Here is a 144179-nt window from a genome sequence, read left to right as displayed (position 1 = left end):
CCACCGCTACTATTACATATAGCAATCAATCTGGTGTCATAATAGATGTCTCCTATTATTATCTCGAGACATAAGTTGAACGGTTGAATGAGCAATATATCGGTGTCAATTTAATGGGTTGCGAGTTCAATTATCGCCTTACGCAAGGATCAAAGACCCAACCTGTGATTTATCTCCCCTGACATAATTTGAGCATGAGCATCGAAGGTCGCCAAATGGCGATCATCTCAAAATATCTCCTATTATTATCGTTAATCATGCATCATCTTGACATATTTTTGATGGACATATGGCGTGTGGTCATAGTAAGGTTGACTCTTCTTGTCACACTTGGATTTTATAGTAGTAAGGCTGGCTCTTCTTTATTTATTTTTAAAACCTCTACAATTCTTATACTAATTTCGATTTATGTTGATGATGTGATCATAACAAGTTTCAGCATTTATGTTATTAATAATATCATCAACACTCTCAGCTCTCAATTTGCTCTCAAAGATCTTGGTAGACTTCATTGTTTTCTTAGCATTGGAGTTAAATATTTTAACAATGAACTTTTCTTATCTCAAGTGAAATACATCAATAATCTATTAGCTAAAACTCATATGTTGGATTACTTATCTATGTCCATTCCTATGGAAATTAAAGCTCCTCCAAAATCCAATGATCACCAACTTGTTGATGCTACTCATTTTTGTGCCATTGTTGGGAGTTTACAATACCTTACTTTCACTCAACCAGATATCTAACATGTTGTCAATCGTGTATGTCAACCAGATTTCTATTTTATTTGAGAAAAGATACATGAAGGGATTATCAAAATTCGTTATGTTCCTACTGCCCTCCAAATTGCTGATGTTCTCAAAAAAACCTTTGGCTCAAGCCTTATTTTCAGCTCTTTGCACCAAGCTGGGAGTTCACTCCATGACATTCTCTGGCTTGAGGGGGGCTGATAAGATATTAATGAAATCATATTCTACAACAGAGAAGTTTTACCCAAAAATGCCAAAGACTTGGGAGAAACAACTTGTGCATTTTATTGCAATTAATATTCTTCAATACTTTACCTACCGTTGAATATATGATTAATGATTTTGCACACCCGTTTCAATCCTCTAGGAGACTAACGTTCAAGACAATTAATTCATTTTTGACTATTAGGGATATTTTCCAGAAAGGTTTAATTAGTATTCCTTAATTGCTCTTGTATAAATGCTTATTTTTCTTTTTTGTATGGTGAGCTGAGAAGATCAAATAAAAATGATTGTACAATCTCTTTATCTTTAGATAGTACTCACTACTCATGTTAACTGTTGCCTTTTGTTTCTGATCTTGCACTTGGGATTGATTTTTCTTTTGCATTGAAATTAATGCCATGGAGAGGATACCCAACTAACTAAAAATAATTCTCCTTGATGTTTCCTGAGACTACAATTATCACATTTGAGATCAGAGTTATTTTTGGTTGGTTTCTCATCATTTTTTCTATTATGGTAGCTAAATTGTATGGTAGCTAAACTGAAATGCTATAGTTCTTGTATTGTGGAACTTCTGAGATCCAATCACCCTTTGTCTCTCTTCTTGTATTGTGGAACTTCTAAGAAGAATTTGACCTCTAATGGTTTTGTATGACTCATTAAGCCCCATTAGAAATTGAATCAACTTAAGTTGTTGGTCATAATCCTACAATGCTTTAGCAAACCCTCAAGTACACAAAAATCCAGCACCCCACTATATCATTGCATCTTTCCCAAAGAGAGGAAGCATTTGTGAGTTAGCAGCTAGAGCTTTGTACGTATTTGCCATTTACAAAACCCATTTTGTTTGTGACTGAAATATTGAAAAGTCAAAGCCAAAACCTTGCAATTGGAAGAAGTGGAAGATGGCCAAACCATTGTTAAATATTAAAAAAATAGGCAGTCAGCTTTGTTAGGCAATAGCCAAAATTGATTGTTGCTCATGTTTTCTGTCAAACACATTCTTTACGGGTGAGGGAGGCCTATAAATTGGCATTCCCAGCTCATTTGTTGAACATCCCATTTCATCCAAGTTTCTCAATTGTAGAGAGAAAGAAAAATAGAGAGTTAGAGAAAAATAATGTTTTCTCCTATTTTCAAGAGAGATTATTTTGTTGTTATCTCCTTGTGATCTAAAGAGATAGTTGTAATTCCTATTATTTCTCATAGTGAATTCTTTTATCCTTGCCCGTGGTTTTTACCTTAATTTGTTTGGGGGTTTTCCATATAAAATCTGTGTCTAATTATTTTTCTCAAATTGTTAGTTGCGACCTTGCTTTAATCCGATGTTATTTTCTCGACAAGTGGTATCAGAGCCTACATTTGGGTGTTGATATTTACTTATCGTATGCTTTATGGTTGCCATTATAAAAGTGGATCCTCCATATCAGAAAATAAGTTAGATTATTAATCACTATTTTGGAAAGGTATTGGGTACTATTCACGTATATGGGGGTACTATTCATACGTACTGTTATTGTTCACGTGAAATAGTGGGAGCTAATTTTGTGCTCAAAGTAGTTCGTGATAGAAGTAATGGAGGCAAAATTTGAGATTAAAAAATTCAATGGGAGAAATTTCTTACTGTGGAAATTGAAGATGAAGGCTATCTTGAGAAAAGATAATTGCCTGGCAACCATCAGTGACAGGTCAAGGGACTTCACAGATAACGACAAGTGGAATAAGATAGACGGGAATGTTGTTGCAAATCTTCATCTGGCATTAGCAAATGAAATATTGTCTAGCATCGAAGAGAAGAAAACAAGTGATATTTGGGATCATCTTACAAAATTGTACTAGACCAAAACACTTCACAACAAAATTTTCCTTAAGAGGAAATTATATACTCTACAGATGTCAGAATCTACTTTGGTGACAGAGCACATCAACACTTTGAATACTCTATTTTCTCAACTCACATCTCTGGGTTATAAAATAGAGATAAATGAACGTGCTAAACTTTTACTTCAAAGTCTACCAGATTCGTATGATCAACTCATCATCAATCTGATGAATACTTCCATGATAAGAATCCTAGTCTTCGATGATGTTGTAGTTGTTGTTCTAGAAGAAGAAAATCGGCGCAAAAACAAAGAAGATAGGTTGGCCAATTCATAGCAAGTGGAGGCACTAACGGTGGTGAGAGGGAGATCAACGAAACGTGAGTCAAGTGGGAGTCAAAATCATGGTAGGTTAAAGTCAAGAAGTAAGAAGAACCTGAAATGCTACCACTGTGGCAAAAAGGGTAAAATTCCAGTCCTTAAGGAAATGTAGCAAGTACCTCAGGTGAAGGTGATGCACTGTGTTATGAAGCAGTGACGACTTATGAAGGCAGAAAAAGATTTGTTGATGTATGGCTCATTGACTCGGGAGCCTCATTTCACATGACCTCTCGAAAAGAATGGTTCCATCATTATGAATCGATCTCTGAAGGATCTGTATATAGTTGTGATGATCATGCCTTAAAGATTGTCAGTATTGGAACCATCAAGTTGAAGTCGCATGATGGTACAATTCGCACCATTCGAGAAGTGCGGCATGTGGAAGGCCTGGGGAAGAATTTGTTGTCTTTAGGATAACTGGATAGACTTGACTGCAAAATTGTGGTTGAGAAAGGGATCATGAAAGTGATTCGAGGAGCGCTTGTACTAATGAAGGGAGAAAATGTGACTGTAAGATTATACAAGTTGAAGGAAGAGACTCTATTGGAAGGAGAAACATCGATTGCTTCAAGTAATCCAAGTGAAAGATTTACAACAATGTGGCATCAGAAACTTGGACAAATGTCTGAACAAGGAATGAAAATTCTTTTGGAGTAGAATCTATTTTTGGGTCTCACAAAGGTATCCTTACCCTTTTGTGAGTATTGTGTTACAAGTAAGCAACACAGGTTGAAGTTCAACACATCAAATTCTAGAGGCAAAGAAATTCTAGAATTGCTTCACTCTAATGTATGGCAAGCACTAGTTTCATCCCTGGGAGGAGCAAAGTATTTCCAGTCTTCAAAGTATACAAGGCATGGGTGGAACTTGAATCTGGAAAAAAGATCAAGTGTCTAAGAACAAATAATGGAGGAGAATATATCAGCAATGAATTTGTTGAATTCTGTAACCATGAAGGCATTTTACTACAACATACACTCCTCAACAAAATGGAGTGGCAGAGCGAATGAACAGAACCTTATTAGAAAGAACAAGAGCAATGTGGGAGCTGCAGGTTTAGAAATTTTTTTTGGACAGAAGCAGTCAATACTGCCTGTTATGTGATAAATCGTGTCCCGTCAATTGCAATTGAGTTGAAGACATCGATAGAGATGTGAACTAGGAAGAAAGCTGATTATTCAAATCTCCATATATTTGGAAGTCCAATGTACGTAATGTACAATGCCCAAGAAAGTTGGATCCAAAATCCAGGAAATGCTTATTCTTGGGGTATGCTGACGGAATGAAGGGGTATCGCCTGTGGGATCCCACTACCCGCAAGGTTATAGTCAGCATGGATGTTATCTTTGTAGAAGTTAAACTATAGAGGAAAGAAGGTGATGATAGCATGGTGAAAGAAAATCCAAAGACTATAGTGGTATAGGTAGAAAAGGAATTTGAACAAAATCATTCTTCTGAAGCAGCACCAGAGCATGAGGAACAAGAACCAGCTGTGTCTGAGGCACTAGAAATTCGTCAATCAAGTCGCTTGACAAGACAACCAAGTTGGCACTCGGATTATGCTATGGAAAGTAATGTTGCATACTGTCTTCTAATAGAGGATAGAGAGCAATCAACTCTTCAAGAAGCAATGAATAGTTCAGATACATCTTAGTGGATGGCAGCAATGCAAGAAGAAATTAAAGCTCTTCATAAGAACAAGACTTGGGAACTTGTGTCGTTACCACAAGTAAGAAAACCTATTGGTAACAAATGGGTGTATAAGATCAAGCGTAATAGCGATGATCAAGTGGAGCAGTATCGTGCAAGACTAGTGGTAAAGGGATATGCTCAGGAAGAAAAGTTTGATTTCAATGAGATATTTTCTCCTATTATTCGAATTACTAAAATTCAAGTAGTCCTGGCAATGTGTGCTACATTTAACCTACATCTAGAGCAGATAGATGTGAAGACGATTTTTCTTCATAGAGATCTTGAAGAAGAAATATATATGCTCCAACTAGAAGGTTTTGAAGAAAAAGAGAGAGAATTTGATTTGCAGGTTGAACAAATCTCTATACAATCTCAAACAGGCGCCGAGATGTTGGTATAAGAGATTTGATTCCTTCATCATGAGCCTTGGATACAAAAGACTTAATGCAGACCTTTGTGCATATTTCAAGAGATTTGATGAAAGTGATTACACTACTTTGCTGTTGTATGTAGAAGACATGTTGGTGGCAGATCCCAACAAAGATCGTATTAAAGAATTGAAGGCACAATTGGCTAGGAAATTTGAAATGAAGGACTTGGGACCAGCAAACAAGATTCTAGGGATGCAAATTCACCGAGATAGAAATAATAGGAAGACTTGGCTTTCTCAGAAAAATCATTTGAAGAAGATCTTGCAACGCTTCAACATGAAAGATTGTAAGTCAATTTCTACCCACTTCCTGTTAATATCAAGTTATCCTCCCGTATGAGTCCTAGCAGTAAAGAAGAGAGGATGGAGATATCTCGAGTATCGTATGCATCAACAGTGGGAAGTTTAATGTTCACTATGATTTGTACAAGACCAAACATTGCACATGCAGTGGGAATAGTTAGTCGATATATGGCGAATCCTGGTAGAGAGCATTGGAATGTTGTGAAAAGGGTCTTAAGATACATTAAGGGGACTGCAGATGTTGCATTATGTTATGGGGGATCAGAATTTTTTCTCAAATGATATGTTGACTCGGATTATGCAGGTGATCTAGACAAAAGCAAATCCACCATAGGATATGTGTTTGCACTTACTGACGGAGCTGTAAGCTAGGTTTCAAAACTGCAGTCAGTTGTGGCCATGTCCACAACAGAAGCAGAATATGTAGCAGGTACACAATCTAGTAAAGAAGCAGTATGGTTGAAGATGGTATTGGAGGAACTCGGGCACAAATAAGAGAAGATTTCTCTGTTTTGTGACAGTCAGAGTGCCTTGCATCTTGCAAGGAATCCAGCTTTTTATTCAAAGACAAAGCACATTCGAGTTCAGTTTCACTTTGTTCGTGAGAAAGTGGAAGAAGGAACAATGGATATACAAAAAATTCATACAAAAGACAATCTAGTAGATTTTTTGACAAAGATAGTTAATATTGACAAGTTTGTTTGGTGTCGATCATCTAGTGGCCTAGCAGAGACGTAAGCAACAGGGAATGGCAAGGAAGAAATAATGGTGTGAAGATTGATTCAACCTTAATCAAATCTTCAAGTGGGAGATTGTTGAAAAGTCAAAGCCAAAACCTTGTAATTGGAACAATTGGTTGTTGCTCATGCTTTCTGCCAAACACATTCTTTATGCATGAAGAAGGCCTATAAATTGGCCTCCCCAGCTAATTTGTTGAGCATCCCATTTCATCCAAACTTCTCAATTGTAGAGACAGAAAAAAATAGAGTTAGAGAAAAATAGTGTTTTCTCTTATTTTCAAAAGAAATTATTTTGTTATTATCTCCTTGTGATCTAGAGAGGAAATTATCATTCCTATTATTTCTTATAATGAATTTTTCTATCCTTACCCGTGGTTTTTACCTTAATTTGTTTGAGGGTTTTTTACGTAAAATCTGTGTCCAATTATTTTTCTCAAATTGTCAGCTGTGATCCTACTCTAATCCGGTGTTATTTTCTCAACATGAAAAAGCCACCTCCTTGGATCTCCTCTAATTACCATAGTTATCTCTACTAAGCTTCTTAGATAAAAGTTGTAAACTTGGACTATCTGAATGATGGATGTGTAAAGGGGTAGATGGGCTCACCTTTACAATCTACCCCTTTACACATCCATCATCAAGCATTGTGAAAGAATTGGCCCCTAAGTAACCTGATCTACCACTTGATCTTTGGAAATACCACTATCTGTAGTTGACATAGTTAACAAAAAGAAAAAAGAGCTAATCAAGCCCCTAGGACATAGGTCGCGAGGTCGAGCAAGCGATATGTCAGGTTTGCACTGGTGGGTTGTGAATTCGATTCTCGCCTTGCGCAATGAAGCAAAACTTCATGCCTGTGATTTATCTTCTCTATCAAATTCGAGGGCACGAGCGGCAAGGATCGCGCAAGAATGATCATCCCAGAAAAAGCTAATCGATATAGATTTTGCCCCGATGCCATCTCAATGATGGTTCAATTAGATAAAAAGAAGAGAACATTCAAAACTAAAGGCATCTCCAACCTGTTACACCAAATTTGAGGTAAGACACAATTCCTCTCCAACCCTTGACCCCAAATTTGGGATAAAGGGATAGTTTATTCTTTTTTTTTTTCTTTGATTCTAAACATTTTTTTATAATGTAAATTATTTACTTATTTATTATATATTAATTTAAATTATTACCTAAAAATTACATAGTTAACTAAAAAAATTTAATTATCAATAATATTAAAAAGTAAAAATATTACATTTACTATCTCAATTAACAAAACATTATATTGAACACGATAAAATTAAAAAAATATTATTACATATAAAATAAAAATATTATTAATCAATTATTATTTAGTAATTTCTAATTTAGTGCATTTATTAATTATTATTCATTAATTGATTATAATTTATTAATATTATTTAAATATTATTAATACAAATAATAAATAAATAAAAATATATAAATATGGGATACAAAAAGAATTAAATTTTGTTATAGTTAAAATGAGAGAGACAAAATGGGAATAAACATATTACCCCAAATTTGGGGTCAAGAAATAGTGCAACCCCAAATTTGGGGTAGGTTTTACTCCAAATTTGGGATTTTACCCTAAATTTGGGGTTGGGTTGGAGATGGTTTAAGGAATATGTAGAGGAATAGTAGAATGTTATGTATATATTGTTCTCATTGATTGTATATCGATTTACAATAAGGGTGTTTACCCTATTTATATAACAAAGTAGTTATATATTCTGAATTTACGAATCACATAATAAAAAAGAAATAAAAGAACCATTCTAGAAGTACAAAAAAAAAATCTTTTTATTCTGACTAGGCATAATATTTTAGCTATAGGACATTCTCATCAATACAATTGAAGTAATCCAAAATTGTATTTAATTCGCTAAAATACAATTGCACAGGTTAATTTAGTTATTTTACTCTTAACAAAGAGATTCATACAAAATAGATATATCTAATTGGCTGCAGCTAATTAAATTAAAATTCAGCATTATGATAAAATTTAGGGTAAATAACTAGGTAGCCCCTTACTTTATGTTTTGTAATAAAATAGTTATTGTATTTTAATTTTTCTTATAACAATCATTACAATTTTATAATTTAGCCTCTCTTAAAAATTATTTTAATTCTGTAAAAAAAAGTACCACTTTGCAGATGTATAAAAAAATAAAAATAAATAAGAAAGCAGCGATTGTGAGTCTTAACATTTTATAGGTTTTGTATGAATATATACACAATTTCCAATAAAATTTTGATAGCAAAGAGAAGAATCTCTTCAATTTTGGCAAAATGTTTTTAAGAAATTAAAAAGAAAAGAAACTTGGAAAAAAAATAGCAATTTTTGAAGAAGGAGAAATATTAACCTAGCGATAGATTCTTATATGACTAAGTTTGAACGATTGCCAGCGATGGGTAATCACAATTTTTATGTTTTTTATTTTTTTTTATTTTTTTTATTTATGAAAATATAAATTTTTTGATAGAATTTTTTAGATGAAATTAATTGTAACAAAGTTAAAGTTTAATGCTTGTTATAAGATAAATTAAAATATGAAAAAATAATTTAATTAAAAAAAACATAAAACTCAAAGAGTCAAAGACCAACATTGTTATTTATTAAGACTTAACTCCAACATCTCTCTATTATGCTCGTTAAGGAGCCAAACCCAGATTTCCAAATCCATTGGAGCTCGCCATGGTCAATTCCCCTTGTCAAAAATTTGGCAAAATTGAGAATCCTCACATGTGGCGATCGAAATTGTTGGAGCTATCCTCCTCTTTTCCTTCCTCTCCCCCCCCCCCCCCCCCCAACAACCATCAATGTCGGAAAAGGATGACCAGGTGTGATGAAGACGAAATCAGGAGGAGAAGAGACGTTGAAAAGATGGCGACCAGTAGAGATGTGCAGCGATTCCGTTATTGAGGGTCGATTATCGATTTCGGTTATGATAGGCCAAATTTTGGTTATAATTAAAAAAACGGTTCAGTTTTCCATGTTTGATTAACCGAATAAACAGAATCGATCATTAATCAAAATGACGTCATTTTGTATATGATAAAATGACGTCATTTTATGATAAAAAACAAATATCCTGGAGAAGAGAACATGGGCTACTGGCTACGCATCCAAACCAATTCGAGAGTCTTCGATTCGAATGCAACAAGAGAAATGGGGGGAAACCCTTGTACCCAACCATCGTTCTTACTTCCAACCGTTGTTGTCGATTCCTTCTGGTGTTTCCTTCGTCTTCGTCGCCTTCCATCACCTTTCCCTTTGTCGTTAGACGTCGACAGAGGTGAGTTTGAATTTTTGAGCGTGAGAGGGAGAGAGAAACCCTAATCCATTTCCATCCTAACCGAAACTGAGAAAATCCCTATCGTCCATCGATTCGTCATTGTCGGTTAGCTCCTTGCCTCATTCCATTCTACTCCTAACCAAAACCCTAAACCTAAAGCCTAAAGCCTAATCAATTACCATTGGGCATCGGTGTAACGACCCATTAGGGGGTTTAGACATTTTTGGGTATTTTATTATAAGCTCAAAATTTTTGCTTTAATTAATGGAGGATCGAATATATATATATATATATTTTTGAATAAAGTGTAAGTGGAAATAAGAATTTGGTAGATGTCCAAATGGGATTAAAAAATGTGGGAAAAGTCCAAATGAATTGGGCCATTGAATGTGTTTAGAATTTTAATTACATTATGAATGGGCCTAGGTGATGAGAATTATTTGGGTCAGTAAGTTGGGCCATGGAATGGCCCAAGGCATGGGCTAAGCCCAATTGAGAAATGAGATTTGAAATTTTTAAAAGAAAATCACCATAAATTAAATTGGCCAGCAAATGTCGATTTTACCCTTGGTCTTCCATAGTCTATTATTGGAAGAGAATGGCAGTCAGGTCTTCCTACCAATTCACAGTTGCAGATTGTGCATCTTTCCCTCTTCATGCTTCATCTGAATCGACAACCTTTATCTGTCGCATGCTTGCCTTTCTCTTTCTGTAACTCCTTCTTCTTCTTCTTTTTCTTTTCTAGTCTCATTTCATTTAGGCTGAGATGAGCTTTAGGAGGAGTCTGTATAGCGAAATCATCAGGCAAGTTCTTCTTGCACTCCCACTTTATTTTCAGTGCGAGCTCTCTTATACATTCTGTATTTCAATGCAAGTTCCCTTGCACCATCTTTTATTTTCGTGCAAGCTATTTTATATTTTCTATCTACTAATGCGAGCTCGTTGTCGTTCTTATCATGTTTGCTTTGATTATTGATTTTGTGTATTTCTAATAGGATGAAAACTTAATGGAGTTTTGACTTTGACAGTAGATAATGCTAGTTCAAATGATGTTGTGGGTAACTTCAGGAAAAAAATGGCAAAATGGGATGATAGCATTATGAGTGGCCATTATTTGCATATCAGATGTGTGGCTCATATAATAAATCTGGTTGTGCAACATGGGTTGAAAAAGCTAGATAAATCAATAACAAGAGTTAGGGATGCAGTAAGATATATTAGACAATCTTCAGCAAGACTAAGAAAATTCAAAGAATGTGTGGAAGTGGAAAAAATTGAATCTAAGGGCCTATTTTCGTTGGATGTTGCAACTAGATAGAACTTCACATACTTAATATTAGAGACTGCTCAAAAGTTTGAAAGGATTTTTGAGAGATTTGATAAGGAAGAGTCATGTTTTATGCTTGATCTTGGTACAAGTAGTTAGAATAATGACATGCAACAGGTTATTACTATTGATGAGAGACCCAAGCCAGAGGATTGGACAAGGGTTATAATGTTTGTTAGAGTGTTGCAACAATTTTATGAGCTTACTTTGCGGGTTTTAGGTACTTCACATGTCACCCCCAACACTTTTTTCCATGAGATTAGTTCCATTCACTGTCTCTTACATGAGTGGTAGAAGGGTGACGATCTTGAGTTGAATGAGATGGCTGGAAAAATGAAAAAAAAAAGTTTGATAAATATTAGGGGGATTCGAAAGCAATAAATCACTTGCTTTACATTGTTGTGGTGCTTGATCCTGGGTACAAGTTAGAGTTTATGGAGTATGTACTTCAGGAGATGTGTCTAGGTGAGAAAGAGGTTGTTACAGTTTTGTCCTTAAAAAATGTCATATATGCTTTGTATGAAGAATATAAGAAAAAATTGACATCTCAAGGTGAAGTAGGAGAGCGGTCTCAAGTGTCTACTCCACCTGTTGTGGAGAATGTCGAGAAGGAAAAATCTGGCAAACCAAACTTTCTTAGTTCTCGTTTCAAAAAGTATAAGTATGCCAGTGGTAGTAAGTTTACAACTATGCCTTCAGAATGGGATAAATATTTAAGTGAAGTATGTAAGAAAGGAAACTGATGACTTTGACATTTTGAATTGGTGGAAAGTTAATTGTTATCGGTTTCTTATTCTATCTTCTATGGCTCAGGATATGTTGGCAATTTCAGCTTTTATTGTTGCGTCCGAGTCTGCCTTTAGCACAGGGGGTCAAGTACTTGATCCATTTAGGAATTCTTTTTCTCTTAAAGTGGTTGAAAGTCTGATTTGTACGCAAGATTGGTTTCAGTCATCTATCACTCCAATGAGTGTTGAAGAAGATTTGGATCATGTTGAACAACTTGAAGAAGGTAAACTCATTGTTATTCTTTTTTTTTTTTTAATTTTAGTTCAATACTTGTTACTTTTAAATTATTTAATTAATTTTTTATATTGTTTTAGAATTGGCAAAGGTTACAGTTGACAGCCTCGCATCTATAGAAATTTAGATTTTGAAGACTCGTGCATTTGTAAATAAGAGAATTTGAGCATCTCAGTATTTCAATATATGTTTTAATGTGTTTAATGCATTAGTTAATATCTATTTATTGTATTATTTTACAGATTCAAAATGAAACATATTCGGTATTTTAGTTCATTTGACTTATCCAATATGTGTTTTTAAAAGGTTAGACAGTTCACTTCTCCAATATGACATGTATTGTTATCTATTAGTTATTTGGTTTGCTTTGGTTGACTATGTTTAAGGTTTTTGTGGACCAGTAAAACAAAATGAGAACACATTTTCTTTTACACATTTGCTTTGTATTATTTCTAGGAGGTGATTGTTTTCTAAATCTAAGTAGAACTTAATAAAAAAAAGTTAGGGAAAGAGTTTTCAAATATGTTAATGAGGTAATTTTCTCATTTTCTTTTTTTTTTCTTTCTTTTTGTAATTAGTAATTTCTTTTATTATTATTATTTTTCTTAATATATAGTCGTTTTTAATCGGTCTTCATGAACTTGGATGTACGTTGACAATCATTTAGATCAACTTCCCTCATGTTATCTATAATAAATGATTTCCATCTCTCAAAGAAATTATTTTGTCCTTAATCCTATCTATTCTAATTTCACTGCATATTCACCCTAGCAATCATTGTTTTATCCCCCATTAATGTTGTGAAAGGTATTTTGTTTTTAATTACCAGCACTCTATTCCATAAATCATGATAGGCCTTGCAAACCTGCTCTGAAAATTTGTTTTTAATTTCTATCATTTGGATAAGTCTTAGGTATTCCTTTGATATTGTGTTGTTTAGTACTGACAACCTCATAATTTATTTTTTGATTTTAGTGAAACTGCATTCTATACTTGTTATAGTCAATCTTATGTTAAATCTCTTCATTCTAACTCTCTTTGGTAGATAGAATCATCTAAGTCAAAATAGAGCAACAATAAAATGTAATGAAAGAAATTCATACCATGAAAAAATATTGCTAATTCATACATAGTTTCTTTTTAATTATAAGATGCTAATGGCATATAAAGCATAACACAATCAATGTCTCACAAGTCATAATTAATGGGATGTTGAGTTCAATCATGAAAGTTAGCTTGTAAGGTGCCATATGTCAACTTTATAAAAGAATGGCATTTAAGGTACTGGTAATGATAATAAAGTTGACATATATCAACTTATTGGGAAATATGCCAAATTCTTAGATATGGCAACGTGGTTACATGTTGTGCAAGTGTCCAAAGGATGAAGAATACAGGTTAATAAATTGAGATGTGAATGACTTATGATAAGGGGTAGTTGTTTGGTATTTGGTATACACAAATGTCGACCTAACTTACTCTTTGGAACATGCAACTCCTTTAGTGAACTAATCAAGTTAGCTTTATATTAGTCCATATAACTCAGCATTTGTAAAGACCTAGACTGGTTAATGATCTTTTAAATTATTCCATTCTGTTCCTTGCATCAGTTTTCTATGTGCCATGATTGTCTAAAGCTGTTACCATTGAAATTTAATAGCTTTGTTAAATTGGCAATATCCTTGTGTATCAACATAATTTTATTTTTTTAGGATTTTGTTGGCCTAGATAATGCGCTGGCAACTTTGTGTTGATTTATCAATTTGGAGTTAAAATATATATCTATCTACACACAAACTTTTTATTTGATTGTGGCTAATTATAAAGATGCATGCAGACGGAGGTTGCTAAAGAGTTTGTCATACTTGTGCAATTTCGACAGTTTTGGCTATGGGTAAAGTGCCAAAATCATACATATCGACCCAATCGACCTTTGACACATCTAGAGGAAACACAAATAGTAATTATTTTCTTCTCTCACATTTATAAACATGTTAAATCTTTGAAGTTTCAAATCAAAATGGTATCACATTCCACTTGCCATATGTTTGGCATGCCCATTTCTTAAGCTATTCTTATGCTTCAAATGCCTAGTCTCCCCACCTTTTTATCTCAATTAGCTAAAAATACCAAAAAATAAATCCACTTAAGGCCAATTTGTAGTAGATCATGCTTTATGCATAATTGAGTGTAGAAATTTGTTGGACTCATAATTAATTTAATGTTTGGATGCTATCTTTTATTTCACCTAGCGGGAATAAGACTTGTGATTGTTGTTGTGGATGCTATCTTTGCTTGCTGTTGTTATAAGATTAATTCAATATAGATTTATTCTATTAGTCCTATCTTCTCTTGAATTTTTTAGTTTTTGAAATCTTGATTGTAAAGCTTTAAATTTTTCAGTATTAGTCATATCTTCTCTTCTAAATTGCCTAAAACTCTAAGAGGTTAGACGCTTTGTTTCCCAATTCGGTTAGATAGGATAATTTAGAAGGTACATTATCTATTAAAAGGTGTAGTTAGACCGAACAAACCGACCAAACTAGTTGGTTCGATTCGGTTATATAGTGGTTAGTTATCGATTCAATTAGTAGTTTAGGCAAAATTTTGATTATCACTTCGATTCAATTAGCACATTTTAGAGTTCAGTTATTTCAATTTCAATTAGTTCGATTATACTTGTAAGGTCCCCAAAGAACCAGAGCGAGTGTCCTACTAAAATAGAGACAACCTGATCTGGAAGAACCTGTCATGCATGCCATTGATAAATACCAAGAGAAAACTGATAGAGAAAACTTGCTATCCCAGCATATATAACAAAACCTCAGCCGCTATACATCAACTAACCTCTAGGTTTACATAGCCCAGGCATGCATAACAAACATCTCTAGCACAACGGCCACAAAATAAACATAAACCATACAGACTCAAATAAGCTAAAGAAAATTACAGTCTAGAAGCGACAAAATGCACACAAAGAAATCCCCAGGCTGACAATTGCTAGGTTTGCATGGCCTTATACACCGCCTAACCAAGTAGTCGAGAACTACTAGACCTGCCCACAACTAGGTCCTTGCTTTTACCTAGAAGGAAGAGAAAACAAGGTGAGTCCAAATGACTTAGCAAGCTCATAAATAAAGGAAAGACAAATAAAATAGGTGCTAAGAGTAAACCTGTGTCTCAAGTGCATAATAAACCGAAACTCATGCATAACATGCCATGCAGTCTCATAAACTGATACAAGTACCAATTATAAAAATAATGATCCTCACATAAAAGATCTTGGGGCCCAAATAAGAAATGCACTAGCACCCAAGTCCAAATCACAAACCTGCTACTGCCTTGAAGGCAAGCGGTACCTGTCACTCAAGCCAAAGCTCGCTCGGGTGGGAGCGACCAACACCCGCTGGCACGCATAAGCGTCCAAGATAAAACTGGACACGTCGAGGCGTCCCTGAATAACTCAGTTGGGAAACCCGACACCGTACAGCTGTATCTCAAGAACTGGCGCCAAGACTGTGCAAATGCAACAAATAAGGGGTGGCGTAATAGACCGAACAAGATACAAAACCCCCATAAGCCAAGCATCCCGCCAAGCCTCGCCCAACTAGTAAAACACACGCCAAATGTAAATGCTCGTGCTTAACAACTAATAAATAAATATCATGGTTGTGTGACAAGCACTAAAGATTAAATGAACAACCCCAAAATGTATAAACCCGACTTGAGCATACAAGACATGCGTTTGAAAATACTGTTGTATTTAACTGGTTAGAACAGGGAAAATAGTGTTACAAGACATACTCCCGTTCTCTATGGACACTAGCTAGCGTTTAACCCGAATATACTTATCTTCATTCCATTTAAAAGGTAGAGAGTAAACAAATTCTCTGGGATACAGCCAAGAAACGTTGGTACGTTTACAGCTTATATCGCCATACTAAATTATACTTTTACTTTATAATAAATTATTCAATGAATTATGGCATGAAATACATGTTATTTATTAACATTATTATTTTCATTACTTTTAATAAAGAAAGAACTTAATAATAATGTCATTACATATTATTTATCAATACAACTAGTGCCCATATCATTTGCTAACTTACACGCAAATATAGGAATATATTAATAATAACATTATATATTAGTGATATTATTTCCTAATAAATTATGTACTAACAATAGTAACACATTTTATGCACTAATATTATGCTAACAATAATAATTATTATTTACTACTAATTATCTTATTTTTACAACAACAACTTTAACAATAACAATATTAATATAAAACAAAACACACCCAGTGAACGTGCGGTATTACACTCACACCTACACTATGAAGCATCTTCTACCCCCAACCAAGGCTCCTACTCGATGCCCCTACACATTTACACACTTACACAGCTCTTTACACTCACGACTACACTACCTCAAACCTCAAACACTTGGATAATCACACACCCGCACACACAGTAAATTCCTTCACCCACGAAACCGATGCTGCCCACTGCACACACACACACACACACACACACACACACACATATATATATATATATATATACTCACGAACATTGGAGGAGCAACAAGGAAAAAGGGACCTGCTCACTCTCGACCGAAGACCTTTGCTTTGGCTTTGAACACACTAAACACGCGCATAAAACACTCCACTCACAGCCCAAATGCCAAATACACGCACCCACGGTGTACTCACTGTGCTCAATATATATATATATATATATTATCGAGTTACAGATAGCTTCACGGTGCAACAGTAATTGACACTCACCTTAGACCCTACATGTAACGCCCTGGTTTCCCAAGTGAGCATTACCTTAAGATTTCGAGAATTATTTTTTTTTTATATTATATACAACATAAGTCTCTCGATATACATACTCTTATCATAATCGTTTCCCGACAATCCCGATCGTACCTTCTTAACATATCAAAATTTAAGAATTAATAGACTAATACAAGTAATATCAATCACATCAGCGGAAGGAAGATCGAAACCTCAATAATATTTAACCGATAATTCCAATAATATTTAACCGACAATTCCCTTAACCGACAATTCCTTTTACAATAATCAAATCGATGTTTCACATGAAAATATCAAAATATTACATAATCTCTGAACATCGCAATCATGGACAAAAACCTACGAAAACTAAACATAGCCGCTACATATCGATGATATTCTTTCCCTTGGCGCCACTGCATTCCCCTGGAACGTTTGAATATTCCAGGGACATAGTCCAAATTAGATGTTGAATCATCTAAGTGAGAGTTCAAAAATATTTTCATACAGATATGCAAAATCATATGCATAAAATCGATAAATCCTGACATGCCCAGCCTAAGAGAATCCCACACAGCATTTAACCCTAACCGAGGAAAATGCAATCTCTCTAAAAGCAACACGACCACACCGATCCATTGGCAAACCAATCCTACTTAAGAGAGACAACCTCGACATATGAACCCGAAAATCACCCCATTGTCATTGTAGGTTTTACACTCCACTCAAAAGCATTCCAAAACCCGACACAACCCTAGCCCCAAGAGTGTTACATCAGCACTATCCCCGAAATCAACGACACCTTGGCCTTAATGCTATTGCTCAAAGGAACCTGGGGTGGTGTCCACTCTCAGCTCTGCCACTTGAGCCAACAACCGGGGTGGTGTCCACTCTCAGCCCTGCCACTTGGGTACCGTAGGGTGAAGTCTGTCTCAACCCCGTCCCAATTGGGTCACATAGCATTAACCCTTGGCACGCATTCCGAGTGCTGACACTCGAGAGCTACGTCACAGGTTAACAACCCACGTCCCACATGGACAACACAACATGCCAATGCCGAAAAATCATAATATGCATAACTTAAAATCAACATTTCGATGTATGCAATTTATCGTACGAATTTCAATACATGTGTAAATAACCGTTTGGACATACCATCATAATAAACCAAGCCATAGGGATGAACGCTCACAGTAAACCATTCACATGCTACTATAAGTCTTTTCGGGTAGAACCACTCACAAGTCAAAACAAAGTTGGGGGAGAACACTCACCTCGACGTATTCAACTGTCTCGATCCTCGTGCACAACCTCGTTATGTGTGCCAAATCACAGACACTTGAATTTACAGTCAATCTCTAACCTCAACACTTCCTAAGCACCATAATTAATAAAGGAAACATTAAAATCCATTTTCCTCAATTATTTCAAAATTTTCTCTATTTTCTCCCATTTTTCACCTTGATAATTCCAAAATAATTATTTTCTCAACTATTTTTTCCAAATATTTCAGCACCATAATTCTTAAAATAATTAATTAAAAATACTGGAATTGAAATTACCAGAATACCCTTGCTCACGCACCCTCACGCTCTAGGCGCGTGTGTGAGGGTGAGGGCTGGCGCGTGGCCGCACGCGCCACCGTCTTCTCCAAAAATTCGATCACCAGCGGTTGCTCCGATGGCCACAAAACAGGTACTGTCCGAAAGCCCTTGAAGAGTCAATCACAATGGTACTAAAATGGTGCCGAAACAACACCGGTAAGGCTCCCAAAAGTCGAGTTGCAGGTCCGGCTAGTCGGTCCGCCTCCAACCCTCGGCCGAGCTCGAACAGCCCCCAAACCCACTCCAAAATGCCTCAAAACGATCCCAAAGTGATCCTTGACGCCTTGCGACCAAAAGCCCTCTATCAAAACTCCCACAATCATCCAAAAACGAGGTCGATTTGTGCTCTCCTTCTCAGTCGAAACCCTAGGTATTTATAAGCAAAAATCCGACCCCACGTGGCCGATTTCTGGCCAAAACTTCTTCCCCACGCCTCCTAGACCACCCTAGGCCACTCCCTGACGATCCTAGGCTGCCAAATAGCCAGATTTTCCGGCCACAAATCGCGGCCAATTCTGCCAGCTCTGAGCAATTTTTCGAAAATTACAGTTTGGCCCCCTAAAATTTTACTTTTGCATTTTGGCCCTTAACCTCAAGCCCCTGATCTTTCTAACACCATCACTAAGACCCTCAAGATTAGTACTTCTCATTTCTCCTTGGAAATTTTTGAAAAATTACCGTTTTGACCTCCCTCGGGTAATTTTAAAAAATTACACTTAGGCCCGATTGATTGATCTGACCTCAAATCCACTCGATTCAACCTGAAACCACTTAAGGGTTGTTCTATACATCAAATATTAGTTCTAGACACACTCCGTTGATTTTTCGAATATCGTCTATAACAATTCGGTAATACGACCTAATTGGCGGTTGTATTTTTGCTATACCAAAAACTGTTCCCGATCTCATTTCTTTCATCACCAAAAATTATAATTTATTCTAGTCAATGATACTATACCATTTTTCTTAATTATCTAGGGTCTGAGGTACTCCCTCTAACTAATTTGATCGTCCAAAGCTGTGTTAATGTGCCATATAGTCTCTTTTTTTTTCCAAAATTCCATTTATGCCCTTTATCAAATATCATTTTTATCCTCAGATTATTCCCGGGTATTAGACTACATACCCGCTATAACAGCTATTCAAGGTAGAGGAGAAGGGGAAGAAGCTTGCCTATTTAGTTTGCAGGAACCCGAAACAAAGGTCACAGCAACTTTTGAAGCTCTCCCCTGTTCTGCAACCTCTTCTTCATTTCGCTTTTCTTCTTCTTCTACACACTCTGCCGAGCACTCAAATCTCACCCTCCTTCCACTCAGACTCCCAGCTCTACACGTGGCCATACTCCCTTAAAATCCACTACAAATCCACCGCATCAATCGGTTGCATAAAATGACTTAGGAACTACTTGGAGCAAATGGAGGTGGGCAACGAGAAAAGCTGCTGGGAATACCTTTTAACTATTAATAATAATAATAATAATAATATCAATATTAGTAATAAATAAATTTTGGTCATTACAATACTGTTGTTGTCGGTTGATTCGGTTCGATTATTGTATATGGTCCAGTTCGATTTAGTTAGTGATTTTCGAGTGATTTGGTTCGATTATAACCGATTACACACCCCAGTAGATTTGAAAAAGACGATCGGAGAAGATAAGTTGTAAGCGTGTCAAAAAACTAAATTGGGGTGAAGACCACCAGATTTGACAGCAATGGCGACAACGACAAGCAAAACCAGTAACAATAAAGGTCGTGGCATGTTCTTTAGTGAGGAGTAGATTTAGTACTGATTTGAGATTTTGAAATGTTTTGTATTTATTTTTATATTGGATAAGTGATATTGTGTATTTGTGTATTTAATTATTAATTTTGTGTATGTGTATATCTGATTATTTTATATTTTTAATTATTAATTAATTTATTTAATTATTAATTTTGTATATATATGTATTTAATTATTTTATTTATTTAATTATAAATAGAATTAAAATTTATTAATAAATAAATAAAATAACAAGTCACGGAAGAAAAAGTGTCGGTTGAATTAGATATAATTTTTGAGATAAAATTAAAATAAAAAATAAATTATTTATAATATAATAAGTAGCCCAATGAGAAACGAAATCCTAATCTAAAATTTACAATTTTTGACACCTGAACGTTGAGTGGCAGCCTTAAGAGATAGATATTTTTTAAGCTTCTGCAAATCAACCGCTACGAACTTTCCAAGTAAGGGGGGACACGGCCTTCCATCTTTTTCTTTTTCTTTTTCTTTCAACACACTCCACATTTCTTCTAACCTTAATTTCAACGTACTCAAAGCGACAAGCTCCTTTGTCACTCAATAGATCTTCGTGATCTCCTTTTCCCATAAAGAAACAGTGAAGTATGAAAGGATCAACCGAGAGTGTGAATCAATTTTCAGTTGACTTGGTTCGATATAAAAGTATAAAACTTTATAATAGCAAATTTAAAATTATAATTTATTTATATTAATTAATTCAATTTTATATACTTGATGATTAATCAAATTTGAGTCCAAATGCCCTTATATTTTACATCTCTGACCTCTTTACTTGTAAAGACCCGCACGTCTCCTAAGAATTGGCTGCAGAGATCAGAGTGTCATCAGACGATCCTCGACACTTGGAGATCATCGAAAGGGCACAGTACAAATACAACTGATATGATGCAAAGTATATTATTATTCAGATTAGACATATGGAACGATGGAGGCTATTACACTGTACAAATTAACTACAAACTACCACAGGAAAACAAGATCCAAAGCAAAACAAATCAAGACCTCTCTCCTCCTCCTCCTCCCCCTCTCATCTTCAAGAAGAATCCTTCCCTTCCTGGAGGACTAAAATTCACGTTATTCCGCTTGTACTCTTGATACTGTTATTGAAATTGCTTCATGTTATGTTAGCGAGAGACCATTAACGATAATAAAACAGGCTTTCTTCAACTGATAATCACATTTGATTATTCTGTTAGGGTCGAAGGACTGTCAGAGTTTAACCCCCAGACATGAAAATGATCTCAAATTTCTAAGACAGCGCACCAGATATGGCTGCCCACGGCTCGTTTTCTCTCTGGATCCCGCCGTCGTCTTCCTCTTCATCCTCTGCCTCCCACAGAAAGCGAGCGTACGATCCCAATACAGTACTGCCATTCAACAAACATCAGTCCAGAATTAATTGGATTTGACATCAGATACAGCAAACATGTATCGTGATGGGAGGGGATTAATTACCAGTCGTCTGGAGAAGCAGTAATCGCACGGTCATAGTACGACTGGGCTCTCTCCTTGTCTCCCTGAGTCTCCCATATCAGCTTCCCGTACAAAGACAACACCTCTCCGTCGTCTGGACTCGCCAATATTGCTCTCCCGTAACACTCTTCCGCTTTAACCGAGTCTCCTTCCACCTTCATCAACAACAACAAAAACAAACATAGACATATCAAACAATTGTAGTTCCAGAAGTAAAACAACAACAATGAAAAGAGATCTGATCGAATTGCAGTTTAGTACCTCGTAGAGGAACGTCCCGTAGTTTCTGAGCAGAAGTGAGTTGGTAGGGTCTGACTTCAACATCTCCTCGTAATACGTTGGGATCTGGTTCCGGTCGGAGCTCCCATCGTTGAAACTGCCTCCGGACCAACCGTCTCCTCCTCCGCCGCCGCCGGCGGGAATCCCACTCTCCGGCCAATTTCCAATGTAATTATTCCGATCGAGACCTTCGCCCTCCAATATCAAGGATTGTACACGACCGAATCCCTCATCCGCTTCGGAGACATACTCTTCCTCCAGAATTATCGACGAAAAAGACCGCGATCCGACGCCGGCAACCTTACTCTCGGATCTGATTATGTCCGACTCGGATGAGGCCCGCCGTATGCCCCTCGTCGAATCCGCCACTCGAGTATTCTCAGCATGCAGAGCAATCCTTGCTGCTGGCCCGCCGCTCTTGGAGGTGGAATCGTGAACAGAGAGAGAGACCTTGGGTGAACCGGTGGCAAAGCAATAGTGCTGGATGGGGATCGAAGCGGTTCGCGGAAGCAAAGAGGCTTTCATGGTTGTCCGAATTGAACTGAAGAATCCAACCCCACTCGGGCTCTGGAAGTAGAGAGGGTCGGGATCGCTGTTGTATATATCAAGGGGGAAGGTCACTGTTGGAATGGGTAACGACGTGAAGTGAAGGGGACCGCATATGGTTGATTGACACGTGTGGCGGGTCACGTGGTAGTCACGGTCGCGGTGGAGACGGCGGGGGTGAGGAAAGGTGATCAGGTGCAGTGAGCTTCGGCTGGAAGCTTCTCCCACGTGGCATGGACAAACGAAAGCGGAGGCCTGCCATGCCACGTACCGGGACTGTGCTCGCATTCCACCAAGTGTACGGGTTGACACATTGTCTGTGAATAGTGATAGATCGAACGGAGGGCGAAATGTCTTATATACCCTCGACATGACCTGAATGCTGGGGATTCCACCCAAGGTTTTGAATGCACTTTACATAAAGCGCCTCAAGCCAGGCGTCTTGTGATAATTTATATTGGAAAATAATAGATTTGATCTTTCAACTATTAATTAACGTTGACATGCACAATAATTAATACTATTATTATATAATGGGAGAAACTAAGTTGAGTGTGTGTGTGTGTGTGTTTAATTTTGATGTTATATGGCAATTTTAAGATGACAAAAAATAATTCGATTAAAATATGAAGCAGTTTGGTACAGATTTTTAATTTTAATCTTTAGTTTACAATTTTATTTCTTGCCTAATGTCAATAAAAAAATGGACAGAAATGGTTAAGATGTTTGTGGAAATAATTCCAGAAACTTACAAAAACATTGAATGAAAGGAATTTCTGATAGAGAAATAAGAAGAAGAAGAAGAAGAAGAAGAAGAAGAAGAGGGAGTCAGGGAGGGAGAGAGAAGAAGCACAAACGAACTAAGGAAAGTAGGACACAGGAGGAGGAATCCCAAAACCATGGAGTCGACAAAGCAAAACATGGGGTGGCACGGGAGATTACAAAACAATATGGGCGCCGATGGACCGGGCAACAGGGGGGACGTGGTTTTGGCCTCTGGTCACCTTCTCAACTTCACTTCAACACAACCCTGGTAGCCGCCAGTTCACGTGCCGCCCCCCCCCCCCCCCCCCCCCCACTCTTTTGAATTTTGGTTAACACTTCAGCAAATAAAGTTCATGGCATTTTTATCATTACGGGGAAAATGTGATTTCATGCGGAGACTCAAAATTCTTGTTTATATATGATTGAATTTCTTAATTTAAGTGAGACTATGATTTTGAATTTGACTATAAATATAATATTGTTAAATTTGATTCCACGTGAACTTTATCTTATTTTGAGAAATATCCTCATATATTATTTTTTAATTAAGATATAATTTTTTATATTCATTTATAGATAATTTTAAATTTATAAATAAATGTCTAAATCACATAAATTTAGACATAAAATTTGTATGTTAATATCACTTTTGTATTATTATTTTTGGTTAGTGATATTTTATTCTTTTTACTCATATTTTTTTTAATTTAAATTTTTTACTTATATGTTCGTGTGTGATTGATTAATTTAATTATAGTGTGTATTCGATTCTATTTCGTAACAAACTAATATCAGTCGTTGGATTAAGTCATTAATCGTTTGCAAGATCCACCGTTGGATAGGAAAAAAATATATTCAGCAACACAATATCTTCTTCCTCTCCAAAGTTGGGTTTCTGGTTACCCAGCAGCAGCCACTGCTGCCACCAGCACCAGCCGTCGCCGTGGACCAAGCACGCCACCATTGTCGTCAGCACCTGCCGCTGCCGTCGCCCGCGTCCATCGCCGTCGACCCCCACAGCCATCGCTGACTGCCTGTATTCATTTTCTTCTCTGTCAAAGCTTCCGTCAGATCTGAAACCAGCTCCTCCCTTCGTCGTTCGTCGATCACCGATTGTTGGCCGCCATCGATATCCATCACGTTGCCGGCCATTGTTTGGTTTCCTTGTTCAACCTCCGTCCTTCGTCGCTGCTTGTTACCGCTGCGACCGCCGTCGATCACGTTCGCCGCCATCCTCCATTAACGCCTTCTTCTCCGGACTCCTTTGCCTCGGCCGACCAAAATCTCGTCGCTGACCGTTCTCCTTGTCCCTCGTCGCCGACCTTCCTATGGCCTCTTCTTCTTCAATTTCGCTTCTGCCATCGTTGCCTGCAAGTTTTGTTGCTACCATTGAAGAAGTTCAGCACAGACCCAGATCCCAAATTGGGTCAGGTTTGACCCATTGACCAGATCCAATCCGCCAGATTCGCTTACAGATCCAACAGATTTGCCATCTAATTTTAGATCTATTTTTTGTCCATATTTAACCCAAATTTGGTATTTTTAATCCATTTTACAGTTGAGTTTATTATTGAAATTATTTAATATTATTTGAGGATATTTAATGGTTTTGATAAAATACGATATTCTTTTATTGGGTCGAAAGATCAAATTTTCGTTATAACAGGTTAAGATACTTGTAATTTTGGCACAAATAAATTTATACGATGCACTCTTGGGTTTCGAAAAAATGCCACAATCATGGAGTATTGAAGAAAAACAATGCAAGAATCGTAAGGTCTTGTCTCAAATACATCTACATTTATCGAATCAAATTTTGCAGAATGTTTTAAAAAAAAAAATCGTTACTGCTCTATGGTTAAAATTGAGAAAATTGTGTATAACAAACAGTTTAACCAGTAAGTTGTATCTGAAACAAAGATTATATTCTCATCGAATGACTGAAGATACGTCTATTAAGAGTCATTTAATAATTTTTAAAGAAATTGTTTCTAATTTGGAAGCCATGGAAGTTAAGTATGATAATGAGAATTTGACTCTAATTTTGTTATGTTTTTTACAAACCTCTTATTCAACTTCTAGAGACACCATACTCTATAGTCGGGATACTCTCACCCTAGATGAAGTTTATGATGCTTTATTTTCAAAAAAAAAAAATTGATAAACAGTTATTGGGGACTTCCGAAAATCAGGGAAGGGTCTATTAATTAAATGGAGAACACATAATAGAAATTCTGGTGGTAGAGGGAAAAGTAGATCCAAGTCCAGAAACAAAGAAAAAATTTGTAATTACTATAAGAAAAAATAACACATAAAGAAGGAATGCTATAAGTTACAAAACAAACTTAAGACAAGAAACTGACCAAAAAGGAAAACAACCAAAAACGTCAGGTAAAATCAATATTGTTGAAAATAACAATATTAATGGGGACTGTATGGTAGTTACTAATGAGACTACTAAACCTAGTGAAAATTAGATCTTCGACACAGCATTCATGTTTCATATGTCTCTTAATAGGGATTGATTTTCGACATATAAAACTCTAAATTCTGGTGATGTGTTGATGGGTAATAATTATTCTTGTAAAATTGTTGGCATTGGAACTGTCAAAATTAAGATGTTCAATAGTATTGTTCAAACTTTAATTGATGTCAGACATATTCCTAATCTTAAAAGAAATCTTATTTCATTGAGTACTCTTGATTCGAATTGGTACAAATTCATTGGTGAATGTGGAGTTATTAGGGTCAGTAAAAGTGCTCTTGTTGTGATTAAAGGTACGAAACAATACGGTCAATTATATGTTCTACAAGGTTCTACCGTTACAGGTAATGTTTATGTTTTCACTTCTTCTTTATCTGATACTGATCTCACTCAGTTATGGCATATGCGTTTGGGGCATATGAGTGAAATATGTATGGCTGAATTGAGTAAAAAATGACTTTTTGAATGACAGAGTATTGGAAAATTGGAGTTTTGTGAACACTACATTTTTTATGAGCAAAAATGGGTTAAATTGACTAAAGCATTCACAATACGAAAGGTATATTAGACTATGTCCATTATGATCTCTAGGGTCCGACCAGAGTACCCTCTGCAAGTGGTGCCAGACATATGTTGACTTTTATCGATGATTTTTCTAAAAAAGTCTGGGTATTCTTCTTAAATCAGAAGACTAAAGTTTTTGCTACTTTCAATTAGTGGAAGACTATGATTGAGAAACAAACTAACAGACATATCAAGTGTCTCCACACAGATAATGGTTTAGAATTTTATTCATGTGAATTTAATGATTTCGATAAGAAAGAAGGAATTCTAAGGCATTTTACAGTTCTAGGTACGCCACAGCAAAATGATGTAGCCGAACGGATGAACAGAACCTTGATGGAAAAGGTACAGTGTATACGGTCTAATTTCAATTTATCGAAGTCTTTTTGGGCCGAGACTGCTTATATGGCATGTTTTCTGGTTAATCAGTCTCTGTCGTTTGCTATTAACAAGAAAACTCCAAAAGAATTATAGTCAGGTACTCCTGGAAATTATTCTAATTTGAAAATTTTTGGATATCCTGCATTTGTTCATGTTGACAATGGAAAATTGAAACCAAGGTCTAAATGGTGTCTTTTCCTTGGTTATAAGCCTAGTGTTGAGGGTTATAAATTATGAGATCCAAAAAGGTCTAAAGTTGTGATTAACAGAGATGTTATTTTTTATGAAATTGTTATGCTTCGTGGTTCGTCTGCAAAAGAAACTAATCCTACAAGTCACCAGAGTTCTGATATTCAGGTAGAGCTTGAAATCGACAAAAGTCAAACATCAAAGCCATCGTCATCATCTCAAATTAAGTCAAGTCTAGAAGCAAGTGTTGGTCCATTAGATTATTGTATTACTTAGGATAGACCCAAAAGAATTATCAAACCTCCTCAAAGATATGTTGAAGACGATCTCGTTGCATATGCTTTGAATGTGCTTGAAGATATTGACTGTAGTGAAGAGCCTTCCAATTATTCTGAAGCAGTTAGTTGTCTTGAATTAGGGAGATGGATTATCGCAATGCATGAAGAGATGGAATCCTTACACAAAACAGTACTTGAAAGTTGACGAAACTACTCGAAGATAAAAAAAATAGTTAAGTGCAAATAGATATTCAAGAGGAAATAAGGTACACTAGGAGTTGAAAAAGCAAGATACAAAGCCAGACTCATAGCAAAGGGATACAATCAAGTTCCAGGTGTAGACTTCACAGACGTATTTTCTCCAGTTGTCAAACACAGTTTCATCCGGGCACTATTTGGAATTATGGCTATTCAAAATCTTGAATTGAAACAGTTGGATGTTAAGTCAACGTTCTTACATGGGGAACTTGATGAGGATATCTATATGCAGTAACCAGAAAGTTTTGAAGTTCCAGGTAAAGAAGACTATGTGTGCTTATTGAAGAAATCTATATATGGCCTGAAACAATCTCCTCGACAGTGGTATAATAGGTTTGATTCTTTTATGATTAAGCACAATTTTAATAGATGTAGTTATGACAGTTGTGTCTATTTTAAAAAGAACAAGAACAAGTCCTTTATATATCTGCTTCTATATGTCGATGATATACTAATAGCATCGAAAGATAAGGATGAGATAAGGAGATTAAAAACATAGCTCAACAAAGAATTTGAAATGAAAGATTTGGGCGTAATGAAGAAAATACTTGGAATGCAAATTTCAAGAGACAGAAAAGCAGGTAAATTGTATCTAAGTGAAAAGGAATACGTTGAGAAAGTCTCGACTAAATTCAATATGTAGAAAGCTAAACCTATGAGTACTCCGTTGGTTGCACATTTTAAGCTTTCATCGAGCTTATCTCCTCAATCAGATGATGAAATTGACAATATATTGAAATTCCATACTCTAGTGCAGTGGGTTGTCTTATGTATGATATGGTTTGTACACGCCTTGATTTGGCTCATGCAATGAGCGTGGTTAGAAGATACATGGCTAACCCTGGTAAAGAACATTGGAAGGCAGCCCAATAGATTCTCCGATATTTATGTGGTACCGTTGATGACTATTTATAGTTCGAAAATACTAGAAATGGAGTTATTAGTTTTGTTGATTCTGATTTTACAGGTGACCCTAATAAGAGAATATCGCTTATTGAATATGTGTTCACCATTGGTGGTTGTGCTATTAGCTAGAAGGCTACTTTATAGTCCACCGCTGCCCTGTCTACTATAGAAGCAGAATATATGGCAATTACTGAAGTAATTAAAGAAGTTATTTGGCTAAAAGGGTTGATGGGTGAAATCAGTGAAGATCTTCATGACAGTACAATCTATTGTGACAACCAAAGTATTATTTTTCTCACTAAAGATCAGATGTTTCACAAGAGAACGAAGCACATTGATGTGTGATGTCATTTTATTCAGGATATTTTTGCTCGTGGTGAAGTTACAGTAAGAAAAATCAGCACTCATGACAATCCTGCAGATATGTTGACTAAGTTACTGCCTATTGCAAAGTTTGAACATTGCATGGATTTGGTTGGTATTCGTCAGGGAGATTGATTCTCCGTAATTTTCTTGGAATAAAGAATTCTGAATAATTTTGTTTGCGGATTTAAAGTCAAGGTGGAGATTTATGATAATTGTGACTCAAAATCTTTGTTTATCTGTGATTGGGTTTCTTAATTTGACCAAGACTATGAATTTGAATTTAATTATGATTATGATATTATCAAATTTAATTTTATGTGAGATTTATCTCATCTAGAGGAATATCCTCATGCGTCATCTCTGATCAAGATATGATTTTCTATATTCATCCACAATCAATTTTAGGTTTATAAATAGGTGTCTAAGTCACATGAATTTAGACACAGAGTTTGTGTGTCAATATCACTTTTGTATTACCATTTTTTATTAGTGATATTTTGTTCTTTCTACCCATAATTTTTCTCAATTTGAATTTTCCATGTTAAATTATGTGTTCGTGTGCAGTTGATTAGTTTGATTATTGTTTGTATTCGATCATATTTTGTAACACATGTGATGGTTGTATTAGTCTTGGAATTGTAATTTTTCGTATAATAAAAAAATAATTAGAATTCGTTCACTTTTCTGCATTAATTAGAAACTGAAATAATTACTTACAATAAATAAAACCCAAAGGAGATTAAGTGGTTATCCTTGTAATGTGCTTTAATTCTCACTAGTAATTCCACGATCAAAACTCATTTCTTGAGAACTCATTCAAACCTCCAATCCTTCTCTAATGTTCTTCAAGAATTCCAAGAGAATTTTTACAATTTTTCTTGTTATCACTACTATTCTCGTTTTGTGTATGGGCACAAGATATAGGAATGTAGTAAATCCCAATTTTTAGAAAATTACAAATTTTCAAATAAGTTGGACAAATTAAACATATGAATTTTGAAAGAAAAATGACACTACAAGAGGTTTGATTTTTTTCCGCAGTGAAAAAATCGCCGGAAAAAGTAAAAAAACTGCTGGTAAAACTTTTTCCGGCGGTAATTATTTCCGCCGAAAATACCTCTGTCAGAAAATCTTTCCGGCGGTTGAAAACCGCCGGTAAAAATAATAATTACCGACGATTTTTGTAAACCGCCGGTAATTTCCAACGGTTTAGAAAACCACTGACAAATATAAAACATTGCCAGCGATTTATAAACCGCGGGCAAATGTGAGCCATTCTGCTTTATTCTCTTAACCAAGATTTATCTTATTTAGCAAAAAGGCACAAATCAGTCAATCTATCTATCTATGTGGTTGTGTTGAAAAACATTAACCACGGCATGTATAATTATCAAAGCAACACGTCACAAATTGATTATTTGTTTAAATGCCATTCTGCTTTTTGGGCAAGAATCTTCCTAGGCACCGAATGGATGGTTCATGGGTATAATAATAAAATAATAAAAAATTTAACTAACTACACTAAACTAATACAAGTACTTGATAGATAAAACAAACACAAGCTAAACACAAAACTGAGTCAAGCTAGACTGCAGCAGCCATGTTTGCCTTACATTCCTAGCATTGTGAATTATCCACGAACTAACATGCAGGAACCACTAATGCTTTAGTAGATACACAAAACAAAAAAGGAGAAAATGCCTATTAACATACAGGAAATACAAAACAAAGGAGCATCTGAATAAACTCAAAAAAGGTTATGGAGAGAGTATGTTGTTTCAATTATAATGAACAAAAGAAGCCTGCTCTACAAGTTCCACAACTACTGCAATCAGCAGATAGAAACCCTCTGCTATACTAAATCATTCAAAACAGTGCACGATTACAAACTCATGCCATGTGATCCAATTTTATCACATACAAGCTAACAATAGGGACCAATTGTCACAGAGATTCTACTGGAAGTGATCTAGAATGCAGTAGATGATCCAAAAATCACCTGTACAGTAAAACCTCTATTGTACATTTTTTATGGGGTTTGGCCAATTGTAGTGTTTTTCTATCATAGGAAAAACTATTTTCTTTTTGAGGGATGAAAGCAGAAATTTAGAGCTCTTGAAGCAAAAAATATTTTTTAAGATAAAATTCCAAAAATCAAAAGTAATTCTTGCAAAAAACACTTTTCACAAAAACAATTCTTGTAATAGCAAGAAAAATTAATAGCAATTCCAAATAGACACTTGTGGAGCTAGAACCAAGTCTCTGGAGTCTTGGGAATGCAGTGAAAAAGGTGATTCTATTGCTATACCATCATTATGGGCCTATTGGAGACACCAAACTTGAGGTTTACTCGGGCCAAGGTGGGCCCCTCCACCCCTTAGGCCTTGGGAAAGTGGTAATTAGCGTGATGAGGATGTCACATAATTGAGTGTTGGAAAATGTTACATTCCACATAAAATTGGAGATTGAATGCCAAATGAGTATATAAGATCCTAAGTAAGCCATGCCTAACAACAATTGATCTTAGGATGTAAGCCCATGACAATAATGTCCAAAATAGCTAGGCGCCATCAAATGAATCTCAAAAGAGATAAAACCATGCTCAAAATCCCAGGAGCTACCAAGCAGTGAAGAAGATGTGTGACTCCCCATTCCTACACTTGAGGAGCCAATCCAATACGATCTTCTCCTTTTCCTCAAGTAATCCATACTAAGGTCTACAATGTAATCAATACATTTAAGAAGAAGATAAAATGTCGAGTTTACCTCAATAATAATAGGTTTTCCATCTTTCATAGCTTTCTTCAGGTCACCAGCCAAACCTAAAAGGAATATCATATTTCTTAAAACCTCCAAAAAAAAGCTACAAGTATTTTGATTATATACACGTAGTTTTACCTTTTCGAACTATTCTGCATTCTCTACAAAATTCAGTAATTAGTTCCTCAGAAGAGCTGAAATCTCTTGCCCAAACAGGGGAAGACGTCAAAGGGGCACTGAATATCAGATGAAAGCACCATAAGCATGCTGGATCGAGAAAAATAAAATTGCCTTATCATTAAAAAAATAAGCATGCATTGGAATTATAAGGCACTGTAACTAAGTAATTCTATTTTAGTACTCAAAATGTAAAGCCAAAATGTTTGTCATTATGAAATCAGCTTGAAAATTTTTCTAGAATATGTATCAAGTAAGTAAACTAATTAAACCAACATATTATGATACATGTTTCATGCAACGGAATCATATATAGCTAGTTTTAAGATTTGGGGCATGAACTCTGTCCTATTCAACAAATAAAAGTACTGCAACTCTTCCATAAAACAAATTTTACAACTGTAACACAATAACAGAGAAAGAAGATATCTATAGGTGTGGTGTAAGCCACTAAATCATTGTATTTAGATAGTTGTAACTTACTACTCGTGTGCATTCTATTTGGGAAAACATCTAGGAAGGAGATAAATCCCCATAGCATTCAATTTTGAGCTACGAAGAGACATAGTAGAAGAGTTATCAATTTTTACCTTGAGTTGGATCTTATGGATGGGAATGTCGATTAGGCAATAGAAGAGAGACTAGAAAGAAGCCTACTCTTACAAGATGCATTTTAAGAACAATTTATATATTTCCTTGTTAAAAACTGAAGTTCTATTGTGGGCACAGGTAAAATAATAAAATAGCATCTTTTGGATTGTCTCGTTTATAGAAATGAGATAACAAATATACCTAGAACTCCTCTAGTAGCCTCTCACATATGTCCTTACTCTTTTTCTCCTAACTACTAGCACCATACATCTCCTAAGGATCAAACTTGGAACTCCAGAATCAGTTTTAAGCACACAAGCATATTGCGAATAAATTACTGATCAAATCAAAAGAAGAACAAAACCAATACGCGGAACTCAAGACAAGAGGAGAACAATACATCAAGTAACAAAGGCTTAATTCTCGGATCAGTGGCAATTGATTATACTCGCAAACATTATCTTACCGCAACGCAAAAATGAACAATCAGACACAAACCAAAACAATAAATCTTAATCAGGTTTGCACAGTAATCGAGGGCTAAAGCAGACAAGATGGAGAGATGAAGGCGCAGGTGCTTTACCTCACGCGAGACATGCACCGAGAGAGAGAAGAGAGATTTGTGCTCGATCGAAATAATTGGCTTGCATTATCGCCCTGCTTTTATTTGGACGACTACTATATATATATATATATATGTACACTGTGATGCACGCACGGCAAATACTTTAAACTCACCAGCGACGCCGAGCACTACTGAGCGAGCAGCGAGGACGAGAGCGAATGAGAGTGAGCAATGGCGAGGGAGGCAGCGACACAGCAGCGAGAGTGAGCGAGAGAGATCACAGCGAGGTGCGAGCGAGAGAGGGTTAGGGTTTGCAGGAGGCGATTTTGGAAGAGAAGGGGAAAGGAGAAGATTAATTTGGGCCGGGGCGAGGGCGGCGGGGGGGGGGTATATAAATCATTGAAACCGCCGGGGATGTGTGAACATTACTGGCGATTTTTAAGGAGAAGATTAATTTGGGCGGGGGGTATATAAATCATTGAAATCGCCGGGGATTAAAAACCGCCGGTAAGGTTCACATATCCTTGGCGGTTTTAATAAACTGCTGGTAATGTTCACACATCCCAGCGATTTTTGAAACTCGCGGGGATTATGGTGTTTTCCTAACAGTTGTTCAAACTGTCGGGAAAAGTTCGCCGACAAAACCCATATTTCTTGTAGTGGGAAGACTTCCGTTTTTTTTCTACCCAAAATCACTCATATCATCCACTTAATATGAATCTTCCAAACTTAGCAGATTGGAACGTATTTGGTCAAGATATCTATCTAGATACATTGTAGTAATTTATGGTACTATCAATGATCAAGCAATTTATCTAATAAATATATGATAATTTCAATGTAGTTCCTTTTAAATTATAACTCTTATAATTTAAACTCAATTCTTATTTTAAAGCCACTAAAAGGACTTATCGGACTCAATTGACTTAAGCTCCAATAATTCAATTTTGAATCAGTCAAAAAAATTAATTTATTAATTTTTTCATATTCCACTAAAAGAATAGAATTCTTTCTCAAGTGAATTGAAATTATTGAAGTAATAAAATCAATAATTTTATCCTCTAACAAAATGATCCTACACATGACCCCTATCGATCATTTGGAATATTTCAAACTAAGCTAAAATAACTAGAGAGTTCTTTCAAAATATTTATAATTCCTCAAGTCTCATTTTCGATCCAACAATTGATCGTGATCACATTACAATAATAATTTGACTAGACTCGCCAAATTACTGAGTTCATATTTAACTGTTTATCGAAAAATCCCTTGAGTTAATGATCGTACCTTATACAGGTGACGGATTCCGTATTGTAAATATATGTTCCTCGTTACTTCACCTTAATTTTCAAAATATTGAGGTATTGACTAATAATTTTAATCTCACTCATTGATACTCCACAGAAGTTCAAGTTAATAATCAAAGTCCATTATTTATTCAAGATTAAGGTTTCGTGTACAATATGTTAAATAGAATTTAATTTCGCGTGGTTATTGTCGCAAATTAAATTCAACTTGGTTTAGTCTAATATATTTAAAATATACTCTTAATTTTACTGCAAAAGTCAAAGATAAACTTTCAATAAAATTAAAATGACTTTATCAGAATAAAGTGTTCTTAAAATTAAAAAAACTTTATCAGAATAAAGTGTTTGCAATTTATTCACTGGTCATGGATAATAAATTTACATCGCATTATAAATAGAATCTTTCTATACTTAACAACTTAAGTACTCGATTTATAACATCTTTACGATAATTGAATAATTGCTGAAAAAATTAATACACATTAATATTTATTTCAAATGTCGACAAAACACATAAAGATATACCCCTGGGTACATATGGTCTAACAATTGGAGTAACCAAACGATTGGTTTGCTATTTGATTATACCAGTTTTCTCTGCTTAACTATTGAACTCCATCATACGTCAAAATAAGGAAAGGGAGTACTTTTCTTTTGCCGTTGTTCAATCAATTGCTGTCCTGCCTATGGTTGTCTGGAAGTTCTTTTTTATTATTGTAAAGGGGAATAACAAATGGGCGGCTTGATGTTCGATTATTAGTTAAGTGTCCGTGGTATGAATGTCATGAGTTCACTTTTGTATAATAGATGTGGATCATTCTTACCGCATTCATCAGGGGGAATTTGTTCATTCTTTGAATCATCTTCTCTGCTTAAGCTATTGTAATCATTCATACATGGAAAAATGGACCGGTTATCTTACTCAACAACAGAAAAAAGGGACTGGGAGTGTTACATAAAATTAAATGCTCTATTGTTCGTTTTTGCAAATGTATATGTCCTATGTGATGATGGAAATTTATATCCTACTTTTTAACTTTTTAGTGTAGCGGCTAGAAAAATGATTCAGAAAGGCACAACCTCAATTTCCTTGGCAAATATTATGTTTGTTGTTAGTATAGATCTTCTTCTTACATCACTTCACTGACTAGTTTTTACATGCATCAGATTACCAAAAACAAAGATAGATTTGAGCAAGAAAAAGGCAGAGGAGGATATATTGGAGCATCGGAGTTTCAAATCCTTGTGGAGGGAGGGTTATATTGTGCACTGTCGTTCTTTTGGGGGTCTTGTCTGCACAACGTAAAGGAGAGTCCACAGAGAGGGCAACCATTTTTTGAAAGTCCACTTCAAGTGTGTATAGATTGGGATTGTATCTGAATTTACTCGAAAGGTGAACCAGGAGAGAAGACCGTCCTCCCCAAGATTAGTCGGGTTGAAGATTGGAACTGGGTTATTAATAAATAAAAAAAAAGGCAGAGGAGGCAAAATCTGAAATTGCTGCAGATGCAGAAATGGATGTGCTTCAAGATGAGTTGGAAGAGGAACTTCAAAGAGAACGTTTGCTCAGGGAGGAGCTTAGATAAGTATTCGGCCATCCCAGTTGTATTATTTTGATTGTTGGTCTTCTATCATTCTTAGTGATTGGTTAGTATCTTCCTGAATATCATCAACACAGAAATTATAAACGAAATTAGTGTCCTAGAACGCCAAAGGGTTTCTGTTGAAGAAGAAAGGCAAACTCTGAAAAAGCTTGAGCAAGATGAGCTGAGGGCACAGTCAGCTCGGAAGCAAACTTGTTCCAAGAATTTTTGGACTCTTTTGTGTTGGTTATTCTAGTATCTTTGTCATGTCTTAGAATCTAGTGTTTATATAATTTATATGTCATAATGCTCAGAGTTTTAAAAATAGCATAGGAGGGTTCAATTTCAGTGTTTCAAAGTTTCTCTGCTAGTTTTCTTCAGGTGTTTGTCTGGTTTTGTTTTCTTTTGTTTTTGGGGTTCTTTGCAGTAACTTGGTGTCCATACTTTCTGTTTGCATTGGGTACATATATTCAATTAAATACATCTTAAAGAGTAGTTTTGGTTTAGATGGTTGGAACAGCTTGAAAGTATATTTACTCAAATACTTCTCTTTTCATTTTCTTTGGTATATTCTTGATATATAGACAATTATTTTTCATCCCCGCATTCAGGAAATAAGCAATTTTCTCATGTCTTGTATCATGAACCTCTCAATGTATGCTTCTGTCACAAAGATAATTCCAAACTTGGATGACCATTCCAAAATATCAGGCCGTATCCTTTACTTTCTTTGCTGCCATTTTTATATATCATAGACGATAGTTTTGTATCTTGCAGCATTATTATCTCCTTAACCGATGTCAATTCCAGATACTGTGGAAAGAGATAAAAAGGTGGTTGAGAAATTTGAGTTCAACCCGGAGGATGCAACTGCCTTTGATACATGTAACAGCATTTGGAAGATGATAAGCCTGAAACAGAAATTTCAAAATTTTTCCCTTTCCAAGGCATGAATAATGCAGCTCAGAAGTGTGTATTTATCCTAGTATTTCTTGTATACTCTGGAAGGAAGTGTTTTTCCATTTTGATTCCCCATTCCGTATGATTCCATATTTTTGATTGAGCAATTTTCTGGCGATTGAAGGGTGACTTAGTTGGACCAAAAGGGTGATTTCATTGTCCGTAGATGCTCATACAACTTGTTTGCTATTTCTCGTTTTAGTCTCTTCTTGTCATGTCAAAGAACACATTGATCTTTCTTAATTTTGGGAATACTAGATAACAATCTCCCATTACTTTACTTCCATCAGTAACTTTTATCAAACATTCGATTATGATATGAAATCAGCTGTTCAGAGATTCTTTCTGCATGGTGTTCTCACATTAGTCATCCTAAGACTCAGTTTTTACATGTTAGGGTTGTAAATCTGTAGGAGTTACAGCTAGCCAGGCAGAATGGCCCAACAGTCTTCAATCTATTATCCACCTTTAATGATTGAATTAGAGTCCTTTCTGGCCTTTCCTTAATGACAAGAATCAAAAGTCAGAAACCAATTTAATGATCACATGCCTGAGTTCACCTACTAGGACTTGGGAGAGTCATCTGTCTTTAGCCGTAAGAACAGGTACTGTTGTTGTATTTACAAAGCTGCAAAAATTATTCATTCATTACCAGCATTTGCATTGAGTTGTCAATTAAACTGGAGGACATGATTTCTTAGCCACGCTTTTGATAACATTGAATAGTTTTTTTTTCAATCCGAAGCTGGTAACATTTAATATTAGGAGGTAACAAAGTAATAAATTTCATCCCATTTCCTTACAGATTCTACATTGCACAACTTGGGTTCTACAGATCAAATATCAGCCTGGCAATTACTGCACAACAGCAGGTGCTCTAAATTCTGCAAAATGTTTCAATCTTCATCTTGTTTGTTTATGAAGCTGTTGGCGATTCAGATTCCTTCTGCGTTGGTGGCTTAGATTGCTGTCTTTTAGCCTCACTTGCACAGCAGCCTTGACCAATAGAGTTCTCTTTGTGAGCTGAGTTGATCATATCTTGATGTGAGCTGCAAACTTCAGGTACCCGGGGGCCTTGTAAGCTCTGCAGACATAGGACAGAAAATTTTGGTAGTCCTGCGTACAGAAAGTGAATATGGTGTTAAGAGAGGGGGAGGCTGTGCCTGCATCTCAGGGTAAATAACACTTTTTATCCTGAGATGGAATCAACACTCAATAATTACTTTTAAATAACACTTTTAGTAAGAACTCATCAAATTATCAATGGTTAAATCTATATTTTTGTCCTTATATTTTTATATAATTATTTGAACTTTTCGTTATTTTGATTATACACTTATATCTATATTTTCACGTCAATTTAATATCTGTATTTTGACTTTTTTTTGTATGACAACTTGAGCTTTTCGTTGTTTTGATTATATCCTTATTTTTTTTTTTCGAATCAATTTAACCCTGTACATTAACATGTAAAAAAAATGTTAAAATATTAAATTGACTCATCTTATTTTATTTTTTTTATACATATCAAAGTACATTGATTAAATTGATACAAAAAATAGGTACATGATCGTAATTGAATTAAATAACGAAAAATTTAGATTGTCACATAAAAAGAAAGTCAAAATATAAAAATTAAATTAACTAAAAAATACAAGTATAGAGATGTAACTAAAATAATAACAAATTTAAATAGTCAAAAATCAATTAAGACTATTAAAATCAATCAAAAATCACTATCAGTGGGTTGTAGGTCAAACATTTAGTGAGATAAAGAGAGAGAGAGGGGACTAACATCTTAAAGTGGTTGATTATTAACAATCACCCATGGCACGAATCTATGAGGTGGAGTCAGGCCAGCAGTTTCATCGGCATAACTTCGTTCAAGCTACAGAGTCGGATTGAATTTGGTGAGAGACATGACAATTAATAAAATCACGTAAAAAACAAGGTTACTTTGTATTGATATTTTGTATCATGTGCTATGTTCTTCTGTATTAGTGCTCAAATAACATTTCTAACTATAAAGCATAGAAACTTACCTGAAAACCAAGTCCACTGTTGTAGCAATCAACAAGAGGCTTTGAATTCAACCCTTCTGATCTAAAACAAGACTCCCACTCACTGTGCTTGTTCTGCAGATGCAATCGCTCCTCGCATTTGACGAATCTGAAGCTGAAATGAGCCCCCTGGACAAGAACTAAAATGGGAAATTAACATCAAGCAAAACCCAGTTCTGCCATCTTCATAGCTGAGCTACATATTTGTAAGAACAAGCTTCAATTAGATCCAACCAAGCATCTGTTTTTACCAGGTCAGGCCAGACTTTAATGGCTCAGGCTTCCACTGTATTTAGCACACACTCATCCGGGACATGCTGCACGTTGCATTCGCTTCAAATTATACACAAAATTTGCCATAAATCTAAAGATATCTTCAACTAGATAAGGCTATATTAGTCTCTTTTGCCACAACTAGATTTTCGTGTATTTAGTCAAATGCACGTCATTTGTGGACTATTCACCATTGTGTGTGAACCAGTTAGTTTACCTACTGAACAGTCAGAAGGGTAAAAGATGAAGAAGATGAAGAGGATGAGGGAAAGAGAGACAGACCTGGCAAACCCAGGTATTGTTATCTTTGAGGAAAGTGTTACCCCATGGGACCAGCCTGAGATTGATAATGGAGATGAGTCCATTCTCAAAGATCTTGGCCAAGCTATTTACCATGAAGTTCGCACAGTATGGGCAGAGAGCTTCATCTCTCAGTATGCACCTCAACTCCTCCTCTTCTGTATATATAATATATATATATATATATCATCTTCTTTATTTTAGTTAAAGATTTGATGGGTTAAGCTTGGAAGAATGAAATTAATTCACAGTAAACATGGTCACTTAACAAGAACACATAAAGATTAACCTTTTCGTACATGAACATGATAATGGTGAGGGCCTCATCTCTTGCATTCCTTTTTAATTTCTTTATCGTTTATTGTGTATTCTCCTGTTCATAAACAATTCTAAGCTTGGATAAAGGGAGAAAGTTGGATTAGTCTGGTTGGTTGGTAGTTACGCTCCTTATGCTTTTCTTCAGTTCTGTCTGCAACGATTCTTTTGCTGCCACTGGTTGACAACATAATAATAACAATAATAATATATTATTATTATTATTATTATTATTATTATTATTATTGTTGTTGTTGCTGCTGCTGCTGCTGCTGCTGCTCTGCTCCTGTTGTTGTTACTATTACTATTATTATTATCAATCTATTTCATTTCTGAAATTAAAAGCAAAAAAAGAACTGAGTGGGGCCATTGCCTGGTGAAAATTAATACATTTTATTTGATGGACAGCCCTGGAGAATTAATGATTAGCCTCCTTAATATTTAGAAAAGAGAAAAAAAAAAAAAAAAAACAAAAATATGAGATCACGTGTTCAATAGAGAGTAAAAGTTCGATTTATCCGAATTGATTGAATCGAATGATGATTCGGTTCAATTTTGTTTTTACATTTATTCGATTTGATTAGTTTTTTTTTTTTTAAGTTCGATTTTCGGTTTAGTGTTTTGGTTAAAAGAACCAAATTAACCGAATCAACCAAATTTTAAAATGATGTTATTTTGATATTTATAAAACGGCTTTGTTTTCTTTGATTTTGTATATTTTTTATCAGTTACTTCGATTTTCTTCTATTTTTTTGCATTTATTCGATTTAATCGATTCGATTTGATTTATACGATTTGGGTTTGGTGTTTTCGGTTATTGCTTAATTCAATTTTTTGGGTTAATTGGTTGGTTTAGTTCGATTTTGCATATCAATTCAGTTAATTGATTAATGAATTTTGGTCGATTTAATTAAGTTAAATTGTACAAAAACGAAAATAAAAAAAATGATATAATACGAAATGAAATTGAGAAAATGACATTTAAAAAAAATTCAAAATATGAGGGAAACGAGTAAATAAAAAATTATAGAATTTTTTTGTAAATATAAATTTTAATATAAAAAATAAAAAAAATAATTATTCAATCAAAAAATAAACATAAATTTCATAATACATTCAAACAAATATAAATATAAGTTCTATGGTTCATCAATAAAGACTTATTAATTAAAAATAAATAATAAATTTAGAAAAAAAAACATAATCAAACTTAATATAAATAATAAATTTAAAAATTTACTCATTTTTAAAAATAAATAATAAATTTAAAAATTTTGAATTAAAAACAAAAAACATTATGTCTCTAACTTGGTTGACACATAATTTTTTCTCAATTTTTTTTTCTTTTAGATGGAAATGCATTTATGATATTTTTTTAATATTATAAAATAACTCTGAAACATTTTTAAAATTGTTTAAATAGCTCAAAAATTTATTTTTGACTTTTTGGTATTTTGAAAATAAAAACATTTTAAAAATATCAAAATAACTCATCTGAAATATTTTCGTGCATCATATCACATGACATTTGAAATTCAGAATTTGAAGTCTAAGTGACTTACTCTTTCTTAAATATTTTACTTCTCTTATAATTTAAAGTTTAATATTCTTAATAAACTATAATCTACAAAAAAAAATGTGTTTAATAAACTTATTAAAATGATGTTATTTATCTTACAAACATCATAAGATACCAAATTTGAGCCACAAAAAATATAAAATAAGAACCTTGAATTAAATTTAAGTTAAAATAATGAAAAATTCTATTTACAATCATATTTTTTCTCTCTGCAATTCACTTTTAATATTTCTAAAATACCCTGATATAAAAATTTATATTTACCTTTTATTTAAATATTTGACGCTCAACCATCCATCATTACTTTTCAAGCATGTGCTTCACTTTCTTGACCATCATCGCCACAACCACTTTACTCACCTAGAATTGAATATCGCACAACCATTGTTATTTAACATCAAGTATTACGCAGCCACTATTATTCAACACCAAATATTGCTCAGCCTAGTTCTCCTTGCCATAGCCAATTACCAATTACTATCAGCGATGAAAAATTATTATCCTCAAATGTTTATGCAGAGTTTGACGAAGAAGATAACTAGTATTCCTGTTTTGGCAAAAAATAACACAATTTACAACATCTATTATTAGTCAAATCAAATAATTTATATATACATACACGACAGATGAATTAAAAAAATAAAATTAATTAAAAAATAAAAAATACTCTTTCAGTGCCTTGAAACGAACCCGGGATTCGGGGACGCCCCGAACCTCAGAGTTTGGGGAATGGGGGACTCTCAAAATCCCAGAGTTCGGGCAATTTGGGGTTCCCCCAACCCCGAAGTTCGGGGAACTCCTAATCGCCCTAACCCTAGTCTTCTAGGTGTTTGGGGAATCTCAAACCTCAGGATTCGGAAGAATTGTCTTCTCTTGATTTTAATTATATAATACTATATATCATATACTATCCATTCTCCCGAACTCATGGGTTCGGGAGAATGGATGCTATTATATATTATTATATATTATATGTATATTATTATATATATATATATTATAACTATATATATAATGATTTTGTATATAAATTATTTCAAATGTATATAAATTATTATGAATTTTTGAATTAATATGATATTTTTTTTGAATTAATGTTGCTTTAATTTTTTTTTTAGTTAAATGCAAATCGTAATAAAATTATGTTTATTTTTATTTTTTTAAAATTTATGATATTTTATCATAAATTAAATAAAGTTAAATTAAATAAAATATAATAACAAATATTAAAATAAAATATTATTATAAATAACTTAATACACGTTCAAAAGTTATAATTATAATAATATAACAAATAATTCTAATGATCTGAGGAAGAAGAAGAAGATTAGAATTCGATACACGTGGGGTGTCTTTTTTGAGGGATGATATTTGAAGGGTATGTTTGGAATATAAATGGTTGTAGACAGTAATAAATGTGGTTGTAAATAGTAAAATATAATATTTTATTAATTATAGAGAAAAAAAAATATGATTGTAAATAGAATTTTTTTAAAATAATCTAAATTCCCCCCCCCCCCCCCAAAAAAAAATCGAGTAAATTACATCTTTAGTTAAAACATTGGGGAGGACTTCAATTGGGCTTCACGTTACGACGCAAGCCCATCCGATGACTGAAATTCCAAACCCTACCCGTACCCCTCAAGCATAATAGGGCTTTGCGCCTCTCTTCTTGTTCACTCACAGAAGCAGCAGACGGAGAAGGCGGAGTCGGAGTCTGTGAAGCCGACGAATCCGACATGGTCTGCAAATCTCTCCCTCCTCTCTATCATCGATGCGTTTACATAAAATCTATGGCGGCGTTGATTAATGTTTTGTTCGATGAAAGTTTCATTGAGTAGGTTTTGCTAGATTGCTTTGATTCTTATTATATATGTTTTGTAGGGATTTATGTGATTGGGACTGATTGTTTTATCTGTAGCCGTCCGATTCGGTCTCAGTTTGGTTTATGCTTTGCACAATGGTCGTGATCTGTTGTATGATTGCATGCGTTAAAAATTCTTTCTTGGTCGCCGTGGTTGGGAAGGGGGGCATGTATCACCTGTTCACGTTAAATAATTTTTTACAGAAACAAAGGACCATATTCAACAGAGATTTATGAATGTTGAGGGATATTATGTAGATGTATGGCTAAGGAAGCCATGTAGCATCATTCTGAAACAAGCACAATGGGTAGCAAAGTTATGTGTGTGTGTTGTACATTAGCTATGTTAGTTGACTTGCAATAAATAGATGTCTTGTTTACTTCCATATATCGGAGCTCTAGAAGAGGTGCCACATATACTTGAATTGATATTGGAAAATGTAGAAATTCTGTGCTGATGAAATAAGTCTGGTGGGACTGAAAAGTGAGCGATTAAGGAGAGATGGAAGGAGTATTTCATAAAATTATTCAATGATGATGGCGACACAAGAGTTAGGTTGGGACATCTTAGTAACTCCGAAGGGAATGTGAGCTATATATTTTATCGACGCATAAGTCCAAATAAAATAAGGCAAGCATTAAAAAAGATGAAAAATCATAAGGCGGTGGGATCAGATAATATACCAATAGAAGCATGGAAATGCATGGGAGAAGAGGGTATCTCCTGGCTAACGAAATTATTTTACGCGATTCTTAAATTAAAAAAGATGCCAGATGAGTGGAGGAAGAGTACTTTGGTCCCTATATATAAGAACAAATGAGATGTTCAAAACTGTGAAAATTACAGAGGAATTAAGTTAATGAGCCATAACATGAAACTCTGGGAGAGAGTAATAGAGCAGAGGCTCAGAAAAGAAATAGAGGTTTTAAAAAATCAGTTTGGTTTCATGCTCGGTAGGTCAACAATGAAAGCTATATACCTATTGAGGCGCCTAATGGAAAGGTATCAGGATCATCAGAAGGACCTACATATGGTGTTTATAGATTTAGAAAAAGCCTATGATAGGATCCCTAGAGAAGTATTATGAAGGGTTTTAGAGAAGAAAGGAGTCCGAATAGTCTATATACAAGCCCTTAAGAACATGTATCATGGTGCAGAGACAAGGGTCAGAACATGCTGAGGGTATACTAAACCGTTTAAAATTACAATAGGATTGCATCAAGGTTCTGCACTAAGTCAATACTTATTTGCTTTAGTAATGGATGAACTCACTAAAGATATTCAGATATAGGTGCCATGGTGTATGCTATTTGTAGACGATATAGTGTTGGTGGATGAAACAAAAGGAGTGAACACTAAGCTTGAGTTATGGAGAAACAATTTAGAATCTAAGGGAGTTAAATTAAGCAGAAAGAAAACAGAATATATGGAATGTAAATTTAGTAAGAATGCAAGAGTGGAGGATGTTATAATAAAATTGGAAGACCAAATTTTACAAAGAAAAGACCATTTTCGATATTTGGGATCAGTGATTCAAAAAGATGGAGAAATTCACAAGGATGTCACACATAGAATTAAGGCAGATTGGCTAAAATAGAGAAATGCATCAGGGGTGTTATGTGATGGTAAAATCCCATTAAAATTGAAAGGAAAATTCTATAGGACAGCTATAAGACCAGTTTTGTTGTACGGCTCAGAATGTTGGGCAGTCAAATACCAACATGAGCAAAAGATGAGTGTAGCGGAGATGAGGATGTTAAGATGGATGTGCGGCCATACAAGAAAAGATAAAATTAGAAATGAAGTTATTCGTAATAAGATAAGAGTAGTGCCAATAGAGGAGAAGATGAAAGAGACTAGACTAAGATGGTTTGGTCATGTGAGAAGGAGACCAAGAGACGCTCTTGTGAGGAGAGTTGATGAAATGGAACAATTAATTAAAAAAAGAGGTAAAGGCAGACCTAAGAAGACTTTGAGGGAGACATTAAAGTTTGATATGAAGTGTATGGATCTCAATAAAGATATGACAAAAGATAGAAACACATGGAAGTTTAGAATTCATGTAGCCAACTCCACATAGTGGGATAAAGGCTGGATATATTGTTGTTGTTGTTGTTGTTGCTGTAATTCTTAATAGAATGTTAATAGGAAAAAGAAACTTTTCAGATTTCAATTCCAATTATAACTGAATACTAATTGGAATTGGTATTTTGTTTACTGCTGTAATTTTAATAGAATCCTAATAGGAAAAGGAAACTTTTCATATTCCAATTCCAATTATAACTAAATACTGAATAATACTGATATATTCTGCTAAAAATTATATCTCCTGCTAAGCATTTGGTTTGATTTGTGCTTTTTTTAATCTGCCAACTGATTTGTCTATGTTGCATAGGGACTGCTGTCTAACTGACTTCAAAATCCAAGTTGTTGATCACATTGAAGTCATTCATCAATTGCAAGAGATGGAGGGAGATGATGACTATGTGGAATACATTCCAGTGGCCAAGCGTAGAGCAATGGAAGCACAGAAGATACTCCAGCGCAAGGGGAAATCTTCAGCATTTGAAGATGAAACTGAGAGGTTAAAACTTGCTGAAGCTAAACCAAGTTTGCTTGTGAAGGCCTCTCAGCTTAAGCGTGACCAGCCGGAGATTAGTCCCACAGAACAAATGGTGCAGCAAGAGAAGGAAATGATCGAACACCTGTCAGATAGGAAGACATTGATGTCTGTTCGTGAGCTTGCAAAAGGAATAACTTATAAGGAGCCCCTGTTGACAGGATGGAAACCACCTCTACGAATTAGAAGGATGCCAAGAAAAGAATGTGATGCCATTCGGAAGCAGTGGCATATTATTGTTGATGGTGAAGATATCCCCCCACCAATTAAAAATTTCAAGGAAATGCTGTTTCCAGAGCCAATTCTGAACATGTTGAAAGCTAAAGGAATTGTACAACCAACACCTATTCAAGTGCAAGGGCTTCCTGTTGTCTTGTCAGGTAGAGATATGATAGGGATTGCTTTTACGGGTTCTGGCAAAACATTAGTTTTTGTTCTGCCGTTGATCATGGTGGCACTGCAAGAAGAGTTGATGATGCCTGTTGTTCCTGGCGAAGGGCCATTTGGATTGATAATTTGTCCATCTAGGGAGCTTGCTAGGCAAACTTATGAGGTTGTGGAGCAATTTTTGGTTCCAATGAGGGAGTATGGCTTTCCAGAACTGAGGCCATTGCTCTGCATTGGTGGTGTTGATATGCGGACGCAATTGGAGGTTGTGAAGAAGGGTGTGCATATCGTTGTTGCCACCCCTGGGAGGTTGAAGGACATGCTCGCAAAGAAGAAGATGAGCCTTGACAATTGTAGGTAAGTACTTTCTAATCTAGTTTTGCTGAATATCATGTTATGGGTTATTATGTTTTTCCTTATCCAACTATAGTTTATGTGGTTCATGCAGTAACCTGCTTTGAAATTGTAGCTTATTATTACAATAATGTAGAAGCTTTGTTACTTTTCATGATAAACTTTAAATGCACTTAGTTTCTGAGATGTTGCACACAGTTTTGGTCTATAAGAATGTGGTAGAAAGATAGTAATTGACTTTTACAAGTTTGTTTTAATGTGTTATGGCTGATGCTTTTCTTCTCATGATATATTAGTTGCTTGCTATGGATAGGGATTATTTGTCTTTGCTATTAGCTGAATGCACACTGTTGGATGAGATCAGTTTTCTGTTAGAAGTATAAGTGGAGAAGGACTCTAGAAGCATGATAATACACGCTGGAACTCAAGATTATCTTCAGATTATTTAAATTTATGTTTGTTAGTAGTAGATAACTGTTGTGATCTTTTGTATTTTACATCTTTTTTATCTCCTAAGTTTTAGGAGATAGTTATCCCTATTTTTTAGGAGTATAGTACCCAATCCTTTCCTACTTTTTAGGAAAGTGATATAGCAGTAGTTTGTATATATATATTTCTGCTACTCTCGGATTTAATTCAAGCAAGTTATTGGATTATTTCAAAGTCTTGTTTCACACACCGTCTAGGCATGGTTGGTAATGTGATTCTGTTATGATATATTTATGTTTTCTGTGGTGCCTTTTTCTTTAACTGGCAGGAAAGCAGTGTGAAAGTTGGATGAATTCTCTGTTGCTTGTTTACTATTGATTGCCAAGGATTGTAATGGAATCACAATAGTGCTGAGCTTTTGTGCTATGTATGGTCTTTACATGTTGCTTGTTTTTACAGGTATTTAACTTTAGACGAAGCAGATAGATTGGTGGATCTGGGATTTGAGGATGACATAAGAGAGGTGTTTGATCACTTCAAAGCTCAAAGGCAGACCCTTCTGTTTTCTGCAACCATGCCGACAAAGATTCAGAACTTTGCTAGAAGTGCTTTGGTTAAACCTGTTACTGTTAATGTGGGGAGGGCTGGAGCAGCAAATCTTGATGTGATCCAAGAGGTGGAGTACGTGAAACAAGAAGCAAAGATCGTGTATCTTCTCGAGTGCTTGCAGAAGACCCCTCCTCCCGTTTTAATTTTCTGTGAGAATAAAGCGGATGTTGATGATATCCATGAATATCTTCTCTTGAAAGGAGTCGAAGCAGTTGCCATTCACGGAGGGAAGGATCAAGAGGAGAGAGAGTACGCCATTTCATCGTTTAAAGCAGGCAAGAAAGACGTATTGGTGGCAACAGATGTCGCCTCGAAGGGGTTGGATTTTCCGGAGATTCAGCATGTCATTAACTATGACATGCCTGCTGAAATAGAGAATTATGTGCATAGGATTGGACGAACAGGAAGATGCGGGAAGACTGGAATCGCTACGACATTCATCAACAAGAATCAGAGTGAGACGACTCTGCTTGACTTGAAGCACTTGTTGCAAGAAGCAAAGCAGAGAATACCACCAGTACTGGCAGAGCTGAATGATCCCATGGAAGACGTTGATGCAATCACCAACGCGAGCGGGGTTAAAGGCTGTGCCTACTGTGGCGGTCTTGGTCATCGTATTCGTGATTGCCCCAAATTAGAACATCAGAAGAGCCAGGCAATTGCCAGCTCTAGGAGGGATTATTTCGGATCAGGAGGCTATAGGGGAGAGATGTGATGCATGTGCGTATGTTAGTGCTTCCAAAGCCAAGCCAGACCAGACCATTGCCGCTCTCTCTCTCTCATATATTTATATGTATATATATGTAGTTCTCTCTCTCTCTCTCTCTCTCTCTCTCTCTCTCTCTCATATATTTATATGTATATATGTAGTTTATGTTTTAATCCAACCTCGTACAAGTCAACAAAGGAGAAAGATGGATGTTTTGTTTTCATTGCCAAAGACTAGGGGACGATGCATTTGAGTTGAGTTCAAGGGCTGAATGGGGAGCCGTCATATTTGTTCCGATTGCGCGCCTGAAGTCATTTTATTCCTCAGCAAAACCACCACCACCACTATCTAGAATTATAACAGACCTGCAAAGGGAGGGCTGGGGCCAGAGCCAGTTTTGTTGGTACTCATAAATTTGTTTATTATGATTACACCTGTTTATTATGATTAGGTGTAATCATAATAAATTTAAAAATTAAATTTTAATTAATATTAAAAAATTTATATATTAGTTTTGAAAATGTAATATCTTAAACTTTAATTAGTATTAAAAAATTCATGTATTGGTCTTGCATTAAATTAAAGACGGTGATTGATTAATTATTAAAATAAAATTATTTATTATATTATATATTTATTTATAAATTATAATTATAAATATAAATTAAAAATTTTAAATGTGAGGAAATATGGATTTTTTAATGTTAATTAAAAATTTACTTGAAATTTTTAATATTTGATCTTGAAATTTAATTTTTGTAGTAACAACAAAATTTTGAAAATATGAATTTTGATTTATTTTTCTTTTACTATGTATTAATTTTATTATATAGTCTTGTAAATGTGATATGTTAAATCTTAATTAATATTGAAAAACTCATACATTAATATTTATTTTTTAATAATTGAGAAATTAATCAAAAATAATATTATAAATATTTTTGATTAATAATATTTATAAAAAATATTTTTTTAATTCATTAAAAAATTATATATCTATACATGATTTAATTAATAATTTAAATTGTCTATTCAAATTTTTTATTAATAATATTTATTTAATTGATAATGAAAAGTTCCAAAGTACTTTATAGGAGATCTCCAATTACTTTGGAATAATAAGTATTAAATGTAAATTATTTTTATTTTATACAAATGAATAATTTTTTATAATTTAATTAATAATTTAAGTTGTCTATTCATATTTTTCAGAAATAATATTTATTTTTGATTGATTGAAGGATTAATTGAAGAATTAATTATAAATAATATTATAAATATTTTTAATTAATAATATTAATAAAAACAATACTTATTTTTAATTAATTGAGGAATTAATTTATGAGAAGATTAATTGAGTTTAAAATTAAGTTATAAATAAATATTATAAATAGTATTCGATATTCATGCTTAATTTTTTAATTTAATTACTATCTTTAATTTATTAGAAAACACAAGCATTTAAATACTGTTACTTTTAGTCATTAATGCAAGTTTTGGAGGGAAAAATTGTTTTACAAACTATCCTACTTCATAGAAACTCGTCATTTTTGTTTCGATTGCACGCCTAAAGTCATTTTATTCCTCAGCAAAACCACCACCACCACTACCTAGAATTATAACAGACCTGTAAAGAGAGGGCTGGGGTTAGGGCCAGTTTTGTTGGTACTCAAAAATTTGTTTTGCTTTTTTCAAAATTTCAAATTTTAATGAGAGCATATTTACTCTTGTTGTAGTGTGGTAGTCATATTTTGTGACACAGTTAGCTAACAACTTCATAGAAACCCGACGGGCAATTGAATCGGTGGTGGCTCTTCCACTGTACCAGAATTGATATAATAATTTCTAGAATTTTATTAGAAGACTTTTTTTGTGTGTAAATAAAATATATTAACAAGAAAAGAACGCATAAGAAAAAAACATTGCGACATATTTTGGACACTTAAAATACCAATAGCTCTACATGATACTAGTGTATTATGAGTATTTAGAATATCTCTTGAAATTCTAGAACAATCTCTATATAAGTAAAACAAGCACATTAGTAGAAAAAGTCTATCTAGAAATAATGTTTTAAATCTCAGCACATCAAAACAATAAAGTCTTACACATCAAATATGAAGCATAGAAAGAGCACATAGATAAATCACGAATATCTTATATAAAGGTTCATTAATCTTATAAATATCAAAGCAACCTATGAGGACATTCTTAAGACATTCTCAAGAACATACGAGAACATTTAAGATTACACTAAAGCTTTTGTTGTTACCATAATGCAACAACTAAAACTTGTTTGTTTTGAGGAAGCTTAGCAAAAAGTCAGCAGGGCTAAGCGAAAAAACAAGATATGTCAAGAATGGGTCATCCAAACGGGGTCCTATGGAAGGATGGCTCTTGAAGAAGAATGGTCTTTAGATGTAAGAGGTCGTGGAAGGACTTTCAAGAGAAGCTGTGCAGAAGGGTCTTTCGAAGGGGTCTTCAAGGAAGCTCGAGTCTTCTAACCTACAAGATAGTAAACGGTCAGAAAGCACGTAGAGAGATTTCTCACACGAGCCTTCTGATACCTAAGTCAAACGTGGTCATGTTGTGGAAGCATGCAAATGGATGTTGGGTGGTGTTTCGTGAAGAGCAGAAGGTCTTCGGAAGAGTATGCGTGAAAGAGTCAGAATGAGGTCTTCAGATGTGTAAGATAGACCAGGAAGATGAGGGGTTGGAGGGTATTTATACTCCTTAAATGACTGGGACACATGGCACATATGCATGAACAGACGTGGCACGATCCTTTGAGTGAAGGTGTCCAGTTGTCACTGGGCTAGGCTTCAGGAGGACCTTGGTGGGCCAAGTCTTCAGGGAAGCTAGTCCCTAAAAGATCTTTGGAAGACTACATAGGCCTTCAGGGAAGCTAGTCTCAAAAAGGTCTTTGGAAGGCTGCTCAGGTCCTTGGGGAATGAGGCCCTTGAAGACTTTTTCGAGAGAAAGCAATCTTAGGGTTGAAATGACTTCTTCGGAGGAACTCCCCCGAAGGTCCTTTGGAAGAAATCTCGTGGAATGTATGTTATAACAATAACTCCCCACTTTTGCCTTTAATTGAAGGTCAGAGGGAAGAGTACACAAAAATACAGGGAAATTATCTCAAAGAAGGAAAAACTTGCTCCAGGATCAAGCATGACTCAAGAGCTAGGGCCAATTTCCATCGCTGATCTAGAGGCTCTAGAGGATGGTCAACCAAGGAACTAGGTCATGGTTCCAACAATGGCTACTAGGCATCTCTATGTATCCTTTCCACCACTAGTAATTTAGGTTCTTGATGCACCTTCTTTTGGGTTTTGAGGTGTATTTTTGTCTTTCATTTCATGCATTCATGCTTGTTGTAAATGTTTTTCATAAATGAATGAAACAAGATTATCCTAGACTTATCAGTTGTGTCGATTATGCAAGGCATATGTATGTTTGCATGTATGCATGTTTCGCTTTCCATGTACGCATGGAAACATAAACAACGTAACAGGAAGATAAAGATCATAAATATGAAGTAAGGTATTAGAACTTGGATGCTTGCAGCTCCGAGCATGTTTTAATGGAACCTCGAATAGCGTGCTTACATCTTCATGCGATCAATACATTCAAAGAATCCTAGCTCCCCAGTTTAAGAATATTGAGAGGCACACTTTTCTCAAACACTAAAGCATAAGATATATTTATAAGCAAGAAACTATGGCATTGCCAAAATGCTCGTAAAGGTGCATAATTTTAAGAAATTTCGTAGTAAAGCATACTTTCAGATCCAAGCAAACAAGCATGTTGGGTGTCATCAATACCTCTAACCCTTGGTTGGTGAAGAACACTTAGGAATTGTACATCTTGTTATAATTAGGGGTAACAACCTACATTTCAACTCTTATTAGCCATCGAGCCTAACCACCCCAAGCATAGCCAAGCAAGGTCAAGCCAGAGGGTGGAGCATCAGTAGCATCCTATGTTTCAACTCTTGTTTTTCGCCGAGCCCAACCATCCCAAGCATAGCCTAGACAGGCAGAAGAGCATCACGCATGCATGTCAGCTCCCTAGTGTAACACTAACGCATATCACCTCTGTGTTGATTCTTGATGACCTCAAGCTCGCTTCCCTAAAAACCTGCACACCAAGTAGGGTAGAAATAAGAACAATGTTTAGCATTATACCTTACACCTAAGAAAGGGTTGTCGCTCGAGCCACATATTCATCTCATGCAGCTTGGGTACTCCTTTCTTAAGCCATGGATCGATTAGGACTTTTCTTGATGGCTTGCTTTTACACCTCAACTCATAGAACAATAGCACTTAGGTGGTTACATCAAAGCTACTATGAATTAGGGCAAAATACCATGACCAAGTCCTTAGCTAGGTCCTAATATCAAATATGATCACTTTTTAGCACGAAGATGACCCAGCCTTAGAAGAACTTCCCAGTTGGGTTATTAACAAGGAGGGCCTGTGCGAAACCCAACCAATGGGTTGGAAAGGGACCATCTTAGGGGGAAAGAATACACAAGCAAGCACCCTTCAAGTTGTATCCCTTAGATATATGCCGGCATCACATTGTGTTACCTTTCGAAAAATGGGAAGTCACAACGGGATGACACACACAAGATGGCCTCAAAATGAGCATAAATGAGACCAGACCTAGTGAATGGATACCATATATTTGGCTCCCTAGCGTGATTTGAGCTTGATCCTTGGGCCTTCTCGCTATCAAGCGTGGCATAACTACAAAATAGAACAAGCAAGCAGATCACATCAGAATCTATGCGTATAGTTAACAATAGGTAATTATTAAGGACATGTGTTGAGTCGAGAATGTTTCTTGCTAAGATTGAACCAAGCGAGGATGTGCTACACATCTGGCTTCTCTATTTAACTCAAGCTTGGATGTATGATTAACACATTCAGGAGAGAGGCATAGAGGTAGAAATAGCTTGATACATAATAGCCTTATCGGGGGCGGATGATGTGTCTCTATTATCCTTTGGTTGTCACGGCTAGTCGTGGGCGCTATAAAACAACCATAGGCGTTGTAAGAGAGAACTATAGATGCTTTAAGAAAATAACCACATATGGATGCTTGAGAAGATAACCATATAAGATTATAAACATATATATAGATGTTTTCATTAATGTAATTCAGACCCACCCACATCCACAATCTAGAGATATATAAGCTTTTGTTCATGCGATTCAAGTAGGGCCTACATCCGCAATTAGTACGAGAGAATGTCATAACACTGAGATACCAGAAAGCTAGAGTATGAAAACTCCAAAAAACCAAGATTTTGTCTAGACAATTCGACACACCTTACTTATGCTCGCGAACATATGGATGTTGCATTAAATATGAAAGGCACCTCTCCAAATGCCTTTACCTCCCTCGTTTGAAGTGCTGAGGCCATCAAGTATCTTTGCCTGTACTGTAAACTTGTCGGCACACAACAGAAGATCAGACAATGATGTAGGCTAATCAAATGCCAAAGATTCCCTTAACAAGATGAAGGTCGTCCCCTGCATAAGTGACACAATCATGATGTCTACTTACAACTCATGAATCTCCATAATGGCATCCTTGAAGCGATTAAAATAACTCAGTAATGACTCATTCAACCCTTGGCGAATCTTGAGCAAATAAGTAGGGTCCTTTGCCTTTAAAGCATTTATGGCAAAGGCCATGAGAAAATCCCATTGTAATTGATTATACAAAGAGACATACCTTTTAGGAAGCTCATGGAACCAATCATAAGCATGGTTTGTTAGGGTTAAAGTGAATACACAGCAAGCTATGGCATCGTCCCAGCCATATAGGAGCATCAGAGACTTGAACTGTTGCACATGCTGAACAAGGCCTCCCTTTCTAGAATAGACGGGCAACCGCAAGAGCTCAAATTTTTTAGGGTGTGGTCGCCTCAATATATTAGCTGTAAAAGGCGTTTTCTTCTTATATGAGTTGTCACAGGTAGAAACAGTTTTTTCCTACTTAAGTACTTCCTCAACAATTCTTCTTACTTCTGACTTCAAGGCATTTTGAGATGCAACCCCGATGGGTGCCTTATCATGAGATATGGCCTTCCTAATCTGTCTTCGTCTCTCAATATATTCCCTTTCTAGAGTAAATGTATAAGGGTATGACCCTTGAGGAATCTGAGACGATATATAAGATTGCACTGGAGGCAAATGAGGCTTGTCTCCTTTTGAGACTAAACACCTCACTAATGAGGGTAGTTTAGTAGTAAGCAGAGCATTTTGCACCACTTGTAAGGTCCCTAAGTGCCTTAGACTTCTCTTTGTGGCTTGCCTTTAGTTCATCTTACCTCATTTTTAGCTGTTGATACTCCACGAGAGAAACATCTTGTGAGGCTATTCCCCCCGAATGTCCTGAGGCTTCTATTAGGACTTGTGCACTCATTCTCAGAATTGCAGCGTGCCTTAAGAAACGTGTGTTGTAGGGGTTGAAAGAAGTAGAAAGTTTCTCGAAAGGACTTGCTTCATCCATGGTAGCTTCCTCCCCTTGTTGCAGTGATCTTTCTCGAGCCATTATTGTTACTTGACTCCATCAATGTTGCACTACGCTGGGTTTGGACGACAGTCTTGCTAGCTAGTTAGCGAGCGAGGGTCAATGGGGTAGCCTCCCCTATAGGGGCTCAATGGTGGAGCCCTTGAAAGCTAAACAAAATTTTGGGAGACTCTACTCTTGTCGGTCATGAGACTTTTTTCTTTTTTCCCATAGATGATACCAAATTGTTGTTCTCGTAATACAACAATTGAACTTACTTGTTTCGAGAAAGCTTAGAAAAAAGTCAGCAAGTCTGAACAAAGGAATAAGGTCTACTTGAAATGAGTCATCCAAAGGGGGTCTCCCAGAAAGATGGCTCTGGTAGGAGAAAGGTTTGATGCAAGAGGCCGTGGAATGGATTTTAAGAGGAGTTGTGCAGACCTGTAAGATAGTAGATAATCAAAAGGAAAGCTAGGATCTCTCCTGTATGAGCCCTCTGATGTCTAAGTCAGACGTAGTCATGCTATGGAATGATGCAAATTCAATGTAGATGGATGTTGGGTGGTGTTCCCTGAAGAGCGAAAGGTCTTCAAAATAGTATGCATAGAAGAGTCAAAATGACGACTTTGAATATACAAGATGGACTCAAAAGATGAGGGGTTAGAGGATATTTACACCCCTCAAATGACTGGGACATGTGTCAGGCCTGGACACATGGGACACCTGCACAAGGGCACAACCCTTTGATGAGGGTGTCCAATTGTCACTAGGCTAGGCTTCGAGAGGACCTTGGTAGGCCAAGCCTTCAGGGAAGCTAATCCCCAAAGGGTCTTCGAAAGATTGCCTAAGCTTTCGAGGAAACTAGTACCTGAAGGGTCTTCAGAAGGTTGCTTAGGTCCTTAGGGAATGAGGCCTCCAAAGACCCTCTAGAAAGAAGGCATTTTCTCTAGGTCAGATTAACTTCTCTAATGGAACACCCCTGGAGGCCCTCCGGAGGAAACCTTGCAGAGGGCATGTTACAACAGTTTTAATAGAACACTTATCATCAAAAGACATTCGACAACAACTTAACACGAACAAAAAAGGTTATTGTACATAGAAATGTGCAAACTAATGAGGATGCTTACTGGAATTGGGAAAAACAATAGATTGTGAAGAATAATGATGGTCTGCCATGTGAAACAATTTCAACTAGTAAATTTACAGACAAGCCATTAGGGAAATAGCAAATTATAGACACTTATAATGATTCTTCAGTCTTGAAGACCAAGTCACTGGAAAAAATATATGAAAGATGTAATATTGTTGTGACTAAACCATCAAACTATGAAGATGCTTCCAAACACAAAGTGTTATTCTAGGGATACAACAATTAATATGTTTGTCCTAGGTAACAACTCGACAGAGGTTGGTGAGAAAATATGGGGTCAAGTCTATGCTGGTGAGTGGCACTAGTAAGCGTCTGGCTGGAGAATGGCTTAATCTACTATCTAAGAGAGCAAAGTTCATAAGGCTAGGCTCAATCAGTTGTTTGGGAGAGTTGGATAGATGCCCTGGAAAATTTTCCAATTAGCTGGTCTTTAGGAGTGAGTGGCCCTAAAGAAACTTCAAATTGGGAGTCTTTGCCTCCAGGAAGAGCTATGCCTTAGCTGTCCTCGATGGATCTTTCGAGTCTTCGGGAAATTTGCGACACATAGACAGTTAGAAGGCACTCCAGGAACTCTCTCGTGCGAGCACTCTAAAGCTAAAGTTAGATCCTGCCATGATACAGATATGCAAATAGGTTATGTGTGGGTGTCTTCAGGTGAGTGCCTTCGGAAGGGTTGGAGTCTAGAGAGTTAGGAATGGTTTTAGGTCTGGGTCTTTGATTGCACTCTCACCCTGCAATTAAAACATAATAAGAACAAATCATAATAAAACTTTTATATTTTTTTTTTATTTTAGTGAGAGGTTTATACTCGCCAGTGCACGAGTGCAGTTGTAGTCTAAATTTAAATTTATATTTTCTGGATGAATCCAGGTCGTCCACTGAGAGATTTATTTATGGCAAAAGAAAAAGAATGTCACACACACGCACACGCATTTGGACAAATTGGCAACAAGGTTTTTTTATGAGTTTTTTTTAGACAACAAATACTAGAAAATAAAGTAAGGCAGAAATTGAAATAAACATTAAACGTAAAAATATGAATTTGGATAGTGCTTGAGTTAAGACAATTTTAGTACCAACCCGTTGATTCCCAAATTTTAGCATAAAAAATTAGCAACATTAATTTAATTTCAGATATGAGGGTTTATTATTAAATGCAATTAGAGATGATGATAGTTCTAGGTTAAGCAATCCCCATACATGATATGCGAGATTCTAATTTAAGCAACCACCATAAATCCAATTGCAATTAATACACAAAACAACTAAATTAATCATCTGGGTTTAGGTATGATAGCGTTTCCAGTTCTAGTAACTCTCATACATGGCATGAAAGCTCTAAGTTAGGCTTACGCTCCAATCCAAACCTAGTGATTTTTTAATAATTAATACACACTCATACTGAAATTTAAATTAATGTTACTTATTTAAAGCGCAGCTTTCTTTGGGAATCATTGGCGTTGGACACTGTCCTTGCCTTAACCCAAGATTAGATTTAACTACTCATTTTTATTTGAAAGTTAATTGACATAAATTTAAATGACGTAATTTAAATAACAGAATTTAAATGACAAGAAATTTAAAGGCATAAACTAACCGGCCATTTAGGCGGTGGATAATTAAATGACAAGAATTAAAATTGCAGAAATTTAAAGGCATAAACTAACCAGCCATTTAGGCTGTGAATAATTAAATGACAAGAATTAAAATGGCAGAAATTTAAAGGCACAAATTAACCGGCCATTTAGGCGGTAAATAATAAAGTAATAATAAATGACATAAGAATTTAAAAGAAGAAAGAAAAAAAAGTAAGATTATAAGAGAAAGTACTAAAGAAAATGAGAAAAAACAAGAACAATTCTCAAAGAGAGAATTATAAGGAAACAACTAAACTTTTATTCAAGAATAATAATCACACTTACAAATGCGATCAAGTGATCTATTTATAGGCCACAAGATGCAATACAAACCACACAATTTCAATTATTCAACTAGACATAATTATATCTAATGGGCACTCACACACTTAAAGTTAAATGGATTTTAGCTATAATACACACCTAATATTAAATGGATTTTAGCTAAAATACATACCTAATAAAGCACTCATAAAGTTAAATGGATTTTAGCTATAATATCCACCTAATAGTTAAATGAATTTTAGCTAAAAAACACACCTAATAAAGCTCTCACATAAAAAATAAAAATAGATTTCTATAAATTGGTTTTTAAATCTTTTTAGGATTAAAAATAATCCTTGGGCCTTCTCCAAATAATATCTTCCATGGGTTGCTCAAATTAGGTCTTAATTCTTCATGAGCTTGAATTCTTCATGGACTTTAATTTTTCATGGGTTTGATTTCTTCATAGGTTTGATTTCTTCATGGACTTGAATTCTTCATGGACTTGATTTCTTCATGGATTTGAATTCTTCATGGACTTTAAGTCTTCATGGGCTTGAATTCTTCATGCCTAAAAAAAAATAAAAATAATTTAATGTTATTAATAAATTATATATTATATATATGTATTACACATGGCACATATATATATTAGATTATATTATATATATATTACATGCATGCATATAATGATATATATGTATTATATATAATTTTATATATTATTATTATTTACTTTAGAACTTCATTTCATTCATCTTTCAATTTAAATTTGCATATAACCATAAAATATATATTAATATCTAATTTAAATCATTTTTAAGATCAAAAGAAGGGTATAATTATAACAAATTTTTTATAAAATTAACCACTAATCATACCTCCAACTTAAACATTGCTAGTCCCTTAGCAATCAGACTATACACATGCCAAGCTTTAATAACTGTATGAATGTAAAAATTTCAAATTCGAAACCGAAATGCATAAAATTGAATAAATAATTTAGCATTCTAAATCAGATTTTTGGTTAAAGGTCATATAATCTCAGGAATGGAAATTAGGATAACCAACACACAGACTTACTCCCTCGAAGTTTTGACTTCAAATCTTACTATGGATTTTCTCTCCAATAAAAAGGATTCCTCAGGTGTACACACAAGGGGGTGCACCGTTATAAGAGTAAATGCAGAACAAGTTCAAAACTCGGTGCCATCCCAAATACAAGGAACATATTTTTATGAAAGAACAAGGAAATTGACATAGCTTCATGATTGGAATAATGCTCTAGATGAGTAACTTCTGAATTTAAACATGATTCCCTACTCCAAACTCGAATTCTGAGATCACATGATTTATAGCATCAACAGGGACCAGACTGGGTTGTAATGGGGCTATAAGGTTAATACGGGTTGTCAAAGAAAATGTAGAGTGTGCAAAGGGTGTGTCGGGATTTTTTTTTTTTCTTTTTTTTAGCATTTATTTTGAAACAGTTATGCTAAATAGCTAAGAGAATTTGCCCCCCTTTTTTTTTTCTTTTTATTCTTCTTTTTTTTTCTCTTTTTTTTTCTTTTTCTCTTTAAATATGAAAATAGAAAGACAGATTAATTCCCAAAATCACACCAGGTTGGATAAAATTCATATGGTTATGAGTTAACCGAGAGTAACGAAAGAAATTGTACTACAAATGGCTCAAATGGGATAGCAAGGGAGGTTAATTTAAAGAAAGAAAAAGGTTTAATAGGCTCAAACTGAAAGAAATTGATCCCCCTATCATGCTTCTCAGTCATCTAAGTCGAAGTTTGAAACCAGTCAAATTCATCCGCTATCATACTAGACATTCAAGGCGAATTGATATTTTGAAGCCATTGAAAAGATAAGATAAACAAGAGAGCATATTTAGAGTAAGTGTTATTTCACTCAGAATTAATAGTTATTAGGCTCAAACACTTACTTGGGTAATAGTCTCCACTTCTGTTGAGGGATCATACAATGTACTAATCAGCTAATTACTATTACCTTTGACTTTATGACCGATAACCAATTTTTAAATTTTGAATCCCCGATGAATGCAAATTACTTATTCTAATGCACATACGTTTTCAAATAAGAAATCAATGCATCCATGTTTCGTATTGCAAACTTAACTGGCTATCAGTGCATAACTTCAAAACTTTAGGAATAGCATTATTTAAAACACAATTTTTTTTTTAATAAGAGCAGATAAAGATAATCAATTCACACAAGACAACAAACTAGTAATAGCAAACTCACAGTTAAATATGAACCAAATAATTCATAACTAAACCTTACACCCCCCAACTTGAATTGCAGTAATAAATTAGGGTTGTTAAGAATACCTGTAACTCCACAAGTCCATAGATTTGCTGTGAACTGCTAAAACTTAAACAACAAATGAGCACACCATATATATATATTTATATTTTCACACCAAAATAAAAATTTCATGCAAGTCATAAGATAAGCAAAATGAATCTCAAGAGTACAAAAAGTACTCCTTACTCAGCCACCTTATCAAAGACTTTGCTAACAACATTCCACAGTTTTGTTTTTTTTGTTTTTTTTTTTTTTTTTAAGAACACAACCAAGAAAAATCCTGCAAGGTGTACAATAACTAGATGCGTCTCAAGAGTACAAAAAGTACTCCTTACTCAGCCATCTTAATAAAGAGCATTTCTCACAATGATAAATCTAAATTAATCGGACCCCTTTGGCGCTTGTTACTAATTGCCTTAGACCAGTCTATCCGAGGCTCATGAGGATCGTACTGTGGAACATAAGCATGTAATTTCTCTAGTAGCTTATCAATGGTGGATGCAGAAATGAGAATCTTTCTTGCTGAACGAGAAATGAACTGTTGGTCCATAGCCTGATCAAGAAAAGAGAGTAACTCATCGAAAAAATGGTTAACATTTAAAAGTCCAATGGGTTTGATATGGAGATTACTCTTGGCCCAGGAGATTATACAAAAGATTTCTTCAAGTGTTCCAAAACCTTCTGGTAAAGCAATGAAGGCATCTGACTGATAAATCTTACAAGCCATGCGCTCAGACATAGAAGTCGTTTCTATAAGTTGACCGCGTGTAATCCCGGAAATATGTGGTTCAGCTAAAGGAATTGGCATTACACCTACCACAGATGAATTTTCAAAATGTACAGCTTGTGAAACATAACCATTCAATCCACGACTTCCCCCTCCATATACCAAATTAATTTTTTTCTCTCCTAATTTTTTACCAAGTTCGCTCGCTGCAAGTGCGTAACAAATATCGCTCCCAAGTTGAGAGCCACAAAGTACACATATGGTATTGATTCTACGAACTAACTGGCCTTCCATGTTTGTTCCTTTTGTATGTCCTGAAAAGAAGTTTGGCGATCAAAAGTAGCTATACAACAATTCAACAAGAAATAAATACAAACAAAAATCATGCGTATGTATAAGTAGTTGTGATTGTGGCTCACATCTTCCTCTGGTTTTACGTCCAGAAACGGCTTAAACACTTTCTATGAAGCGGGGATAACCTTCCCATCCAATTTTCTTATAGATTGGCAAACAGGGTCGTTTTTAGTCAGATTCCCAAGACTATAGCGTTGGTGGTCACTTCTGAACTGGATCCATAAAGCAAGAAGTTCTCTTTGCACTATTCCACATGGATGCGTCTCAAGAGTCAATCGGATATCATCCAAAGACTCCTTACTCAGTCCATCCTTTATGAAACTAATTTTATCTTCTCGATTTATGGACGTAAACCCCACAGATTTGCATCGTGTGTTACAGGTCCATCGAGCACATTTGTAACAACCATTCACTCTTTTCGCTCTTCTTTTCTTCGCAAAACTACTCTTCCCTAAGCTTGGAAAATGCTTAAAACTAGGTGAAGTTTCACTAGCTAATCAAACTTTTGTTTCGATTAGCCAACGAATATCTTCAGTGATGTTATTACGCATCAACAGCCAAAGTCTTTCACACCTAGCAGCATAAATTTTTTTCAAATCATTCTGCGGGAGAGATGGATAGTACTTGTGAATTTTTGAGAGATAAAGATCCATTTTTTTTTTAAAAAAAAAATTATACTAAGAAGAAAGTAAAGAACTATAAACTTTACAAAAGGGATGAGAGTACCTGATCGGAGAATAACACAAAGGAGAGAAGATTGAGCTCAAGAGGGGTGACTTGCCTCATACAGATATGGAGTCTCTTATAGAGCAATGGGCATTACTATTCTACACTCGACTCGAGGCATGCCATAATTGCACCGTCAGACTTGACGTCGTTTAGCGTCTCATTTTTCAACATTTGGCAGTGTGCCTTTTTTTTTTTCAACGCTCGGCGCCTCTGTTTTCAACATTTGGCAGTGTGCCTTCTTTCTTTATAGGGCAGTGTGATTGCACTGCCCAAGAAAAGATGGCTACCACCAGCATCAATTCTGTCTCTCTCAATTCAATTTTTTTTAATTAATTTTGTTTTAATTTTAATTTTTTTTTTTAGGTAAAATTTTGTAGACACCTTACCCCCCAACTTAAATTGCGCATTGTCCTCAATTGGCAATAAAAGGATAGAAGATAGGCATACCTGGCGGTCTTTAATACATAAACTCGTATGGAGAAATTTTATTTAGACTGCACATAGAGAAACACTAGTTAAGTAATGCAGAAAAGGAACAACTTATATGTATATATAAAATTATTTTATTATATTTTTATTTTTATTTTTTTTAGAATTTTTTTTTTCTTTTCTTCCAATTAAGGATCAAATGAGTGATTGCCCACCTAATCGTATAATATCTCCCATTCACTACACCACTTTTAAAGTTATTTTCAAAATTATATAAATTGATTTTTCTCATGAATGCACATATATATTTTGAAAATATATCGTCCGGAGGTGTTGGTTTTATTATATCCGTGTATGGCACATTAATTTGCACAAACATCTCACACGTGTTTGGTTTAATTTGATCCTCAATAATATCGACTAACCTAAAAGATAGAAATTGAGGGGTAAATGTGGATAAACTTATGATTTTTTCACATTTTGGCTCTCGAATTTTATCCTCTTCTTCCTCCCAGGTTTCTTCTTTTCTTACATCATTTTGGTCTTTTTCTTCCTCCAAGGCTTCATTGACATCTACCTCACTGTGATCAACCACTCTCTCTTCTTGCACCAAAGGGTGTACTGTCCTAGGGGCATCAAGTTTCTCAATTATTTCTCCATTCCTTAAGACAATCACTCTTATGTCCTGCTCCTGACTTTCACTTTTGATGATGGTTTTTATTAATGGGATTTGGAGTGAGTTGGGATGGACAGGCTCTGACATGCTCAAAGTCTGTGTTAGCTGTGTCAATTGGTTCCTAATGTCCTCTGTAACTCTAATGGTATGTTCTTGACATTTGGACATTTGTGTAAAAATTTTCATTTGGCCTTGCATAAATAGATTGAAGGTATCTTCTAATGAACTCCCATGAGGGGGTTGATATGCATCGAATGTAGACCCTTCATTCGTTTGAAATGATTGAGGCTGGGAAAGGAAGTGCTCATGTGGTTGGGCTACAAAATCATTTTCCCATGAGAAATTTGGATGAAAGTGTGAATTAAGGTGATATGCATCAAAGTCCGAATGGTAGTTTTTCTCATGGTTCTGGTAATACATTCCCTCATAGTTGTGTGTGTGTGTGTGTAACTGGATTGACCATACAATACCTCCTTAAAAGCAGGTATTATAGGGCAGTCATCCGTTAAATGAGCTGAAGTCTCACACACAGCACACCAAACCTCAATTTCATGGTAAGTGGGTAACAAATGGGTAGTGTTTGGTTGCAAATCAAAAGTGGTTTGCCTAAGAGGGTATAGATAATCCTTAAGAGGTCTAGACAAATCAGATTCAAAATGATAATTTTCATCATGATAAGTATCTTAAGCAGACAGATTGTAGTAATTTTGAGACATGAGTGTAAAGTTGACAATCCAATTGCAGGTAAAGACTCAGAATGATATGAAAATACTGTTTCAAAATTCTACCTGATCTCAGTCTCATATACAATGCACAAACAAAAATAAAGTAAAAGAGAAATAGAGTTACCGATTTTATCAAGAGATGCTTATTCTTTTATTTTTTTTATTTTTTTCTTTTTGTTTTTGCCTTAATCTCCCCGGCAACGGCGCCAAAATTTGATTGCACTCTCACCCTGCAATTAAAACATAATAAGAATTTAAAAGAAGAAAGAAAAAAAAGTAAGATTATAAGAGAAAGTACTAAAGAAAATGAGAAAGAACAAGAACAATTCTCAAAGAGAGAATTATAAGGAAACAACTAAACTTTTATTCAAGAATAATAATCACACTTACAAATGCAATCAAGTGATCTATTTATAGGCCACAAGATGCAATACAAACCACACAATTTTAATTATTCAACTAGACATAATTATATCTAATGGGCACTCACACACTTAAAGTTAAATGGATTTTAGCTATAATACACACCTAATATTAAATGGATCTTAGCTAAAATACATACCTAATAAAGCACTCATAAAGTTAAATGGATTTTAGCTATAATATCTACCTAATAGTTAAATGGATTTTAGCTAAAAAACACACCTAATAAAGCTCTCACATAAAAAATAAAAATAGATTTCTATAAATTGGTTTTTAAATCTTTATTAGGATTAAAAATAATCCTTGGGTCTTCTCCAAATAATATCTTCCATGGGTTGCTCAAATTAGGCCTTAATTCTTCATGGGCTTGAATTCTTCATGGACTTTAATTTTTCATGGGTTTGATTTCTTCATAGGTTTGATTTCTTCATGGACTTGAATTCTTCATGGACTTGATTTCTTCATGGATTTGAATTCTTCATGGACTTTAAGTCTTCATGGGCTTGAATTCTTCATGCCTAAAAAAAAATAAAAATAATTTAATGTTATTAATAAATTATATATTATATATATGTATTACACATGGCACATATATATATTAGATTATATTATATATATATTACATGCATGCATATAATGATATATATGTATTATATATAATTTTATATATTATTATTATTTACTTTAGAACTTCATTTCATTCATCTTTCAATTTAAATTTGCATATAACCATAAAATATATATTAATATCTAATTTAAACCATTTTTAAGATCAAAAGAAGGGTATAATTATAACAAATTTTTTATAAAATTAACCACTAATCAGTCTTCAAATGGTAGATTTAGATCTCGAGGGCACAAATTTATTTATAGGCATCAAGGATTAGGCCACATGGCAAAGTGGGACAAGTGCCACATGCGGGTGGCTCGACCATTCGGGTCAAGCACTGGCTCGCGGGTTTTCAAATAAAGCCAGAGGGCTTGAAGTTACCTTTAGGGATCGAGTACCTAGAAGAGTATCATTTTAAAGGGGCTCCCCCAAAGACTCTTTGGGTCTTTGAGATTTAGGGGCTCTTAACCCCGAAGACTTTTCAAGTCTCCAGGGTTATCAAATTCGGATGCTTGGCCAAGCTTACCCGTAAGACTCTTCAGCCTTCTTTGATGACTCCAAGGGCAAGTTTGGCTAAGGCTTATTTGGTTATCCCATAACACAAAGTATGGAAAACTACAATGTAGGAGGAGACTTATATGATTGAGAATTATCAAACATGGTCTTTTAACTATTGGGCCATCATACAAAAACATGATAGGAGTCAAATGGGTTTTCAAAACCAAGTTGAATACATACACGACTATTAACAAACACAAAGCAAGATTGGTTGTCAAAACATATGCACAATAAAAAGGTGTTGATTTTGGAAACACCTTTGCCCCAGTGGCCAGACATGATACCGTCAAACTTCCGTTGGCTTTAGCAGCACAAAAATGGTGGAAAGTCCATCACATGGATGTGAAGTATGCATTCTTGAATGATGTACTTGAAGAGGAGATCTATGTAGAACAACCTCAAGGTTTCCAAGTTGAAGGTTGTAAAGATCATGTCCACAAACTCCACAAGGCCCTTTATGGCCTCAAGTATAGCAAAATTGACTCTTATTTAGTGCTGCAAGGCTTTAAGAGAAATGAAAATAAGGTGACATTGTATGTGAAAGGTATTGATCCTAAATCTCAATTATTGATCTCCCTTTATGTTGATGACTTTATTGATTACTGGAAGCAATACTCAAATGTTGAAGGAATTTAAGTCTTCTATACTTAGTGAATTTGAAATGTTTGACTTGGGATAGATAACTTATTTTCTTGGGATGAAGACCAGTCAATGTCGCAATGGCATTTTCTTGCCTCAATGAAAATATGCCAATGATATGTTGAAGAAATTGAGGTTGGAAAACTGCAATTCAGTAGCAACACTTTTGGTGGTGAATGAAAAATTGTATAAAGAAGATAGGAGTCCTAAGGTTGATGCTTCAACTTATAGAAGCATGAGTGCACCATGCGAAAATCATTTTAGTGCTGCAAACAAATTTACTAAAAATCTATTTTTCAAAAGTTATTTTCTCAATAAATCAAAATACAAATTTCTCAACATATCTGAAAGAAATGCACAACCAAACATGACATTTTGTTAATGATGATTTAGCCCCCACAAATGATGCACATATCAAATTATATCTATTTGTTCTATAGGTGGTGTAAAAAACATCTCCAAAACACTCCTAATCAATTTTTGACCTACCATCTAGCCAAAATAAATTTATTATCCTTCCCTTGTCATCAACTTACACGTCCCATTAATACATCCCTTTTTCTTGGTGAGATTTGGTCTTAAAATGATTAGCCAAGCTTTAAGAGTCTCTAACCTCAATTAACTGCAATCTTCTTGCATTGATAAAGTTGATGGCATCTTTCCTTATAAACTCCAAATTTTTAGGACCACCATTTTTTTTCAGCAATAAATGAATATGCATCAATGTTTCGAATTCCTACATTTATCATTAATTTGAGGACATCACTTGTTGAAGTTGAAATTAATCGCAAACTTCTTAACAAATGCCTTTCTTCTGGTGCCGCGCGCCAATTGATGATTATGGCTCATGAACAAAATGAGTCACCTCCCATCGGCCTTGCTCATCAATTGTAAATCAAATCATTACTTTACTTCCCATTCTAATATCTGACTTCATAAAAGTTGCCTTGCCTTGGTTGTTCGTCATTTTTGAATCCTTGTTTTGAGCCCCAAAGAATCCTTTGTTAGAACATTTTCTGTGCCAGCTGCATAGCATGTTTGATTCCCCTCTTTGATACTAAATCCTGTGTGAAACCCATAATCACAATATAACTCATAAGCCTATTCTTCATTGTTCACAATTTTCCCTAGCTAGTGGCATATCATCCATTACAACTTCTTGTCTTGATTTTTCAGAACTAATTTATTCAAGGAGCATCCTCATCACTTTCCAAACACACAGCTTTTCCATCCTCATCGCTTTCCAAATAATTTTCCATTCCTAAAATATTTATGAACACAAAACAGAATTAAGATTTATTTGAATACTACCCTAACAATTCTGTAAATACGAGTTCCAATATTAAACACAAATCTTAGCTATCGAGATCATTATAAATACTTTGAAAATAAAGCACTGAAACCTGATTAAAAATGGCAATCCAATTGACCTTAACGATGGGAGAGTCAAATATATCCAAATAATTTTAAATTTTTGAAAGGCAAAACTTCATATTATAATGAACAACATTGAACTTAAGTTAAAAATAATTCATAAAAAATAATGTTATTTATTTAGATTGAAGATGGATCTCCAGTGTAGTTGATACATTTTTATTGAAAAATAAGAAGATATAGATGTGCAGGTTTTTAATAAAAATGTACCAACTAAACTAGTGATAATTTTCGATCTAAATAAATTGTAAATTGCATTACTTATTCATAAAAATATACAAATATATAAATATACAGTTCAAAATGTACCTACGTGGAAGAGAAAGAGAGTTGTTGGAGTGCATTCGCCTTTGATGATGGTAGTGGGGATTCGGCGTATAGTGTGGAAGAAGGAGAGGTCGCTGACGGCAGCAAGGATTCGACCAAAGACATTACTAAAGAATACGGGATTCGATCGAAGACGTTGTACCAATCACAGGTTCTGCTTTATGGGTTCTAGACCTCTAGGAGGCCAAGACGAGTGTGTGGAGGAAAAGGAGGTCACCAACGATAGTTTTGGCTTTCCACCTTCAAACCTGTTACCGGAGAAGACGGCGAAGGCAACGTTGTTCCAGTCGCTGACGGTAGTCTTAGGTTCCCGCCTTCAGAGACATTGCCAAAGAAGACAAGCTGAACAGTGATGGCATACTAGTCATAGGAACAAAAGACGATCCAGACAGTGAGGATGCAGAGGAAGATAATCGGTCACTGAGGAAATTCTGGGTTCCTGCCTTCGAAGACATTACTAGAGAAGACGATCGGTTGCCAATGTAGTTTTGGGTTCCCACTTTCAAAGACGTTGCCCGAGAAGATGATCAATCACCAACACAATTTTGGGTTCCATTGCTGATGGCACTTTTTCGCCCCTTCTTCTTCTCTTCTACTTCTTCTTCTTTTTTTTTTAACGCATCATTACGAGTGTCCCGTTGTCCGGCCCCACAATTTTAGTAAGTAAAAGAGGTAAATCAGAGAATCCAGCAGGCAAGTTTCGATCTTTAGCACAACCGTAAACGTGATAGCGGTAAGTATTTTTCATTTTTCAAGATCATTTCTTACTTGCTGAATTATCTTCTAGGTAGGACTCGAACACGACAACTTCTCGCTTTTTGTTGTAACAGTGATTGTCAAAGATAACTTCTGGTTTAATTCTTGAAATGTAAAATGTCAAGATTCAATATCTTAATTATTAAAAATTATAACTTTAATATTAGAGTAAATAAAGTTGTTATCTATGTCTGTCATGTCACATAAAAAAAAATTACATTAAAATAGATTATATTTAATATATAAATATAACATTTAATTATTCAATAATTAAAAAACTTTGACATTTGGTCCTAATATGAAATAAAGATCAAATTTGATAAAAAAAAATCATAAATTTCATATAAAGGCTTAAAAATTTTATAGAATCAATCTAAAAATATTCAAAAAAATGACCTAAATTTCATAAAATTGATCTAAAAATATTAAAAAAATACATAAAATATTTTTAAAAGGCCTAAATTTTATAGAAAAAAACCTAAAAATAAAAATATAAAATGAAACTTAGGTTTTTTATATGACGTGACATCTTACGTAACGTAGATTATAGTTCTGTTTATTGTCAATCGATGTAAGGACTTTAAAATAATAATTTTTAATAATTAAAATATTAAATATTGACATTTTACATTTTAAGAACCAAATACTATATTTTTTAATTGTTAAGAACACTATCTCTTATTTGTGCAGTCCAAGAACATAATAACGCAGTCCAAAGTACAAGTCCATTAACCATAGTATTAACCATAGTGTTACCGAAGGGAAAATTATAATTTATTGAGTTATGTTATTTGTACATATAAACACCTATAAATTGGTTTATAAGTGGAGAAATATTATGATAAATTGACGATATTTTAGAAATAAATTGATGTTATTTATCTTACAAACATCATAAAATACCAAATTTAAGCAGCAAAAAAATATAAAATAAGAACCTTGAATTAAATTTAAGTTAAAATAACCTAATCCCCCCCCCAAAAAAAATCGAGTAAATTACATCTTTAGTTAAAACATTGGAGAGGACAGGTAACTTCAATTGGGCTTCACATTAGGACGCAAGCCCATCCGATGACTGAAATTCCAAACCCTACCCGTACCCCACAAGCATAATAGGGTTTTGCGCCTCTCTTCGTTTCCCTCAGTTTCCCTCACAGAAGCAGCAGACGGAGAAGGCGGAGGCGGAGTCGGAGTCGGAGTCTGTGAAGCCGAAGAATCCAATATGGTCTGCAAATCTATCCCTTCTCTCTATCTTCGATGCGTTTACATCCAGTGTATGGCGGCGTTGATTAATGTTTTGTTTAATGAAAGTTTCATTGAGTAGGTTTTGCTAGATTGCTTTGATTCTTATTATATATGTTTTGTAGGGATTTATGTGATTGGGACTGATTGTTTTATCTGTAGCCGTCCGATTCGGTCTCAGTTTGGTTTATGCTTTGCACAATGGTCGTGATCTGTTGTATGATTGCATGCGTTAAAAATTCTTTCTTGGTCGCCGTGGTTGGGAAGGGGGGCATGTATCACCTGTCCACGTTAAATAATGTTTTACAGAAAAGGACCATATTCAACAGAGATTTATGAATGTTGAGGCATATTATGTGGATGTATGGCTAAGGAAGCCGTGTAGCATCATTCTGAAACAAGCACAATGGGTAGCAAAGTTATGTGTGTTGTACATTAGCTATGTTAGTTGAGTTGCAATAAGTAGATTTCTTGTTTACTTCCATATACCGGAGCTCTGGAAGAGGTGACGCATATACTTGATTTGATATTGGAAAATGTAGAAATTCTGTGCTGATGAAATAAGTCCTGTGGGGGTGCAACTGAGAAGGCAATTCCTTATTGGCTGTTCATGACGACAGGAGGACCTTTGCAATGCAATTGATACTCAATTCCTTGAATATTTGTCAATTTTAAGATCCAAGGAAAATTTGATGTTGTTCCTACTAGCAAAAAAGTATTATGGTTAACTAATGCTGACCTACATTTTTAGGCTTTCTTTTACTGATAACATGCAACAGTCTTTTTAATTACTATCTGTTATGTTTTTTGTTGTCACTGGAATTTAATTGATGGATTACAGGCTAGAGGTTTGAAGAAGCATTTGAAGAGGCTCAATGCTCCCAAACATTGGATGCTTGACAAGCTTGGTGGTGCATTTGTGAGTAGATGATCATCTTTAACAACATGCATGTTTTCTTTTTCCTGAAACCTTTTACTATTCCCTTAATTTGATAATATAATTGAAATGTGTGCAGGCGCCCAAGCCATCATCTGGACCCCATAAGTCAAGGGAATGCCTACCCTTGATTCTTATCCTTCGAAACAGGCTGAAATATGCTCTCACATACCGCGAAGTCATTGCAATCTTGATGCAACGTCATGTTCTTGTTGACGGGAAGGTCAGGACAGATAAAACATACCCTGTTGGTTTCATGGGTATGCCCTTATACTGATATTCTTGACTTACTTTGACTCACATTTCTTATCACTTACCTTGATTAAACTGTTACTGAATTCCATATATCTATCTTTAAAATGATTTTGGACCAAGAAATTAAAATGGAGATGATAAAAGTGTATATAAAGGTGCAACCTTGAGAACTATGGTGTCCAATCTTACCTGTCCTCAAGGATGTTAGTTGTCCCTGAACACAATTTTCCTCCTGAATTTTGGGGCAGATGACTGCGTCAAAGAAGGCACATGCCTATAGTGCACACTATTTTATTTTTTGGTCGTGTTTACTTAATGTGAATTTGTCTCTTAATAATTGTATGCTGTCTGGACCAGATGTTGTATCTATTCCCAAGACGAATGAGAATTTCCGTCTCCTTTATGACACAAAGGGTCGATTCCGACTCCACTCCCTCAGAGATGAAGAGGCCAAGGTATGTTTTCTGAATGATTCTCTATTTTAAAAGCAATCCTTATGTTGCTTCCAATGTTGAATACTTGTTTTATCAATAGGAGTATTATGCTTGAATTGCACCTGCCATGATGTAACTTGTAACACCTGTGATGTAAATCCTGTGGACTTGATGTGAATGTGTATGATAAAAGCAATGCTTCCAAATCTTCTGGGGAAAAACCATCTCAACTTCAACTGTCGTGAATCCTAGACTGGAACGGTCTCTTTGATGTATCATGAAACAACCCTTTTTGTTAGGCATATAGGAGATCTCAAAATCTCTGGTGGAATGAAAATACTGGCTTAACAGGAATATTTGTAAATTTACGTAGTTTTCTTCTGATTCTTGTTACAACTCATTTGTTTTAAATTGCATTGCATTCTAGCTGAAGATATTTGTGCTCGATTGGCATTTTCTGAACTGCTTGTACTGATTTTTTTTTTTTCTCGTTCTTTTTGGAGAAATTTATTTCATACCTGTTAGGTATGGAGAGTATCTACCAATTGAACATTTGATTCCCTACTGCGTCATTTTTGTTATTGGTGAGTCATGACGTGGTGGAGTTTGTTTTCTGCAGTTTAAGCTTTGCAAAGTTCGCTCAATACAGTTTGGGCAGAAAGGCATTCCATACCTCAACACTTATGATGGGCGGACTATCCGTTACCCTGACCCGCTTATCAAGGCCAATGATACCATCAAACTTGACCTAGAGACAAACAAGATTGTTGATTTCATCAAGTTTGATGTGGGGAATGTTGTCATGGTGACTGGAGGAAGGAATAGAGGCCGTGTTGGTGTCATCAAGAACAGGGAGAAGCATAAGGGAAGCTTTGAGACCATCCACGTCCAGGATGCAACTGGCCAGGAGTTTGCCACTCGTATGGGAAATGTCTTCACCATCGGAAAAGGTACAAAGCCGTGGGTGTCACTTCCCAAGGGCAAGGGTATCAAGTTGTCCATCATAGAGGAGGCTAGAAAGAGGATTGCTGCCCAAGCAGGTGCAGCTGCATAAATTTATGAATGAAGATCTGTTGCAGATTCTCTAATTAGTTGCTCTAGGTTGAGGATTTATGTTGTCCTCGTATCTTGTTACAACATTGAACTAAATTTTGTGTTTGGATATTTTTGGTTTGATTTGAGATTGAGCTACGTCGGTTATCTGCTAAATTTATGTTAGTGACCGCAGTATCTTTATACAAGACATCCCAGCAGATGGGATGTAAAAGAAATTGAAAATGTCATTTAAGTACTCATTTTTAATATTTTTGTCGATACTCGTATATTGATGAGTTAGAAATTGACAAAGCAAAAGGTGATGAAACGTCCATTTTGAGACAAGGGGAGCAAAACATGAGGCGGTAGTATGTCTATTTTGGAAAGGGTGGAGAAAAACTTTTTGAGTATTGTACAGGGTTATCTAACAACCACCTCCAATAGCTATCATCCAACGGTTAAAAAGCCCATAAGTTCAATAATCATCCACATGAACTGCAACTTACTTTCACTTTGGTTGAAAGAAATTTTTAAGGATCAAAAGATATATTTAATTTTTTAATTTTTTTAACTTACGATAATATAAAGAGTAATGTTATATATCTAGACTAAAAATGATCTTTAATTTAGTTGACACATTTTGATTGAAAAATGAAAATATGGACTTTTTTCTTGTCACAAAATGCTCGTCCCTAATTATCATGAAGCAAAGATATCAAGGCATATATCTAAATTATAAATACATAACATTAGATTAAGGTAAACTCCACATTAATCTTTAAATTTATCAAATATCATCCATTGTGATGTAATATATATAAAAACACAAAATTAGACTAAATTTTCAGTCGGTATGATAATCGCATTTAATATTGTCTCCCACCGGATCATATTGCTCAGAGTCATGACATCCACCAAACAAACTCATTAGAATTCAGAATTTGCTTTGATTAACATAATTTCTCTCGACTCAACGCTGATATATTTTGCTTTCAAGAAGTCAATGGAGACTTCGCCGCCTTCTTGATCTTCGAAGCTTTGAGCTCCTCAGCAACTATTCCACCATCCAGGCAGAAAGAAAAGGAGCAGCAAAGAGAACAAAGAACTGGACAAGCTTCAAATCCACAAACAAGCTTCAAATCAAGGGGAAAGAACAGGGGACAATTTGTAAATACATGGGAGAATTAGTAAAACAAGGGCCTTCAAGCACAACAAAATGGCATTCTCCCACACTAAACATAAAATAAGCCACTGTATCCATCAACTTCAGGCCAACCACAACAAACGCTTGGAGCCGTCATGTCAATCATGCATTTCTTACAATTCGAGCTCCAAAGTTTGATTGCACATTCTCCTGTATCGATCTACAACAAAGAAGGAGAAAGATGGTAAGATATATGTAAAGTTTAGAGCCAAGAGATCGCAGAATCATTGTACAAGAGAAAGAGATATCATCTTAGTCAGCCAGAGCTGGACATAAAGTAAAGAATGGGATTGGTCAGGCCAGTAGTCAGAACACAACATTATTTAAATGTGCCATGTCTGGAATATGACATACAGCTTCCCCATCCCCAAGAGTAACCGAAACAAGAAGCCAAAGCCCACTAAAACTACACTACCGATTAGCTCAATGACCGTTAGCAGGAGTTGACATGGGATCGTACTCAAATATGGAAAACGTTAAACAAAGAGGCCACCACAGAGAATAAAAAACAAGGATTCGTTTACCTTATTCTAGATTTTCTGAAAGCGCAAGTCGTCAAAGAATGCTACTGGTAAGTAAGTTTTCTCCATGGTTCTTTGGCTTCATTTCAATGTTGTACGTCCAGATCTCTTGTTGGTTTGTTTTCTAAGCACAGAGACATCTTCTTCTTCATTAGGAGTGATATGTAAAAGTTCTGTGAGTGACTATTTTTCTTCCACAAAACTGATTAGTCATTGTATTGAGTGCTATTGCATAGTTTTGAGTTGCCGAATCAGAGTATTAATCCTGCATGGTTGGCTTTGACAACAAAATCTAAGAAGGCGCAACGTAAGTAAATCAATCTGCTCAAGTGGAAGAGCTACAACAACCAATTTGTGTATTGCACTGAAGATGGTGTGAAACAAAACCGAAGGGATCTGGGAAAAGGGACCAAAAAGGGTTGCATAAAAGGCAATGGAGGGCCAGAGAACTAAGCCTCTACAGAGGAGTTAGGCAGAGGATGTGGGAAAATTGGTTGGCTGAGATTTGAGAGCCTAAACATGGTAGCACTTTTGATTCGGCCCTTAAGTCTGTTCTTGCTTATGACAAGGTTCAAGTGTTATCTATGGTCCCAAATCCCAGTGCTATATTGAACTTTCCCAACAGCTATGAGGAGTCAATGGAGTTGCCAAATGAGTCATGTTCAATCACCACAACTCCAGTTGCCTCATCCCACAACAATATTGGGCAACTGGCGGCTCTTGGTGACGATGAAGCAAAATGGTTTGGGGCGAATGGAGATCCCAGATTAAAGCTCCCAGATACTGCAGCAGATGATATTGGAAGAAAGAATGATATGCATGGGGAAGCTAGATTTATCGATAGATTATGAATACAGATGCTGCATATTGAAGAGCAGGTTCTTTGTTCACCAGAGAAAGATAAATATAGTGAAGCCATTATGCTTACTGATACATTCTTTGATCCATATTGATCCAGATTTTGTACAGTTAGACCATTAACATTTGAGTTATTTCCATTGATAAAATTGTACTTCTGCCATTGATCTACTTGGTAACTTGCTTGGACAAATTAGTTTTCATTCTCCCTCCCTCCCTCCCTCTTGGGGATGTGCACTCAAGCACATATTAACATTTGAGCTATTTCCATTGATAAAATCGTACTTCTGCCATTGATCTACTTTGTTAACTTGCATGAACAAATTAGTTTTTATTCTCACTCCCTCCCTCCCTCTAGGGGCAGGGCAGTAATTGCGTTTTTTTCTTTTGTGCTTGTTGATTGTACTTAGTTGTTGTAGTGGTTGTTCTTTACCGGATTGTACATTCCAGATAGATGTATTACTAGGCTATAAATAAGCCATAGCTAGAGGAGGGAAGGCAGGTCAAGAAATGAAATGAATCTTTTTCTGTTATCTCTCTCATTCTCTCAAACTTTCTCCCTCTTTCTTGCTGTTTCACTCCATATCCGTCTGAATTCTCCCTCGAAATTCCCTCTAATTCCCAATTTTTCCTAAACAACCCCTCGTCAAATCCAAAGATCTGATAATTGGTAACAAAGCAAGGTGATTCCAGCCTTGTCAACGGCGATCACAACACTAGGGTAAAGCAATTTTGGGTGATTGGGCTTTATCATGATGGCTATCAAGTTTTGGGGTGTTCAGCTATTGGAGATACAAGTAATAGTCTGCAGATCAGATTGGATCATTGGTAATTGGGTTGATCAAGGCTGACCGATAGATTAAGAGGATGGTTGGCTGGGGGAACTAGAATGAAACAGTTGGAAACCCGGTTGGATGCGATGAAGATTGGGTTTTGTCAGAATCAAGAGCAGTTGGAGGATCAATTGGAGTCGATGGAGTTAGGCCTTCGTTAGACTTAGGAAGAGGTGAGTCGTGGCAGGGAAAAAAATCTTGCCACTCGAAAGGTGATGCTATCGTCGGAGAAGAGTGTCCGAGCGGAGGTTGCTAGCGTGTGAGAAGATGTAGCGAGCCTCAAAGGAGAATTCGCCAGAATTGGCCAGCAATTGAGCACTGTCCAGAGTGTGTTTTCTTGGCTGCCTAATGCGAGCTTACCGGTGGACTTCCCTCCAAGGTCCACCACAGCTCCGATCCTGGCGGGATCAAGATTCCAACGGCACGCTCCTAATCCTCTGGAAACAGAGGAGCGATCAGAATTTGTACCAGAGACTTCCACCAGAGGAGTGCATGCAAATCAGTTTCATACTCCAATGCCAAGTACGGAGATTCTGGCATTCAAGGGTGACAAACCCAGGGGCGGATTTAGGGGGGGGCAGGCACGGGCTGCAGCCCCCCCCAAGATTCAGCCCTCCCCCAGATTTGCAAGGGAGGAGGGCTGAAATGGGTTATGGATCTGGGGGCCAGCCCTCCCCCAGATCTACTCCTAGATCCGCCCCTGGACAAACCACGATGCTGGATTGGACGTTATGAGTGGTTCCTACAACATTATCAGGTGGGAGAAGGCCAGAGGGTGAATCAGGCTGCCACTTACCTTAACGATGTAGCGGATGCTTGGTTTCAAGGCTAGAGCAGAAGGAGAATTGGCATGAGTTCGTGGAGGCTTTTTGTGCTCATTGTTCAATGGGTGCTTACCTTCACTTCTTGTTGTCCAAACTGTTGGAATTAATGGGTCTTAAATATGTGAATTGGAAAAGTCTTCAAGACTAGACTCATACGGGATGCAGGTGAGTGGACATGTCCGTCGGGTGAGTGAACATGTCTATTTGGATGTAAAAGGTGTAAGGGAAGAGATATATACCTTTGCCAAAGGGTGCAATCTGGACCGCCAAGTCGCTACCAAATATGAAAGGATGCGATCTGAAGACCAAGATTAAACTGGGTCAAACAACATGACCTTTCACAATTGGACACTTGAGAATGGGTCAAATAACATGACCTTTCACACCCCACATATTTCATTTTCTCCATCCAAAAATCAATTCAAGTAAATTGATTTCTTTCTTTCCTCCTCCAACCTCTCAGAAATTGTTACAGTTGCAACAACGCATTGAACACGGGGAGTTGGGGTCCGATTGGATTGTACGCAATGGGCTGATTTTTTTTAAGGGCAAGGTATATCTTCTGCCTACCTCCCCACTTGTTTCCACCATTATTTCAGGTATCCATGATATGGCTCATGAGGGTGGGCAAAAGACCATACAACGTCTTCGTTCGGATTTTTATTGGAAGGGTATGAATCGAGCTGTATTCGAATTTGTGCAGCACTGTATGGTGTGCCAGCGTTATAAATGGCAAAACTTGCAGCCCGCCGGACTACTTCAGCCTCTTATGGTGCCACAACAGGTTTGGGCTGACATCTCTATGGATTTCGTGGAGGGGTTACCTAAGGTTCGGGGTAAATCAGTTCTTATGGTGGTGGTTGATCGGCTTTCAAAGTATGCCCATTTTTTACCCTTAGCTCATCCATTAACTGCTATATCTGTTGCTACTACTTTCTTTGCAGAAATGTTTAGACTCCATGGCTTGCCTGAATCAATAGTGTAATACCCTAAGAGCCCGAAGAATGGTAGTATATATAGAGGATAAGTAAGGAATGAAACAACACCAGCTAGATAACTTTTGGGCTGAATATAGGCAAAGAACTCCTGGATTAAGCGTGCTTGAGCTGGGGAAGCTCAAGGATGGGTTACCCCTGGAAAGTTCGTGTAGGCCCATCAGGGTAAATTGTTCCGGTGCTTCCTATCGCTCGATGCGGGATGTTACAGGTGGTATCAGAGCTGACCCTTAGTGAAGGCGATTCGATGAGGGTGGGGAGTGGCGCCGAGGCATGAGGGCCTGTACAAGGAGTGGCTCCTGATAGGTTTCTAGGATGGCAGCCCCCAAAGGGGAGAAGATCTGAGACCAGTTGTAAGGTCGCACGATGAGAACGTCATGTGCTCAAGGGGGGGAGAATGTAATATCCTAAGAGTCTAGAGAATGGTAGTATATATCGAGGATAAGTAAGGAAGGAAACAACACTAGCTGGATACCTTTTGGGCTGAATGTAAACAAAGAACTCTCGGGTTAAGCGTACTTGAGCTGGGGAAGCTCAAGGATGGGTGACCCCTGGAACGTTCATGTAAGTTCATCAGGGTAAGTTGTTCTGGTGCTTCCTATCGCTCGATGCGGGATGTTACAAATAGTCTTGAACCAAGACAAGGTTTTCCTTAGTTTGGAAGGAGCTATTTTGCCTTAGTGGTTCCAAATTGGCCTTCTCTTCAACTTACCATCCTCAATTTGATGGTTAAATCGAGGTGGTTAATCGAATTATAGAGATGTACCTACGATGTCTCACAGGAGATTGACCGAAACAGTGGGTTGATTGGATACCCTGGGCTAAATATTGCTACAACACCTCTTATCACATTGCTCTTGGCACCACCCCGTTTCAGTTGGTTTATGGCAGGGAACCTCCTCAGCTTCTTTCTTATTCAGCGGGTTCTACGAGGGTTAAAGCAGTCGATCAAGCTCTCCCAGAGCAAGATGCAGCACTTACAGCTGCTCGTGATAGGCTTTTGCAAGCCCAACAGAGGATGAAGAACACTTATGATTCTAGGCATCGAGAGTTGAGTTTTACAGTTGGAGAATGGGTATGGTTGCGACTTCAACCATACTATCAGCTCACTGTAGCAAGACAGAAGTATCATAAACTTTTTCCGAAGTATTTTGGACCCTTCCAAATCCTGGCCAAAGTAGGCCCTATTGCTTACAAGCTTGAGCTTCCAGTGGGCAGTCGAATACATGATGTGTTCCACATGTCTCTCCTCAAGGAGTATAAAGGACCTCCACCAACTACGATGGGCACTTTACCACCAATACGAGATGGCAAGGTTTTAGCCACCCCTAAGCTATTATTCACAGCAAACTCAATAGAGGCAACCGGGAGCTGTTAGTACAGTGGGCAGGACACGCTCATGAGGATGCGACATGGGAACCGGTTGACCACTTCCAGGCAGCTTATCCAGACTTTGAGCTTGAGGACAAGCTCAAGTTCGAGAGGGAAAGTGATGATATGGATGCTTTTATTGGAAGGCATTATCAAAAAAGGAAATCAATAGCAGTGAATCCATAGTGATTGCTTGCCCATTAAAAGTTTATTTTTTATTCCTTTCTTGTTTTATTTTGATGGCCAAGATCCTAAATCAGATCCTAAAATTTAGGATCTATTTTTCCTTAGTAATTAGCAGCCTATTATTTAGGATTTATCTTTCCATTGTTATTGAGCTGCCTATATAAAGGGCTTTATTATGGAATAAGAGGGGGATATCGATTCTCTCAAAAGAAATTAGTTTCTCTTAGGAGGGGGCTCCGTCAAGGACGAGTCTGCCTTCACCAATTCACCATAGCTCCAAAAAAAGATTCTCTCGTGTCTAGACCTGTGACTAGATCCTACGCCAAGGCTCATAACACAACACCAACAACTTTATAAGCAACATTATAACACGTAATGACATGCCCATGATCAAACTCATGTAAGTTTTCAAACTAGTGTTTATGAGATGTGACATGAAAAGACGCATCGAAGTCTAGAATCCACTCATGCATATAGGAGTTCATAGATAGGTTAATTTCAGAGGGTTCATGGTTCATCAACGTGTATACCTCCCTAGTATCACATTGGGAAGATATAACATTGGCCTCACTCGTTTCTTTCTCTTTTTGTTTATTTTTCTCTGCATAGCAATCTTTTATAAAATGCCCTAGTTTTCCACAACCATAGCATTTTTTACCTTTCGCCTTCCCCTATGACTTAGACCTACTTCTACCCTTTTTCTTGTCACTCTTATTTTGTCCCTTACCACCCCTAGTTTGAAGCCTTCCCCTCACGAGATGTATTTCTCCACCTCTTCTCTCGTTTCTTTTAGCTTTAATTTCTCTCTCCTTACACTTAAGAGATTCAACTACAATATCTGGGGTAAGGATCTCCCTCCCATATTTAATAGCATTCTTGACCTCCTTATATATGTTGGAAATAGCATTTAAAACAATGATAGCTTTATATTCTTTGGTAATTTTTTCACCACAATTAGTGATATCTTGAACAAGTTTATTGAAAATATCAAGATTATTATCTATATCTTTTGAGGGGTCAATTTTAAAGCTAAAGAAACTTTCAAGTAAGAAGAGTTTGTTAGGAGTGGACTCGGTTTTATGTAAAGTTGGTAAACATGATACTACTCAAAAACTTTGGAAAAAACTAGAGTAACTCTGCGAACCATTAGGCTTAATACATAGCGATATATATGATCTAAAATTTATTCAAAGCCGAGGCGGTAAAAAATATTTTATCACGTTTATTAATGATCGCACTAGATATTGTTATGTGTATTTATTAAGTAGTAAATATGAGGCTTTGAACGCTTTTGTCACTTATAAAAATGAAGTTGAAAATCAACTTGGTAGGACAATTAAGGTTTTGAGATCCGATAGAGGTGGAGAATATGATTCATCATCATTTGATGAATTATGTGCTAAGTTTGGGATTATTCACCAAACTATAACTCCATACTCTCCTCAGCAAAATGGAGTTGCTGAAAGGAATAACAAAACTCTTAAAGATATGGTTAATGCTATGCTTATTAGTTTTGGATTACCTCAAAACTTGTGGGGGGAAGCAGTGCTTACAGCTAACTTTATTTTAAATAGAGTTCCCCACAAGAAGACTGGATCAGTACCTTATAACATGTGGAAAGGTAAAAAGCCTGCATACAAATACTTGAAAGTGTGGGGGTGTCTAGCCAAAGTAGCTATACCACCTCCCAAAAAGGTCAAATTAGGTCCTAAAACTATTGATTGCATTTTCATTGGATATGGAATGAATAGTAGTGCATACAGGTTTCTCATACATAAATCTGATATAAGTGACATTCATGTAAACACCATTATTGAATATAGAGATGCCAAATTCTTTGAAGATGTGTTCCATTCTAAAGGAGATAATGATAATACTCAAAAGAGAACACATGAAACTACATTTGAGAAGGATAAAAAATCTAAACCTAGAAGGAGCAAAAGAGCCAAAGTAGCTAAATCTTTTGGTCTAGATTTTATGATATATATGGTTGAGAATGAGCCTCAAACCTTTACGGAGGCTATGTCTAGCCCCAAAGCTTCATTCTAGGAGGAAGTTGTTAATAGCGAAATAGAATCCATTTTAAGTAATAATACATGGCAATTGGTTGATCTTCCTTTTGAATTAAACTAATTGGTTATAAATAGATTTTCAAAAAGAAGTTAAAGCCCAATGGTTCAATTGATAAGTTCAAGGCTAGACTTGTTGCCAAAGGATATCGTCAAAGAGAAGGTATTGACTATTTTGACTCTTATTCACCGGTAACAAGGATTACTTCTATCGGGTTTTAATTGTTGTTGCAGCCTTGTATAATTTGCATATACATCAAATGGATATAAAAACTGCATTTTTAAATGGTGATTTAAATGACGAAATATACATGGAGCAACCTAAAGGCTTCAAAATAAAAGGACAAGAACACAAAGTGTGTAAATTTGTCAAATCTCTTTATGGTTTGAAGCAAGCTCGTAAACAATGGCACAAGAAGTTTGATAGCGTCATGATAAGAAACGATTTCACCATAAATGAATGTGATAAATGTGTCTACTCCAAGAAATTTGGAGAAGCACATGTACTTGTTTGTCATTATATAGATGACATGCTTATTCTAGGAACCAATATGGATGTCATCAACAAGACAAATAAAATGCTCACCAACAACTTTGATATGAAAGATATGGGTGAAGCAAATGTGATACTGGGAATGAAGATCTCTAGAGCACCTAATGGGATAACATTATCTCAAAGATTATGTTGATAAAGTGATTGAGAGGTTCAAGTCCTATGGAATTAAAGAGACAAATAATCCATTTCTCCCACATGTTATTCTTCACAAGAATACCGAAAATGGAGAGTTACAGTTAGAATATTCCCAGATAATTGGGAGCCTCATGAACATAATGAATTGTACAAGGCTGGACATAACTTATGAAGTGAGTAAGTTAAGTAGATATACGATACGAACATTGGAGTGCTTTACTTAAGAGTACTAGGTTACTTGAAGATAACCAAAGAGTATGCAATACATAATGGAAAATATCCTCCAATCATTGAAGGATATAGTGATGCAAATTGGATTTCAGACAATGATGAATCCAAGTCAACTAGTGGTTATGTATTTACTCTTGGTGGTGGTGCTATATCTTGGAAATCTTCTAAGCAAACATGTATAGCTCGTTCCACTATGGAATCAAAATTTATAGCTTTAGATAAAGTTGGAGAAGAAGCGGAATGGTTAAGACATTTCATAGAAAATATTCCAATAAGGCCAAAATCAATGCCCACAATATGCATTCATTGCGATAGCCAAGCAGCTATAGCTAGAGCACATAATTTTGTGTATAACGATAAATCATGACATATTCGCCGTAAACATAATACCGTTCAATAGTTGCTCTCTAATGGAACAATATCAGTTGATTTTGTGAAATCAAAAGATAACCTAGCAGATCCATTTTCTAAGGGGTTATCAAAAGAGAGAATAAACTACGCATTGAGGGAAATAGGGTTAAAGCCTAAAGACTAATGAGTCATCTTAATGGAAACCTAACCTGGCGACTAGAGATCCCACATACTAGGTTCAATAGGACAACTAGTTATGAATGACTCGATAAACTAGTTATGAATGGCTCGATAAGAAGCACTTAGAAGTTTAACTCCTCCCCATTACCATGATGCAAATAAGTGCTTGCCTACAAGGGTGTTAAGGATAAGATTTGTTTTTACTGATGCCTATAGCTTGTAAAAGTACAAGTGGAGTATGGTAGGATACTCTTCATAGGACATCACCTATGTGAGTGTGAACTAGGCTGGTTCTATGAGAATTGTCTTAGGTGGATTCTCTAAAACACTTCCAAAACCCAAGAGAGTTTAGGGCCGAAATAATGAACACAATAGATAAACCAAGACTTGATATGAAGCGTAGTATGTGAGGTCTATTGTTTGGGCTTGCAATAATGATTGACAGTTCAAGACTCTAAGTTCACTGATTAGCCAAGTGAGTTCGATAGGCTTTCACTAGAGAAGGTTCAAAGCGAAAGCTACCTATCTCGATGTATATCTTTCAGACAATACTCTTCTTTGTCTTCCTAGTTTTGTGTCAACTTCTTCTATTCATGTGGGGGATTGTTGGAATTAATGGGTCTTAATTATGTGAATTGGAAAAGTCTCCAAGACTAGACATGATTGTTCATACAGGGGACGGGTGAGTGGACATGTTCGTTCGAGTGAGTGGACATGTCTATTTGGATGTGAAATGTGCAAGAGAAGAGATATGTACCTTCGCTAGAGGGTGTAATCTGGACTGCCAAGTCGCACCCAAATATAAAAGGATGTGATTTGAAGATCAAGATTAAACTGGGTCAAATAACATGACCTTTTACAATTAGACACTTGGAAACTATAAATATGACCCCCCCATATTCCATTTTCTCCATCCAAAAATCAATTTAAGTAAATTGATTTCTTTCTTTCCTCCTCCAATATACTTCCTTTCTATGAACTTCAATTATTGTCAAGTGTGTGAGATTCTAATCTCTTTCCCCTAGTCAACAAAAAGAGTACTATCAAGTTTGGTTTCACCCGTCAAGGTTAGTATAGTGTTGCACTAATTCTTGAAAAAAAAATGTTGTATCTTGGAAGACATATGTCCATTGGTCCTTTAGCACCATTGAGGGGGCAAAATCTGTCTTAAGGAGATTCGTTTCGGAACACTTCATTTCAATCAGGTTCTACGTTCTTTTTCCAAATCTCCTTTCATTATATAATTATGTTTCCGTTTCATTGTTAATGGGTATATTATCCTAGTCAAATTCAGATTTTTTACAACACAAACTTCATTAAATGGAAACGAGCCCTCATCTATTTGTGTTTTAGAGGCAAAAAAAAAAATAGAAGAGTGAAAAATGAGCAGAAATGCAAGGGTGAAGATAGGGTGAAAACTGAAGGAAGAAGAAGCTGAGCTATCGCAATGCTACTGGTTCCCTATGAACTTCCCAATATTCAAGTTTAATTTCCACTCATTAACTGCAAAATACAAAAAGAATATCTATTTGCTGCTCAATTTAAAGGCACTAAGCAAATACAAAAAGCTCAGACCTGTAGTTAACAAAATTGCAAAGTGGCTGCCCTTGCCCAATTTGGGTCATCTTGGATCAGGGATAGTCGAACTTCATCAACCCCAAATGTTCATATCTTGGAATGACTAGATGCGAGAGTTTTTTTTCATTGACAGGTAGTAAATTTGAGCATGAGAACTCATCCAACATAGATCTCCCTTCAGCTAGCCAAATCTCTAGGAAGGGATGATATTGACAAGGAGAGCAATCAAATGATGATGGGTTACAGAGACAGCAAACGAAGGGATGATATTGAGGCAGTTCCAGTGTTTCCAAGTTACTTGCTATGCAAAGTATTATCAATATGGTGTTCTGAATCCCTGTTCCCCTTCCGCAAGGCCTCTCTAGGTGCACATCAGACTGCCTAATCCAAATGAAGTTAAACCTGAAGCTATGTAAACATTTAATCTATCAGTAAGATTAGTGATCCTTGTTTGAGTTGTAAACAAACTTTTTACTGGCTAACTTCCCTGTCTGAGAATTCTTTTCACTTTCAATAACAAGATTTAGTTCCCCAAGTGAAAATCTATCACTATATTTATGTAACTCTGTTCTGTTTCTTTTGGGGAAAAAGCCTTGCTCCAAAGCTAACATCAAGTTCTATCTTACAGGTTATTGCAAGTACTATTTATAGGAACTGTGACTTTATAAGCTAAGATTTAACTTTTCAGATGAAATTCAGTGGGGAAGTTCCGATAAACTGATTGAAGAGTGCAAGAAACCAACTAAATATTCCACAAAATAACTTAAATTGATTGTCGTTTGGAGGAGGGGGGATTTACATTTTTGAGTACTGACTACTGATCTCTTAATGGATAAAAATATTGCCTTCAAATATCATTAATTGAAAATCAAGAACTTTCATGCGTAAATCAACAGGTTTCCTAAATCAACAGGTATCCTAAATATGGTTCTAGGCTAGTAGAATAAACAGCCTACCTGACGCATGTAGAAACCAGAGGGGTATCAATATATGTTATCATCTTTGTCATCCTCACAAGCCACTACTGCATCAAATTATGTTGTGGAGGCAATTCCAATTTAACCATTTGCACAGCCAAATCGACCATCTCCTGCTCCAATGATTTCTACTATCCTACTGAACATGTTAATGTAAACCAAACAACTTCCGTAGGAGAAACTGTAAGCACTGAGCCTCTTGTTTTCCATACAATAAAGAAGCTCTTGCAGAGTTGGATTATCTATCAAAAACTCAGCCCCATATAGTCTAGCTCTGTAAGAACTCCCAGAGTTTAAAAGATATGAATCGAAAAATGAGCAAATCAGGAAGATTAGTAATAGCAAAGCCTAATGAGTTCTGTAGCAAACTTTCTAGGTCTCTTTCTTGTATATTTTACCTGAAAGACCTCTAGGACAAAATAAAATTTGATTAGAAAAAAGGTCAGTTGATACATATTATAAACTATAAACAAATAGAAACTGGCATATTTGACATCTAGTTGAAGTGTTGAACCATAGCTGAGCAATACATATAACAATGCCAATGGTAAAATGGTGCCAAAGTACAACAAATCACTATCTCTATATAATCCTTGTGGCTTGAGAAAACAGAAACGATAGAAAGCATGAGGCATCCTAACTAATCAAGAAACAAGATTGACCACATAACTTATCAGCACTATTCAGTGACCAAGCTGCTAGATTTTAACAATCCAACCAAGTTCTTCCATGCTGGGTAGCTTAAAAAAAAAAACTGCTGCTGGAAGAGCTTGAGCTTATAAGTTCTTCCATGCCATCCAAACAGGTGAAAAAAAAAAAAAAATTCAAAAGCTCAAACTTTGACCGCCCAAACCAAATAGTTAAACAGGTTCTAAGATGTGCGAAAGAGAGCAAGACCATGTGCTTGTTCTGCTGGCTTTCCAATATCATATTAGACTAACAGGCTATGAGTCATGAGAATAAACAACAGAGGATAATTGGAGCCAGTCAAAGTAAAAATCTAGCTGGAAACTGAAAATTATAAAGTGGTTTGTTAATAAATTCAGTTATTGGGGTCCAAATGACCAAAGAACTGTTTATTATTGCATTTTTTGGGCGTAAGCAAGTGCCCGAGTTTTCTCCATACCATTCTCAGAGAATTGAAATTCCTGGACAAGCCCAGCAAGAACAAAGTTTCCCACTGCAAGATGCACATACCCGTTCCATTAGTGCCCCACAAATCATGAAGTAAGAACCAAACTCAAAAGCCAAAATCATGAAGCGCCCATCAAGCCATTGATCTTGTGCTTCGTGGTATCTGTCTCGATCTTCGGATCGTCTCCTTTTCCTCCAAGCGCTTGACACTATTTTTCATTCCCATCAAAAATCAATATCAAATAAGACATTGAACAACTCCAATCCATGAACGAGGAGCGAAATGAGATGAAGGTGGAAAAGCAAAAGAAAAACAGCGAGACTGAGGAGCAGCAAAATACAAAATGGACGCCGACAGCAGGATTCGAACCTGCTCAGGCAGAACCCAACAGATTTCGAGCCCGTCTCCTTAGTTACTCGGCGCTTTGCTGAAGCTAAGATAATAATAATTAATCAGTTGCATGCTACATTTTTTATTTTTTACCAAATTAATCTTATTAGGAAAGCTCAACCTCAATGATTCATTAGTCAAAAAATAAAGGTATAGATGGTGTTAAGGCCAAATATTCAAATTTCATTAACATCGTTAGTAACAAAGAGTGTTATGGCTAATTTTGAAATGTCTAATATTTGATTGAGTAAATTTTAAAATTTAAAATATGTCAAAGTAAATTTGAATTACATTGAAGTTTAAAATGGTATTATTTTAATATTTATATAACGATATTATTTTTTTTAATTTTGTGTGTTTTCTATCAATTATTTTGATTTTTTTTCAATTTTTTTTGTGTTTCTTCGATTTAATCGATCTAGTTTGATTTATACGGTTTGGATTTAATGTTTTTAGTTATCGGTTAATTCGATTTTTTGGGTTAATTAGTTGGTTCAATTCGATTTTACACCTCAGTTTGGTTTAATCGATTTGTAGAATTCGGACAATTCGATTAAGTTAAGTTGTACCAAAATAAAAATGAAAAAATGATATAATACGAAACGAAAATGAGAAAATAAGTTTTTTAAAAAAATAAAAAATAAAAATATAAGAAAAATGCGTAAAACAATTATAGGAGTTTTTTTTTCCTAAATATAAATTTTAATATAGAAAAGTATAAAAAATAGTTATTCAAAAAATAAACATAAATTCCATAGTACATTCAAACAAATATAGATATAAATGTTATCGTACATGAATAAAGATTTATTAATTAAAAATAAATAATAAATTTAAAAAAAAAACATAATCAAACTTAATACAAACAATAAATTTAAAAATTTACTCAATTTTAAAAAGAAACAATAAATTTAAAATTTTTGAATTAAAATGAACAACTTTCCATCTCTAATTTGATTAGAGACATAATTTTTTCTCAAAAAAAATTTATCTTTGTAGACGAAAACATGTTTCTAAATCAGAAATGCGTTTATGATACTTTTCTAATATTATAATTTAAAAAAAAAATATATGTTTAATAAACTTATTGAAATGATTTTATTTATCTTACAAACATTACAAGATACCAAATTTAAGCCACAAAAAATATAAAATAAGAACCTTGAATTAAATTTAATTTAAAATAATCTAAATCCACCCCCCCCCCCCCCCCCCCCCCAAAAAAAAAAAAAAAATCGAGTAAATTACATATTTAGTTAAAACATTGGAGAGGACAGGTAACTTCAATTGGGCTTCACATTAGGACGCAAGCCCATCCGATGACTGAAATTCCAAACCCTACCCGTACCCCCCAAGCATAATAGGGCTTTGCGCCTCTATTCTCGTTCACTCACAGAAGCAGCAGACGGAGAAGGCGGGGTCGGAGTCTGTGAAGCCGACGAATCCAACATGGTCTGCAAATCTCTCCCTTCTTTCTATCATCGATGCGTTTACATATAATCTATGGCGGCGTTGATTAATGTTTTGTTCAATGAAAGTTTCATTGAGTAGGTTTTGCTAGATTGCTTTGATTCATGTTATATATGTTTTGTAGGGATTTATGTGATTTGGACTGATTGTTTTATCTGTAGCCGGCCGATTCGGTCTCAGTTTGGTTTATGCTTTGCACAATGGTCGTGATCTGTTGTATGATTGCATGCGTTAAAAATTCTTTCTTGGTCGCCGTGGTTGGGAAGGGGGGCATGTATCACCTGTTCACGTTAAATAATTTTTTACAGAAACAAAGGATCATAGTCGACAGAGATTTATGAATGGTGAGGGATATTATGTAGATGTATGGCTAAGGAAGCCATGTAGCATCATTCTGAAACAAGCACAATGGGTAGCAAAGTTATGTGTGTTGTACATTAGCTATGTAAGTTGAGTTGCAATAAATAGATTTCTTGTTTACATTCATATAAATCGGAGCTCTGGAAGAGGTGCCACATATACTTGAATTGATATTGGAAAATGTAGAAATTCTGTGCTGATGAAATAAGTCCGGTGGGGTTGCAACTGAAAAGGCAATTCCTTGTTTGCTGTTCATGACGACAGGAGGACCTTTGCAATGCAATTGATACTCAATTCCTTGAATGCTTGGCAATTTTAAGATCTAAGGAAAATTTAATGTTGTTCCTACTAGCGAAAAAGTATTATGGTTAACTAATGCTGACCTACATTTTTAGTCAATTCCTTTACTGATAACATGCAACATTCTTTTTAATTACTATCTGTTATGTGTTTTGTTGTCACTGGAATTTAATTGATGGATTACAGGCTAGAGGTTTGAAGAAGCATTTGAAGAGGCTCAATGCTCCCAAACATTGGATGCTTGACAAGCTTGGTGGTGCATTTGTGAGTAGATGATCATCTTTAACAACATGCACGTTTTCTTTTTCTTGAAACCTTTTGCTATTCCCTTAATTTGATAATATAATTCAAATGTGTGCAGGCCCCCAAGCCATCATCTGGACCCCATAAGTCAAGGGAATGCCTACCCTTGATTCTTATCCTTCGAAACAGGCTGAAATATGCTCTCACATACCGCGAAGTCATTGCAATCTTGATGCAACGTCATGTTCTTGTTGACGGGAAGGTCAGGACAGATAAAACATACCCTGTTGGTTTCATGGGTATGCCCTTATACTGATATTCTTGACTTACTTTGACTCACATTTCTTATTACTTGCCTTGATTAAACTGTTACTGAATTCCATATATCTATCTTTGAAATGATTTTGGACCAAGAAATTAAATGGAGATGATAAAAGTGTATATAAAGGTGCAACCTTGAGAACTATATGGTGTCGAATCTTACCCATCCTCAAGGATGTTAGTTGTCCCTGAACACAATTTTCCTCCTGAATTTTGGGGCAGGTGACTGCGTCAAAGAAGGAACATGCCTACAGTGCACACTATTTTTTTTTTTTTTGGTTGTGTTTACTTAATGTGAATTTGTCTCTTAATAATTGTATGCTGTCTGGACCAGATGTTGTATCTATTCCCAAGACGAATGAGAATTTCCGTCTCCTCTATGACACAAAGGGTCGATTCCGACTCCACTCCCTCAGAGATGAAGAGGCCAAGGTATGTTTGGTGAATGTATACAATGATTCTCTATTTTAAAAAGCATTCCTTATGTTGCTTCCAATGTTGAATACTTGTTTTATCAGTAGGAGTATTATGCTCTAATTACACCTGCCATGATGTAACTTGTAACATATGTGTGATGTAAATCCTGTGGACTTGATGTGAATGTGTATGATAAAGCAATGCTTCCAAATCATCTGGGGAAAAACCATCTCAACTTCAACTGTCGTGAATCCTAGACTGGAACGGTCTCTTTGATGTATCATGAAACAACCCTTTTTGTTAGGCATACAGCAGATCTCAAAATCTCTGGTGGAATGAAAATACTGGCTTAACAGGAATATTTGTAAATTTACGTAGTTTTCTTCTGATTCTTGTTACAACTCATTTGTTTTAAATTGCATTGCATTGTAGCTGAAGATATTTGTGCCCGATTGGCATTTTCTGAACGGCTTGTACTGATTTTTTTTTTTCTCGTTCTTTTTGGAGAAATTTATTTCATACCTGTTTGGTATGGAGAGTATCTACCAATTGAACATTTGATTCCCGACCACGTCATTTTTGTTATTGATGAATCATGACATGGTGGAGTTTGTTTTCTGCAGTTTAAGCTTTGCAAAGTTCGCTCAATACAGTTTGGGCAGAAAGGCATTCCATACCTCAACACTTATGATGGGCGGACTATCCGTTACCCTGACCCGCTTATCAAGGCCAATGATACCATCAAACTTGACCTAGAGGCAAACAAGATTGTTGATTTCATCAAGTTTGATGTGGGGAATGTTGTCATGGTGACTGGAGGAAGGAATAGGGGCCGTGTTGGTGTCATCAAGAGCAGGGAGAAGCATAAGGGAAGCTTTGAGACCATCCACGTCCAGGATGCAACTGGCCAGGAGTTTGCCACCCGTATGGGAAATGTCTTCACCATCGGAAAAGGTACAAAGCCGTGGGTGTCACTTCCCAAGGGCAAGGGTATCAAGTTGTCCATCATTGAGGAGGCTAGAAAGAGGATTGCTGCCCAAGCAGGTGCAGCTGCATAAATTTATGAATGAAGATCTGTTGCAGATTCTCTATTTAGTTGCTCTAGGTTGAGGATTTATGTTCTCGTATCTTGTTACAACATCGATCGAACTAAATTTTGTTTTTGGATATTTTTTGTTTGATTTGAGATTGAGCTATGTTGGTTAAATGCTATTGATCATGAGAACAATAATTTGTTTTGTTCGTGTTTGTGTGTGCTCGGTTTACGGAAAACATATCGGGTATTCAAGTATTAGGATTTCAGGTGCGTTTGAGGCAAAACCAGCCTCTCATGTTCATGGCTGTGCTGGTTGCTTTCTGTATTTTTGTCAATTCATTTATAGTAGCAACTACTTGTTCATCTCCAATCCAACACTTGGTTAAAATAGCAGATATAGAATTGGCCTTGTGGATCATTACAAGGATATGGAGGTCTGTGAAGCATATGCAGCCGTATAAGTGATATGGAAGGTGCTTCATTCATTGCATCCACCAAATTGCTCATGGCAATGTAAGCCGCAAGAGACTTACCGCTAAACTGGTTGTTAGATGTTGGTTTTAGTACGCATTTTTCTGTCTTGTTCCATTCAATTCGTAGGTTCAATTTCAGTTCCATTTAGGGATATCAGATTGAAAATTCGAAATCCTCCACTGTTAGTCTCGTAAACATTTAAAGAGTGTATGTACTGTAGACTTTATAGAAGGGAAGAGCAAAAGTAAAGACTTAATAGAAGGGAAGAGCAAAAGTAAAATGATCAAAGAAATTCTCATCTGGCTTCCATTAGTAGTTTTGATAAAGTTGCTAGTAATTGATGAATACAATATGCTAATAGCTTGATTACTCACACCATCTCTATTAACATAAGCTTTGTAACGAACACTACCTTAAGAAAAGCCATAAAGGCATAGATCTTATCCAGAGCAGAAATAGATGAATCTTCAGAATGCACCATTATCCTTGTGTGGCAGCATCTGATCAAAGTGCCACCACACCCGTGTGCAAAAACCACCACTCTTAGTGCTAGAAGATGAAATTTTTGTATAGGATGACACGACTGCAGTGGCAATCACAAGAGAGAGAAAAATCAGATATTGATTACTAAGAGTGAAACTGGAACATGATTTGTTTATACCGTGTCCTTTCCCAACCCTTCTCAACTGACTCACAAACTCTGCAATTTTCTTAATGGCTTCAACCTAGCCAAAAAAAAAAAAAAAACGAAAAGATCAGTATGATTAGAAAACCCATAAAATGATCCCCCCCCCCTTTTTTTTGGCTTCATTTAGGTGAATTTGAGATGTTTGTTGTCTACCCAGAATCTTAGTGAACCATCTCAGCTGGTAGCTTTGGCTTTACAGGTACTCCCTTCCATGTTAACAACAAAAGTAGAGATTTTGATGAACATGACTGAAGATATGGGTTTCTCATTTTGCCTATTCAGTAAGAAACTCGCTCTCAATGAAGTCGGTCATCTGAGGATCGTTGTTTCGCGAAGCCACCTGTTTTCAAGGACAGATCATGAATGATGAGTAGCCCTACCAACCGAGTCAGTGACTGACATTTCAAAAAAGAAGAACATTAATACAGATTGACGAAGCGAAGAGGAGAGGTTAAGGATATTAGTTACACTGTGTAACAGCAAAAGCTTCTCATTTGTCAACTTCTCCAAGGACAATGCTAGTTCCACTGCTGAACTAAGAAATTGTAGAAAGTATACTAAGAAATTGTAGAAAGTATATTGAGTCAGTAGTAAAGATACCATAAAGACACATGACACATATCTCTCCTTTTGACAATCTGTCACATGGGGCGTTAACTCGAATAATTCCCACTAAATACGGATAAGATGGATTGACATTATATGTAATGGAGAAAGAAAATCTCTCCCCAGAGTAAAAGAATCAGCTATACAAGATGAGATTGCATCCCTCAAGGTCTCCTCAAATATAAAAAGACACTCTCAGCATATTGAAGAGAACAAGGGGTATCTCTGTATAAACTTTTTTTTTCTCTCCCTTGACTATTTTTCTAAAGGTTCTTATCTATAATCGCTAAGTTAAGCATCAAAGGGCCATTCCAGATCCCATTCACCACCAGACTTTGACTGTTCCAGCTCATTATTCCTCTATGGAGTGTGTAAAACAGATGGCTGCTTACCATATAATGCATCACCCTTCTCAACATGATCAAATTCTGAAGGCGACGTCAATATAGTGTGCAACTTCACTCTTCCACCACGCTGAAGCATAAAAATGATAATATAAAAGATAAAGATATTCTTTTCAAGAGATAGATTGTCATAATTGAATTGAAGTTGACTTAAAAAGAAAATTTAGAATGATTTTGACTGAAGGAGAAAGAGAGAGGAAGAGATGAAGCATATGGTATTAGAGAAAGAACCTAGTATTTCATCAACTTTTGGGCAAGTTCCCTTTCTTCTTCACTTCACTCCTTGAAAAACCTAATAATTCCCATAAAGACTGTAGATGATGATGAACATATATAGTTGTGGTATTAATCTGTTTGTTTTAGTACTTGGCAAGGCCCTTGAGAGCAACATTGTCCCTGTTGAAATAGGCAAACATCGAGTGGTACGCATACGAGACATTGTATTCCACACTGCAATTAAGAGATGAAAACAGACAAAGTGTAATAGAAGAGAACAAAGGAAAGTGAATGAGGATAGATGTTATATAGCCATAAAAATAACTAGAAAATTACCCTTTTCTTAATCAATTGCATTTCTTTCTTTTCCACTTTAGCTCCTTCTTCATTTTTTCCCCTTTATCCAATTGTAAATTTAGTAACTTCTTCTAGAGATCTATTGGAGGTGTTAACAAGAAAAAGGCTTATAATAATGTAGTTAGTTAACATATAGCCAAGTCTATATTATTTTTTCTTAATTTTACATAAAAAGTCTATCATTCCTTGAATTTTAAATCTGACCTCTTGAATACTTAATTTTTATAATTTATATTTATGGACTACCTAATCTGATTTAAAATAATACGTGAATTACATACGAGATAAGTTAGAAAAGATTTGAAAAATATGATATCTAAAAAATTATATTTTTATTTTCGTTACGTATGATCAGATCATATTTTCTAACAAATATAAGTTCTATCATACATAAACAAAGACATATTAATTAAAAATAAATAATAAATTTAAAAAAAAACATAATTAAACTTAATACAAATAATAAATTTAAAATTTTACTCACTTTTAAAAACAAACTATAAATTTAAAAATTTTGAGTTAGAAACGAAAAACGTTTCATCTCAAATTTGATTAGAGACATAATTTTTTCTCAAAATAAATTCCTCTTAATGGACAAAAAGATGTTTCTAAATTAAAAATGTGTTTTTTGATATTTTCTTAATATTACGAAACAGTTTCAAAATATTTCTAAAATTACATCAATAGCTCAAAAAAGTATTTTTAGTTTTTTGTTTTTCATTTCAAAAATAGAAATATTTCAAAAATGTCGAAATGACATATCTAAAATATTTTAACTTACCTTCTTAAATATTTTTCTTCTCTTAATTTGAAGTTTAATATCCTTAAAAAATTATAATCTAAAAAAAAATGTGTTTAATAAACTTATTAAAATGATGTTATTTATCTTACAAACATCATAAGATACCAAATTTAAGCCACAAAAAATATAAAATAAGAACCTTGAATTAAATTTAAGTTAAAATAATCTAAATCCCCCCCCCCCCCCCCCCCCCAAAAAAAAAAAAAAAAAATCGAGTAAATTACATCTTTAGTTAAAACATTGGAGAGGACACGTAACTTCAATTGGGCTTCACATTAGGACGCAAGCCCATCCGATGATTGAAATTCCAAACCCTACCCGTACCCCACAAGCATAATAGGGTTTCGCGCCTCTCTTCGTTTCCCTCAGTTTCCCTCACAGAAGCAGCAGACGGAGAAGGCGGAGTCGGAGTCTTAAGTCTGTGTAGCCAAAGAATCCAACATGGTCTGCAAATCTATCCCTTCCCTCTATCTTCGATGCGTTTACATCCAGTGTATGGTGGCGTTGATTAATGTCTTGTTCAATGAAAGTTTCATTGAGTAGGTTTTGCTAGATTGCTTTGATTCATGTTATATATGTTTTGTAGGGAGTTATGTGGTTGGGACTGATTGTTTTATCTGTAGCCGTCAGATTCGGTCTCAGTTTGGTTTATGCTTTGCACAATGGTCGTGATCTGTTGTATGATTGAATGCGTTAAGAATTCTTTCTTGGTCGCCGTGGTTGGGAAGGGGGGCATGTATCACCTGTTCACGTTAAATAATGTTTTACAGAAACAAAGGACCATATTCAACAGAGATTTATGAATGGTGAGGGATATTATGTAGATGTATGGCTAAGGAAGCCATGTAGCATCATTCTGAAACAAGCATAATGGGTAACAAAGTTATGTGTGTTGTACATTAGCTATGTTAGTTGAGTTGCAATAAATAGATTGCTTGTTTACTTCCATATATCGGAGCTCTGGAAGAGGTGCCGCATATACTTGAATTGATATTGGAAAATGTAGAAATTCTGTGCTGATGAAATAAGTCCGGTGGGGGTGCTACTGAAAAGGCAATTCCTTGTTGGCTGTTCTTGACGACAGGAGGACCTTTGCAATGCAATTGATACTCAATTCCTTGAATACTTGTCAACTTTAAGATCTAAGGAAAATTTGATGTTGTTCCTACTAGCAAAAAAGTATTATGGTTAACTAATGCTGACCTACATTTGTAGGCATTCCTTTACTAATAACATGCAACAGTCTTTTTAATTACTATCTGTTATGTGTTTTGTTGTCACTGGAATTTAATTGATGGATTACAGGCTAGAGGTTTGAAGAAGCATTTGAAGAGGCTCAATGCTCCCAAACATTGGATGCTTGACAAGCTTGGTGGTGCATTTGTGAGTAGATGATCATCTTTAACAACATGCATGTTTTCTTTTTCTTGAAACCTTTTGCTATTCCCTTAATTTGATAATATAATTGAAATGTGTGCAGGCGCCCAAGCCATCATCTGGACCCCATAAGTCAAGGGAATGCCTACCCTTGATTCTTATCCTTCGAAACAGGCTGAAATATGCTCTCACATACCGCGAAGTCATTGCAATCTTGATGCAGCGTCATGTTCTTGTTGACGGGAAGGTCAGGACAGATAAAACATACCCTGTTGGTTTCATGGGTACGCCCTTATACAGATATTCTTGACTTACTTTGACTTACATTTCTTATTACTTGCCTTGATTAAACTGTTACTGAATTCCATATATCTATCTTTAAAATGATTTTGGACCAAGAAATTAAATGGAGATGATAAAAGTGTATATAAAGGTGCAACCTTGAGAACTATATGGTGTCCAATCTTACCCATCCTCAAGGATGTTAGTTGTCCCTGAACACAATTTACCTCCTGAATTTTGGGGCAGATGACTGCATCAAAGAAGGCACATGCTTATAGTGCACACTATTTTATTTTTTGGTCATGTTTACTTATTGTGAATTTGTCTCTTAATAATTGTATGCTGTCTGGACCAGATGTTGTATCTATTCCCAAGACGAATGAGAATTTCCGTCTCCTTTATGACACAAAGGGTCGATTCCGACTACACTCCCTCAGAGATGAAGAGGCCAAGGTATGTTTGCTGAATGTATACAATGATTCTCTATTTTAAGAGCAATCCTTATGTTGCTTCCAATGTTGAGTACTTGTTTTATCATTAGGAGTATTATGCTCGAATTATTCCTGCCATGATGTAACTTGTAACATATGTGTGATGTAAATCCTGTGGACTTGATGTGAACGTGTATGATAAAAGCAATGCTTCCAAATCTTCTGGGGAAAAACCATCTCAATTTCAACTGTTGTGAATCCTAGACTGGAACTGTCTCTTTGATGTATCATGAAACAACCCTTTTTGTTAGGCATAGCAGATCTCAAAATCTCTGGTGGAATGAAAATACTGGCTTAACAGGAATATTTGTAAATTTACGTAGTTTTCTTCTGATTCTTGTTACAACTCATTTGTTTTAAATTGCATTGCATTGTAGCTGAAGATATTTGTGCCCGATTGGCATTTTCTGAACGGCTTGTACTGATTTTTGTTTTCTCGTTCTTTTTGGAGAAATTTATTTCATACCTGTTAGGTATGGAGAGTATCTACCAATTGAACATTTGATTCCCTATCACGTCATTTTTGCTATTGATGAGTCATGACATGGTGGAGTTTGTTTTCTGCAGTTTAAGCTCTGCAAAGTTCGCTCAATACAGTTTGGGCAGAAAGGCATTCCATACCTCAACACTTATGATGGGCGGACTATCCGTTACCCTGACCCGCTTATCAAGGCCAATGATACCATCAAACTTGACCTAGAGGCAAACAAGATTGTTGATTTCATCAAGTTTGATGTGGGGAATGTTGTCATGGTGACTGGAGGAAGGAATAGAGGCCGTGTTGGTGTCATCAAGAACAGGGAGAAGCATAAGGGAAGCTTTGAGACCATCCACGTCCAGGATGCAACTGGCCAGGAGTTTGCCACCCGTATGGGAAATGTCTTCACCATCGGAAAAGGTACCAAGCCGTGGGTGTCACTTCCCAAGGGCAAGGGTATCAAGTTGTCCATCATAGAGGAGGCTAGAAAGAGGATTGCTGCCCAAGCAGGTGCAGCTGCATAAATTTATGAATGAAAGAAGATCTGTCGCAGATTCTCTATTTTGTTGCTCTAGGTTGAGGATTTATGTTTTTGTCTCCAGTCTTGTTACAACATTGAACTGAATTTTGTTTGTGGATTTTTTTGGTTTGATTTGAGATTGAGCTATGTTGGTTAACTGCTAAATTTATGTTAGTAACGGCAGTATCTTCATACAAGAAGTATCCCAGCAGATGGAATGCAAAAGAAATTGAAAATGTCATTTAGGTACTCATTTTTAATATTTTTGATGAAGAAATTGACAAAGCAAAAGGTGATAAAACCTCCATTTTTAGATATGGGGTGCAAAACATGAGGCCTTAGTCTATGTCTATTTTGGAAAGGTTTGATTATTTTACAGGCTTATCTGGCAACTATCTCCAATCGCTATACGGCAACGTTCAAAAAGTCCACAAGTTCAATAATCATCCACTTGAACCGCGACTCACTTTCACTTTGGTTGAAAGAAATTTTTAAGGATAAAAGGAGTCATGACTTACTTATATGTCACAGTAAATAAAGCTTACTTCAGTTTAAAATGTCTTTGATGCATTAATTAATTAAAGTTCAATTACATTCTTTTTTATAATTGAAACCTAGTTGTAACATATCAACTCTTAACATTAATTTTTACCGTTACTTACACATGCTTCAAGCACAAAACTAAGTGAAGATCTATGTGGGTTCTCCCATAATTCAGTTGATAAAATAAATCTGTGTTATATCGGTTAATAAATTGGTTTTGTTTGAAATAACAGGGTATTCCAGTCATGCACAAAGCAAACCACATCCCCTGAACAATCCAACCAAATGGAATGTTAAATGGCAAGCGCAACCCAAATAGCTCCCAAAGAAAGGGGATTGAGATGTTGCAGCAATATTCGATCTATGCTATGGCTTTTGCTGGCAGCTTTGCTCATTGCCGTTGTTTGTATACACAGAGAAAGCAAAAGATGGATAGACCACAACGACGACGACGATGATCAGACAGCAAAGAGTTCATTGTCCAATTGTAATTTGTTTTCAGGCAAATGGGTTTATGATGACAACTCTCACCCCCTTTACAGGGAGCAAACTTGCTCCTTCAAGTTTGATGGGCTGGCTTGTGAGAGATCTGGCCGCAAAAATTTGAGGTACCAGCACTGGAGGTGGCAGCCAAATGCCTGTGATCTTCCAAGGTCTCTCTCTCTCTCTCTCTCTCTCTCAAGGTCTCTCTCTCTCTCATAAGCATTCGTTCATACTAGGATGGTAAGGTTTATCCATTATCCTTGTTAGGAAGCTCTGATATAATCGGTTAGGTAATTAACTTTGATATCACTTCTCAAAAAGTTTTGATACCCTTTATTAGGTTCTATTTTAAAGAGTCCTATTTCTAACCATATGGATATGAGGAGTTATACAATAATACTTGGAGTTCGTCACACTTGAGGTTAATTTTTTTTTGAATTTTCAAGGTTTAATGCCATGAAAATGGTGGAGAGTCTAAGGAACAAGCGGTTTTTGTTCGTCGGGGATTCACTAACTAGAAGCCAATGGGCTTCCATGGCATGCTTGCTCGAGTCTCCGATCCCTTCTGGCCAAAAATCTGTGTACCCTGATGGCTCTTTAGCCGTCTTCAAGATGAAGGTGACAATATATGGGTGTTAAGTTCGTCTCAATTCTACCTTAGTTAGTCTGAATGAGAAAGTAACATTAACCGTTTGTTAGATTAAATTAATGAAGGGATACAATGCAACAGTTGAGCACTATTGGGCGCCATATCTAGTCGAATCGAGCTCGGATCATCCCATCATCCACTCTGTTAAATCAGAGCAGATTGTGAGAGTTAAAGCCATTGAAAAGCATGGAAAGCATTGGAGAGATGCAGATATTCTCGTCTTCAACACCTTCCTCTGGTGGAGATCAAGGACTAAGTTTAAGGTTCTGTAAGTGGTGCATTTCCTCGTAACTGAACAATTGAAGCATTTCACAACGATCAGTTTGATACTAATTACTTGAATTTGAATCTATATGGCAAGGTGGGGATCATTTAAAAGCCCGAACAAAGTCTATGAAGAAATTGAGATGCATCGTGCTGTTGAGATGGCTCTAGACACATGGTCGGATTGGCTAGAAACCCACGTAAATCCTAGCAAGACGAAGATCTATTGGGTTTCTATGTCGCCTACACACGAAAGGTTTGGATAATCCATGTAATATATTCAAATAATGTTACAATTCTGTCATCAACTGGTATTCCATCCATTGATGAATGGAGAGTCATGTCCGACACTACCCCTAATACAGTCTGTGGGCTCTACTAGGGAGTAGTAAGCCTCATAACATACAATCCATCGCCAAATATGAAAAGACCAACAAATGGGCTGATTATCTAATCTGAACAACAGCGTCTGATCATCTCATCGTGTCAATGTCATAAGAACAGAATAACGATACGTACATTTGCAGGGGCGAAGAATGGGGCAGACCTAGAGGTGAGACCTGTTACAATGAGACAGAGCCAATATGGATAGAAGGGTACCAAGGAAGTGAGTCAGACCCCAGAATAATGCAACTGGTAGAGGCTGCAATTGACAGATTGGGAAGAAAAGGCCTCAAAGTTCAACTGATTAACATAACCCAACTCTCTGAGTACAGGAAAGATGCCCACACATCGATCAACAGGAAGTATTGGGGCAACTTGACAGAGGAACAATTGGCAGATCCAAGAAGCTATGCAGACTGTGTGCACTGGTGCGTTCCCGGCTTGCCGGATGTCTGGAATGAGCTCCTCTATGCTTACATCTTCCATTTTTGATGGCCGAAAAGGTCAAAGACAAGGCTTGAGTTGGTCACAATTCCCTAGGAGTAAGTGCCCATATTGCTGATCCATTGGCATATGTTTTGACATAGAGAACAAAGTTATCTTAGAAAATACCTCCTTTGTTTGGAACTTTGGATCGAAACTGGTTCTCGTTCTAGTAAAATGCAAGAAGCTAAGTGGGAAAGTTATCCAATTATGAGCGGATGTCAAGACCATTCTGCGCTACAGCCATGCACAATGTTGTCTTTCTTCCAACATTGCCCAGCTTTATAAATAGAGCCCTTCCCGTTCAACTCTTCCCCACCACCATTAATATTCTTGGCTTTCTCTATCCAAATAAGTTGTGTGAACAGGTATAGAAGAATCTGTAAAGCTCAGGAGGGATAGTGCCATCCAGGGAGTTGGATATGTGTGTATGTATTATACATAATCTTTTGATCAATCCATGGCAGCCAGAAGGCTCTATCCATCCTGAGTTAAATGGCTTCTTCATATCATACTCTCCCCTGGTCAGTTACTCATTCTCTAGCTCTGTCATATATCCAATCCATCCATCAATATTGTAAGTTCATTTTCTTGATCCTTTCTCTAATGGGTCATTTTCTTCTTCTGAATAGAGATTATATAAAATCATCTCTATTATAAAGTTTTAATTCATCTGTCTTATAATTTAGTGTTCAATAAATATTATGGAATATGTTGGTAAATTTTACGAAGAGTTTGAAAGAAAAAATCTAAATTATACAAAATATCATAATAAACTTTTCATGTTTTTTTAATATTTTTTTTGTTAGAATTTTGGATAAAAAACAAATTACAATCAAACTGTGAAACACACAAATGAACGCAAGAGATTTTCATGAAAAACTTAAATTAGGAAAAATCACGGACAAAAAGAATAAAATATCACTAAGATGATATTATTACAATAATTTCAGGATATTAAATATTTATTTATAAACTTAACACTCATTTGTATATGTATACAAAAAATTATATTCTAATCAAAACATGAGTCTTAGAAGATAATTCGTTCAATTAAATATAAATACTAATTGAAATCTTAATCATAATCAAATTAAAAGTTCCAAGTACAGACGAATGAGAATTTTGCAGCCAACTTTATTGTTCTTTGTAGCAGTAGAAATCCATTTTCTCTCTTTTACTCCTTGCAACCATATTAATAACTCTTTGCAACTAATATTTTTCAAAAATACCCTCTTTTATTATCATCGCACACAGCCACAACCCCAGAAACACAAAATTTTAAAAAGAAATACAGAATCCTCTAGATGCTAAATATAGACCTTGATGCTTGGGATTAGAAGTCATAGACTCAAGGCTCCATCTTCATGCAATCATCTTCACATAGATACACATATATATACATTCGAACACACACACATATATATACACACGCAAACACACATATATATATATATATGCACACATACATACACACACTTGACGGCGACCGCACACCTGCAGCAACAACCTTTCATGGCCCCTCCGAACCCTAAGGTTTGGGGAGAGCTTCAAGGGCCCCAACCCCTGGGGTTTAGGGAAGGCTATGGAGGGCGATCGTTGTTGACATGTGATAGCCACCGACAGATATGGCCGTCACCAAATGTGTGTGTGTGCGCACGCATCCGTGCGTGTGTGTATATATATATGTGGATTCGAATATATATATAAGTGTCCATGTGACTATGTGTATCTATATATGCGTGTTTGTATATGCGTTTGGATATATCGTTTCCGATGTGAATGAGTGACCAAGTATGGTGACTGATGGGCAATTTATTGAGAGAGAAAGTGCTTGCAATAGATTGGAAGGTAAAAATAAACTTTTAAATAAAGATATTTTAAGTATATATTAAAAAGTGACTATAAAGAACAAAATGAGTTGTTGCAAATAGAATTTTCCTTAACTAATTGACCGACATTTGAAAAGATGATTTGTGACTATTTATCTATAATATGAGTTCGCTCCAGCTCATAATATTGTAACATAATATTCTATACAAAATTGACCAGTTAATATGAATCAAAGAATGTTTATGTATAGCACTAAATCTATAAAATTGTCTTCACTATATACTCGACCTACCTATTATGGAGAACCATCTATCTCTTCTTCCCATATGCAGTTTCTGTCTTCACAATCCATATATATATATATATATATATATATATCCATTGCAGCTCTTCTTCCAACATCATCCACTGAATTATCCAGAAAGCTCCATATCATCCAGCAGCTTCACATTCTTCGCGTAACAAATATGTCGAATAGGCATCAACTTCGGCATCACTATGAACATCAAACTCGTCTTTCATTAAGTATCTCTTTATGTAATCAAGCTGCTGATCTGGGCACTGCAATGGCTCGAAAGAGAAATCAAGTTTATCAGATTCATCTGTAAACATATTTTGTTGCCAACTATTTATAGGGGTTTTGGCTGAATCCTCTTCAATATCCCCTGAAATTTTCTCTTTCGTTACGTTACTTATTGCTTCATTGTCGCTGGCACGCCGACGACAGTCAACTACTGCCATGGACGACTCATCATCAACTCTACATTCTGCTCTGATATTGCCTAGCTTGAGCTCTGACTCTACCGCCTTATCCTGAACTATTTTCACCTCCTTTTCATTGTCTCCGAGCAGCCAGTTGCCTGGCGCAGTAGTCGTGGACTCAGACGAGGCAACCGACGTTGTGGAGATTGAACATGGCGACTCATCAGACATGTCGACTGGTTCCACCAGCTCCGAGCGGGGAGAGAAGTTCAATATAGCATCGGGGCCATAAAGCACAGTTGCAGCTTTGTCATAAGCAAGAGCAGCCTCACGGGCCGAATCAAATGTGCCGAGCCACAGCCTTTTGGCTTTCTTAGGGGACTGGGGGCTGCCACGTTTGGGCTTCCGAATCTCGGACACCCACTTCCCCCAAGTCCTCTGCCTGACCCCTCTGTACGAGCAAGCTGAGTTCAAGGGCCCTCCCTTGCCTTTCATGCACCCCTTTTTGGACCCTTTTCTAGGACGCTTTTGGGTCCGCTTCACGCCATCTTTCGTGCAGTCCTCAACTTCAGTCTGCTTCTCGTCGCTCTTCTTCTTGACCCATAAAGCCTCCTCCTCCTCCATTGCTTCACGTGCATTGCGCTTTCGTCCCTGTTTTCTGTTCACAAAGCCAACCATATACACAGGAACAGGATTATGATCAGTAGTTAATCAGTACTCTATACTGTGATTAATTAATCTGCAACTCAGTAAGCAAATCACAAATCAGACATTCCTGGGCGGCCCTTCTGTAATACTCTCAAGATTGAAGTCCTAAACCAAAGGCATGTAAGATATACGAATAATTGATTCCTGAAGAAGTAGGAGGAGGAGGAGGAGATATGATGTACAATTAGAGCATCAAGACATAGATGTAAAAATAAAGGCAAAAGAAGCTTTCAGTTTCAGTGGAGAGAACTTACTCATCAGACGACACGAATTCTAGAACCATAGAATACAGTACAAGACTCATCCCCCCTTTCGTTTTCCCGCTGTTGAAGAATTCGTAATATTCGTAGCTTCCTTGGGAACTAAGAAACTTGTTCTGATAATGAAATCCTTTCTTACGTGCGGTGTTGGTACGTTTCCTTCCATATATATGAGACGCGGCAGCTTTAATGCCGTCTTTTGATTGCCAACGTGGCCTGACCAATCGCATGCTTCTTCTTGGGGCCCAAGTCTCGTTATTTTTTTTTTGGATAATGCTATTTAAATTTGACAATTATAAAATTATAATTACCTGTTTTAGAAATCAACACTGGTTATGTATTTATTAAGAAATTTCTGTTTTGCTTTTGATTCTCTGACATGATTTAGTATCTTTAATTAAATTATTTAAAATTAAAATTATGTGTAAATAAAATTAAAAAAAAAAATCAAAAGATGAGGAGGCCCAACTTTTCCAACATGTAACCTTTATTCTTCTTTTTCCTCCCTAATTTGGAATGAACCCAAACTCAGTGGAAGAGTCACATATGGTCAAAGGGTGGGCAAAGGTCCACCTGAATTTTTATTTTTTTCAATTAGTTAAAAAATAATTATTAAAAAAATAAAAATAATAAACAAAAATCACAACACCACATTCAAAAACCTTCCATTTTTATCTTTTTCACTTCCTTGGTCTCATCATTCTCTTTCACCATTGCCAATCAAACAAAATCAACTGCCAAACATTGGTTGACGCTAATGTTTCCTCCTCCTTTAACATCTCTTTTCCTATTTTAGATGTTTTAAACAAATTTAGAACTAAATTTAAAACCTTTTAAAAAGACTTGAAGGCTTAAAGTTGGCTGTTTTTTTTTTGAAAGAATTTGAAGACTAATATTGGAGCTTTTTTGAAGTATTTGAGGTTTTCTTAGCACTTGATAACATACTTAAAACATACATTATTGATATGCGACAAGAATTTTGAAAAATTACAAAACATTAATGATCTTGCACAAAAATTAGCAGTGATCAAAAAATATATATATATATATATATCCATTAATTTATAAATTTGTAAAACTTAGCATTAATTCTTTTTGTTACTACTACTACAGTATAAAAAGTTTTTTTTTTTTCATAAAATTTGTCAAAATTTGACTGTACAATTAAATTAAAAATTAATAATTAAATGACAATTTAATCATATATATTAAAAATAATATATTTAATCAAATTAATAATAATATCATGTTATCAAAATATAAAATCACGTTAAGAATAATTATAATAGCTTATCAATATATTTTTTTAATATTATGTTATTTCAATTTTCTCTTACTATTTAATTTTTGACTCGGCCACTGCCCAAACTAGATGATTCCAAATTTGGGTTTGATATAAATTGGGCACAACCATTGTTCGTCCAGAGCATTAAATCTTATTTTATTTAAAACTATATAAAACATTTATCTGTACGGAAAAATTTTAATACAAGCTGTTTTTTTTAAAAAAAAAAACATTGATTGTATCTTTTTAACTGAGGCAAAAGTGAATGAATGTATAAGACGAAAGGTGCAATAATGAGCAAAAACCTGCGCAAAGAGCACCAATATAGGTTTATCCAAAAATATAAAAGCTAGAAACCAGGAGTTTTTGCCAGAAGACTAGAAGAACCAAAAAAATGACCATCAATAAACACACAGAAAGGAGTTGCCATCCTCAACCAAGCATATTAATTTAGCTCTTCAACAGCAGAACTGAAACTCCTCAAAACCTCGATTCTTCTTTTTTTTTTTTTTTGAGCCCAAATACGATCATCAAACACTCATCCAGGGACCAAGACTTCAAAAAACTAACCACTGAGATTAGGATAACTCAATGTATAACCCAAAACAGCAATCATAAAACTCTCTAAACAAACCAAACAATGTACAATGGAGAAGACGACAGTATTGAGTGATTCCCTTCCCTTGTATTTTTGCAAAAAAACACCAATTCAAAACCACTAAGCAAGTCCTCAGATTAGGACTCCTTTGCACAAAGACGATTAACCTGGGAGGGGCGCTTGTCACAAAATGTGAAGGCGCGAACAATAAGGTCCCCCAATGCTGCATAAGGGTACACGGTAAGATTGTCCCCCCTGTCCTCTAGAACTCCTCTTCCATTATAGAACTAAAACATGCATGACTGCACTCATCACTAAACCTTACTACTTGTCGAGCAGTTCCTCTACTTAACAACTTTTGTCACACTACTCGAGCAGTTCCTGCTCCTAATTTCACCCCTCTTTGTTCTTGCTTTCTTTTTCCCCTTTTCTGCAGCTCTTCTCAACATTCATGCTCGAACATAACTCACCCTTCATGCGCTGTCACACCAATCTCAAACTTACAAGGAATGTAATTTACATAGGGATGAGTGTTTCAGTCCATAGTTGTATATATTGCTGGGTAGCGATGTTGATCAGAGCGGTGTGAGGAAATATAAGAATGTGTATATCACTAATGTTGACAAGATAAAAGAGACAGATCAACAATTCCTGAAAGATGGTCAGCCGCGACAAGGGCTTTGTTAATTCTAAGCATGTAGTTAAGAAAAAAATAACATAAGTAAATCAGAAAATATTATTTCCCCAAAACTTCAAAACTTCATACTTCGTGATTTATTGATTCTCTACACTTTGTGGATTTATTTTCTTTTCTTTATTTGGATGATAATTTAATCCCCCCAATATAAAAATTTGCCCAAAAGAACACAACATAAGTATTGTACAAGTGTTTTTTAATGGGTAAATTTCATAAACCACCCTTGAGACTCTGTTTAAAGAGTAATGCTATTTATCTAAATTGCTTGTACTGAAAACATTATCAGAATCAGAATTAGAAGCTAATAAGAGCAAGAAGGGGAGTTTTAGTTACTATAAAAAGTGTTATGTTATATATGCAACTTTGACCTGAGACTTCTTCCCATTAAACTGAATCTTCCCATGGTTTGCAGGCCGGCATCACGAGATGTTGGCAGACATCTGTAGTCACTAGTCAGTCATCAAAGGCAATTCAGTAGAAGTAAGCCAAGTTCAGTGATCCTCGAGAATGAACTACCAGGCCTAAAGCCTAGACTAGAAGGAAAGAACTGATCACTCGCATTCCAGTTTTCTTAATCTGAAACTCTCACAAGGAGGGAATTGATTGAAGTTAGCCAAGTTCTGTTAGCCATTACGTTATCCATATGGCCTTCTCTAATAGGGAAAAGCGTTCCATTTCCATCAAATGACCCGGCCTCCCCTGGCTCTTCCACTGTCTGGGCTCCCTTTCCTCCCTATGCTATGTTCCCTTGGCACAGGCCTACCACGCTTCGCACCTGCAGCATTTTCTCCAGACGGTCTTTGCCAGTAGTGCCATCCTCCCCGCTGGCTGTATGGGCGGGTTGTCCCTCGCTGATGCGTTCTGTTAGGCTATGGATTACAGGAACAAATGTAGTTGAATGAAACAGCAGGCGGCTTACACGTTCCACTGTGCCGAGATGTGAGGTGCAGGTGGTGATGATTGCCCCGGGGTATGGGCTAGCACCCTTAACAGGCACTCCAGAACCCACCAATGCTCGTGAAAACCCAGGACCAACGTTATCTGTGACTTTGCGTAGCTATTTTTTGGTATAAACTAACCACGCTCCCACACTTTATCTGTTTATTTACTCCTATGCTGCTAACGCTACCTTTATCAAAGAGGAAAGTTCCGATCTACTTCTACCAGGTTGGTTGCTCGCTTCCAAAGCCCTAAGCAAGAGGTCCCATACTGTCCTGTCCTGAACTATAACAGCTAACTCGGACTCGGGGGACACTTTTGACTTGCGCAAAGAAGTGGTGTTCTTCGTTATAGTATGTAAAAAAAAAAACCTAAAATGCTTCTTGTTTTTAAAAGTACTAGATGGACAAGAATGCAGATTGGACTCAAAGTATGCGAGGATATTTAAAAAGAAGAAAAGTGTACCAATCATAATGATAGCAAATAAGCTACTGCAGATAATGGCAAGACACGGACCCTTGGGGCGAGGTTTTACAGGATAAGATTCTCAACGAGCATTGAGCATTTGGAGGAAGAAAGGGTAATAGCAACAATGTATGGGTGTATAATAAGGAGGATATTAAAAAGTCCATATCTTTACCAAGAAAAGACACCCACCGAGGTCAACCTTGAGTACAATAGGGCAAGAGCAGCATTTATACCAATAGAAGGGAAAAGAGAGGAGTTTATACAAAGCCTACAAACGTGGAAAAGTGCACTTACCAGCATAGAGAATCCAATAGGTGAAAGAAAACATGCGGAGCAAATAAGGACAATAAAACAAACAAAAACGGCGATACTCGACAGTAAGGGAAGAATTTATGGGGTAAAAGTAAGTATCGTGCAAATGAAAAAGGAGTGGAAGATTGTCGTGTTCGAAATTAACTGCTTAGAGGGAAGAGAGAACCAGAACTGGGGGGAAGAAACCAGTGAAATAACACTACACTTTGCAAGTATACCGTTGAGAAAAAGAAAAAAAAAAAAAAAGGAGAAAAAAAGGAGGCAAGGAAAGGGGTAAAATGGCTATTCAACGAGAAAGAGGAGAGCGGGAAAGAGAAAGAAAAGGAAGAAAGAAAAATACTAAAAAGCATCTTTTTAGATGAAGAGGAAAGGAAGAGAAGGAGAAAGACATCAACACACTATTGAGTGGAAAATCGAACGAGGAAGCCTATAGTGTTCTAACTGTACAAAGGCCGAGCGAGGAAGGGGGAAATCATTATACAGCCGGCCGCTTGAAATTAAAGTAAACATAAAGACGGAGGAAGGAAATTGTGTAAAGGTCTTTCCTGCACTTTTAAAAAGCAACGAGGAAGGAGAGAAACAGAGGAAGAAATCAAAAGATATGAGGAAGCAAGAGAAGTAATGGATGGGATAAGAGAAGAAATCAAGGGAAGTATAATTAAGTGTGAGATTTCATTGGCAAGAAATGGTGAAAAGCAGCTATGGGACCTGGAATGTTGAGAATTTGGAAATATTGTAAGTTAGCATAGTTCTACCAAAGACAATTCGCCGACAAAAAGAAGACGATGCTTCGATAGAGAAACTCCAAGGGGAAAAAGAGAAGCTCTGAAAGGAGAAGACAATTCGCTGAAGCCCCCTTCTTTACCTAGGGATATACTTTGTTCACTTCTACATAAAAATTTCATTGTTGGGGAAGGCAAAAGCAACATCGAGGAGCTCTTCCAAGAACAATAAGTTGAAGCTGTGGTCCAAGAATTTCAACGAAATAGATCTAGGTGACCAAATTTTCCTGTTCAAAAGAAGATCTCTCTTCTTCTTCATTCTCAACAGGAATGCATCAAGAAAACTGTCCTTCCATATAGATTGTCATGGCATGAACTCATTTCTGCCTTTCCCCACCCCTGCCCGAAATCCAGCTTTTCCATCTCCAGTCTAGTTGCCACAATTTCATTGGAAACCGGCACACCTGCACCTCCCCATTTTTCAATAAAATTGTGTCAACTAGATTGGAGATCCATCTTCAGTCTAGATAAATAGTATTACTCTTGTTTTTAAATTGCACCAACCACCCTGTGATTCTAAATATGGCAAAACCTCCATTAATTTTGACAAACTGTAAGAATTGACCATTTTGCCCCTATATTTAAATTACTTCTCCTCTTTTTCTCTCTTCTCCCCTTGCTGTAATCTCTCTCATCTCTCGTCAACAGTGATGGTTCGACAACCCTCGCCGTTGTAAAAGACCATTGCTACTGTTTTTTCTCTCTCCTTCCTCTCTTTCTCTTTTCTTTCTTCTCCTCTCCTCTCCTCTCTTTGTCCGATTGAAAACCCAATTTCCAAATAAAAACCATCTAGTTTCAATTTTGTGCGTACCTAATTCATCTTTTCATCGAAGATGAACAGTTCAACTTTGATGAAGATGAATCCCATATGGTACCAACAACAGGGGTGACAAGATTAGATAAATTCCTCTTTGTGTGTGTGTGGGTGTCTCATTGAAACCACTGCACAAGGATTCGACTGACAAACCCACACACAATGAGTTCCACATCAAAACCCCACAAGGATTCACCAAAAGCCACTGCCAGTGGGTTCACCAGTTTAAGTGTTTATTTTTAAAAAAAAAAAATAAGAAAGAGAGGGAAGGGGGGTATTTTGAAAAATTTTACAAAACTAACTGCCATTAGTTAACAATAGGGGATATGTGTGGCACGAGAGTTAATCTCACGGGAGGTTTGTGCCATCCTTAAAAGCATAGAGGTGATTGATGCAATTTAGGCAAACTTCAGGGAGGATATATGAAATTTACCCTTTTTAATTGCACATTTGACAAACTTTTTAGGTGCTAGCAGTATTAATTTCAAATTCTTCCAGTAAACCACAAAAGGCAACAATCAATGTTAATGTTTGACAAGGCAGCGGCTAGTTTTGATAGTTATTCGAAACCACCTAGCTAATCCACACTTTATCAACCCACTCACAATCATAAAACATAATCAGAAAAGTAAATAAGAAAGGCTTCACATGTAATGTAAAGGACCAGAGGTACAACTGTCTTTTATTGCACTTAAACAGAATGAAAAAATTTACAACAGTAGCAATCACAAGAAAAGGGAACAACACCAACCTCCAAAAGTCAAAATTATTGATTCTTCTTTATTTTGGAAGTGGAAGATGATCTAATATCTTGATTGGAAGTTCTAATTATGAAAATAAGTGTTTCGAGTAGCATACCACAAACTAACCCGAGGATGCCTCCAGCAGCATTCTGAAAATAAGGATTACAGAAACCTCAATTACAGATGAGCTATAAAAATGAGTGACAAGCTAAAGACTGAAAGAACTAACTGTGGAAAAAACTGTGTATAGCTAGCCATTTTAGGAAGGATTCTATATTAGCTATTTTAGGAAGGATTTTATGATCAATTAGGCTGATTTAGTTGGTTTCCTATTCTATTAGGAGATTCGATTCCACAAATTATGGGATCTGATATAGCTTTCTCTTATTGTTAGAAATTTATGTATATATAGCTAACCTCTATGTATCATTGGCTTAGTGAAGAAACACAATTATTCCTCTATTTTTCACATGGTATCAGAGCAGGTTTTCTAGGATTTGCTGGCCCTAGTTGCCTTCATCACCTAGGGTTTTTTACCATTGCCTCTAGCGATTTCTTTCTGCCCTTACTGGCCTTCATCGCCAGTTCATAAATAGCCTTTCTGCTCTTACTGGCCTTCATCGCCAGTTCATAAAAGGCCCGGATCGAGAAGTCCGTCATCATCTCTGCCCAGATTGAGAGGTCCGCCTTCACTGTTGCGGTTAACACTTGTGCTGCCATCCTCGCTGTCACTGTTCGATACTTCTGACGGCTGCCTTCCAGATCGCAGCTGCCTCTGCTTGAGTTTGCCGCTGTTGGATCTAAGGTATTTTGATTGCAGAAGTGCTGCTACTGCGGCCAGCGATCATTATTGACGCTGCCACCAAATCCAGCTCCTTCGTGAATTAGTCGCATAGGAGGCTAGTTGAGGAAGATGTCAGACGTTGGGGAAACTACACTTGGGACAACAACTGTTACAGCCCAATCGGAAGAGGAAGTCTAGTCTCAACAATCTGGAGAATTGCAGAGTATACAGCTGCCTACAGGCCTTAAACCCACAGATCCCAAGTTTGAAGCATAGGATGAAGAGGACTCCATGATCATGGCATGGTTATGGAATTCTATGATACCTGAAATCAGTGATACATGTATGTTCTTAGCCACTGCCAAGGATATATGGGATGCAATGCAGCAAACTTACTCCAAGGCTAGGGATGCAGCTCAAGTATATGAAGTCAAAGTGAAAACAATGGCTGCTAAACAAGGTAACAGAACAGTCACTGAATATGCAAATCAACTGAAAGCCTTGTGGCAAGAATTGGACCACTACAGAGTGATAAAGACCGAGTGTTCTCGAGATGCAATGGTCTTAAAGAACTTCATTGAACAAGATAGGGTTTATGATTTTCTGGTTGGACTTAATCCAAAATTTGACCAGGTAAGGATACAAATCCTTGGAAAGCTGGAGGTCCCATGTTTTAATGGAGTTGTAGCTCTAGTCCGAGGAGAAGAAAGTAGAAGAGGGGTCATGCTTGAACCACAAACCACTGACAGTTCGACTATGGTGGCTAGTGGTAAAGGATCAGCCATAAACACGGAGAAAGGAACAGCCTTCGAAGGAGGAAAGAATGGTCAATTGAAAGCCCAAAACCGTGATGGATTGTGGTGCACTTACTGCAAGAAGCCTTGGCATACACGAGAAAAGTGAACCGTGATGGATTGTGGTGCACTTACTGCAAGAAGCCTTGGCATACACGAGAAAAGTGCTGGAAACTTCATGATAAGCCTTCAAGCCGTGAATGGGGACTAAAAGGAGGGGATCAACCTCGGAACAATGGACAAGCTCACATGACTGCAGTACCACAAGGTGAATCAGCATCACAGGAGCCGAGTAGTCTCAACCAAAAGGAGATTGAGAGGGTGAGATCCCTTATTAGAAGTCTTGAAAAGCCTTCAGGTACTTGCTCTTTGGCATATTCAGGTGAGTTTCCATTTTCCTTTGGATTAAATGCCTCGAGTGTAGTCTTTTCCAACTCTTGGGTTATGGACTCAGGAGCTACCGATCATATGACCCACTCATCCCAATGTTTCTCCACCTATACTCCTTGTCTAAGCAATCAGAAAATAGCCACAGCCAATGGCTCCTTAGCCACTATAGCTGGAGTAGGGGATGTCAAAATAAGCCCAGCAGTAACCTTGAGAAATGTCCTACATATTCCTAAATTGTCTACTAATCTTGTCTCTGTACAAAATCTCACCCAAAATTTATGTTGTAATATTGTTTTTCACAGCAGTTATTGTGTATTTCAGGACAAAGATTCAGGGAGGATGATTGGACGTGCTAGGGAACGGAATGACCTCTACTATCTTGAGACACCTAGTCAATTGAACATAACCAAGGGCAGTTTATCCCATTCCTTCATATCAGAATGTGTTCCCTCTAATAGAGAAAGAATTCAGCTTCTCCATTCTCGACTAGGACATCCATCATTTAGGATTATTGCTCTTATGTTTCCTTCCTTGTTTACCAATTTAGCTGCTGAAAATTTTCATTGTGAGGTGTGTGAATTTGCCAAACACAGACGTGTTCCTTTTCCAATTAGCAATAAAAGAAGTCCTATTCCTTTCTACCTGGTTCACAGTGATATTTGGGGTCCATCTACCATTTCTAATGTGGCTAGAGCACGATGGTTTGTTTCTTTCATTAATGATTGTACTTGAGTCACCTAAATTTTTCTGCTCAAACATAAGTCTAATGTTGGTATAGTTCTTCCCAATTTTTGCTCTATGATTCAAACTCAATTTGGGGTTTACTATCAAAAGGTTCTGGTCAGATAATGCTAGGATTATTTGAACCACATTCTTACTCCCTATTTTCAGAAAGAAGGAATCATTCACGAATCCTCTTGTGTGAATACCCCACAACAAAACGGAGTTGCAGAGAGAAAGAATGGTCACCTCCTTGAAAAAACTCGAGCTCTATTGTTTCAGACCAATATACCTAAGGTTTTTTGGGGGGAAGCAGTTCTTGCAGCCACTCATCTCATTAATAGGTTACCTTCTCAGGTCTTGGGTTTCAAGAGTCCTATGGATGTCCTTTCCACATTTTATCCAACCCTCACCACTACCTCTCACCTTGTTCCTCGTGTTTTTGGGTGTGTGTCCTTTGTCCATGTGCATAGTCCAAACAGGGAAAAATTAGATCCTAGGGCTCTCAAATCTGTCTTTGTGGGCTATTCTTCTACTCAGAAAGGGTACAAGTGTTATCACCCTCCATCCAAACGATTCTATGTCTCGATGGATGTCACATTCAATGAACATGCATCATATTTCTCCCATCCTTCTCTTCCGGGGGAGAATTCAATTAGGGAAGACAAGGAAAATTTTTTGCTCGATTCGATTCCTTCTGGTTCATCATCTCCCCACAATATGCCCAAGAACTCATCTGACTCTATGCCTGAACAGCCTGTTCCTAAACCTATGCCAGAAATACCACATGAACCACAAGAACAACTTGATTCTGCTCCTGGAGATGCTACTCTTGGAGATATGAGATTTGACGAGGTGTTTGTGAGAAAGAAGGCGATTATTCCTGAACCTATGCAAGTCCAAGAGTCCAACCCAGATTCCTTGAATGAGGTAACAATTTCTGACTCTGTATTACAACTTGAAACTGAAGTTCAAGAGGATAGTAATGACCATGACCTTCCAATTGCCATCAGAAAAGGAACCAGAGAGTGTACAAAGTGACCTCTATACCCCTTGCACACTTCTTATCATTTAAAAACTTCTCACCACATCACCAAGCCTTCCTTGTAAGTCTTAATACTATCACCATTCCTACTACCTTGTCCGAGGCATTGTCTAATGAAAAATGGAAACAAGCTATGAATGTGGAGATGGAGGCATTGGAAAAGAATAAAACTTGGGAACTGGTGAGATTACCAACGGAAAAGAAACCAGTGGGTTGCAAATGGGTGTATACAATGAAGTACAGGGCAGATGGATCAATTGAAAGATACAAGGCACGGTTGGTAGCCAAAGGATACACTCAAACTTATGGAATTGATTATCTAGAGACTTTTGCTCCGATTGCGAAAATGAACAATGTTAGGGTATTGCTGTCATTAGCTACTAATTATGGCTGGGAATTGCAGCAATTTGATGTCAAGAATGCATTCCTACATGGAGAGCTAGAAGAAGAGATTTATATGGAAGTTCCACCAGGTTATGGGAAGAACTTGGCTGATCATACGGTGTGCAAATTGAAAAAGGCTTTGTACGGTCTTAAACAATCACCACGGGCATGGTTTGGAAGATTTGCAAGAGTTATGTTGGCTATGGGATACAAACAAAGCCAAGGAGATCACACACTATTCATTAAACACTCTCCATCAGGGGGGAGTTACAGCTCTCTTTGTGTATGTTGAAGACATAATAGTGACTGGGAATGATAATAGAGAAAAGCAATTGTTAGGTCAATGTTTGGCCAAGGAATTTGAGATCAAAGCATTAGGAAGGTTGAAGTACTTTCTTGGAATTGAAGTTGCACACTCAAGGCAAGGAATATTTATCTCACAACAGAAGTATGTTATAGATCTTCTCAAGGAAACGAGTAAAACTGCATGCAAAGCAGCAAGCACTCCCATGGATCCAAATCTTAAGCTTGGGAAAGCAAAGAAGAATGCGGCAGTTAACAGGGAAATGTATCAACGGTTGGTAGGAAGACTCATTTACCTATCTCACACACGGCCAGATATAGCATATGTAGTGAGTATAGTTAGTCAGTTTATGCACAATCCAAAGACAGTTCATTTGCAAGCTGTTCACCAGATTCTACAGTACCTTAAGGGGACACCAAGAAAAGGGATTTTGTTCAAAAGAAATAGAGGTTTAGTCCTTGAGGTTTACACCGATGCTGATTATGCTTGGTCAATTGTTGACAGAAGATCAACCTCTGGATATTGCACTTTCCTTAGAGGAAACCTTGTGACCTGTAGGAATAAGAAACAGAATGTAGTAGCACGGTCTAATGCTGAGGCTGAATTTCGAGCAATGGCTCAAGGAATATGTGAACTACTTTGGTTAAAGATCATCTTAGAAGACTTGAGAATTAAATGGGATGGACCGATGAGACTCTATTGTGACAATAAGTCTACAATCAGCATAGCTCACAATCCAGTTTAGCATGACCGAACGAAGCATATTGAAGTTGACAGACACTTTATCAAAGAGAAGTTGGAAAGTGGTTTGATTTGCACACCTTACGTTCTTACAAATGGTCAACTAGCCAATGTACTTACCAAAGGGTTGAGTAGCTCAATGTTTGAGAATATTATATCCAAGCTGGGAATGGAGAATAACTATTCACCAGCTTGAGGGGGAGTGTGAAAAAAATTGTGTATAGCTAGCCATTTTAGGAATGATTCTATATTAGCTATTTTAGGAAGGATTTTATGATCAATTAGGCTGATTTAGTTGATTTCCTATTCTATTAGGAGATTCGATTCCACAAATTATGGGATCTGATATAGCTTTCTCTTATTGTTAGAAATTTATGTATATATAGCTAACCTCTATGTATCATTGGCTTAGTGAAGAAATACAATTATTCCTCTATTTTTCACACTAACATTAGCAATTCCAAGCAAATATAAACCTAGTAGGGTTTCTCTGAAGATACCATAACGGGACTGTGGCTAAACAATGCTCTGAATGCCGCATATCCAACCAAATAGCCAGTAAACATGGTTACCACAACATGTAAACCTGTAGAAGTACAAGAATCTTGTCAGATTATTACCTATATTTAAAAAGTAGTAGTTAGATAAAAAACTGATAAATGAAAACACAGCTTTGAGATGAGTCATGTTATAAGAATCAACAGCTCAAATCGGAAGTTTGAAGTACAGAACTAACAATACTTAAACAAACAAGCCGTAGGCCCAAAAAGAATATCTTGAAAAGGGGAAAAGAGAGGAAAATGCAAATAACTATAATCGCAGTTCATTTTGGTTATAAGAGAGACCAACTTAACAAGTAATAATCGAGAGACCAACTTAACAAGTAATAATCAAGTAATGGGCAAAATAATTATGTTTGAAACCTAAATTCAAGTTATTAGTGCCAATGGTGGAAATTAATGTTTCACATTGCAAGGTATTCCAATACCATGAATGCTTTCAAGTAGCAATGCACTGCATTCCAACTTTTGGGAATTCAAATCATTGGCTTTTAGGAAAAGGTGTGGCAGGATATTGCTTGGCTAAATATCTTGTGTGGAATTTCCCTTTTGCCGAGATAGAGATAGAGGGAGAGGGCAGGGACTTTGGAGCAGTTTAATGTGGACAAATATTGCAGTAATTTTACTTGATGCTAATATGTATATTAATCAATTCTCCAATAGAAGTCATCACAGACATTTAGAAACTGAGTTTGATAAAAGCTTCTGTTAACAGATATTTCACTTTCCAAGCAGCTGAAATTTGTACATAAGAATCAGTAGGCACAACCATCGGAGAAGTTGAAACTTCTAAGTGATATTCCATAAATTTACCAAGGGGTCTCTCATACTCTAGTTTTCAATATTAACCTTGGGCTTTCAATTTTCGCATCCAATACTGACAACAAAGTCAATGCAGTCTAATCTATTAAAGAATATAATAGCTATCTCATTATGTCATTTTAATTTCAATTGTGTTAATTTTAAATTTAAAGCAAAAAACAATTGTCAAGCTAATATAGGAAGATAAATTCATAGACTTCTTTAAGAGAAATACTCTCTTTTTATTTGATGGCATAATCAATATATTCTAGTTCAATAGGCTCTTTCTTTTTTCATGTAAAAGCAACTGGTGGTTTTAACTATACATCAACTTGAAAATTTTTACTTTATAAAAATGGAATAATTAGTTCGAAACTTCAAATCTGGAGTGCATGGTATAATAAATAAGAGTTTTTCCTTCACCTCTTTAGCAGATTAGGCTAGATTGACCTTAACAAGAAAGTTAAAAAGGCTCAAATTAAAAATTATAAGTTTGAGGTTGCATTAAATTTGTTGGAGAAAATAAAGGAAAAGCAGCCGAGAAGATAAGGGATCGTGACCAGCTTGAAGAGATAAAGATATTCTCTATCATAAGAGAAATTCTAATCCTTATTTATCCTAAAATTAGAGATTATTGTTGTTGTAATCTATACCTAAAAAGTAGGAAATTATCTAGTCCTATGATTTAGGAGATTTCTTAGGAGATCATTTGTATAAATTAGTCCTTTATGTTTCAATAAGATTTATGGGAGTAGTTTCCAATCAAGGAACTTTCGATCCATCTATTTTATCATGGTATCAGAGCACCAGGTTTCGTAGCAAGGTGGTCCTCTCGTTTTTTTTTTTTTTCAATTGATCTAAATTCTGTAAGTTCTCGATATGGCTGAGGATTCATCAGCTAGTAGAACTTCTACCCCCCAACCAATTGTTACCCGAGTCTCTCAGGTTCCTCAACCTCCAACCATTCTTGAAAATCATGCACTCCAAATCACCTAGCGTAAACTAAATGGAACCAACTTCAATAAGTGGTTCCAATCTGTGTTCCTAGTAATCCGCGGCAAGGGCAAGATCAGATATCTCAATGGAATGATCTCTAAGCCAAGTATAATATATGGGAAGCTGAAAACTCGATTGTTATGGCATGGCTGGTCAACTCCATGGAGCCTAAGATTGGAAGAACTTATTTATTCTACCAAACAGTCCAAAAAATATGGGAAGCCATGCATGAAATCTACTCAGACATGGAGAATATTGCACAAAGCTTCCAACTACGTTCCACTCTCTGAACAATAAGACAAGGTAATAATTCGGTGACTAAGTATTACAATACATTAATTGAATTATGGCAAGAAATAGATTTGTTTCATGAGATTAAATGGAAGTGTGCTGATGATGGAAAGAAGTATGAAAAAATGATAGAAAAAGAGAGTTTTTTATTTTTTACATGGTTTAAACTCTGATCTTGATGAGATGAGAGGGAGATTGCTTGGAACAAAACCCTTCCCAACGATAAAGGACATGTTTGCAGAAGTAAGGAGAGATGAAAGCTGAAAAAAGGTAATGCTCAATTCCTCATGGGTTATTAATTCTGATGTATTTGCTCAATCATCAGCATTAGTAACGTTGAGACCAAGAACTTTCGATCCACCTAAAGGTGAGCCATTGAAAGACAAACCTTGGTGTAATCATTGCCATAAGCCATATCATACCAAGGAAACCTGCTGGAAGATTCACGGGAAACTATCAAATTGGAAGCCCAAAAACCTACGAAAGGGAACAGTTAGAAGCTGGAAAAACCGCAAATTTTACTATATCGACAGAACAATTGGAGATGCTACAACAACTTTTATGCCAAACTAAGGAGACAAAATCAGAGACAAGTGAAGGATCTAATCCGGTAGCATCTCTTGCTAAGCAAGGTATATCTGAACACTCACTAATCTCATTTAAGTTCCCTATAGGTTGTTGGATACTTAACACAGGAGCCTCGGACCACATGACCAGTTCTATGCAATTGCTGTCAATTTATGAACCATTTGATCGAGAAATACCATTCTTTTTGGCTAATGGTACTACAGCTGTGGCCAAAGGGAAAGGATTAGCCAAAATAGCAGGCCTAACCCTAAGATTAGTGTTATTTGTGCCCAATCTAAAGTACAACTTGCTATTTGTAAGTAAGATGACAAAACAGCATCAGTGTGGTAATTTTTTCTTCTTCTAGTTGTGAATTTCAAGATCAATTTTTATGGAAGATGATTGGCAGTGCTGAGGAAGCAGGAGGCCTTTACTATGTTACAAAGAATGCTCAGTCTACTAGATCTAGCTCCCAACAAACAACCTCTTTGTCTACTGTTTTAGATTCTGCACTTATGCTATGGCATAAGCGTTTAGGGCACCCTAATTTTCATTATCTCAAGACTTTGTATCCCTCTCTTTTCATCAATAAAAGCAATCATTCTCTTCATTGTGAGCAGTATATTCTTGCTAAACAAACTAGAATTGCTTATCCTTCTCATGCATATAAGCCTACAAAACCATTCTACTTGATTCATAGTGATATTTGGGGACCCACAAGAATATCTAATTTAACAAACACCAGGTGGTTTATCACTTTCTTTGATGACCACACAAGGGTAAGTTGAGTATTCTTGATGAAAGATAAATCTGAAGCTTACACTACATTCAAACAGTTTCATCAAATGGTTCGGAATGTTATCCAGTCCTCTATGCATGTGTTACGTTTCGATAATGGTAGAGAATATTTTTTTCAATGAATTTACCAATTACTAACTAACCATGGAATTATCCATCAAAGTTCATGCCCCTATAATCCTCAATAGAATGGTGTAGCAAAACAAAAGAACCGCCATCTCCTTGAAACTGCTAGAACACTGCTATTCACTAATTCAGTCCCTAATGCCTACTAGGGGGAGGCTGTTCTCACATCTTCTTACCTCATTAATAGGCTTCCGTCCAAAGTCCTTTCTTTTAAAACACCTTTAAGTGTTCTCCTTGATTCCTTTCCTCACTACAAACGTGCCTTAAACTCTCTCCCACCAAAAATTTTCGGGTGTACTATATTTGTTCACAGTCACTCAATCTCTCAGTCCAAGCTTGATCCTAAGGCCCTTAAATGTGTGTTTGTTGGGTATTCTCCTACTCAACAAGGTTATAAATGCTATAATCCCTCTACTAAACGGTTTATAGTGTTGTGTGATGTCTCCTTTCTTGAAGACCAGCCTTTCTTTTCCATCTCTCATTCTGATTCAAGCAGAACTCGAGCAGAACAATGGGACTCTCTTTTCCCTACTCACCAATTCCAAAGTCTTGAACCCTCTTCTATCATTGAATCAGCCCCTGAACCGTGTTTTCCAACTCCCAGTTCAGTGTCTAATTCAGGGGGGGAGATCAAGCAGATCGGATTCAAGAGCATCCAGCCTTGGATAAACCACTCTTTGTATATTCTAGAAGGCCTCGTAACCCTCAGTCAAATCCAACATCTAATCCAGAAGTTGGTTCAGAAACAAAAAGTGCTAACAATATATAGGAGGCAGAGTCTACTTCTAATGAGGAGGAACTTCTCCTTGATGTTCCTATAGCCATATGAAAGGGAGTAAGGTCGTGTACACAGCATCCGATTGCTAACTATGAGGGATATTCTAAACTCTCTCCGCAATTCAAAGCATTCAACATGAGCATAGAGGAAGTGGTTATTCCCAAAGATATAAATCATGTATTGCAAGATGAGAGGTGGAAGGAAGCAGTGATGAATGAGATGCAAGCCTTAGAGACTAATAACACATGGGATATAGTAGATTTACCAGCTAGAACGAAAGTTGTGGGAAGCAAATGGGTGTTCACAGTCAAATATCACTCAAATAGGAGTATTGATAGATATAAGGCAAGATTAGTAGCCCACAGGTTTACCCAAACCCAAGGACTCGATTATGAGGAGACGTTTGCTCTCGTTGCCAAACTAAACTCTATTCAAGTGTTGATTTCAGTAGCCGTTAACTTAGATTGGAAGTTGCACCAACTGGACATCAAGAATGTATTCCTACAGGGAGACTGGGAGAGTTGGAAGAGATCTATATAAGGATTCCCCCCGATTTTGAGAAAGAAGACACAAAAGGGAAGGTATGTAAATTGAATAAATCACTATATGGCCTAAAGCAATCACCTAAGACCTGGTTCAAAAGATTTAGTGATACTATTATTCAGTTGGGGTATACACACGGAGAGGCCGATCATACCATGTTTACAAAGGTGGAAGAAGATGGCAAGAGGACTGTCCTTATTGTCTATATTGACGACATAATCATTACAGGAAATAATGATCCCAAAATTGAACGATTAGAGAATAAGATGAGAGCTGCTTTTAAGGTAAAAGATTTGGGGGAATTGAAGTATTTTTTGGGCATGAAAGTAGCCAGAAGCAAGGCTGGAATCTGCATATCTCAAAGAAAATATACACTTGACTTGTTAAAAGAAACGAGCAAGGTTGGGTGCAAAACAGCCAATACACCATTAGAGCCTAATTGGAAGACTAAAGGAGACAGCAAGCGGGATTATCCAGTAGACAAGGGCAAATATCAGCGTTTAGTGGGAAAACTGATCTACTTATCCCTTACAAAACTCAAGTACATATATTGTGAGCATAGTAAGCCAATTCATGCATGCTCCCAAGAAAAGACATCAAGAGGCAGCTTATCATATACTTAAGTACCTCAAAGGGACACCAGGAACAGGACTCCTGTTTAGAAAGAGCCAAAACAGAGGAATTTGTGGATTTGTGAATGCTGATTGGGCTGGTGCTATAGAGGACAACAGGTCTACATCTAGGTTTTGCACAAGATTATGGGAGAATTTAGTAACCTAGAGAAGCAAAAGCAATCGGTAGTGGCAAGAAGCAGTGCCGAAGCAGAGTTTCGAGTCATTGCACAAGGAATATGTGAGCTGATTTAGGTAGAAAGAATAATGAAAGATTTACAGCTACCAATATCCTCACCAAAGATGTTGTATTGTGACAGCAAATCGGCCATTAGCATTGTCAACAATCCGGTGCAACATGACCGGATGAAACATGTAAAGATCGATCGACATTTTGTCAAGGAAGAAATAGACGAAGGAGAGGTAAGCCTAACCTATATACCTACCAAGAATCAAGAGGCAGATATCCTTACTAAAGCCATGAATAAGCAAGGGTTTGAATCCATTAGAGGCAAGCTGGGAATGATAAATATCTATTCACCAGGTTGAGAGAGAGTGTTCGAGAAAATAAAGGAAAAGCAGCTGAGAAGATAAGGAATCATGACTAGCTTGAAGAGATAAATATAATTCTCTACCATAAGAGAAATTCTAATCCTTATTTATCCTAAAATTAGAGATTATTGTTGTTGTAATCTATACCTAAAAAGTAGGAAATTATCTAGTCCTATATTTTAGGAGATTTCGTAGGAGATCATGTGTATAAATTAGTCCTTTATGTCTCAATAAGATTTATGGGAGTAGTTTCCAGTCAAGGAACTTCCGATCCATCTATTTTATCAAAATTCGAAGAAAGTACAATGATTTAAAACTTCATCTTTTAAATATCAACACAGTTAATACCAAAAAATACCACAGTGCCTCATGATCCATACTTTTCGAACTGTCTAGAATTTAGACTTTAAGGAAACTCATTATGCCAAACTCACTGTGCTGCTCCCTTCATAGTCATTTATGGGAGTACTAATAGTCTAATGTCTTTGTCAGTGTTCTAAAAATCGGCCTAGGCGGCCGCTGGCCGCCCCGAAATTGCCCTAGTCGGGCCTCCTAGGCGCCGGCCCGAGTAATCGACTGGCTTGGGTGCGTAGGCGGCCCAGGCGGCGCCTAGTCGGCCTACGCGCCTTGGCGCCCAACTCGTTGGCTCAGCCATTTTTAGGGTTTTTTTTGCTAAATCATTAAATCGAACCTCTCAACATCTCCCTATTTCTCTCTTCTCACTTGAACGCTGTCGCCGCCTCAACACCGCCAAGCTTCATCGGCCCGCCAGTAGCTCACCGCTGTCGATGCGTCCAGCTCGATCCTCGCCGCCAAGCTTCATCGTCACCGCCTCTTATCTGTCGCGTCCTCGTCGTCCTCAGCGTCATCGTCGCCGCCCCCGTCCTCGCCGTCGAGCTCCATCTCCGCTGCGGCAAGCTCCATCTGTCGTAACCTCTCTCTCTCTCTCCCGTCTCCCCGTCTCTCTATGTGGTTATTGGGGCATTTGCTCCCGTCGGCCCGCCAGTAGCTCACCGCTGTCGCTGCGTCCAGCTCGATCCTCGCCGCCAAGCTTCATTGTCACCGCCTCTTATCTGTCGCGTCTTCGTCGTCCTCAGCGTCATCGTCGCCGCCCCCGTCCTCGAGCTCCATCTCCGCTGCGGCAAGCTCCATCTGTCATAACCTCTCTCTCTCTCTCCCGTCTCCCCGTCTCTCTATGTGGTTATTGGGGCATTTGCTCCGTTTTTGTTTTTTGTTTTTATTTTATTTTATTTTTCTTTTCTATTTAATATTTATATATAATTATAGATTTATATTTAGTTTTATTATTAATTATATATATTCTATAATATTTCCAAAAAATCCACTTAGCTGTTTGATTATAGTATTGATTGTATGACTAATTAAAATGTTATTTATTAATTACAATAATTTATTTCTCATGCTTAATTCTATATATTATTGGTTTATGTTGCATTATTAATATTTTTCAACTTTGATTTAGTTAAAAATAACATCAAATTATATCACAAAGTTTAAAAAATAAAAAAAATAGCAGTTTTCTTAAGCGCCGCCTAGGCCCCGCCTAGGCGCTAGGCCCCAGCCTGGCGCCCGACTAGCGCCTAGCGCCTTTTAGAACACTGGTATTTGTGAATATAGCAGCTATTATTTTAACTAGAACAATCAGCTATATGTCCCCATGATGGTTCAGGAGTTTCTTACATAGTCCAAATGAAATAGGTATGAGACAATTAATGTATCAGTTTCAATAATCAAATCACTAATTTTAGTAAAGAGCTATTATTTAAATTCTCCAGACTGCCCATCTACATCCACTGTTCTCTCACCCGAATCTACAAAAGTAGTAGGGTTTTATATTTGAACACAGATAACTTCTTGGAAAACTAAAACCACCGATATATCATCACTTGGAACATAGCACCAAGCTTCTTGCCTTTACCATTAAAATGATCTTGCAAGACAGGATTGTGCCATCAACACTCAAGTGCCCATAGAAAGAACAAACTAGGTCCACGCCCTAACCACAAGATGTTGATATTCACTCCAGGCTTAATCCTGGATCATGGCCAGTGAGCTACCCTGTTTATTCTATTCTTTTCCATTCCCTCATCAATTCTTGCAAAAGCATAAAGAAGATTGCAACAAGGCTATCACAATAATATCTTCAAACTCTTTTGATACACTAGCAAACTACATACAAGGGAAGATTGGAGACTAATTCAGGTAATTCTACATAATATTAAGAAAAACAAATTTAATTATGAACTGAAGTATCTCAATTCTTCAAGTTTCAAACAAAAAACAACAATAACAAGATATATCCGCAATTTCGACACTCAAAAACAAAAAAAGAAAAAAAGAACACAAAATAGGATGACAATCAACAAAACAAAAACAAAAAATTTCTCACCAAAACCAAGCTGATCCTTGTAAGACGAGAAGGGCTCATCTGTGCCTTTTTTTGGTGTAATATCTTTCACGAGCTCTTCATAAGCTTTCTTCTCTGCTACTTCCTCTAGCTTCCTCAGTCTTGCCTTCAATTCCTTACCCTGAATTTTTTTCCCCACAAACAAATCAAATATAAAACTAGGATCTTATGAAAAGAAACCTGTTAAATCTTTTTCTTGGGAAACAAATTAACCTTCTCTCTGGGCTTGGGGCAGGTAAAGACGAATTCTGATCCAGATAAGAGGCAGAGCAGGTCAGGCCGCATAGAGGGTTCGGTTGCAAACCAGATGGATCGGAGAGACTTATAGGGAACAGCTGGTTGGGCAGAGAGGTCAGAAGCTGTTTGGCGGAGGTCTTGGGGGAGGGAATGGTCATCAATGGCAGAGTTGAGGAACGAGCGGATCGTCCCGGTGTTGGATAGGCTTAACCCACTGGTCGGGTTCCTAAATAGATCTCCCGTCATTATTGATTCTAGGCCTCTGAGAGTTGGATCTCTTTTGGGGGCAGAAACTGCAGAGAAAGCTGCAGAATGATTGAGAGAGGGAGCTGTTCACTAGAGAAAAATGTTCTCCAATTTTCTAGCTTCAAATTTTCACAAAATCTTCATTTTTCATTTTGCACAAAAAGAAAGGAAAACATGTTCAATTGTTAAATCCATAAAACTATTTTCCAATCTAGAAAACTGAAACATAGATTCAGTCTTTATTTTTTTTCCTTAAGAGAAATGCTTGTTTTCCAGCATAGAAAATTTAGAAAACTGGAAAACATATTCAAAAAACAAATTTCAAATTTATAACAGAAGCCAAGATAATTTGTATTGAAACTAATTCATATAAATGCTTTCTTTGAATTTCTATCTAGAAGCACAAAATGACATAAGCACTGTGGACTGTGGAGACGTACTTCAAACTCAAAATAGAAAGTACATAATTAGCTTGTTCACTATCATTTAGCAGTGAATGGTTGTTCATCAATGAAAAACATGACACAATTGCATAATCAATCTCTTGCCAACATGCATCCTTAAAACTATGTGCACTATTTGGGTTGTTTCTAATTTTCTCATATAGAGTTCAAGATTTTTTCCTCCCATCTAGATGTCAATCAATGAAAAATCAAAAAAAATGAAATTGTAAATACCCAAGTCAATAAAAGAATGAAACCCACCCTTTCCTATTCTAGTGTTCCTTATTTTTGTTTCATCTCATTATGGCTGAATATCATTATTCCATTTAAATAATATTCAGTCACTAAGAGAAACAAAACATAGCAAAGGTTTATCACAATCCAATTCACAAGGACATATGCAACTGAACATGTATGAAATAGAACAAGTTCATTATCTACTTCACAAGGACATATGCTTATGTCAGGTCTTGGAGATCTAACAGGAGTGCTCAGGAATTCTGTGAAGAATTCTAGAGAACTCAGGGTAATTTGAAGAAGAAAGAGGGAGACAGAGAGAAAAAAGAGAGGGAGATAGAGAAATTGAGAGAGGGAATTCTCATATTTGAATTAACACTTCAGATAGCCTTTCTTTGGGGTGATCAGTCTATATTTATACTGATCCCCAATCACATGGATCCCATTTGCGGAACACATTCCTGCCCAAAATGGTAATTGACTCCTTATTTAAAGAATAACCAACTACCCCTCTAAGTAATTGCAATGCCCCATGTTTCCCTTTTGACTCCCGACTACAATCAAATACAATCTTGTAACATGGAGGAGTAAGAAACAAAATGTGGCGGACCTATGACCCTTGAGGCTTACACGAATGTTGATTATGCAAGGTCTGTTGTGGATAGAAGATCTACCTTGGGTTATTACACTTTTCTATGAGGCAATCTTGTAACATGGAGGAGTAAGAAACAAAATGTGGTGGCTCGGTCAAGTGCAGAAGCTGAGTTCCGGTCTATGGCCTTAGGAGTGTTACAAGTGTATGAATTGTTATGGCTAAAAATCTTGTTGGATGATCTAAAGGTCCAATGGCAGGGTCCTATGAGGCTTTACTGTGATAATAAGTCAACAATAAGTATTGCTCACAATCCAATTCAACATGACAGAACTAAACATGTTGAAGTGGACAGACATTTCATTAAGAAAAAATTGGATAAAGGGTTGATTTGTACTCCATTGTCTCCTCAAATGATCAATTGGCAGATGTGCTAACAAAGGGATTACCTTCAGCAGTGTTTCAAAGGTTTGTATGCAAGATTAGAATGGATAATATCCACTCACAATCTTGAGGGGGAGTGTCAACAATCATTGTCAATCAATCAGTCAATCGGAGCCAAATCAGCCAGATTATGTCAATCAATCAAAGCAAGATATTGGGATTGACATCCTTTCCTTTTTCTAGAATAGGAATGTATATATTGCTGTATTTTTCTATCTTTGAGTTGTATCCTAAGTTGTATAGTTTCCAAAATAGATTTAGAAACTTTCTTGTTTAGTTTGTTAGGAGTTTCCTAACTTAGCAGGAAGATTGTTTATATATTAGCATGTATCCCATTGATTTGAATAGGATTGAAGAATTATTTTCTCCATCCTTTAACAAAATCAACACTAGTTGAAGAAGAAACATGAAATCATAGAATTGGCAGACCAAAGTTTAGCATGAGGATAGATAGATTTGGAAAGAAAATATACCTGCAAAAAAAGAAAAGGGAACAATAGCGGCAGATCGCGGAGGTGGCGATGGCGGCGGATGGAGGATGCGACGACGCCGGCGGATGGCGGAGGCAACAAAGACGACAGCGGCGACGAGGATAAGGATCGCGGAGGCAACAAAGGCGACCAGCGGCGGCGACAACGAAGGCCGAGGAGATGGCTGCTGAGATAGGAGAAAAATGGAGAAGGAAGGAAGAGATTGGGGAACCCCAATCTAGTACTTCCGTCTCTTCTGCTTAGTAGGGTTGCAATCGAGCCAAGCCGAGCCGAAATCTGAGCATAGGCTCGAGCTCGAGCTCGGTTAACATTGTCCAAGCTCGAACTCGGGCTCGAGTTCGAGTTCGAAGGAACAGAAGATTTCATAGTAAAACATTTCAGCTCTCTTAGGGTTTCTAAGGAACAAAACAGGATCAAATTTTGTGTTGAATCAAACACACACTATCCAAAAAGATTAGGAACACTTGCACAAATGACGAGCAATTGATTACACATAATAAATTGAAGATTAATGGAAGAGAAGTGTTACCAATGTGCAGAGTGGACGACTTGAAGAAGAAGAAGAAGAAGAAGAAACCTCTCTCTCTCTCTCTCTCTCTCTCTCAGACGGCGAGGCGGCGAGAGCGGTGAGTACGACGGGGATAACTGCCTTCGGCTAAGAGACCAATGGCGCTTCACTGGAAAGCCCAATCGACAGAATGGGGGAAGAACCCTAGTCGGTTTCCTTCCTTATATATGTGTGGGCCTTGGCCTGCCCACTGGTCCACAACACAACTGGGTCAAATTGGCCCCTAAATTTTGGGCAATGTGATTTCTTAATAATGTAAATTAATAACGGCAATTGAAAAGTTATATAATTAAATATATTATAATATAATTTTTATTTTATTTTGATGATGATACAAATAGATCTTTTTAATTGTGAAACTATTTAATAACAAAGAAAAAATTTATAAATAAATAAATATATTTATAAAATATATAGCTAATATATTATACATACATATATTATTATATCTAATTACGAACTTCTAATCGGAGCTGTTCACCAACCTCTAATCGAGTCAATTCGTGAATTAACGAGTCAAGTTTTACTGAGTTTAAAATTGATTCGTTTACCAATCGAATTTTAAAATTAGATTTAAATTCAACTCGTTTATTTTAACAAACGAAATTTTATCGAGTTGAATATCGAGTCAATACCGAACGACTCAACTCATTTACAACTCTATTATCTAGAGACGAAAAAATTTCTCTTTAATAAAAAAATAATACTAAAATAATATTATATCTAAATAGTATTTTTGATATAATATATAAAAATATAAAAAGTGAGAGAGAGAGAGATGGGTTGACTATGTTGGGTCTGTTGCATGGGCTATGCCTGCCATCATCTAACTATGCGGTGTAGTTAAAGTTTTCCTATAGGATCAAATCGTACAGTTTGGTTTAGTGAGCAGAAACTGCACCGCAACGTGCAATTTCTACAGTTTGTGGAATGTTTGGTTTTAGCAATTTGACGCGGTTTAGTGTGATTTGATTTTCGTGGTTTGATGCGGGTTGACGTGATTTGGCGAAAGAAATTATTACTGACGGCTAGTGATACGTGAATCTAGAGACCCAGTTTTTTTAAAAATCACAGTAATTTATAAATTTTGAACTTTGAATCAAAACGATTCAGTACGAAAGAAATTATTACTGACGTTAATATAATTTTGTCTTTCTTAGTTTTAATTAAAAACAACGCTTAAAACAAAAACAAGATGAAACCATTGTGGAGATTAGAGAAACCTGTTGAGGCTCTGATTCAGGCCGTTCGTGTTGGGTGAAAACGATTGACTGAGGTGGCTGACGATCGTACTCCGGCGTTGCCAGCGACTGCAAATGAAGTTCGAAGAAGACGATGGCAGATGAGCACCATACCTCCATTTCTTCTCCAGTAAAGAAAAAGTTTTCATAAATCTAAGATTCTACGAACTGGGTTTGGTTTAAGACCCTCACAGGCGCTTGATTATATAAAGTCTAAAAGGTACGTACGGGGAAACGAGAAAATCAAAAGCAGGGAAAAGAATGGTATACGATGGCGTCAAGTAAGTGACTTCAGAATCAGAAATGCCATTAGGGAAGAGAATGGACTCACCGACGGCGGCGGCGATCGGAGTTAGTGTTAGTTTGACGATGTGATTTGATCGCTTATAAATTATTCATTTAACTTATAAGTTATAAGGTTTATTTTCTTATATGTTTAGATGTTATTAACAATTCTATAGAGTTGAAATGTTAAATAACAGCATTTTGGAAAGCCATCACCAGGGGTGGATCCATGCATGTTTAGTTCAGGGTAGCTCATAATTAAAAATAAATTTTTTAATGTAAAAAATAATAAATTTTACTAATAATTTAGTCAAAAAAAATTTCAGTATACCTCAAAATTTGTGATATATAATTTTATATTTCAAAAAAAAAAATTAGTCTCTCCCTATATAAATTTCTGGATCCGCCCTTGGCCATCACCCACCCATTTTTGCAAAAAAGCTCTCTGGAACTTCTTGAGTTGACCAGATCAATGACCATGTCACTCTCAAACAATATCAAAATTTACAATCCTTATTCTTTACCTTCTTGAGCCTCATTACTGTCAGTCTCTCCTTCACTTCACTATGCTCATCTTCCTTAACAGATCGTCGCCATCACCGCAAGCCGCCATCGTTGCCATTGTTGCCAACGCCGCCATCGCGCAAGTTGCCCATCACCACCCTGCTAGCAGATCGTTGTCCAGTGCCTCTCTGCTACCATCATCGCTCTACTACCATCGCTGCAAGCCTCCATTATCACCATTGCCAACGCCCATCGCCGCCCAACATTGCAAGCCTCCATCGCTACCCAAAAATAAATTTAAGTATTGATAAAATTATTGTGTATAATCTTGCTGTCTCTTGTCTAATTTTGAATTTTATAATTATTAAGTTTATTTAATTATCAATTATTGTGTCATTTATAATCTTGTAATTTTATAATATATATCAAATCTCTAACTGTTTGAAACAAATATAAATTTAAGTATTAATATTTATTTAAATGGTAAATACTTGATATGTATTGATAAAATTTAAAAATAAATAATCTTATATAATATCTCAACATATATATTGAAAATTTTTATGAATTAATACCTAAAGTATAAAAATTATATATTTTTTATTTTTTTATAATATGTTAACATATAATTATAAGTATTTTAGTAATTGAACATCAATTTAATTTTTTTTTCAAAAAAAATTGTATTTTTTGAATTTTATTTATATTATTCAGTGTCATATCCATTTTAGTCTTTTTGCTAAATTCTAACATTTTATCAGCTTTTACAAACCAAACACATAACTTTACAATAATAACTTAAAAATACATTATCCAAATACGTTATCAATTTAAACGCTAACCAACTTAAACGCTTTTACACAATTTAAACACTATTCAAGTTTTCAGCTATTTAAAAAAGACATAGCCAAACTAAGCCTTATTGGTGGGTGGCAACAATTGGCTTGGTGGGTTAGAGGTTAGAAGCGCACCGCTGGTAAAGAGAACACAGAGAAGAGATAGAATGGAAGGCATTAGGGTTTATGCCTTTTAAATTTTATATTTAATTTATTATTATAATATTACAAAGACAATACGATTTAAAATTCAAAATCTCCAAATCGTGTGAAGATTTCTTAAATTAAACTGCTCACCCAAAAAAATCGTATGGTGCAGTATGATTTGATCGATTTTTGTAATGAGTCGATTTTTTCAATACCCCTAATAATTCTATTCATCTCTAAAAATAATTTATATGAAAATATTTAATTAATATTATATATTTATTTAAATAATATAAAAATATAATTTATTTATCACCCTTTTATCTTTTTTAAATAATATTTTCAGATAAATTTACATCACCACTATTCACCTCAATAGCAACCTAATAAAGACACCACGTGTCACTAACATGGACAAGTGTACCACATTGCATTTATGCCTCTAAATTTTAAAAACAAATAATAATTATACCCCACCCAAATTTTTAAATACAAAATTTATGCAAATAATGTAATTATAATTATAAACTGTCTAAGTTTTTATTACTTGCAAAATAAAAAATAAGATTGCGTTCTTTTTATTATTTTCAAGTCATTTTTAGTTTTTAATTTTTTAAAATAATGAAAACGCGTTCTTTTTACTATTTTTAAAAATGTATTTTTGAAAATAAAAAAATTTATATAGAAAACTCAAAATAACAAAAAATTGTTTTGAATATTTTCATTCAAAATAAACTCTAAAATCAAAATATATTTATTTATTTATTCATATTTTATTATTATAATGAAAAAAAATATTATAAAATTTATTAACTTTAAAATGTATATATATTTTTAATAATATATTAACATTAAATATTTCTAATTTATTAATAATCAAATTTATTGAATAAAATATTATTAAAAAATTATTTTCAAAATATTAAATATAATATATTTTCTAATTTTCTGTTTTGAGAAATAATTTTTCAAAATGACAAAGAGAACGCATTTCAATTTTCTAAAAACAGACTATCAAAACAAAAATCTAAAAATGAATTCAAAACTCAAAATTGAAAAGTAAAGACAACGCAAGCTAAGGATTTAATTAGCAAAAATAACAATAATAATAAAGGCTTGTTTGATCGATATGTCAAAAAATATACTTTCCTTTTTAATATTAAAATTATTTCTATATAGGAAGTGTTTGTAATATTTGGCCAAATCAAAAAAGAAAGTTGAACTAAAAAACAAAACTATTTTTGAAGAAAATTACACCAAATCAACATAAAAAATATATACAATGTTGCACTTACTAATTCTAGACCTTAACTACATCAACATTTTTTAGTAACTTTATTGTTCAAAACAAATTTTTTAATCACTACTCAAACCCCCCACATAACAATACTAAAATTTTGTTTTAGAGGATTTGATCAAAGGTTAAACCATTTTTTTAAAAAATAATTCTTGTAACAACATTTATTACAGGGTCAATTTTTAATGGAAACAAAATTTACAATAACAAAATGACCTGGCATACCTTTGTAAATAAACAAATCTAATTCAAACAAAATTAAACTAGACATAACTTTAGTGCTTCCCAATAGCACTTAATTTAACATGCTAACACCAGTCAGTGCACGTTCATCCTCACACGACGATTAATTAACACATAAGTTTGACCATAATATATATATATATATATATTTGAGATGATCATTTTTACGCGACCCTCAATATTCATTCTCTTAATTATGTTAGGGAAAGTAAATCTCAGATTAAACTTTAATTCTTGTGCAAGACGAATATTAAACTCACAATTCATTGAATTGACATAAATATATTATTCATTCGACCTTTCGACCGAGTAAAATATATATATATATATATATATTTGATAAAAGAAGAAGTAGATGTTGCGAAAATAATACGAATTGTATAATTTGCAGACTGTAGTGAATAATTAAGGACTTGTGGTTGGGGCAATGGAAAGGAGAAGCTGTTAGTACGAATAGTATCATAAAGCTGAACTATAACTATGAAGGGTTGCTTCAGCTGGTGAGTTGGTAGGTATTTCTTGTGGCGCTCTGGCCATTCTCTACCACCTACACACGTTCCTACCAAACACGCCCTTCTCGTCTGTCTGTCTCCCCGCCCCTCTCTCTCCCTCTCAATTAAGTTCCACCCCCCCTCCCCCCTCTCTCTCTCAATTAAGTTCCATTCCATCAACTCCCCCCCCCCCCGCCCCCCCCTCCTCCCTCTCTCTCTCTCTCATGTGTAGTGTAGCTAACCCCCACTTCCCAACTATCCACTTGCCACGCTCTTTGAATGCCTCTCCCTTTCCCTCTCCCTTCCCGTCTAAATACTCCTCTCTCCATTCTTTCCTCTCTCTGCCCCGAAACTTCATCTCTCTCTCTCTTCTCTCTCTCTCTCTCCGTGTATCATCATCAGCGGCAAATTAATGGCGCCGGCAGCAGCTTCTTTGGAGCAGAGCTCGAGCACAGTCGTCTGTGTAATGGACGCGTCCGGCAGCTTGGGGTCCAACCTCGTCCATCGCCTTCTCCAGAGAGGCTACACCGTCCACGCAGCCCTTCAGAGCCACACCGGTCAGTTCTTCTTCTTCTTCTAACTCTATTTATATGCAGCAGTGGTACTAATTCATTAATTAATGGGTGATTTAATTAATTTTCAGGTGGTGAAAGTGAACCGCTGAAAGAGCTGGCCGGAGCAAACAAGAAGCTGAAGATTTTCGAGTCAGATCCGTTTGATTACCAGAGCATCCTGGAGGCTTTGAAGGGTTGCTCTGGTTTGTTCTACTCCTTTGAGCCTCCTCAAGACCAACCCGCCTACGATGTAAGTTTAATTTGTTTTCTTCTCCCTCCTCAACCTAAACTCTCTAATTAAATCCTCAACTTTTTTATGGTTTGTAGATCTCAAAAGCTATGTATATATATATATACCAAAATGCTATCTGAGCGTTGAGTTTTGACATTTGATATAATACTTAGTATTAATAAATCACTAATGATTAGTTAATTATTAATATTGAGTATCACATGGACTATCAAAATTAACTTAATATTTAAATAACATCTTCAAGATACACACACACACACAATGAGAAGACAATCCGAAAATATACCTTATTGATCAATTCTTATGAAAAAATTTTATATGCAATAAGAATAACAATTTTTAAGCCTAATTAAATAGTCTTGTTTATTGGGGGGGGGGGGGGGGGTAAAGACAGCTTTCTTTTCACTTAAAAGACAGATTTCACACGGTAATTAAGACTAGGTATCATCTACAAATTAATCATGGATTGAAGGTAGAAAAGCCCATTATCTATAATCATGAACCGAAAAAGAATACTAAAATATATCATTGATTATCTCATTAATTACCCTAAATTTACAGGATAGCAGTAACGTAATATATAGTAGAGAAAGATACAAGTAGTGGAAATGGCATCCATGATCCAGGCGTTAGGGGCTGCATTTGCCATGCGATTTGAGTGGGTACCGGACGCATGATCTCAGTTGTTTTTTAATTAGTCAAAGTAATCTAAGTTGGATAAACTGTGTGTGGTTATGAATCTAATTAATGAGTCTTTTAAGATGTGGGGCAACTTTACTGTAAACCTAAATTCACATTAATAATTGCCTGTCAATTCCAGCTTGCTGGGTCCATTAACTCTCTCTCTCTCTCTCTCGCATTATGGCCCCTGCCAGCCAACCCCCTCCCTTATCGCAATAAGTATTGCAAAATGAATATTATTTTATAAATAAAAGATTACTGGCTGGCTCTTAGCCTTTCAACATTAGCATGTCAATCTTAGAATAATTTTAACTTCTCGCTAATTGTGACAAGATTAAAAGATTGTGCATTGCACTTTAAAGTTGTAGATTCCTTTTAATAGAAAAAAGTCTCCTAGCTAGGTTTGGGCTAAAGAAACTTTGTGATTTTGTCTTGTTGCCATTGTATTGTAAGGCATCGATTTTAAGGATTGGTAACATTGACTTTGCATGATTGAGTCAATACTATAGATTTAAAAATTTAAATTAATCACAGTTAAATTAAGTCTAAATTTATATAAAATTGAATTAACTTGGTCCGTATATCATTCATGTATCAGGAATTTATGACGGAAGTGGAGGTAAGAGTGGCACATAATGTATTGGAGGCATGCGCTCGGACGGATACCATCGACAAGGTTGTCTTCACGTCGTCTGCGACGGCTGTTATTTGGAGGGATGATCGTTGTTCATCTTCCTTAGATTTCGACGAGAGGCATTGGTCTGATATCAATCTTTGTCGTAAATTCAAGGTACTTCTTTTTTATTAAATAACATCAATAGCATATTATATTAATCTTTTTCATAATGTAATTTACATTTTTGTCCTTGGATATGCTATACACAGCTGTGGCATGCCGTGTCGAAGACGCTAGCGGAGAAGGCTGCGTGGGCCCTGGCAATGGACAGGGGGGTGAATCTGGTGTGCGTCAATGCAGGGCTTCTCATGGATCCCACCCTATCCATAACAAACCCGTATCTCAAAGGGGCCGCCGAGATGTACGAAGATGGACGGCTCGTGACCGTTGATCTGGACTTCCTTGTGGACGCCCACATCTGCGTCTTCGAAGACGTCTCATCCTACGGTCGATATCTGTGCTTCAACCACGTGATCAACCGTCCCGAGGACGCCATCAAGCTCGCCCAAAAGCTTAGTCCCACGTCCCCGCAACCTCAAAAGTAAGTCTCTTAGATTTTGTTTGGTATTATCATATTCTTATGTACACGTGTTTAATCAATAATAATTTGATAAAAGTATTTCAAATGTGCTTTTATACTTACAGTTGTGAGCAAGAGAGGAAGATGATCCAACAGAGGATCAGCAACAAGAAGCTGAACAAATTGATGGTTGATTTCGAGCGTGGAGCCCAGGTGGACTGATCGCAGCCGTTCAAGTGTCAAGCATGCTGGCCCCGCTGTTTTTCTCTTTAAAAAGGAAAATAATGACAATAGAAAGGGTTTTCCTTACGACGACTCTATTGTGTATGCAGCTAGCCTAAATGGCTTAAACATTATGCACATACCTACATGTAATGTGCCTTGTTGCATACGATTGTATGAAAAGAATCAAATAATGTTTGTTGCTAGTCGATAGTGAGGGGTACATCGTCATCCTCATAGTCGTATACTTACTAGTAGTTTCCAAAAGATAAAAGAGTTTTGAATTTTTTTTCATGTGTAATCTTTCTTTATTTTTGTTACTTAATTAGTTGTTTGTTGACAAGTGTCTTTTACACACTTAATTAGACATATAAACTTAACATTTATTTATTTAATAGGCAAATTGTTATCTAATTTGGTTTAATATTTGGTTATGTAGGTGTAAAGCTTATTTTAAATAAATTTGGAGCAAAAATGATGATTTTGGTGCTTGATTAGAGCTGAACCAGGTGGTGAAGGCATGGTTGGATATCTTTTGAGGGTTGATTTTAATGAATTCATAAAATCTCAAGAGTAAAAAGTGGAAGTTAAAAGAGTTGGGAGTTCGAGCGACAATACTTTGCGGCATATCACGACATGTATACCGTGGTAGGATTATTATGGGAGAAGGCCATTAGAGCTCGCGGCCTGCCATGATAGGGCCGCGATGGGACAAGCCCACTGTTGCTCATGATCTTGCCACGACAAACATATTGCGATAGGATCGTGGCAAGGCATAAAGCTTGGGCAAAAAGTGCATTTCAAGTATGTTTTCTTCTAAATTAAATGAGAATGGATGTCTTTCTGGTGCACAACTTTAAAGACCTAAAAAGCATTAACAAATTTCTCACACCAATATATAAAACAACTATGCTAATTCAAGATTAAGGATCAACACACCATCACAGTTTGACGACAAAACCATTATCTACCATATCATATGGTCTATCATTGGCGTCACATTCGGCTAATTGTATACCAACAATCACCCATAGGTCTAATAGTGACATCTCATGTCACGTGACATGTGACGCACCACTCTCTTCTCAATGTCATATACTGAACAAGGTACCCCTGTGCTAGTGCATACTCGACTAATCGGAGTCCCCATTCATAGAATCTAAATATTATGATAATTTAAAATATTCTATTATCAGATAATCCTATCACATAGTCTCAACACCTTTAGAATAAAATTCTCAAACAGAACATCATTCATGTGTTAAACTGGAAAGCTTATGAATGAAGAAACTTGCATTTTATAAATATATATACAAAGATACAATAAATGTGATCAATTATAGGCCTATTAGATATTATCCAAATCTAGTATTAGAGCACACAACACTAACACTTGTTAAACTAGGATGAAGTGCAAAGCTTATTAAAATGCGCTGCAATTGCAAAATTAAGAAATCATGTATAACATGAATATGAATGTTATATTCATATTCATTCTAAGGGTTCAAGTATTGGCACCTTTAGTTATGTGTTACACAAATACCCAATAAGTATCTATTTGTGTATTTTTTTACTTTTTATATTCTTCTTTTACTAGTATTATTATTATTAGATAATAAGTGGGGGATTGTTATATATAAATATATATTAATATTATCTAATAATAATAAGATTGATAGTTTTATGATATACATATTTTATTTTACTTTATTTAAAGAAAGTGGTAGTTATGGGACGAAAATGCATATCCTTTGGTTTAAATTTAAAAAGACATATATTTTCAAATTTCAAAAGTCATGTCTTTTATATTGAAGAGTTGCCAGCTTTCCAAAGAATAAGTAATTTCTTTAAGGGGCATAATTTTTCAAAAGATTGTGTTCTTTAGTTTAATTGGCGGACACTATTTTAGTCTATAAATAGATTTAGACAAACGGTGTGCAAAAGTGTGTGAAAACAATTATTTTTTCTTCTTTTGACGAGTTCCATCTGTTTTGTTTACTTTTTTATTGTTATCAATCGGTGGATTTGAGTTCTTGACAATAAAAAAGATCAAAAAGTGTAATTTTGATTTCTTAGTTAGACATTGTGTATATCCTAGGGTTAGAATTTTCATGAATCTTTGCACTTAGGTAACATTTGTTAAAATGAGCAAGATAAGAGAATATTAAGATAAGTTCAGAATGATTTTCAGACCAAAATATGAAATGATCAAGATAAGATTGGGAAACATTTCAATATTTTCATCAAACTGTTTGTTAAATTCTTTGAAATGCATTACAAGACATAGGCATCTTTTTTTTCTTATATGTAGGGACCAAGATATGCTTATCTTGAGGGGAGAAAATATATACATATCTTGAAAAATCAAGATAAGAGGTCACAAGATAATTTTTCAGAAAATGGTCGGATAAACTTAACAAACATATTGGAAATGATAGAAATTCGAGATGTATTCTATATCTTAGTTTTTTCACCACATATCTTGATTAACAAATGCCCCCTTGGTGGAAAAATTATTATCCTAAAAATAATTTCTCGAAAACGCCTTGCCTAACACAAATGTTGATTTGTTTTATCTTTTCTCAATTTTTATTTTATTATTTTTTTCTGTATCAATGCAACAATATGGAGGAACTAAATTGAACATAATTCTCTGTAATCTAAACAATTGGGATCACTTAACTCACTTGACAACTCCAAATAAAGCAACCGGGGTCAAATGAGTTGGCAAATGCACAAACATTAAAGATAGGAGTATTCTGCCAATTTCATGCTGAGCTTCAACTTGAACTTGAAGCGCGCATTTGTAGGTCCATTTATTACTGTAAAGTCATAAAAAAAAAAGGTATGAAAATTGATGTTTATATAAAATCTTTATGTGAAGAAATTATTATAATTTTATTGTAATAATGTTTACTGTAGATAGATTTGGTAAAAGATATTGATATAGTGAGTTAGTGAGAGTGTGTTCTTGGTCCGGGACGAATCTAGGAAGACAGACACGGGTTATAGCTTGTGCTAGTCTTAATTTTTTTTTCAAATTTTTCTTAGAATTTGAATTATTTGAGAGCGAAGGAGGGCTAAAATCACTAATAGATCTGGAGATAACCTTTTTTCAGATCTATCCCTAGATCCGCCCCTATTCTTGGTTCTACTTAAAAATAAAACTTATATTATAAATGTATAATAAATCTAATGTTCTAGAAACTCGTAAGCGTTACCAAAGATATCTAAGAGATTTAAGTGCTATATGATTTTGGTAAAAGATATTAATATAGTCGTGGCCACTGATAACAAAATTAAAATTATGGAGAATAAATAACACAACGGGAGATGGAAAATTAAAATGAAATAAAGAAGAAAATTTTGTTTTTTTTTTTAATATTTAGATCTATAATTTTTATCAAAAGAAAAATTTCTCAAATTCGCTTAAATTTTAATTCCAAGTGTCGCTCCAATTCAACTTATTGTTGGTTTTAGTTAAATTAATTCTTGCTTAAGAATTATAATTAATAATTGTATTAATAAATAATCACGTAATTCGAATTAAAATATATTTCTACATGATCTGTCATAAGCAAATGTCATTAAAAATCCAATAGCTCAAAACGATATTTTGGACTAAAAGGCATAAATTTTCCATACACAAGGAGGTTTTACACAAACGTTCAAACTAGATAACTCCAACATCCGAAAATCTCTTTGAATATTCCATGAAAATGATAAATAATTATCCATAAAGAATTCTAATTCTAAAATAATTTCAAAATATTGGGATAAATATAATCTCTAAGAAATTTCATCCCAAAAAAGAGCAAAATAAATATCATTTATAAAAGATTGATATCATTTATAACAAATTTAATTCCAACTAGATTAGAATTAATCAAGATAAACATTATTTATAAGAATCCTAATTCTGCTATACTTTATATCACTCCATATTTCTCTATAAATAAACAAACACTCTTTTATAAAAAGTTACAACATCTCCGATACTAGTTTCAATATAGTTTCTTTCATTATTTTCAGTATTTGAGTTAAACATCAGAATATTTGTGCGAGGACTTTTCCGTGCCCTCTGATTATTTTCTTATTTTTGTAAGAAAATTTGACGACGATATTTTCAATCAACTAAATTTATTATTATTACAATTCTTTTACAAAAAAGTATCATTCCAATTCCATGCTACATGGAAAGTAAACTCTCCCGCATTGTGCATGGGAAAGTTTTTATTTTTTGATTTCTAAGTTGAGTAGTTTATGCTTAATATTGAGTTTGACCCAATTTGATCTAAACCACTCTAATTTCGAGCTCAAAGTCAGCTCTCTAGTTTATTAAAATTGTCTTACTTTTGATTTTTCAAATTACACTCTGCTCAAATCTTTTGAAATCTCTGATTATTTCATTAGGGTTCTCTCCCAAACCTACTAATTTTGTTGAATTATCATTAGGCCTTATTTTTATTAAATTTTAGTTATTTCTCAAAAATCTAATATCCAAAAATATTTTAAGATATTCAGATATTAGGGATACTGTACCAGAGTGGAAGTGCCCACCTTTTATAAGGCAATTGGACCTGGAATACTTGAATGGGCTCCACGATCTCTAGGCTCATTTCCCTAAGTTTCAAGAGGATTTCAGGAACTTGACGAGAATAGGGTCAAATCCTTCCTACTGCCTCGGATCTTTTGAGATTTGAATCTGAGTCTTCATCTTGGTGTTGACACATGTCATCTACCAAGTGGCTTAAAATAAAAACATGTGGCAAGCTTAGACTGGCTCCCTTAAAATGGACACGTGGCAAGCTTAAATTGGCTTCTTTAAAGGGGGGATTTTGGTAGTTTTGTGGTGGCATATCAGCAAGACAAATCAACTATAATCTTCTATAACATGGATGGTGTCAACTCATTCTCACTGTGATCTTCATCACAAAACTCAATCCAAAAGATACACTAACAGGTGAGAAGTACAAGAATCAGCGTTACTCTCTCTCACAAACTTCCAAGCTCTCTCTCTCTCTCCCAAATTCCTTATCATCTCAAATTCTAACTTAAGTATCACAAACACTTACTAAAAATTGAAAAATATCAATACAATCTAACTGACCCTAAATTGTCTATACCGCATCGATCAATACCTACTAGAAGAGTAATGAAAGCTTATAACGTTCAGACCTTAATCTCTACTCACCAACTATTTGATAATCCACTAATTATATAACCAGGCACCATATATGTTATTGAATAAGTTATGGTGCTCATATTATTTTTGCTACTTTTAGATGTTTTTATTTTCCACCGTACGTACGTACGTATGCTTCGAGGTGAAATCGAACTTTTTTTCGTGTTTTTGGTTGAAGAATTACTTTGGAAGAAGTGTTCTTGTAAGAGTTAGCTGGGTAGAGGCGGAGTGCTGCTTGGCAACCAAACAGTTCGAAGGTCTATCGTCATTTTGACGTACTGTTGACCGGTTGGAGTTGAATGGATGGCTGGTAAAGCTAGCATGCATGCGCTGTTAAATATAGCCAATAGAATGATATATAATATTTAATTTAATATAATTATTATTAGTTGAACGTATGACGTCGACGTCATCATAGTTAATTACGAATATTGGTTTGTTAATTGAAATTGACTACTCTCCAAACAAAATTGCGTGGCCTCAAAAGGACTCGTTCAAGCTCTGTGATTCCAACCATAGACACAAAACCAACGTTGCCCAAGTAAGCTTCCCAAATTAAGGAACCAAAAAGCCTATTTTTCTCATTCACTCCCAAACTAGAAAAATCTAGACACCCCAAAACCCAACAATCATTTCTTTGTTCGAATTTGTTTAATGTTTAGGTTTATCCCCCCACCACCCTCGAGCTAAAATCCAACCAATAAACCAAAGAAAAGAAAAAACAAAAAAAACTATTCCACAGGTCGGAGTAAAACTTTCCGGCCAACCAAACAGAACAAAATTCGCCAGTTCCGTTTCGGCAATGACTACGGAATCCGTAGGCACGCCGGATTCATACTCCTCCCCGCCGGTGACGATAATTCTTACCATCATTCTCCTCGTCTGCTTCTTCGTCGGCTTCTTCTCCATTTATTTTTGTCGGTGTTTCATGGACAGCATGTTTTATTCGTGGTATTTCCGGCGGAACGCCGTCAGCGCCTCCGTCGGCCCGGCGGCACCTAGCGGGAGTCAGGGCCTTGATCCTACGATAATCAAGACATTCCCTACGTTCAACTATTCCCACGTGAAGGATTACCGGAAAGAAAAGTACGGCCTTGAATGCGCCATTTGCCTGTCGGAGTTTAGCGACGACGACATGCTCCGGCTGTTAAACGCTTGTTGCCACGTCTTCCACCAAGAGTGCATTGATCTCTGGCTCGAATCCCACAAGACTTGCCCGGTTTGCCGGCGGAGCCTCGATGAGACGGAGAAGTCGCCGGAAAAGTCGCCGCCACAGACTGGCCATAACGCCATGCATGGAATTAATGAAAACGAGGCTATAGAAGATAGTCATGTAATTACAATTAAGGACGAAGCCGGGGACGTAAGAAGAGGCGGCGGCGCCAGCGAGGGGGAGAAGGAGGCGGAGGCGGCTAGCGCCGGCCACTCCGGCGTGGAAAACGACGTTCAAAATAGGGTGGAAAAGTTTTCGAGGTCGCATTCAACTGGGCATTCGATAGTTAGAAGTAGAAGCAACGAAGACAAGTTTACGCTGAAATTGCCGGAGCATTTGCATGCGAAGCTGATAAGGGGCCATAATTGGACGGCAAGTTGTATCACCTTCGGGGAATGCAACGGCAAGACTCCGGCCGGGAACGGTGGTTTCGGTGAGGTATCGGATTTTTCGGGCGGAAAAGTCGACGAAGTATAATTGTAGCTCTTTATATCTTTTTTCGACCAGCAGCAAGATTAGTTCTCAAAAAAGAGGAAATCAAAGAGAAGAAGAAGAGAACTTAGAAGAATGCAAATAAATGAATTTGCAACGGCTGGTGGAAACAATTTTCATCGGAGAAGAGTGCGGCGTTTGTAGATTGATGAGCTCTTGTAGAACGTAGTTACTCAAATTGATTAACCATACAATAATTAATTAATGAGTTTCAGATATCAATGTAACTCTGGGCATGCCAGAAACAAAGATCTATTTTTGGAAGAGAAGATACATAAAAATCACAGGATCTCTCTGATTTGCAATATTCGAACAACTGAAGTTACAATAGATTTTATTTTGCTGATTTTCTGATAAAAGGATGCAAGGAATTCATAGTACGAGTTGGTTTGCCCAGACTTGCCTTCTCGAAGCCTAACCTCTAAAGGGTGGGGCAAGGCGTACGTGGAGTATGTTCCTTCCTTCTACATACCAGCTTTTAGACTATATTAATATATATATATATATATCTACAAAAGAACAAGCTTAGATGATGTCCTTTCAATGTTGCTTAATTAATCCTTAATTTCCATGATATGTATGTACTATTTATAAAGAGAAAGTGTGTTTTTGTTTTGATCTTTTCATTATATATCAGCATCACTAACCTCATTCCATAGGTTTTCAACTGAACTGGTGATGACGAAGAAGGGGCTTCGATCGATGGGTATTTCTCCTCTGGTGTTTAGCAGTGTGAGGAGGGTTCAATCTGGTCGTGGTGGGTGGTGGCTATATATATATATATATCTCGATCAGGCTCTCTCACTGGTTGCTTCTTTCAGTTTGGAAGGCAAATAGAGCACAATGGAGACAACAAACTCCATTTTGGACCAGTAACGACAGCTTTAGGAGGGACTTCCGACGATTGTTTTGGTCTGCGATGGACTGTGTTCAGCTTTTGAGAAAGCCGAATTAGAGACGTTGTATTAGGCCACTTGGGGTGAGGTTGACGAGGGTATTATAGTATTTTCATAAAGATATTTCAAAGTTGGACCGTGGTTACGGTCATAATAATAACAACGAACCCCTCTTTAATTTGTCAATTGTCCCCCCAAAATAGGGAAACTGATGGAAGGAGAGGTTATTCGTCTTTCAATTTGCTACGACTTTGAATGAGGCCAAGAAAATTTTACTTTACTTTTAGTTAGGCCCCGCTGAAGGGTAAGAAAATTTAGTACAATAATAGATATATTTTAAACAAAATAGTTATTATTTAAATATAAAGATTATGAATTTAAATTTTATTAATATAATTAATTTTTATTTCTTAGGATCGAGTATATCGGTTG

At 36.0% G+C, this 144179-nt stretch overlaps 11 protein-coding genes, 2 long non-coding RNA genes and 1 pseudogene across 20 annotated transcripts; 9 read left to right on the top strand and 5 right to left on the bottom strand.

Moving 5' to 3' along the window:
• Positions 1-21110: 21110 nt before the first annotated feature.
• LOC127812556 (uncharacterized) lies at positions 21111-22935 on the bottom strand. Its single transcript, XM_052352978.1, has 3 exons — positions 21962-22935; positions 21683-21855; positions 21111-21594 (listed from the first exon to the last, which is right to left on the bottom strand). The coding sequence occupies exons 1-3, from the start codon at positions 22895-22897 to the stop codon at positions 21477-21479; spliced, it is 1227 nt and encodes a 408-aa protein (XP_052208938.1). The 5' UTR covers positions 22898-22935; the 3' UTR covers positions 21111-21476.
• Positions 22936-35589: 12654 nt separating this feature from the next.
• LOC127812784 (kinetochore protein SPC24 homolog) lies at positions 35590-36778 on the top strand (the record flags this gene model as incomplete). The annotated part of the gene is made up of 5 exons (XM_052353313.1): positions 35590-35693; positions 35770-35895; positions 36128-36227; positions 36285-36414; positions 36511-36778. Coding segments are annotated over 5 exons (603 nt in total), but the record flags the coding sequence as incomplete, so codon positions are not given.
• Positions 36779-37466: 688 nt separating this feature from the next.
• Positions 37467-42928, bottom strand: LOC127812783 (gamma-interferon-responsive lysosomal thiol protein-like; annotated as a pseudogene).
• Positions 42786-48454, top strand: LOC127813111 (DEAD-box ATP-dependent RNA helicase 35). The gene is made up of 3 exons (XM_052353876.1): positions 42786-42929; positions 45448-46416; positions 47302-48454. Exons 2-3 carry the CDS (start codon positions 45518-45520, stop codon positions 48164-48166), a joined length of 1764 nt encoding a protein of 587 aa, XP_052209836.1. The 5' UTR covers positions 42786-42929; positions 45448-45517; the 3' UTR covers positions 48167-48454.
• A 21082-nt stretch (positions 48455-69536) lies between these two features.
• LOC127813112 (40S ribosomal protein S4-3-like) lies at positions 69537-72624 on the top strand. The gene is made up of 5 exons (XM_052353878.1): positions 69537-69679; positions 70538-70615; positions 70713-70893; positions 71246-71343; positions 71942-72624. The coding sequence occupies exons 1-5, from the start codon at positions 69677-69679 to the stop codon at positions 72374-72376; spliced, it is 795 nt and encodes a 264-aa protein (XP_052209838.1). The 5' UTR covers positions 69537-69676; the 3' UTR covers positions 72377-72624.
• On the top strand, positions 69537-91104 carry LOC127813114 (40S ribosomal protein S4-3-like). Its single transcript, XM_052353882.1, has 5 exons — positions 69537-69679; positions 89068-89145; positions 89243-89423; positions 89780-89877; positions 90486-91104. The coding sequence occupies exons 1-5, from the start codon at positions 69677-69679 to the stop codon at positions 90918-90920; spliced, it is 795 nt and encodes a 264-aa protein (XP_052209842.1). The 5' UTR covers positions 69537-69676; the 3' UTR covers positions 90921-91104.
• LOC127813113 (40S ribosomal protein S4-3) lies at positions 69537-97758 on the top strand. 3 transcript variants are annotated; one of them, XM_052353880.1, is made up of 5 exons: positions 69537-69679; positions 95751-95828; positions 95926-96106; positions 96460-96557; positions 97163-97758. In XM_052353880.1, exons 1-5 carry the CDS (start codon positions 69677-69679, stop codon positions 97595-97597), a joined length of 795 nt encoding a protein of 264 aa, XP_052209840.1. In that variant the 5' UTR covers positions 69537-69676; the 3' UTR covers positions 97598-97758. The 3 variants fall into 3 exon arrangements, with proteins under 3 accessions (XP_052209840.1, XP_052209841.1, XP_052209839.1); XM_052353881.1 differs by lacking the exon at positions 69537-69679 and adding an exon at positions 88050-88203; XM_052353879.1 differs by lacking the exon at positions 69537-69679 and adding an exon at positions 94729-94889.
• On the top strand, positions 75444-84795 carry LOC127813115 (uncharacterized). Its single transcript, XR_008026069.1, has 2 exons — positions 75444-77150; positions 77301-84795. It is a non-coding gene; the product is annotated as an uncharacterized LOC127813115 (long non-coding RNA).
• LOC127813116 (uncharacterized) lies at positions 91680-93664 on the bottom strand. Its single transcript, XR_008026070.1, has 5 exons — positions 93302-93664; positions 93059-93140; positions 92529-92595; positions 92214-92400; positions 91680-92097 (listed from the first exon to the last, which is right to left on the bottom strand). It is a non-coding gene; the product is annotated as an uncharacterized LOC127813116 (long non-coding RNA).
• Positions 97759-98378: 620 nt separating the features above from the next.
• Positions 98379-101048, top strand: LOC127813524 (protein trichome birefringence-like 34). Its single transcript, XM_052354535.1, has 5 exons — positions 98379-98789; positions 99066-99237; positions 99319-99536; positions 99630-99788; positions 100060-101048. The coding sequence occupies exons 1-5, from the start codon at positions 98434-98436 to the stop codon at positions 100406-100408; spliced, it is 1254 nt and encodes a 417-aa protein (XP_052210495.1). The 5' UTR covers positions 98379-98433; the 3' UTR covers positions 100409-101048.
• A 1222-nt stretch (positions 101049-102270) lies between these two features.
• Positions 102271-104914, bottom strand: LOC127812627 (dehydration-responsive element-binding protein 2C-like). 3 transcript variants are annotated; one of them, XM_052353086.1, is made up of 3 exons: positions 103897-104914; positions 103706-103786; positions 102271-103592 (listed from the first exon to the last, which is right to left on the bottom strand). In XM_052353086.1, the coding sequence occupies exons 1-3, from the start codon at positions 104130-104132 to the stop codon at positions 102665-102667; spliced, it is 1245 nt and encodes a 414-aa protein (XP_052209046.1). In that variant the 5' UTR covers positions 104133-104914; the 3' UTR covers positions 102271-102664. The 3 variants fall into 3 exon arrangements, with proteins under 3 accessions (XP_052209046.1, XP_052209047.1, XP_052209048.1); XM_052353087.1 differs by lacking the exon at positions 103706-103786 and having other exon boundaries at positions 102273-103592; positions 103897-104913; XM_052353088.1 differs by having other exon boundaries at positions 102288-103786; positions 103897-103964.
• A 5534-nt stretch (positions 104915-110448) lies between these two features.
• LOC127813214 (uncharacterized) lies at positions 110449-127900 on the bottom strand. Of its 4 annotated transcripts, none has more exons than XM_052354068.1 (5): positions 127426-127809; positions 124967-125295; positions 124736-124874; positions 116203-116288; positions 110449-110689 (listed from the first exon to the last, which is right to left on the bottom strand). In XM_052354068.1, the coding sequence occupies exons 2-5, from the start codon at positions 125234-125236 to the stop codon at positions 110564-110566; spliced, it is 621 nt and encodes a 206-aa protein (XP_052210028.1). In that variant the 5' UTR covers positions 125237-125295; positions 127426-127809; the 3' UTR covers positions 110449-110563. The 4 variants fall into 4 exon arrangements, 3 of the variants coding, with proteins under 3 accessions (XP_052210028.1, XP_052210029.1, XP_052210026.1); XM_052354069.1 differs by having other exon boundaries at positions 124967-125283; XM_052354066.1 differs by lacking the exon at positions 124967-125295 and having other exon boundaries at positions 127426-127885.
• Positions 127901-133256: 5356 nt separating this feature from the next.
• Positions 133257-136249, top strand: LOC127812477 (cinnamoyl-CoA reductase 1-like). The gene is made up of 5 exons (XM_052352875.1): positions 133257-133612; positions 133699-133859; positions 135142-135333; positions 135429-135760; positions 135865-136249. Exons 1-5 carry the CDS (start codon positions 133468-133470, stop codon positions 135959-135961), a joined length of 927 nt encoding a protein of 308 aa, XP_052208835.1. The 5' UTR covers positions 133257-133467; the 3' UTR covers positions 135962-136249.
• Positions 136250-141948: 5699 nt separating this feature from the next.
• On the top strand, positions 141949-142836 carry LOC127812782 (RING-H2 finger protein ATL29-like). The gene has a single exon (XM_052353312.1). It carries the CDS (start codon positions 141949-141951, stop codon positions 142834-142836), a length of 888 nt encoding a protein of 295 aa, XP_052209272.1.
• Positions 142837-144179: the final 1343 nt, after the last annotated feature.

Source organism: Diospyros lotus, chromosome 11 (genome assembly GCF_014633365.1).
Source record: "Diospyros lotus cultivar Yz01 chromosome 11, ASM1463336v1, whole genome shotgun sequence".
In the NCBI taxonomy this organism is placed as follows: domain Eukaryota; kingdom Viridiplantae; phylum Streptophyta; class Magnoliopsida; order Ericales; family Ebenaceae; genus Diospyros; species Diospyros lotus.
This window is presented reverse-complemented; position numbering and strand designations above follow the sequence as displayed.

Coding starts and splice junctions, on each gene's coding strand:
- LOC127812556 (XM_052352978.1), bottom strand. CDS start 22,897: ATGTCGAGGGTATATAAGACATTTCGCCCTCCGTTCGATCTATCACTA. Junction 21,856..21,961: donor ACGGGACGTTCCTCTACGAG/GTACTAAACTGC, acceptor TTGTTGATGAAG/GTGGAAGGAGACTCGGTTAA. Junction 21,595..21,682: donor ACTGCTTCTCCAGACGACTG/GTAATTAATCCC, acceptor GTTGAATGGCAG/TACTGTATTGGGATCGTACG.
- LOC127813111 (XM_052353876.1), top strand. CDS start 45,518: ATGGAGGGAGATGATGACTATGTGGAATACATTCCAGTGGCCAAGCGT. Junction 46,417..47,301: donor ATGAGCCTTGACAATTGTAG/GTAAGTACTTTC, acceptor TTGTTTTTACAG/GTATTTAACTTTAGACGAAG.
- LOC127813112 (XM_052353878.1), top strand. Junction 70,894..71,245: donor ATACCCTGTTGGTTTCATGG/GTATGCCCTTAT, acceptor TGTCTGGACCAG/ATGTTGTATCTATTCCCAAG. Junction 71,344..71,941: donor TCAGAGATGAAGAGGCCAAG/GTATGTTTTCTG, acceptor TGTTTTCTGCAG/TTTAAGCTTTGCAAAGTTCG.
- LOC127813113 (XM_052353880.1), top strand. Junction 96,107..96,459: donor ATACCCTGTTGGTTTCATGG/GTACGCCCTTAT, acceptor TGTCTGGACCAG/ATGTTGTATCTATTCCCAAG. Junction 96,558..97,162: donor TCAGAGATGAAGAGGCCAAG/GTATGTTTGCTG, acceptor TGTTTTCTGCAG/TTTAAGCTCTGCAAAGTTCG.
- LOC127813114 (XM_052353882.1), top strand. Junction 89,146..89,242: donor ACAAGCTTGGTGGTGCATTT/GTGAGTAGATGA, acceptor AAATGTGTGCAG/GCCCCCAAGCCATCATCTGG. Junction 89,424..89,779: donor ATACCCTGTTGGTTTCATGG/GTATGCCCTTAT, acceptor TGTCTGGACCAG/ATGTTGTATCTATTCCCAAG.
- LOC127813524 (XM_052354535.1), top strand. CDS start 98,434: ATGGCAAGCGCAACCCAAATAGCTCCCAAAGAAAGGGGATTGAGATGT. Junction 98,790..99,065: donor AATGCCTGTGATCTTCCAAG/GTCTCTCTCTCT, acceptor TGAATTTTCAAG/GTTTAATGCCATGAAAATGG. Junction 99,789..100,059: donor ATGTCGCCTACACACGAAAG/GTTTGGATAATC, acceptor GTACATTTGCAG/GGGCGAAGAATGGGGCAGAC.
- LOC127812627 (XM_052353086.1), bottom strand. CDS start 104,132: ATGCGATTGGTCAGGCCACGTTGGCAATCAAAAGACGGCATTAAAGCT. Junction 103,787..103,896: donor GAATTCGTGTCGTCTGATGA/GTAAGTTCTCTC, acceptor CTACTTCTTCAG/GAATCAATTATTCGTATATC. Junction 103,593..103,705: donor CAGAAGGGCCGCCCAGGAAT/GTCTGATTTGTG, acceptor CTTTGTGAACAG/AAAACAGGGACGAAAGCGCA.
- LOC127813214 (XM_052354066.1), bottom strand. CDS start 127,809: ATGAAATCTTCTGTTCCTTCGAACTCGAACTCGAGCCCGAGTTCGAGC. Junction 116,289..124,735: donor CAAGGATCAGCTTGGTTTTG/GTGAGAAATTTT, acceptor GTACTTCTACAG/GTTTACATGTTGTGGTAACC. Junction 110,690..116,202: donor TTAGCCACAGTCCCGTTATG/GTATCTTCAGAG, acceptor CCTTATTTTCAG/AATGCTGCTGGAGGCATCCT.
- LOC127812477 (XM_052352875.1), top strand. CDS start 133,468: ATGGCGCCGGCAGCAGCTTCTTTGGAGCAGAGCTCGAGCACAGTCGTC. Junction 133,613..133,698: donor AGCCCTTCAGAGCCACACCG/GTCAGTTCTTCT, acceptor ATTAATTTTCAG/GTGGTGAAAGTGAACCGCTG. Junction 133,860..135,141: donor AAGACCAACCCGCCTACGAT/GTAAGTTTAATT, acceptor TTCATGTATCAG/GAATTTATGACGGAAGTGGA.
- LOC127812782 (XM_052353312.1), top strand. CDS start 141,949: ATGACTACGGAATCCGTAGGCACGCCGGATTCATACTCCTCCCCGCCG.